Source organism: Stegodyphus dumicola, chromosome X1, assembly GCF_044657685.1.
Source record: "Stegodyphus dumicola isolate Sdum_Otavi_A_Nest chromosome X1, ASM4465768v1".
Classification (NCBI taxonomy): domain Eukaryota; kingdom Metazoa; phylum Arthropoda; class Arachnida; order Araneae; family Eresidae; genus Stegodyphus; species Stegodyphus dumicola.
Genome location: NC_140780.1, coordinates 221,859,325 through 222,003,503, shown reverse-complemented (window position 1 = coordinate 222,003,503; position 144,179 = coordinate 221,859,325). Strand labels below are relative to the sequence as shown.

The 144,179-nt window shown below is 34.4% G+C and overlaps 4 protein-coding genes across 11 annotated transcripts; 2 read left to right on the top strand and 2 right to left on the bottom strand.

Annotated features, from left to right (window-relative positions):
- The first annotated feature begins 46,439 nt into the window (after window positions 1-46,439).
- Window positions 46,440-79,829, top strand: LOC118197337 (uncharacterized). 2 transcript variants are annotated; one of them, XM_085808570.1, is made up of 4 exons: window positions 46,460-46,647; window positions 50,996-51,087; window positions 60,075-60,127; window positions 79,548-79,829. In XM_085808570.1, exons 1-4 carry the CDS (start codon window positions 46,618-46,620, stop codon window positions 79,649-79,651), a joined length of 279 nt encoding a protein of 92 aa, XP_085664696.1. In that variant the 5' UTR covers window positions 46,460-46,617; the 3' UTR covers window positions 79,652-79,829. The 2 variants fall into 2 exon arrangements, with proteins under 2 accessions (XP_085664695.1, XP_085664696.1); XM_085808569.1 differs by lacking the exon at window positions 60,075-60,127 and having other exon boundaries at window positions 46,440-46,647.
- Window positions 79,830-79,869: 40 nt separating this feature from the next.
- On the bottom strand, window positions 79,870-119,100 carry LOC118197335 (GDP-D-glucose phosphorylase 1). 4 transcript variants are annotated; one of them, XM_035368832.2, is made up of 12 exons: window positions 118,903-119,100; window positions 116,994-117,079; window positions 116,735-116,851; window positions 116,427-116,534; window positions 116,305-116,352; window positions 114,142-114,234; window positions 106,802-106,860; window positions 106,600-106,702; window positions 88,990-89,093; window positions 88,741-88,895; window positions 84,045-84,110; window positions 79,870-80,012 (listed from the first exon to the last, which is right to left on the bottom strand). In XM_035368832.2, exons 2-12 carry the CDS (start codon window positions 117,072-117,074, stop codon window positions 79,900-79,902), a joined length of 1,047 nt encoding a protein of 348 aa, XP_035224723.1. In that variant the 5' UTR covers window positions 117,075-117,079; window positions 118,903-119,100; the 3' UTR covers window positions 79,870-79,899. The 4 variants fall into 4 exon arrangements, with proteins under 4 accessions (XP_035224723.1, XP_085664693.1, XP_035224724.1 ...); XM_085808567.1 differs by having other exon boundaries at window positions 116,305-116,340; XM_035368833.2 differs by lacking the exon at window positions 118,903-119,100 and adding an exon at window positions 118,676-118,808.
- On the top strand, window positions 119,100-137,852 carry LOC146993422 (uncharacterized). Of its 4 annotated transcripts, none has more exons than XR_015038769.1 (4): window positions 119,100-119,312; window positions 119,465-119,506; window positions 131,641-131,776; window positions 137,219-137,852. XR_015038769.1 is itself a non-coding variant. In XM_085808571.1 (3 exons), the coding sequence occupies exons 1-3, from the start codon at window positions 119,192-119,194 to the stop codon at window positions 137,263-137,265; spliced, it is 210 nt and encodes a 69-aa protein (XP_085664697.1). In that variant the 5' UTR covers window positions 119,162-119,191; the 3' UTR covers window positions 137,266-137,852. The 4 variants fall into 4 exon arrangements, 2 of the variants coding, with proteins under 2 accessions (XP_085664697.1, XP_085664698.1); XR_015038768.1 differs by having other exon boundaries at window positions 119,106-119,312; window positions 137,203-137,852; XM_085808571.1 differs by lacking the exon at window positions 131,641-131,776 and having other exon boundaries at window positions 119,162-119,312.
- On the bottom strand, window positions 121,216-124,816 carry LOC146993423 (uncharacterized). The gene is made up of 3 exons (XM_085807646.1): window positions 124,099-124,816; window positions 123,690-124,022; window positions 121,216-121,319 (listed from the first exon to the last, which is right to left on the bottom strand). Exons 1-3 carry the CDS (start codon window positions 124,814-124,816, stop codon window positions 121,216-121,218), a joined length of 1,155 nt encoding a protein of 384 aa, XP_085663772.1.
- Window positions 137,853-144,179: the final 6,327 nt, after the last annotated feature.

Sequence of the window (144,179 nt, the reverse complement as noted above, 5' to 3'; positions counted from 1 at the left end):
TCAATTTCATTCCGTTGTCGGGTCGATTTTGTTTCGGGCCATGACGACGGTTTGGTCCAGCTCCTCTTATTATCTAAGGAAGGGATGGGTAAAGGTGGCGGAGGGTTTTCTTCTTCTTTTTCTTGAAACACCATCGACGATTGGAAAGAAATCTCCTCTTTCAATTGTTTCCAAAGCGAGTACGAGCACCGATCGACGAGAAAGAGACTCTTCTGGGTTGTGACGATGAGATATTGCGTTTTCGGGGGAACGACATAGTTTTGAAAAGGTCTTAGAATATATTTCTTATATTTCACCCTGTCGCTGACTTTAAAACTTCTTTCCTTCAGATTGGGGGACGATGATTCGTAATAGGCGAGAGGAGCGGCTGTGGTTTGAACAATATGAACTTCGTCCTCAGCCGTCGTTCTCACTCCAAACGTAAAATATCGTTTCGTGAGAAAAATATTCTTCCACCGAAAACTCGTGCGCGGATCTGTATATCGCCGGTCTGTTTGAATGGGCCGTCTCAAAGCTCGATCCATCCGATTCCAAGAGAAGGGAGATTCCTCTTTCGTTTGTTGCGATTCGAATAAATTTCTGTATATATTCTGAACGAGCAGGTTGGAGGATTCGACATCTTGGTTGAAAGAAACGATCGCTTGATGAGGTGGTAAATGCGGAATAAATGTCGCACAATGACACGCCAAAAAAATTTTCAAGTTGGAAATTTGCTTTAGCGTCTTCAAATCCTCCCCGTTTGAAATCCGTTGAGTTCGAAAAACGTCTAATAGCGACATGGCTCCCAATGGAAAAGAAATGATCTCGCCCAGTACTCTCGCCTTTATATATATATATATATATATATATATATAGACACACACAGACACATATAGAGGCTCTATGACGTCCGTTTTATTTGTTTTTTTTTTGTTTCTCTCTCTCTCTCTCTCTCTTCTTTCCAAGAAATCTTATCTCCATGACCTCTTTTTCTTTTCTTAAATGATGAATGTGTGTGGAAATGAGGAAGTGAAAGTAATAGATCTAAGGAGATAGAGGAAGCAGGGGGAGAGGAGGAGGGAAGGGAAGGTCACACTCTCTTTCTCTCTATAAATAAAAGGAGAGAGCCCCAAAGTCGTATTTTTGTCCAAGTGGATCATGAGGAGGCATCCCCAGCTCACTACGTGTATTCCTTTCAAATATAAATATGTTGATCTTTCCTTTTATATCATCCAAGGAGTCGTTTACCTGAAAGCCTCCGATTTTTCAAAATGTGCGGGTTATCATACCGTGGGGAGTTATCAAAAGATGCGGGACGAATTTTTGTCCGACGAAAACGTGTTGATGGCTCGTGACATTCCACCTTTGGATGCACAAATTTTGTTAATGAAACGAGCCAAATATTTTTACACGTCCCACTTTCTAACCGTCTCGCAAATGAATAGGATTATGGATCGTCTTGAGAAGACAAAAGGGATTCTCGTTCATTTTAGTGAATGGTTGCACAAATGTTTGCACGAACCTCTCTCGATCGAGAAGACTGGGAAGAATACCTATTATATTCTTCTCGAGGACTCTCCTCCTTCGTCTCATCTTAAGGAGGCTACGACTTTTGAAAAAAATCCTCGAGCAAGAAAAAATAGAATGGTGGAACAACTACCCCATCCCTCTCCCCGAGCATCAAGAGGAGCCTGTTCAGAAGAAAAAGAAAAACCTTTCCAAAAGCCTATCCTCATCCTCCTCGATAATGATGGGGATGAGAAGAAGCCTGTTCAGATTCCTCTCCGTTTGTCAAAACCCGTCGAGGATGAAAAACCTCTCCCTTTCTCAAGACCCCTTGAGGAAGAGAGACCCCTCGAGAAGGAGAAATCTCTCCCATTGTCAAACCTCCTCGAAGATGAAAAACCTCTCCCTTTCTCAAGACCCCTCGAGAAGGAGGGACCTCTTCCTTTATCAAACCCCCTCGAAGATGAAAAACCTCTCCATTTATCAAGACCCCTCGAAAATGAGGGACCTCTCGATTTGTCAAAACCCCTCGAGGATAAGGGAACCAAAACTTCTCTCTCTTTCGAAGAGGAGGGACCTCTCAATTTGTCAAGACCCCTCAAGAATAAGGGAACCGAAAATCCTCTCCCTTTCTCAAGACTCTCGAGGAGGAGGAGGAGGAGGAGGAGAGACCGCTCCATGTCTCAAGACAGGACCCCCTTCTATCTCTGGAGGATCCGAGGGAAACGATTCCTATTGAAAAACCATCTATCGACGATCCTCAGAAAAGGTCTTCGGAGGAGATTAGACTTCCATGTAGAAAACGAATCTGCCACAATCATAATAATAATAATAATAATAATAATAATAATATACCCCCTTCTCAACAACAGAATCCTACAACATTTGCAGATAAATGCATTCAAACCAATCCCTTTATAGTAACCCTTTTGATTGGAGAATCCGTGCATTAGCCTCGAAAAAAAATGAGATTGTAGACTGTTTCTATGACCAGAATGTTAAGCCAATAGATAGGTCTAGCTCAGAATTTTTCTTTTTAAAAGAAAATAAATAAATAATCCAAAGACTATTCGTAAATATAAATGGTAAAGTCTCGAGTCGGCTGGAAAAAAATTTTCAGAGAGTCGGCTGGAAAAAAATTTTCTCAAAAAAAAAAAAAAAAAAAAAAAAAAAAATCTTTTTGTTAATTTTTATCATGTCTTAGACATGATAAAAATTAACGACCCCCCTTCCCTTTTCTTCTGGGAATGTTGTCTCACTCTTTTGAAAAACAAATTGTGATTCATTCATGGAATGATTGCCATTAGAGAAAGGATGAGTCATGGTCTATTTTTAGAAAGGATGAGACATCCTTCCCAGACAAAAAGTGAGGGTCATTAATTTTTATCATGTCTAAGACATGATAAAAATTAACCAAAAGTTTTTTTTTTTTTTTTTTTTTTTTTCATTAGAGAATTTTTATCTCACCTCTGAGAAATTTTTTTTCTCCCAGCGGATTCGAGACTTTACCATTTGTTTTTAAGAATGATTTTTCCCTGATCTATTATTTCAAAATTCCAAGTTTCGCTTCAGAACCATCTGTGCTGTTGAAGAAGTAACGTGATATATGTATTTTTTAATGAGTTCTCTCAAGATTGAATTGTACAGGATCGACCTTGCGAATTTGTTCTCTGTGTCTTTAAATAATAATGATACCGAACCGCTTTTTGTAGAGCGCAATGGAAAAAACCTTTTGTATGGTTAGGACAATTCATGTGTTCGATCCCATTGTATTTGAGAATCTCTTGCGTCGATCCCGAAATGCAATAAATGGATCTTTGCAACCATTTCTCTAAAAACCGCCGTTTCATTTCTCCTCGCACCCAAATCATGGAAAAAGGTTCCGTCAACATCGTTAACACCCATGGAAAATAACTGTACGGAATTTCTCCTTCGTACCACGACAAGCCGTGATAATAATCACTCGCCCACACAGCGGTTCGTTTTTCTTTCTCGGTGAGCATTTGCCATGGAAACGGGGGTTTAAAAACAAATACCCCTCGAGAAGTACCGTCCAATGTGACGTAAGCCAATTCTTTCACAATAAAGGCTCCTTGAGAATCGTAGAAACCTTCAAAGTCGAGCACGAGTTCCATGTTTTTTATTTCTTTTTCTTTCCAAGGTGACCTTTATTATCATGATGATGGATGTGTATTGAGATACGCACGATATTATTCAAAAAACAAATATATATACGAATGTGACCTTTCCCAGAATTCATACGACCTGTCACGTGCAACCTTCTCTCTCTATATACATAAAAGAGGAGACGGCGAGAGAACGCTATCCATTTTTTCCTTCAGGACACACAGCGAGAGAGAGAGAGAGAGAATTTTGTTTTCTTTATTTCCTCAATTGAAGAAGCTGGACATTTTGAGTGCCAAACCTCTCAAAGATACCTACATTGTTCTGGACATGGAATACTTTCACTGTTATGATCCAAAGACGGGAGATATATGTTTCATCTTGAAAGAACTGGGCTACATCACTTGCGATTTAACCTTATGCGGATCCATGATTTTTCTCCCTCCTGTCCATTACGATGACTTATCGTCCCGCAATCAAGCTGTGGTCAACCAGACTACAAATAACCCACACGGCCTGCAATGGATCGAGGGTCGTCTTTCCTACGAGCATCTTCCTACGATCCTGAAAATACTGACCGAAAATCTGGAGGTGATCTACGTCAATGGATACGATAAAGCCGAATTTTTCAGCAAGCTCTGCCAGCGATCCGTTTACGAGTTTTACATCCCAGGGAAAACCGAGTGGCGGAACAAGTCGAAATGCACGCGACACCAATATTTCCAAAAGATGATTCATTGTGCCGAGAATAAGGTGAGAAATTTTCGATACCATTTGATGGAGGGTAGTTACGTTTTCCGGAAATTACATTGTTACCCCTCCGAGAGCAAAGCTGTCGAAGACGAAGAGGAGGCGGAAGAATCTCCCCAGGAGAACTCGTGCGACGATGAGGAGGAGGAGGATGAACTTTCTAATAATAATAATCATAAATGTCTAAGTTAGGATGCTTTAGAGACCCAAGAATATTGGTCTCAACCCTTATCTCACCAAGACCTGAAAGAGGATCCTCAAGTCTACTCTTTGTGGTCCTCTTCTAAAATTTGGTCTTGGAGAGAACCCTTGAATGTTCATGAATGAAATGGTATGTAAATCCCTAAAGAAAAAAATAGAAAAAAAAAAGTTCCTTTTTTTGTAATATGTTAATTTCTTTCCAATCCCATTTCTTTTCCATAACTCCACCCCAATCGACGAGAAGAAGAAGAATTTTCCAAGTTACACAAGACGAATCTTCCAAGTTACACAAGACGTAGAAAGATTTCACAAGGATTTATAAATCACACGCTCCCACATGATATATGTATAGAGAGAAAAGACCCTCTGTTCTCTAGCCAATACGTCAAGACTTCCCTAAACTAAGAGAGACCATGAGTACCGAGGAAACCTTAGCAGAGCAAGTGGAAAGACTTTCAAAGAGATTAGAAGAGTTAAGACGGGATAGATTTACAGTTCCGCCGACTAAAGAGGAAACTATCATCAATTTCAACAAACCGCTGTACTTTCATCCCCTACCCCAAAGAATGAGACGAGTGGACTCGCCGTTGAACAGTTCCAATGAGAAACAAAATGTCACTTATTTGAATAGCCAATTTCAACACATGAATATTTCATAAGTATTTTTTGTTTTTTTCCCCTAAAGCGTAGGGAGATCGGATCAGTAGTTTTTCCCTTTTCATCGTCGAAAAAGATTGGGAGGAAAAATCTTTCTCAGCTCTCTCAGAAAAATGTTTCTGTCTAAAAAAAAAAAAAAAAAAAAAAAAAAAAAAAAAAAAACTTTTGGTTAATTTTTATCATGTCTTAGACATGATAAAAATTAACTCTACCCGCCTTTTGTCATTATTTAACTCTACCCGCCCGTCCGTCCAAATTAACTCTACCCGCCCGTCCGTCAAGGTAGGCTACTTTTCCTCTTTTTGCATTTTTCATGTCATTTCATTTGTATTACAATATACTAAAAACGGGCCTTCGAACTGATTTCTAGGCTATTTCTATACAAATGGAGCTCGATCCAAGAAAGAAATGATGTCTTTTTTTTATTTTGTGGACTGCCAACTTGTATTGGAATATACTGAAAACGGGTGTTTGAGTCGGTTTTCAGTATATTTCAATACAAATAGAGCTCGATCCAAGAAAGAAATGATGTCTTTTTTTTTATTTTGTGGAATGCCAATTTGTATTGGAATATACTGAAAACGGGTGTTTGAGTCGGTTTTCACTATATTTCAATACAAATGGAGCTCGATCCAAGAAAGAAATGATGTCTTCTTTTTTATTTTGTGGACTGCCAATTTGTATTGGAATATACTGAAAACGGGTGTTTGAGTCGGTTTTCAGTATATTTCAATACAAATAGAGCAAGATCCAAGAAAGAAATGATGTCTTTTTTTTATTTTGTGGACTGCCAATTTGTATTGGAATATACTGAAAACGGGTGTTTGAGTCGGTTTTCAGTATATTCCAATACACATAGAGCTCGATCCAAGAAAGAAATGATGTCTTTTTTTTATTTTGTGGACTGCCAATTTGTATTGGAATATACTGAAAACGGGTGTTTGAGTCGGTTTTCAGTATATTCCAATACAAGTGGAGCTCGATCCAAGGAAAAAATGATGTCTTTTTTTTATTTTGTGGATTACCAATTTTGTATTGGAATATACTGAAAACGGGCGTTCACGTTGGTTTTCAGTATATTCCAATACAAGTGGAGCTCGATCCAAGAAAAAAATGATGTCTTTTTTTTATTTTGTGGACAGCCAATTTTGTATTGGAATATACTGAAAACGGGCGTTCACGTTGGTTTTCAGTATATTTCAATACAAATGGAGCTCCATCCAAGAAAAAAAAGATGGCCTTTTTTTTATGTTGTGGACAGCCAATTTTGTATTGGAATATACTGAAAACGGGCGTTCACGTTGGTTTTCAGTATATTTCAATACAAATGGAGCTCCATCCAAGAAAAAAATGATGTCTTTTTTTTATGTTGTGGACAGCAATTTTGTTTTGGAATATACTGAGAACGGGCGTTCACGTCGGTTTTCAGTATATTTCAATACAAATGGAGCTCGACTCAAGAAAGAAATGATGTCTTTTTTTATTTTGTGGACTGCCAATTTTGTATTGGAATATACTGAAAACGGGTGTTCACGTCGGTTTTCAGTATATTCCAATACAAGTGGAGCTCGATCCAAGAAAAAAATGATGTCTTTTTTTTTATTTTGTGGATTGCCAATTTTGTATTGGAATCTACTGAAAACGGGCGTTCACATCGGTTTTCAGTATATTCCAATACAAATGAAGCTCGATCCAAGAAAAAATGATGTCTTTTTTTTATTTTGTGGACTGCCAATTTTGTATTGGAATATACTGAAAACGGGCGTTCACGTCGGTTTTCAGTATATTCCAATACAAATGGAGCTCGATCCAAGAAAAAAATGATGTCTTTTTTTTATTTTGTGGACAGCCAATTTTGTATTGCAATATACTGAAAACGGGCGCTCGAGTCGGTTTTCAGTATATTTCAATACAAATGGAGCTCCATCCAAGAAAAAAATGATGTCTTTTTTTTATGTTGTGGACAGGCAATTTTGTATTGGAGTATACTGAAAACGGGCGTTCGAGTCGGTTTTCAGTATATTCTAATACAAATGGAGCTCCATCCAAGAAAAAATGATGTCTTTTTTTTATGTTGTGGACTGCCCTATTTTGTATTGGAATATACTGAAAACGGGCGTTCGAGTCGGTTTTCAGTATATTCCAATACAAATGGAGCTCTATCCAAGAAAAAAATGATGTCTTTTTTTATGTTGTGGACAATCAATTTTGTATTGGAATATACTGAAAACGGGCGTTCGAGTCCTTTTTCCGACTATTTCTACACACATTCCACTATATTAAAATGACGTTATGATTGAGTCCAAACAGAGTCGTCTCCGGACAAAGTCGTCCCCTCTTTTCTTTGAATTCTATTCTTTAAAAGGATGAGTCATGGTCTATTTTTAGAAAGTGGGAGACAACATTCCCAGACAAAAGGGGGGGTTAAATGTTTTTTTTTTTTTTTTTTTTTTTTTTTTTTTTTTTTTTTTTTTTACATCTCAGAATTTTTTTTCTGAGCTCTGAGAAATTTTTCCTAGCCGATCCCATTTCGTTTTTCGACTTTCACTTTCAACTCTTCACTTTTCCTATCCACTGTCGTTGGAATTGTGTTCACTTTAGGCTATTTCTTTTTTTGCAATCTCGCTTTTAGTTTTCTCTGAGATTCTTTAGAAATGGCTATACAAATTTCACCATCTATATGGAAATGATGTCCAAACAAAGTCGTCCCCGGACCATCTTGATGACCGAATATGTATAGAAATAGTCTGAAAATGGGCTTGAGGGCTGGTTTCTGGACGATTCCTCTACAAATTCGGCCGCATCCAGAAAAACAAAAATACATAGTTTCTTTTTGAGTGGACAGGAGATGATAAATTTCTTTTCTCTCTCTCCCAATATTGGAGGAGAGAGTGGCCCAAAAAAATGGGTCTCGGAAGGAATCGAATGCATTTTGAAATGCACTCATTCCTTTCAAGACCCATTTTTTTGGTCTCCTGATTCAACTCTCCAGTCTATGGAATAGGGAAAGCGGAGAACGTTTCCCCTTCTTTAAGCGACTGGAGACCATAGCGCATCATCATCATCATCACCATCATCCTCTTTCTGATACTTTTCAACGAAGGCTTGATGTCTCTGGATGTTTTGGGGAGATGATGGATCCCGAATTGAGTGATGAAAAAGAGAGGACTCTTTTTCCTTTCTTGTTCGTCTTGCACAGTCTCTCGGAGGGTGATATACGTTTCCCCGCCCTCCTCAATTTTCGTCAGAGGTCTCATGAATATTTTACACATCCAAGGGAAGAGCGACTTGTTATGCAGGGATTTCCAAGCGACGAAGGCCGCTTCATTCGAAGTGAGGACAATCTGGTTCGGTTGACCCCATTCTTTGGAGTAGTTGTCCAAATCGCCTAGTCGAAGAAAATGGTGTCGATTAGGGAAAAAGACTTGGAGAACACTCGTCGTATGCGAGACGTTCGTAGGCAAGAGAGTCAAGATATCTTTGGCATTCCAGTACAGGAATCCTAGATCCACATACGCGTGCACGTAATAGTCATCGTTATATTCCAGTTTGAGCAGCATGGCTTTTGTATTTTTTTTCCGTTCTCAAGGCGAAACACTCGTCTGATATGAACAAGAGCTCGCTGGCGATCCGTTTATATAGACTCCTCAGAGAGAGAGAGAGAGGGAGAGGGGAGGAGGAACCAGGTTGATGAATTCTAAAAAAAAAAATGATAAAACATGAGTGTTTGTGAAGGTCATAGAGAGATGATTATAAAGTTGTTTTATTTTTTATTTCCTCAAAAGAAAAAACCAAAAGGGTCCCATTCCATACGACATAACCTTTGAGAAGGTGACGGGGTCATGTGTCTACAAAGTTGATAAACTCTAGAATAAAAAAAAGCTTTCATCACGTAGCTCTCGAGAAGAAAATGACAGGGGTCTCTAGGAGAAGGTCATAGGTAGTATATAAAGGATGGTTGTTTTTTTTCTTTTGTTCCTCTCAATCCCATGACCTTTGAAACGGTGACGGGGTGTCCTTTAGGAAAAAAATAGAAGGTCATAGAGAGAGAGGTAGACAAAGTTGATTCTTTTTTCTATAAGTCAACCGTCACGTCACCCATCACGTGGTCTTCTCGTATATATAGAGAGGCGAGTGGAAGACAAACTCTATTTCCCAGAGAGAGAGACTGCTGTGCGTATCCATATTTCTACTCAAGATGATGATCCGCGTCTTATATAATGAGTTTGTGAGCATTCGCTGTTATGTGGATGACGGAAGATTATTTTGGAACGCTACGGACATTTTGCCTCTGATTCATACTTCCAGTAAAAGAACCTGGGACATTCTCTCCGTGTTTTTCGACGAACACCACGTCTTCAGGAAAATAAAAGATCTTGAGAGTCTTGGGAGTTCTCAAGAGGGATATGTCCTCTCCAGCGAAGAAATGTTACATCTGGCCGAAAAGAATCCTAAAAATAATCAGCTTCTGGCCTGGGTGTATAGCATTTTAACTCAGCCGCTGGTTCGAGTTGTACCCAATCAACCCGTTTACCGACTGCTCTATCCGGGGGAGAGATTTCCCTTCATCACCCTCTTTAATCTGGGAGTGCGCTACATACCGCCTCATCCAGGCATGACGGACTCTTCTACTTACCCTAAACAATATGCCAGTGCTTATTGCCAGACAGACCCCCATCAAGAAAAGGTCGTCGAGACTCAAACGGATCCTCTGGTGGTCTCTTTAAATGTCACTAAAGTTATCACCTTCTAAAAAAAACCACCACCACCACCCAAAAAAAAATTTGCTCCTCCTCCAAATTTTTTTTTATCTTCTCGAAAGAAAAAAAAAGAAACTTTTCCATCTAGCCTCTTTCTTTCAATCCCTCTTAAGAGAGAGAGGGAGGAGAAAAGAAAGAGACTTCTGAGGAGGCAAAAGAAATGGGTCTGGAAGGAAACGGGTGCATTGCGAGAAAAAGAGGGTCCTCTTTTCTTTTCTCGAAATGCACTCTTTTCCTTCCAGACCCATTTTTGTTATCACTTCTTCAAGCCAATCTTGGAAAGGTGGGGATACAATAAATTGTGTGTAAAGTCCATTTCGATCAAGACTGGATTTTGTTTTTGAAAAAAAAACATAATGTTATATATAGATAGCTAAATCTTTATCATGATATTCTTTAAGAATTTCTTAGCCATTTGTCAAAGAAGGGGACTATAATTGAAGAATTTATGAATTTGGGAACATGTCACCCATGGCAAATCTAAAATCTTGGAAGTGGATACTGGAAAGCCCCGCTCTGATTATAATTCTGAGTTCTAGCATGGGACATTTTTTAGATCAATAAGCTAAACTATTTTTCTAGTTTCATATTCTCTCGTGACTAGGGTTTCAGATTTGGGTAGAGAGAGACACTGTTCTGAACAGAAACGTGGAATGCTTTTATAGAAAAGTGAAGAGTTGAAAGTGAAAGTCGAAAAACGAAATGAGATCGTCTGTCAAAATATTTTCAGAGCTCAGAAAAAAATTCTGAGATGTAAAAAAAAAAAAAAAAAAAAAAAACTTTTTGTTAATTTTTATCATGCCTTCTAGACATGATAAAAATTAACTCACCCCCCTTTTTGCCTGGGAATGTTGTCTCCCACTTTCTAAAAATAGACCATGACTCTCCTTTTAAAGAATAGAATTCCAAGAAAAGCCTGGGTTTTGATCTATTTTTAGAAACGGTGAGACAACATACCCAGACAAAAGGGGGATGAGTTAATTTTTATCATGTCTAGAAGACATGATAAAAATTAACAAAAAATGTTTTTTTTTTTTTTTTACATCTCAGAATTTTTTCTGAGCTCTGAAAATATTTGCCAGCCGATCTCATTTCGTTATCATTTTTTTTTATTTTAGAATTCATCAACCTTGTTCCTCCTCCCCTCTCCCTCTCTCTCTCTGAGGAGTCTATATAAACGGATCGCCAGCGAGCTCTTGTTCATATCAGACGACTGTTTCGCCTTGAGAACGGAAAAAAAAGAACACAAAAGCCATGCTGCTCAAACTGGAATATAACGATGACTATTACGTGCACGCGTATGTGGATCTAGGATTCCTGTACTGGAATGCCAAAGATATCTTGACTCTCTTGCCTACGAACGTCTCGCATACGACGAGTGTTCTCCAAGTCTTTTTCCCTAATCGACACCATTTTCTTCGACTAGGCGATTTGGACAACTACTCCAAAGAATGGGGTCAACCGAACCAGATTGTCCTCACTTCGAATGAAGCGGCCTTCGTCGCTTCGAAATCCCTGCATAACAAGTCGCTCTTCCCTTGGATGTGTAAAATATTCATGAGACCTCTGACGAAAATTGAGGAGGACGGGGAAACGTATATCACCCTCCGAGAGACTGTGCAAGACGAACAAGAAAGGAAAAAGTGTCCTCTCTTTTTCATCACTCAATTCGGGATCCATCATCTCCCCAAAATCATCCAGAGACATCAAGCCTTCGTTGAAAAGTATCAGAAAGAGGATGATGGTGATGATGATGATGATGCGATATGGTCTCCAGTCGCTTAAACAAGGGGAAACGTTCTCCGCTTTCCCTATTCCATAGACTGGAGAGTTGAATCAGGAGACCAGAAAAATGGGTCTTGGAAGGAATGAGTGCATTTCAAAATGCATTCGATTCCTTCCGAGACCCATTTTTTTGGGCCACTCTCTCCTCCAATATTGGGAGAGAGAGAAAAGAAATTTATCATCTCCTGTCCACTCAAAAAGAAACTATGTATTTTTGTTTTTCTGGATGCGGCCGAATTTGTAGAGGAATCGTCCAGAAACCAGCCCTCAAGCCCATTTTCAGACTATTTCTATACATATTCGGTCATCAAGATGGTCCGGGGACGACTTTGTTTGGACATCATCTCTATATAGATGGTGAAATTTGTATAGCCATTTCTAAAGAATCTCAGAGAAAACAAAAAGCGAGATTGCAAAAAAAGAAATAGCCTCCAGTGAACACAATTCCAACGACAGTGGATAGGAAAAGTGAAGAGTTGAAAGTGAAAGTCGAAAAACGAAATGGGATCGGCTAGGAAAAATTTCTCAGAGCTCAGAAAAAAATTCTGAGTTGTAAAAAAAAAAAAAAAAAAAAAAAAAAAACTTTTTGTTAATTTTTATCATGTCTTCTAGACACGATAAAAATTAACTCACCCCCTTTTGTCTGGGAATGTTGTCTCCCACTTTCTAAAAATAGACCATGACTCATCCTTTTAAAGAATAGAATTCAAAGAAAAGAGGGGACGACTTTGTCCGGAGACGACTCTGTCCGGGGACGACTCTGTTTGGACTCAACCATAACGTCATTTTAATATAGTGGAATGTGTATAGAAATAGTCGGAAAAAGGACTCGAACGCCCGTTTTCAGTATATTCCAATACAAAATTGATTGTCCACAACATAAAAAAAGACATCATTTTTTTCTTGGATAGAGCTCCATTTGTATTGGAATGTACTGAAAACCGACTCGAACGCCCGTTTTCAGTATATTCCAATACAAAATAGGGCAGTCCACAACATAAATAAAGACATCATTTTTTTCTTGGATGGAGCTCCATTTGTATTAGAATATACTGAAAACCGACTCGAACGCCCGTTTTCAGTATACTCCAATACAAAATTGGCTGTCCACAACATAAAAAAAGACATAATTTTTTTCTTGGATGGAGCTCCATTTGTATTAGAATATACTGAAAACCAACGTGAACGCCCGTTTTCAGTATACTCCAATACAAAATTGGCTGTCCACAACATAAAAAAAAGACATCATTTTTTTTCTTGGATCGAGCTCCATTTGTATTGTAATATACTGAAAACCGATGTGAACGCCCGTTTTCAGTATATTCCAATACAAAATTGGTTGTCCACAACATAAAAAAGACATCATTTTTTTCTTGGATCGAGCTCCATTTGTATTGAAATATACTGAAAACCGACGTGAACGCCCGTTTTCAGTATATTCCAATACAAAATTGGCAGTCCACAAAATAAAAAAAGACATCATTTTTTTCTTGGATCGAGCTCCACTTGTATTGGAATATACTGAAAACCGACGTGAACACCCGTTTTCAGTATATTCCAATACAAATAGGGCAGTCCACAAAATAAAAAAAAGACATCATTTCTTTCTTGGATCGAGCTGAATTTGTATTGAAATATACTGAGAATCGACGTGAACGCCCGTTTTCAGTATATTCCAACGAACGCCCGTTTTCAGTATACTCCAATACAAAATTGGCCGTCCACAACATAAAAAAAAGACATCATTTTTTTTCTTGGATGGGGCTCCATTTGTATTGAAATATACTGAAAACCAACGTGAACGCCCGTTTTCAGTATATTCCAATACAAAATTGGCTGTCCACAAAATAAAAAAAAGACATCATTTTTTTCTTGGATCGAACTCCACTTGTATTGGAATATACTGAAAACTAACATGAACACCCGTTTTCAGTATATTCCAATACAAAATTCGCAATCCACAAAATAAAAAAAAGACATCATTTTTTTCTTGGATCGAGCTCCACTTGTATTGGAATGTACTGAAAACCGACTCAAACACCCGTTTTCAGTATATTCCAATACAAATTGGCAGTCCACAAAATAAAAAAAGACATCATTTCTTTCTTGGATCGAGCTCTATTTGTATTGAAATATACTGAAAACCGACTCAAACACCCGTTTTCAGTATATTCCAATACAAGTTGGCAGTCCACAAAATAAAAAAAAGACATCATTTCTTTCTTGGATCGAGCTCCGTTTGTATAGAAATAGCCTAGAAATCAGTTCGAACGCCCGTTTTTAGTATATTGTAATACAAATGAAATGACATGAAAAATGCAAAAAGAGAAAAAGTAGCCTACCTTGACGGAAATTCTATTCCAAAAGGGGAAAACTTGTATCCAGGTGGGCCCACAGCACGGCCGGAACTCAAGCGAAACTCGATAGGTTGAAATCGATCCATTAAATAACATTCTTAAAAAAACAGTAAAGTTTTATTCTATTCCAAAAGGGAAAAACTTGTATCCAGGTGGGCCCACAGCACGGCCGGAACTCAAGCGAAACTCGATAGGTTGAAATCGATCCATTAAATAACATTCTTAAAAAAAAGTAAACTTTTATTCACATCGAGTCGGCTGGGAAAAGTTTCTGAAAAATAAATTACCCCCCTTTTTAGTCTGAAAATTTGAAAATTGATGTCTTCAATTTTTGAAAAATTGAGGACATCAATTTTCAGACTAAAAGGGTTTTTTTTTTTTTTTTTTTTTTTTTTTTTTTTTTTTTCAAACCAGAGAAATTTTTCTCCGGCTCTCAGAAATTTTTCCGCACTCGACTGGATGAATAAAACATCCCCGTTTCTTTAAGAATGGGATCACTGTTAACTATTTCAGCATTCGACGTTTCGCGTCCAATAATAACTGCCGGGTGTTCAAGACTGCAGATGCATCTACTAGATTTTCTACAGAGAAGCTTGACTGGATGGAGAGTGGATAACTTTTTCCAAGATTCTCGACTTTGGACCCTGAAGAGGTAAAGGATCTTTTTGTTTTTTTTTTCTTTTAAGAAAATTTATGGATAGATTCATTTCTTTTTGAATGGACCTAGAAAAATAGGACAAAGTTCTTTTCCAAGATTGGATGAGAGAGGGACCCAAAAAAAATGGGTCTCGGAAGGAATCGAATGCATTTGCACTCATTCCTTCCAAGACCCATTTTTTTTGGTCTCCTGATTCGTCTCTCTCTCTCTCTCTCTCTCTCTCTTTCTTCTCAGTCCATTTCCATAAATATAGGGAAAGCGGAGAACCTTTCTCTACTTATTTCTAAAAATCTTTTTTTTATTTTTTTCTCCTGAGTTTATGTATATATCAATTCAAATACTTTTGAGAACGGTCATCCCAATTCTCTGTCGTCTTTTCGGTTTCATCGTCCCAACACTCAGTGGACATAGTCTCAGTAGATTTTGGAGCATGGGTCGTCCGTTCATTGTCCCAACATTCAGTGGACATAGTCTCAGTAGATTTTGGAGCATGGGTCGTTTGTTCATTGTCCCAACACTCAGTGGACATAGTCTTAGTGGATTTTGGAGCATGAGTCGTCCGTTCATTGTCCCAACACTCAGTGGATTTTGTCTTTGGATCCTCTGAAGATATTTTGGGGGTCTCATGAGATTCTTTGGAAGGTTCGTCCCAACAGGCTGCTGGATCGTAATGGGGAATATTTTCAGGTATGTCTCCCCAACCCTCCGTCATCCTCGAGTTATTGGAGGAAGTTGACGACAAAGAAGAAGTAGAAGAGCCCATCAAGTGGAAAGGCGTATGCTCATCCGGATGTTCCATCACTTGGAAACAGGACAGATTATCCCATTTCTGGATGAGGTTATCGTACGCTTTTGGGGACGGATCCTTCTCTAACTGATCGTAGGCCTTATCAAAAGCTTGCAGAGGATTGTCTGCTTCCTCCTGGATCCTCTCCTCTTTCTCCGTTCCGTCTGGATAGACGTGATTGATATGAAAATCTCCTTCCGTAATATGCCATCGATAGTTGCGCACTTTGTTTTCGGCACAATGGAAATATTTCCTCCTTTGATGATGTCGGGCACATTTTTCCCGATACTTCCAAATGATTCCATCTGGCACATAAATTTCCGTCACGGGTTTTTGATAATCCAAGGCTTTAGCAAAGAATTTAGCTTTCTGGCATCCCACCACATAAATCGTGGAAAAGCTGTGAGTGAGCGATTGGAGAATGCCTCCTAACTGGTTGTAGGGAATATGACCCTCGTTCCAACGAAGTCCGTGCCGGTTTCTCGTCAGCTAGGCATTCGTCTTTTGGTTTTTTTCACTCAGTTGGTGGAAGGGGTGAGGAGGAGCAAACGTCAACGATCCCACGGTCAAAAAATCTTTTGTCGCATAGCCCAATTCTTTTAAAACGTAGGTAAATTCACCCTTCTTGTGGTTGTAGGACTGGAAACCCTCTAGATCGAGCACGATAAAGTTTTCTGAACACGCCATGGCGGTGAAAACGGTGATGTCTCCCACAAACAGGAGCAAAAAAAGAATCGAAAAGGTATATATGTATAACAGGGAAGATCTAGAAAGGAAAAAAGAAACAATAAAACGTTTTAGAGTCGTCGTCTTGAAAGAGACATTTTTCTTTTCAAAGGGTTAAGAAGTTTCAAAGTTTCAAAGGTCTTTTTAAATGAAGTTATGATTAAAACATATTCATAGGACCAAAGGGACTTACCAGCTCAGTTCACGTCTTCTGTTCTCTGAAGAAATCTCGCGAAGGACACACACTTTTATACTCGCACGACATCTGTCAGGATCGCGACCCCATCTAAATGTCAGGGTCATTCCAACCTCTTAAAAGGATCGGGATGAAAGAAACACTTTGATAAAAAATATATTTATGAAAAGATATCTGAGGGTCGTGAGAACATTTTCTCTCTTCCCTCGCCTATTTCAAAAAAAAAATAAAAAGTCTTTCTTGGATCGCGTCAAGATTACAAAACAACTCACAGGACTTGTTTATCTCGATCTCGTCAGGGTCACCGTTTCACATAAGAAGATGGATGGACCCTGAACTTTAGACATGATAAAAATTAACTCTACCCGCCTTTTGTCTGGGAATAGGGTCTCATCGTTTCTAAAAATAGACCAGATCCCATTCTTGGAATTCTATTCTTTAGGAAAGGAGGAGTGATGGTCTATTTTTAAAAAGTGTGAGACAACATTCCCAGACAAAAGGGGGGTAGAGTTAATTTTTATCATGTCTAAGACATGATAAAAATTAACCAAAAGTTTTTTTTTTTTTTTTTTTTTTTTTTTTTTTTTTTTTTTTTTTTAGACAGAAAAATTTTTCTGAGAGAGCTGAGAAAGATTTTTCCTCCCAATCTTTTTCGACGATGAAAAGGGAAAAACTACTGATCCGATCTCCCTACGCTTTAGGGGAAAAAAACAAAAAAATACTTATGAAATATTCATGTGTTGAAATTGGCTATTCAAATAAGTGACATTTTGTTTCTCATTGGAACTGTTCAACGGCGAGTCCACTCGTCTCATTCTTTGGGGTAGGGGATGAAAGTACAGCGGTTTGTTGAAATCGGTGATAGTTTCCTCTTTAGTCGGCGGAACTGTAAATCTATCCCGTCTTAACTCTTCTAATCTCTTTGAAAGTCTTTCCACTTGCTCTGCTAAGGTTTCCTCGGTACTCATGGTCTCTCTTAGTTTAGGGAAGTCTTGACGTATTGGCTAGAGAACAGAGGGTCTTTTCTCTCTATACATATATCATGTGGGAGCGTGTGATTTATAAATCCTTGTGAAATCTTTCTACGTCTTGTGTAACTTGGAAGATTCGTCTTGTGTAACTTGGAAAATTCTTCTTCTTCTCGTCGATTGGGGTGGAGTTATGGAAAAGAAATGGGATTGGAAAGAAATTAACATATTACAAAAAAAGGAACTTTTCTTTTCTATTTTTTTCTTTAGGGATTTACATACCATTTCATTCATGAACATTCAAGGGTTCTCTCCAAGACCAAATTTTAGAAGAGGACCACAAAGAGTACACTTGAGGATCCTCTTTCAGGTCTAGGTGAGATAAGGGTTGAGACCAATATTCTTGGGTCTCTAAAGCATCCTAACTTAGACATTTATGATTATTATTATTAGAAAGTTCATCCTCCTCCTCCTCCTCCTCATCGTCGCACGAGTTCTCCTGGGGAGATTCTTCCGCCTCCTCTTCGTCTTCGACAGCTTTGCTCTCGGAGGGGTAACAATGTAATTTCCGGAAAACGTAACTACCCTCCATCAAATGGTATCGAAAATTTCTCACCTTATTCTCGGCACAATGAATCATCTTTTGGAAATATTGGTGTCGCGTGCATTTCGACTTGTTCCGCCACTCGGTTTTCCCTGGGATGTAAAACTCGTAAACGGATCGCTGGCAGAGCTTGCTGAAAAATTCGGCTTTATCGTATCCATTGACGTAGATCACCTCCACATTTTCGGTCAGTATTTTCAGGATCGTAGGAAGATGCTCGTAGGAAAGACGACCCTCGATCCATTGCAGGCCGTGTCGGTTATTTGTAGTCTGGTTGACCACAGCTTGATTGCTGGACGATAAGTCATCGTAATGGACAGGAGGGAGAAAAATCATGGATCCGCATAAGGTTAAATCGCAAGTGATGTAGCCCAGTTCTTTCAAGATGAAACATATATCTCCCGTCTTTGGATCATAACAGTGAAAGTATTCCATGTCCAGAACAATGTAGGAATCTTTGAGAGGTTTGGCACTCAAAATGTCCATCTTCTTCAATTGAGGAAAAAAAGAAAACAAAATTCTCTCTCTCTCTCTCTCGCTGTGTGTCCTGAAGGAAAAAATGGATAGCGTTCTCTCGCCGTCTCCTCTTTTATATATATAGAGAGAGACGGTTGCACGTGACAGGTCGTATGAATTCTGGGAAAGGTCACATTCGTATATATATTTGTTTTTTGAATAATATCGTGCGTATCTCAATACACATCCATCATCATGATAATAAAGGTCACCTTGCAAAGAAAAAGAAATAAAAAACATGGAACTCGTGCTCGACTTTGAAGGTTTCTACGATTCTCAAGGAGCCTTTATTGTGAAAGAATTGGCTTACGTCACATTGGACGGTACTTCTCGAGGGGTATTTGTTTTTAAACCCCCGTTTCCATGGCAAATGCTGGGGTGCTGTGGGCGAGTGATTATTATCACGGCTTGTCGTGGTACGAAGGAGAAATTCCGTACAGTTATTTTCCATGGGTGTTAACGATGTTGACGGAACCTTTTTCCATGATTTGGGTGCGAGGAGAAATGAAACGGCGGTTTTTAGAGAAATGGTTGCAAAGATCCATTTATTGCATTTCGGGATCGACGCAAGAGATTCTCAAATACAATGGGATCGAACACATGAATTGTCCTAACCATACAAAAGGTTTTTTCCATTGCGCTCTACAAAAAGCGGTTCGGTATCATTATTATTTAAAGACACAGAGAAGAAATTCGCAAGGTCGATTCTGTACAATTCAAGCTTGACAGAACTCATTAAAAAAAATACATATATCACGTTACTTCTTCAACAGCACAGATGGTTCTGAAGCGAAACTTGGAATTTTGAAATAATAGATCAGGGAAAAATCATTCTTAAAAACAAATGGTAAAGTCTCGAATCGGCTGGGAGAAAAAAAATTTCTCAGAGGTGAGATAAAAATTCTCTAATGAAAAAAAAAAAACTTTTGGTTAATTTTTATCATGTCTTAGACATGATAAAAATTAATGACCCTCCCTTTTTGTCTGGGAAGGATGTCTCATCCTTTCTAAAAATAGACCATGACTCATCCTTTCTCTAATGGCAATCATTCCATGAATGAAGCACGATTCGTTTTTCAAAAGAGTGAGACAACATTCCCAGACGAAAAGGGAAGGGGGGTCGTTAATTTTTATCATGTCTAAGACATGATAAAAATTAACAAAAAGTTTTTTTTTTTTTTTTTTTTTTTTTGAGTTGGAGAATTTTTCTCAGCTCTGAAAATTTTTTTCCAGCCGAATCGAGACTTTACCATTTATATTTACGAATAGTCTTTGGATTATTTATTTATTTTCTTTTAAAAAGAAAAATTCTGAGCTAGACCTATCTATTGGCTTAACATTCTGGTCATAGAAACAGTCTACAATCTCATTTTTTTTCGAGGCTAATGCACGGGTTCTCCAATCAAAAGGGTTACTATAAAGGGATTGGTTTGAATGCATTTATCTGCAAATGTTGTAGGATAATGTTGTTGAGAAGGGGGTATATTATTATTATTATTATTATTATTATTATTATTATTATTATTATTATTATTATTATTATTATTATTATTATTATCATCATGATGATTGTGGCAGATTCGTTTTCTACATGGAAGTCTAATCTCCTCTGAAGACCTTTTCTGGGGATCGTCGATAGATGGTTTTTCAACAGGAATCGTTTCCCTCGGATCCTCAAGAGATGGAGGGGGGTCCTGTCTTGAGACATGGAGCGGTCTCTCCTCCTCCTCCTCCTCCTCCTCGAGAAGTCTTGAGAAAGGGAGAGGATTTTCGGTTCCCTTATTCTTGAGGGGTCTTGACAAATTGAGAGGTCCCTCCTCTTCGAAAGAGAGAGAAGTTTTGGTTCCCTTATCCTCGAGGGGTTTTGACAAATCGAGAGGTCCCTCATTTTCGAGGGTTCTTGATAAATGGAGAGGTTTTTCATCTTCGAGGGGGTTTGATAAAGGAAGAGGTCCCTCCTTCTCGAGGGGTCTTGAGAAAGGGAGAGGTTTTTCATCTTCGAGGAGGTTTGACAATGGGAGAGATTTCTCCTTCTCGAGGGGTCTCTCTTCCTCAAGGGGTCTTGAGAAAGGGAGAGGTTTCTCATCCTCGACGGGTTTTGACAAACGGAGAGGAATCTGAACAGGCTTCTCCTCATTCCCATCATTATCGAGGAGGATGAGGATAGGCTTTTGGAAAGGTTTTTTTCTTTTTCTTCTGAACAGGCTCCTCTTGATGCTCGGAGAGAGGGATGGGGTAGTTGTTCCACCATTCTATTTTTTCTTGCTCGAGGATTTTTTCAAAAGTCGTAGCCTCCTTAAGATGAGACGAAGGAGGAGAGTCCTCGAGAAGAATATAATAGGTATTCTTCCCAGTCTTCTCGATCGAGAGAGGTTCGTGCAAACATTTGTGCAACCATTCACTAAAATGAACGAGAATCCCTTTTGTCTTCTCAAGACGTTTTCATTTGCGCGACGGTTAGAAAGTGGGACGTGTAAAAATATTTGGCTCGTTTCATTAACAAAATTTGTGCATCCAAAGGTGGAATGTCACGAGCCATCAACACGTTTTCGTCGGACAAAAATTCGTCCCGCATCTTTTGATAACTCCCCACGGTATGATAACCCGCACATTTTGAAAAATCTGAGGCTTTCAGGTAAACGACTCCTTGGATGATATAAAAGGAAAGATCAACATATTTATATTTGAAAGGAATACACGTAGTGAGCTGGGGATGCCTCCTCATGATCCACTTGGACAAAAATACGACTTTGGGGCTCTCCCCTTTTATTTATAGAGAGAAAGAGAGTGTGACCTTCCCTTCCCTCTTCCTCTCCCCCTGCTTCCTCTATCTCTGGACGTCCTTGGATTGGAAAGGGTGACTTTGAAAAAAAAAGGAAGGTCATGGTTGGATAATTTTTTGTTTATTAAATTATTACTTTCACTTCCTCATTCCCACACACATTCATCTTTTAAGAAAAGAAAAAGAGGTCATGGAGATAAGATTTCTTGGAAAGAAGAGAGAGAGAGAAACAAAAAAAAAACAAATAAAACGGACGTCATAGAGCCTCTATATGTGTCTGTGTGTGTCTATATATATATGTATAAAGGCGAGAGTACTGGGCGAGATCATTTCTTTTCCATTGGGAGCCATGTCGCTATTAGACGTTTTTCCAACTCAACGGATTTCAAACGGGGAGGATTTGAAGACGCTAAAGCAAATCTCCAACTTGAAAATTTTTTTGGCGTGTCATTGTGCGACATTTATTCCGCATTTACCACCTCATCAAGCGATCGTTTCTTTCAACCAAGATGTCGAATCCTCCAACCTGCTCGTTCAGAATATATACAGAAATTTATTCGAATCGCAACAAACGAAAGAGGAATCTCCCTTCTCTTGGAATCGGATGGATCGAGCTTTGAGACGGCCCATTCAAACAGACCGGCGATATACAGATCCGCGCACGAGTTTTCGGTGGAAGAATATTTTTCTCACGAAACGATATTTTACGTTTGGAGTGAGAACGACGGCTGAGGACGAAGTTCATATTGTTCAAACCACAGCCGCTCCTCTCGCCTATTACGAATCATCGTCCCCCAATCTGAAGGAAAGAAGTTTTAAAGTCAGCGACAGGGTGAAATATAAGAAATATATTCTAAGACCTTTTCAAAACTATGTCGTTCCCCCGAAAACGCAATATCTCATCGTCACAACCCAGAAGAGTCTCTTTCTCGTCGATCGGTGCTCGTACTCGCTTTGGAAACAATTGAAAGAGGAGATTTCTTTCCAATCGTCGATGGTGTTTCAAGAAAAAGAAGAAGAAAACCCTCCGCCACCTTTACCCATCCCTTCCTTAGATAATAAGAGGAGCTGGACCAAACCGTCGTCATGGCCCGAAACAAAATCGACCCGGCAACGGAATGAAATTGAAGTCATCACAATTGAAGATGAGGAGGAAGAAAAAAAATTATCTCTTAAAAAACGGTCGACTTACCGGAACCTACCTGGCGTGCAAGATCCGCTTCAGAATCCAGAAGCTTCTTCTTCTTCTTCTTCTTCCCCGACTTGTTCAAACAGGCAACCTCTTTTGGACTCCTCACAGACAGAACCTCTTCCAGTATCCTCTTCTTCTTCTTCTTCTCCTCCAACCTGTCCCGACATCGTAGAGGTAGAATGTCAGACGGGTCCACAAGCTTCAAAAAGTCCCGACATCGTAGAGGTAGAATGTCAGCCGGGTCTACAAGTTCCAACAGGTCCAGAAATCATGGAGGCAGAATCACAGCCGGGTTCACAAGTTCCAACGGGTCCAGAAATCGTAGAGGTAGAATTTCAGCCGGGTAAACAAGTTCCAACGAGTCCAGAAATCATGGAGGTAGAATCGCAGCCGGGTCCAGACATCCTAGATCCCTCCACTCATCCCAAAGAGACTCCAAAGCCCCGTTCACATGCAACGCTCCTTCGCACAGCTGCCGTTAGCAAGGGGAGAAAAGGAGACATGAAAGAGTTTCGTCTTTAGGACCCGTTCAGAAGACCGCCGTCTTCCTTCCCCTTTACACCTAAAGCCTCTGTGAACAATCACGTCTCCGAATTGGCAGATTTCTAATACTGTTTACATATTTTTAACGTGGTTTACTGTTGTTAATTTTGTAATCTGTACTTTCGCAACTGGTACCTGAACTTTCGTAATGGTTCCTGAAAAATATATGCTTTGTAATTATTATTATTTTATAAGTTGTTATTTAGTTCACTCTTGGTGCTTGTCGCTATGGTTAAAAGATGGTAATGGATTTTTAAACTGCTTCTCTATAAGATATAGAACTCAAACTTTGTACATACACTGCTTGTGGATGTGTTGTCACGCTTTTGATTTTTAGAGGATTAGATTTTTTTTCAAATTTAAAGTTGAAACGACTTTTTGCAAATATTAACAAATAAATTGAGAATCTCAGAATATTATAGTTTGCACCATAACACACTGTGGAAGGAAAAAAATTAAGTGAAATTTTTAGGGTAATTTTTTTAAAAAATATTTTGGGAGAATTTTTGAAAATCGTTCATATTTTTAGACTTTTTGACGCCCATTAATTTTAAAATTTCGTATCTAAAAATATATCAGTTACAAACTTTCGACATTTTCACAGCTTATAAAATAAACTTTTCGCATTTAAAAAAAATGATAAAGGAAATTAATTGGATGATTTTTTTACTTTTTTGAAAGATATGCAATGAAGCGGAATGGGAAATATCGGTTCTTCTTGGACATCAATTCGAAACATCGGTTTTAAAGTAATAATCTCATTATACCACACTATTTTTATGACATTTATGCTATATAAGTTGTTATTGTTACCATTTGTTAGTTCAGCGTGAGATTGGAGATATTTCTGAGTTAACTTTCTCTTAAGATGCGTTTTGCATTCCGTTGTGTTTAACGTTCTTATTAGATTGAAGCATAACTACTGATTATACTTAGTGATATTCTAAACATTTGTACGAGTATTTCTGTGGAAAATTCCAGAACTTTGAAGTGTTTATGTTGATACAATAACTTTAATTAAGCTATCATCGTATTTGAGTGCAATGACAATCATTTACGAACTATTATCAATCTATTACAAACCCGTACGCACGCAACAATTTTATAATTAATTAATGCATTAAAATTGTTTTGAACGTGTTTTACAAAAGAAAAGCAGGTAAAGAAAAATTCTGCTTGCGTTTTATGAGTTTTTGCAATTTTTCTGGCCACATAAGGTTTTAAAAAAAGGTTTGTAATTTATATTTATATTTACCAATTGAATAAATAGCACTAGGTTTGATTTATATACATATGTGTGTATTGAAATTCAGTAATAAAATTTTAAAGATTTGAAATGATAAAATGTCTATTTAGACAGTTTGTATTCTTTAAACTGCAAATGCAAACTGGGAAACCTTTTGCACTTTTTTCAATTAATCCTTTTACTTAAAGTCCTAAGACATATACAGGTATGGACTAAATGTTTTATTATTTTTACTGCTTATATAAAATTATATACTTTATAGAAACCACGATGGGTTTTGCAAAATACTGAAAGGAAAAAATTATTTGAAATGAAAATGTGACTGAGATCGTATTTGTTTCAAAGATTTTAGATAAAAGTGTATTTTTTCTCAACTAATTCATTAATTGCAAAATCATTCCTTGAAGTTATTAAAAACACTCTAAAAAATACAATAAAAAAACTGGGCGGGGGAAAACATTGAAAATTGTAGGAGAAGAAAGGCATTTTAATTGTAAAATTTTTCTTCAAAAATTTAAATTAAAAAAATACTAGCAAAGACCTTTTTTCGGCTTAAAATTATTTTGTCTCTCAAAACTATTTAATAATATTCATAAAAAGTAGATGAAAATGCTTAATTTTTTTTTAAATCATTCAAAAGGTACCGAGTCCCTTTTCGCGTTGAAGCCGATATGCACTTGTCTTAACTTTAGTTTTAATTTGAACGATATTTCTGGAATACCTAGCATCAGATAACCTTGTCTGTATTTGTCTATAATTTCCGTATCTTGTACAGTTCTATCTAATTTTTGGGGGGATGCTATCACATTCCCAGACATCTGTCAGCGTGATTGTTTCGCTGACAGTCCAGCGAGCAGTAACTAAAATTAAGTGAACCGCGCAGTATAGTACGGGAAATCTCCCCATTTGCCCTGCTCCCGAGAGGTAAGGAACATTCAACCAAGTTATACCTCCAATTCGGCGATGCAGTTAATGCTTGTCCCATGTGAACAGGACACGTTGGGAGAACCGGTTTTCGCTACCGGTCGAATCTGCTCTTGTGAACGGGGCTCAAGTGTTTCAAGACAGCCTTGTGAGGATCCAGCCCTTCCCGTATGGAATGATTATATGGAGTTACAAAATTTGGTGCAACAGGAAGGAGAAGAAAATAATCATACGGATGGGTGGGTCAAAGACTGTTTAGATCATTTAACCTCGAATGAAATTGAACTGTTATGGAATTGCATTTCTGAAATCACATCGGAAATGGGATAAAAACCAAAACAAAAAAAATTTTTTTAATAACAAATTGGAGGAGGGTCATGATGTCAATTAAAAAAAAATAATTTATAGAGTCCAATTTTGGTGGTTCACTTCAGTTTTCCAGCATGAGGTGATCCACGTTTCCCGAAATATGGATCCCATTCCAAGAGAGATTGTGTAGAGCCTTCACTTCAGTTCTTTTTTTTTCGTACCAAGAGGAGAGCGTCCCCAAAGGGCTACCCATGTCCAAAGAGAGAAAGTGTAGAGCGTTCATTTCAGTTTTTTTTTCCAAGTTTAGGGGAGGGAGGTCTCAAAATGACACCCCCCATTTTCAAAGAGAGATGGTGTAGAGCGTTCATTTCTGTTTTTTCCAAAGTTAGGGAGTTTTCAAATGGCTACCCATTTCAGAGAAAGAGAGAAAGAGAGAGAGAGAGAGAATGTGTAGAGCGTTCATTTCAGTTTTCCAAGGTTAGGATGGTGGTGGAGAATCCTCCAAAATGGCTACTCATTTCAAAGCGAGAGAGAGAGAGAGAGAAAAAGCGTAGAGCGTTCATTTCAGTTTTCCAACATTAGAAGGTCCCAAAATACCTTCTGAATTCAAAGAGAGATCGTGTAGAGCGTTCATTTCCAGTTCTCCAAGATCAGAAGAAGAGGGTCCGCTTTTCCCAAAAGGGCTTTCCGTATTCAGAGACAGCGAAATGCAGACTTCAGTTTTCTCCCTCCCCAAGAATAGAGGGTCCCAAAATGGCTTCCCATTTCAAAGAGAGAGGGAGAGGCGTTCATTTCCATTCTCCAAGATAGGGTCGTCTGCATTTTTCCCAAAATGGCTTCCCAATTCAAAGAGAGAGAGAGAGAGAAAGAGTGTGTAGAGCGGTCATGTTCATTCTCGAAGATAGGGTCGTCAGCTTTTTCTCAAAATGTCATCTCCCCATTCAAAAAGAGATCGTGACCAATTTTTTCCAGTTTTTTCCAAGATGGGGGGGAGAAGAAAACCTAGGATGGAATAACACGACACACAGAGAGAAAGAGAAAAAAAACGCCATCTTGTCATTTTCTGATAGGGTACCGTTGTTCGAATACTTTTGTGACCGACTGTACGTAGGCGAATTGGGTGCATAGATCCCCACAGGATGATTACGTATGAATTCCTTACGAACTTTGCAATTATGGTTGGTGCCGCGGCATCCCCAGTCCATGTGTTTGCTATTTAAGTCTCCTCCTACTATAATGTTCATAGAGTTTGGGATAATGCACCTGAAAAGCTCTTCTGATAGCCTGTTAGTCGGTGGGTTGTAAATGGCTGCGAACAAAGTGTCCCCAAATTTGGGTATATGTATGGAAGTGACCACAATTTCGTAACCTTTGCTTCTATCCGTGGAAATGAGAAATGAAGAATATTTACAGTGCACGTATATGGCCACGCCTCCACCTCTGTGATGCAATCTGTCACATCGGCAGGACCTGAAATTGCGAATATTAAGCCTATCAGCCGGTTTGGCATGTGTCTCAGAAATAAGGCATATCTCTATGTCATTATCGTAGATGAAATCCTCGAGTTCATCCTTCTTATCACTAAGATTGTTAGCATTCCAAACTAGCATTTTAATTGGCCTGCTACTGTTGATGTTACTATCCATGATTTGGTAGGGACTTAGTTTGCGCGTTGAAACTGCCAGTGGCGGTACTATAAGTTAAGTTTGATTGTAGTATTCCCGATGCTTTAATGGCTTCGACAAGATTTTTAACGCCTTCGAAAATGGTCCATGCTTCATTCAGTGTGTTATTGTTGAAACTCTGACCTAAGGCTCCTCTAAACCAGGCTGAATCACCAACTTTTCTCTCTTGGCGCGTTTATCGCACACGCTGGCTGAATGTCTGCTGTTCTTTTAAAGATTTATTTTATAGACGCGCGGCATTCAGCGCATATAAACTTTTCGGATAATTTATTAATTCTCGAATAGTATATAGACGTTTTCACCTAAATAAAAATTTCGCGTATATTTTGTAAACATATTCAAAATAACTTATTCTTTAGATGTTTCAGTTTCGTTAGCAGACTATAATAAATAAGATATGAATAAAAACTTTCAATAGTGTCAAATGGGGAAATAGTTAAAGCGTAGAGTGTGCAAATAACTTTATCTTAATGACATTTTAACAAAAATTCCCATAAAAACACTGTAAGTTCATACTAAAAAAATAACTTAAGAATATGTTGTCATTTAAGTCTGAGGTATATGGAAATAATTGTGCAAGATTCTGAAGAAACACTTTCTTTTAAATATGTGAAATATTTCATAACATATATGGAAGAAGAAAGTACAGCATTCTGTGTTTTGGATGCTTTTCATCAAATGTAATATAAATACGAACTAGAAACCGTAATAAAAAGTCCTTCCTCTTCAATCAGATCACCTTTGTGTTGTATTGTATTTGTAATACTTCTAAAAATCCAATTTTTACCTAAATTAAAAAACAGTTATTCCATAAAAGATAATAACTTTGAACGTATATAGAATGAATTTTGTAATTTGAGTTATGTTACAAAATAATTCATAGTTTATATATTTTATACTAATAATTTAGATAAAACCTGTCCAATTTAAGAATGTGTGTTAATCACATTCTTAAATTGTAAAAGGACAACTTAACCACATGTAATTCATTTCAAAGCATAAAAGAAAGCTTATTTTTTATTTTACACAGCAACAGCATTTTCATGCAGTCAAGTTTTTTTAACTGCTAGTTATTATACATAATACTTAATTTTAAACCCATTCTTATTAGAAAGCATAACTAAGAAACTTCTTTTTAAAGCACCACAGTGATTGCAAAGAATGTCGTTAAATTTACAAAAGTATTGCAAATATATTGAACAGCATTATAACAAGAAAGTACTGTACAAAATATGTAAATTTAGCATAACTTCTTTTTTAGTATTTGCATAGTTTCCTCCAAATGAACCTTAATGGGAAGTTATCTTGCGAAAATTTAAAAGTATTAAAATGGCCTCTATTTAAGATGTCACTGCATTTATAATTATTTTGTTATTGCGAATAGATTATATTATTGCAATTAGATTATGCACTTACAACATAATTGCATAAAGTAATGAAATTAAGAGTTCACAGATACAATGTAATATAATTACAATGCAATTACCTAAATTGTAATTATAATCACTTATTTAATACCACAATATTATTACAATCACAATGTAATTTAAATTGGGTACTATATTTGCATACCCTCCACTCAAAAGGAGGTACTGATAAGCCTGGAAGTTATTATCAACAAAAAGCCTGTTCAGGACAGTTTGATGACAATTTCCACCGGGCGAAAAGTACATTCTTAAGCCCAGGCAAATCATGACAATAAAAATCATTTAGTCTTATGGTTGACTATATTTTAAACCCTAAATTTGAATTCTGTACCAAATTATTTACCTATATTTTAACATACTTTATGAATTATTAGAAGCGATATGGCAAATATCTTCTAAAAATAACTGTAAAATATTTGTATCCATTAATTGATTCAGATACACACTTTTATTATTTAAGTATATCAAAATAACAGTTTCATGTTCCTGAAATACAAAAATTATGGAAAAAGTTAAAGTAATATTCTTAGAAGCATATGATATTAGTCACCAGATGCAAAATTATAGTTAATTTTTTTCCCTAAATACAATTTTATTGCACAGTAGTCAAATGTATAACTTAATAACATGTTATATAAAAAATTAATGATTAACATGTTATATAAAAAATTAAGTTTATCAGAAATAAATTAATTCTGCAAATAAACTTTCTGCACTTGAAAATTTTCTACACCTGAGGGGAGGGAGAGATCTAGTAAAATTAGATTTATTATAACTTCAGTTGGACCAAACACCTTCTCTCTATATATATGCATCACTAAAGAAATAAATAAAATTATCATGCTTAAAAAACAGATATACCATACCAGTTTTTTTCCCCTTGTTACCCTTTACATTGAGAAATAACAAACAGTACAACACTGAAAAATACTATCCTTGAAATTTTGTTTAAATGAAGAAACACACAGCATCTTTTTATTTAAGCATTACACTTCAAAAACAGATACACATACCAATTTATTTTCACTAGCCTTTATACTGATAACATGCCATATAAAACTGAAAAGAATTATCCTTGAAATTTAGATAAAATGAAGTAACACAATGGCAAAATTTATGCACACGGACATCTTTTTTCTATTGCATGTTGTCTGACATGATCCACAAGTGCCTAAAAATGTACCCAAAGAAACGCATTTCAATATTGTAGCGATTTTAGAACAGTCAGGTTTTTATTTAGGTAAATAAAATAAAGGTAAGTGTTAAATTTCACAAATTGAATTTTAAGGTAAGTTCAACTGCTTATCATAACAAAGTAGTTTGCTTAGCAAAGTAGTCCGTTTACAATAGGAAACGATAATCACTTGAGTTCAAACAAAGTTCAAACAGAGGTAGCGGAGAAAACGTCCGGCTACGCTTCTTTGAGAGTTTCTTTTTCCGCTCTTGACAGAGCTTAGTAGCGACTCGGGACGAGCCGTAAAATACACAAGAGAGAAAGGGACTCTCTAAAGCTTACTAGCGACTCGGGAAGAGCCGTAAAATACAAGAGAAAGGCTCTCTCTTCTCTACGCAACGACTGCGTATTCTGCAGACTAAAATCTCTCTAATTATTTTCACTCACTGTTTTTATGTCCAGGTTTTCTGGGCGTGTCTTGTGCGTCTGCTGCTGTGATTCGCTAAACGTCTTTTTCGGAGCATCTCTCCATTGGTTAACAGGCGCTGATTTGTTCTCAGATAGTGTCTTGACAGTCTGAGAAACTGAAATTTTCCGTGGGAAAATTCAGAACGTCTTTTTGGGAGGTCTATCTAAATTATTTCGAGAAACAGGCAGTTGGCGACAGTCTATCGCATACACACAATGGACACTCCACAACCCGTGAGAACTTGTATGAAAGTTTTCTCCTTTCGTAAAAACAATATGCTTTCCGCACTTTGTTGGGGGTCACGTTCGACCTCAAGAATTCGTAAGTGTCATCAGGGTGGTCATCTGGCGCCCATTTGAAGTCTCCTTTTCCCAGGCTTCGTGGGAGCACGTGGGAAAATAGCTGACGACGTTACAGCTATAGATTCCTTCCCCCTTCGGAAGAACTTTTCTCGAGTTGAAACGAAGAGGAAAGTTCTCCTCATCATTTCACTAACTTAAAAAAATGACACGAAATAAACTGTTCTCTCGATAACACTTTCAAACACACCTTTACAGGAACACAGCTACATTGATTAATAACAGTACTAGTAATGTCACTATTGAAAAGTTCACATATAAATCAATAAGGCATTAACTCTAGAGGCGAGAATTAATGGAATTTTTAAAATCAGAATCACACACATATATATATACACATACACATCACAAATATTCTTAACAAAGGGACAAAATGACTGATGATATAGTCTTATATTACACTTTGACTGTATACAAAATACTTATTCAGATAAGAAACTGGCATGATCACCTCTTTACACTCTATGTTTCGCCCGATTCGAAACGACTCAGCCCATCAGCATTTTTATTCAATTTGCCTGGGCGGTAAACTACCTCAAAGTTATAAGGTTGCAACACTAGAGACCACCTCATTAATCTCGGGTTTGAACTTGCGTTTTTGTTTAGCCACACCAGGGGGTTATGATCTGTTTCGATTTTGAACCTTTGCCCATCTAAATAATGATGCAATTTTTTTATGGCAAAAATGATACTCGCGCACTCCTTTTCCGTAGTGCTGTAGTTTTGTTCTGCCTTTGAGAACTTTTTACTTAAATATAAAATCGGATGCTCCTTGTTGAGATCATCTCGTTGCGAAAGAACGACTCCCATTCCAACATCGGAGGAGTCTGTTTGTACAATGAATTCCTTTGTATAGTCAGGTGCGAATAACACAGGTTTTTCGGTTAATAGCCTTTTTAACTCCCGGAAGGCTAGCTCGCATTCTTCAGTCCAGTCTATAGCTCCTTTCTTAGATTTCCCCTTCAGTGAGTTTGTGAGGGGTGCAGCTATTATAGAGTACTTGGGGATGTAATGTCCGTAATATCCCGTTAAACCAAGAAACGCTCTGACTTGAGTCTTTGTTGTGGGTTGAGGAAACTGCAGAATCGCTTCTGTTTTCACTTCCGTAGGCGTTTGGAAACCGTTTCCTACCACATGCCCTAAGTATTTTACATGATTTTGTGCAAACTTGCATTTTGACGATTTAATTTTAAGATTTGCGTGCAATATTCGTAGTAGCACTTGGCCTAAGTGCTTTAAATGCTCACTCCAGTCATTTGAAAATATGGCGATGTCATCTAGATAGGGAATTGCGTATGTTTCGCATCCCTGAAGTATTTCTGCCATTAATTTGCTGAAGAAATACGGAGCGTTTTTAAGCCCGAAGGGCATTCTTAGCGGACGATAAGTGCCAAAGGATGTTACAAACGCGGCAAGACGCTGAGCCTTGGGGCTGAGCGGAATCTGCCAATAACCCTTTGCTGAATCTAATATAGTAATATATTTAGCCGAAGCTACCGTCTCGACCCTTTCTTCAATATTCGGTAACGGGAAAAATTCGGTCCTAATTACCTGATTCAGACGTCTGTAATCAATACAAGGCCGGGGGTCTTTGTTCGGAGCCTCCACCAAAATCATAGGAGAGGTGTAATCCGATTCGCCGATTTCGATTATTTTCATATCCAGCATTCTCCGGATTTCTGACTTTAAAATATCATTTCTCCTAGGTGATGTGCGGTATGGCTTCGATCTCACGGGCTGATTATTGATTAATTCGATGTCGTGAACTACTAAATCGGTTATCCCAGGTTCGTTAGAGAACACTGACATGTATGTATTTAGCAAAGTCTGCAACTGAGCTATCTGTTCAGAACTCAACCTTTCTTCTAGTTTACTCTCCCGAGTTATATCTTCAAAGTCGTACACATTTGGATCAGCAGTGAAGTATGGAATATCAACTTCCGGTTCTAAACCTTTATCATCAACCTCTTGCAATAGTAGATTAATTGTCTCCGGCCGCTGATGGTACGGCTTCAGCATATTAACATGATATATCTGAGAACGCTCTTTTTTTCCCGGTAATTTCACTACGTAATTAGTCTCTGAGAGTTGACTCTCAATAATACCAGGGCCGAACCATTGAACTGATAATCGATTTGCTTTCGAGGGGGCAACGACTAACACACAGTCCCCTTCTTTAAATTGTCTCTTAACTGCTTTCTTATCATACCAGAGTTTACGTTTTCCCTGCAACTCTCCTAACCTTTCAAAAGCTAGATCTTGGCGCCTTTTCAGTCTATTTATTAACGAGAGAACATAATCCGTAACAGTGACATTCTCCTCTTGGGGCTCAACCCAGTGTTCATACAATAGTGTTTCTGGGGTCCTTAGGTTCTTACCATGGAATAATTCGGCGGGACTAAATCCCATACTTTCGTGTGTAACCGTACGCAATGCTAGCAGAACAGATGGGAGATGTTTCTCCCACTCCGATCCGGCCTCTAAACACAGCACTCGCAAGAGTCTCTTGATTGTGCGGTGAAGTCTCTCTACGGGGTTCGACTGCGGGTGATAAACAGAGCTGTGAGTCACTTTGATACCAAATTTTGTGAAAAACTCGGTTGTTAGGTTGCTCGTGAAGGAAGTTCCCTGATCACATTGGACCTCTTTGGGATACCCCATTCTGCTAAAAATTTTCATCAACGCGTCCGTTACCGTCACGGAACTGATATCTGCAACGGGGACTGCATCAGGATATTTGGAGGACATACAGATGGCAGTTATGATATATTTATTTCCGTTCGGAGTAACTGGTAGGGGTCCGCAAGCATCGATATTGATTTTAGAAAAAATCTCAGTTATAATGGGTACTAATTTCATAGGTGCCTTTTTCTTTTCTCCGGGTTTTCCCACCTTTTGACACGGGTCACACGTGCGAACATGCTCTTCTATCTCTTTAAAGCAACCTGGCCAATAAAAATACCTTAAAAGTTTATCTTTCGTTTTCGTAACCCCTAAATGTGCTGCAGCCTTTCCTTCATGGCACAAAACCTTTACTTTTTCCCGCAGCTTTTCAGGAATGATTAGCTGTTTTCTTTTATTCTCATGGTGATCTTCGGAAATTCGAAAAAACAAACCGTCTTCTCGGACAAACTCCCGTTTTCCAGAGGTCCTTTGTTCTTGTTCTTAAGCCTTCGGAGATCGCTTAAGGTATTGCACTCGTCTTGAGCCTTGATAAAATCTTCTTTTGTCACTACTAATAGAGTATTCATCGGCTCGTCATTCGACCGGGGGGGTAAGTAGTTTTCTCCTTCTGCGCATCCCGCGCTGACCCTTCTAACGGGGGAAATTTCACCCTCCTCCTCGTCATTAATTCGACCCGCGGGGCGCTCAACTTCGTTGTTCTCTGGACCTTGGCTAGGGGAATTTTCTTTCCTGCTGCAAGCTTTCGTTTGACTGCGAGTCATAACAGCATTGATTTTATGGGGCTGCATTTTATTCTGTTCTATCAATCGGGCTGTTCGATTTCCCAGCAGATAATATTCTTGATTCAGGTCAGAGCTAATCACTGCGGCTTTAGTAATGACTTTCCCAAAGTCCTCTCCCTTTAATTCAATTCGAGCCAAGGGTAAACACAAGGAATGTAAATCTAGCGGCTGCTTAACCCACACTGTCTCTCCTAGAAGCATCTGATGTGTTACTTGGTCCCATCTGATCAGATCGATAGTGGAGCCAGTATCTCGGAGTACAGGCATTTCTCGATTATTTACTCTCGCTATACTCATATAGGGAGCTAGCCATGTATCTGGAGATTCTGAAGTGCCTAGTTTGTTTACAGCTTCAGCGGCCTCTTGTCTTTTTAACCGAGGACACTGAGGTCGGAGATGACTATCTGAATTACATTCATAACATCTAGGTATTCTCCGTTGTTCGAAAACACTTGACTTCCATTTCTCCCCAGTTTTTTCTTTCGAAACATTATCATGGCGACGTCCTCGATCTGAAAATTCTCTTTTTTTCCTTTCGTTAATATTTGAATCCTGTTCGGTATTTTTAGTAAAACCTGTTGGTTTTTTTACGGACTTTCGTACTGCTTCATATTCATCTAATTTCTTCACTAGTTCGGCAGAAGATATTATACTCGGCCACTCATCCACGAAGTGTTCGCGAATTTCGCTGTTTACTCGACGTTTAATTTGATCCGTCAACATTAAGTCTTTTAGCGCATCGAAATCTCGTACGTCTACTCCGTTTAACCATTCATCTAGATAGTTTTTTAACTCAAAAGCAAAGTCTTTATATAAACTACCCGCACGACGCTGGTGTTGAACTAATTTGACGCGGAACGCCTCTGGGTTCAACTTAAACCGCTGCAAAAGAATTTTCTTTACGTAGGAGTAATTATCTAGCTCCTGTTCCGGCTCTCGTAGAATAATAGAAACAATGTCCATTGGCAATAGAGCCATCAAATGTGACACCCAGTCTCCTTCCTCTACCTTCGCTTTGCGAGCCTGACGCTCAAACATCGCTAAGTAAAGCGAAATATCCGATGATTCGGGATTATATCTCTGCACTAAATTTTGCAAATCTCTCATAGATCTCGGAATATTATTTTGAGAATTTTCTCTGCCATTATTGGCGTTTGTCAACCTTAGACGTTCTAATTCAAATTCTCTCTCCCTTTCCCTTTCAACTTTACGCTCTTCGGCTTCTTCGAGTCTATGTTGTTCGATTCGCACTTCGATAATCGACTCTAGTGTTGCCTCGACGAATTTTTCGTCATACTGAGGGCTCTGTACAATGAGGTTTTTAAGATCTTGTATTTTTGCATTTGGGGAAACTTCTAGACCTAATTCTACAGACAGATTTATGAGGTCTTGCTTTCTACCCTTGCCAAGATATGACATTTTGCCAGTGACAAAATTTTAAAATGATACAATAAAATAAAACTAAAGGTACCAGTTTGTCTACTCTGAAAGTTTCACACTATCCAGAAATACTACAGTAAAACAACATAGCAATGCAATTTATGGTATGTATGACATAAAATACGTACCATTAGCAACATAGGAAAAAAAATTAAAGTAAATTAAGCATTTCTTAAATAATCTGTTGCAGCTTAACACATAACCATACTTAATGCAGTATATAAAAAAAATTGCTAAATACTTATTGGCAAAGAATATTAGTCACAAAGAGCATGTGACTCATTTTACAACTGATGCGTGCTTTCTAAAGGTTGAAAATACTATTATAAAATTCTCTACTCATCAAAAACAAAACATTTACGAGTAACCATTTAAACATATAATTTCGATACACAAAAGACAAACTCCATTAAAATGCCTCTTTAAAAAGATAATGCCATATCAACTTACCCATTGCAGACAAAAAAATAACAGCTCTTCTTTCCTTTCTTTTCTATTTGCACACGCGATTCAATGACCGAAGAAGGAAACCAATTGAACAATAGTCGACTGGGCGATTCTTCTTTCACTAAACACCAAAAGCACTTTCACTGCACAGAGGGTGGTAAACACCAAACGCGAATTCACAACACTTCACTCTTGTCTGGACTTCTTATGTCTTGTCTTTACACCCGAGGGAGAATTTTACTTCACACTCTTTCCCAGGCACTTCCGGAACTAGTCTTTGTAGTACTTGATTCTTCACGAACGCTTCTCATCGATAATCCCTTTTCAGCTGCTGGTTAAACTCTCCAATCTTTACTGCGAAAGAATTCTTTTCCACTGCTAGAATCGGCTGATTCTGAATGAAGATAAGAACCGGGACGGTTCTCCAAAACGATCACGTCTTTGTTTGTCTATTGGGTTTTTACGATCCCACCGCTGCCACCAATTAACACATACCTTCTAGCTGTAGCGATTTTAGAACAGTCAGGTTTTATTTAGGTAAATAAAATAAAGGTAAGTGTTAAATTTCACAAATTGAATTTTAAGGTAAGTTCAACTGCTTATCATAACAAAGTAGTTTGCTTAGCAAAGTAGTCCGTTTACAATACGAAACGATAATTACTTGAGTTCAAACAAAGTTCAAACAGAGGTAGCGGAGAAAAAGTCCGGCTACGCTTCTTTGAGAGTTTCTTTTTCCGCTCTTGACAGAGCTTAGTAGCGACTCGGGACGAGCCGTAAAATACACAAGAGAGAAAGGGGCTCTCTAAAGCTTACTAGCGACTCGGGAAGAGCCGTAAAATACAAGAGAAAGACTCTCTCTTCTCTACGAAACGACTGCGTATTCTGCAGACTAAAATTCTCTAATTATTTTCACTCCCTGTTTTTATGTCCAGGTTTTCTGGGCGTGTCTTGTGCGTCTGCTGCAGTGATTTGCTAAACGTCTTTTTCGGAGCATCTCTCCATTGGTTAACAGGCGCTGATTTGTTCTCAGATACTGTCTTGACAGCCTGAGAAACTGAAATTTTCCGTGGGAAAATTCAGAACGTCTTTTTGGGAGGTCTATCTAAATTATTTCGAGAAACAGGCAGTTGGCGACAGTCTATCGCATACACACAATGGACACTCCACAACCCGTGAGAACTTGTATGAAAGTTTTCTCCTTTCGTAAAAACAATATGCTTTCCGCACTTTGTTGGGGGTCACGTTCGACCTCAAGAATTCGTAAGTGTCATCAGGGTGGTCATCTGGCGCCCATTTGAAGTCTCCTTTTCCCAGACTTCGTGGGAGCCCGTGGGAAAATAACTGACGACGTTACAATATTAACAAAAAATTGTTTACAGATTAAAATTCATTCATTTCATACCAGTATTATAAAGATCATGCATGAAACAAATCTGCTTTCCCATACTTTTAAGTAAAACTTTTATACTGGAAAATAGACTATATTTCTATATATTAGAAACAAGAAAATACTAATTTGAATGTTCTGCATTCATTTCTAAATCTTTACTCCATTGCCAAATTGTATAATACTGTGATTATAAATAAACTCACACAATCCTTGCAATTATTGAAGTCAGATTATATATATTTTGTCTCACACTATTCAATTTATTCTATTGACTTCAGATGTCAATGTCAAAATTCTGGAAGTTATTTTAACCAAGAAACAGTAGTGGGCACCGTGCATAAACAACTTATCTAACTTTTTAACAATAGTGATTATAAAATAAAGAAAAAATTATATATCATTACAACGATATTGCAACTATAGTATAATGTTACATATATCTTTAGCAAACATTCAGATTTTATCTTGACTTTCCAAATTATTATTTATATTTTAATAAATTTCAATATGCTAATGATTTTCATGTTACATTAGTATAAATTCCACAATTAGCACAGGAAAACAAAATCCGCGCTTTATATTAGAAGAGAAATTTCTTTTCCACATTCAAAACATCTACATTGGCGATGTTTGGCGACGGGTACATTAACCCTAGACTAATTTAATTATAGCTATTATTACAGAAATTAGCAGATACTCAGGTTATTGTACACAAGAATTTCACTTTACTTGCACATTATAAACATCAGAGAAGATATAAACTCTAAATGAAGGCGTAATTAACATTATACTTACTAAGCAAAGTTCAGCGCCTGGACCAGGTTTCCAATTGTCTCTTCGGCAATTATTTACCCATATTTTTCTTCTTTCTTCATTTTTAGGAAATTTTACCAATGTATGACCTTTCCGTGAATGATTTGAACAAGTAATAGCTGTACATCTGCCCATTTTACACAAAAAAAAACACAAAAAATTGTTGCACCGTAACTACACAGCCGCCATTAAATCTCCCACTTGAGAGCGCGAATGCCTGATGATTCAGCCTGGTATATAGGAGCCTTACTCTGACCGCTAGCAGCAGCCGCATAAGTGTTGTTTGTGATAACCCTGTCGTTAAACGTTTTAGTGGGTGGGCTTTTCGAATCTGTTTTAGGAAAGTTCGGGCAACCCCTGTAGTTGCTTGTATGTTCTAATTGGCAATTAATGCATTTGGGTTTCTCCTCACGTGGTTTAGGGCAATCTCTCGATAAATGATCGCCAGCACATTTCATGCATTTCGGGTCATGCCTACACCCTGCCTGAGCATGAGGAAATGCCTGACACCGAAAGCACTGCACTGGCCCTTTTCTACCTTTGTAGGCTTCAACCTTAACAATGAGACAACATAACTTCACTATGTTGTGAATTCCTCTTACCTTTTCATTTCTGCTTAGGATAACTAAGAATAAAGGCTGATTGTATTTTTCACCATTTCGGCGTCTGACTAGTTGTGTAACTTTTCTACCGGAAAGCCTCTATCAACTAACTCTTCCGCGATCTCTGTGAGTGGAGTGTCGATTGGTAGGCTGTGTACTACAACCTTAACTTTCTTATTCTCAGGCAGTACCGTCAAAATTTTGTACACTGATGGTGTGATCACCGAGGCAAGCGGCAGCACGATCGCTGCGCTCCGTAAAAAAGTGAAAAATTTTCCTTTCCTCTTGGTGATTATCAATTAAATTTCTTTGAAAAATGTTTATTTTTCCCCTACAAAACCTATATCATTCCAATGAATTTCGGCTCCGATGTTGACGAGAATAAAACAGCGGACAATGTAAGGATATACTCCAAAAGCCTGGAATTTTAAGATAAGTACTTTTCTTTCATCTAAACTAAATCAAATTTCTATAAATAAGTGCCTTTAAATCAATAAATCTTAATTTTTCATCAGTTTAAAGCATTAAAAAATACTTGAAATTGCCACTGCTTGTGGCTTCCTTTGTGTATCAACTCGAAACAGACGCCAGCGTTATCAGTTCACGTCTGTCAACACTTACAAAGCCCTTAAAGAATCTCGAGAGAGGGAAAATTTGGGGATGAGAGGGATAATTTGGGCATCGCGCTATTTCCCTCTCGGATCTTCTGGATTCTCTTTTCTTTCTAGATCGCTTGAATATAGTTTCGCCTTTAAATAATATTATACCTCACCGATTTTTTTCTCATACTGTTCTTTGCTATCTGTTAAATGTCCATATGTAAGGGATGGTTTATTCTTCACCGCCTTAAATGAATTTTTAGAACTACGAGCTTATACAAATAACAGTGTGCCTCATTGTGTTATATTAACATTATTTAACTAGTAATAAATTATGATAGTAAAATAATTAATCTTGTAATAAATTATGATAGTTAAATTAATAAATACTGTTTAATTTGTGTTTTTAATACATATACTCAGTAATTTACACACACACATATATATATATATATATACATATGTATTTTATTTTATTTATTTATTTATTTATTTATTTATTTTGGGTGTATGCGGTTGTGGTCTTGTATTGTATATGGTTCTATGTTGTTAATCTGCTGCTGCTTTTTGAAAAATGTATGAAAATGTTGAGAATGAAAGTAGCATAAGTTACTTTGGTTAAATTAATATATACTTTTGTTTGATGACTTTTGTTGATATATCAGGATGCAAGCGTACATATTACTTTATATTCCATGCTAAATACCTTGATACGAAGCATTTTAACACCGTCAATATTTGTTTTTTCCCCAGTAACACATCTATTCACCATTACCAAACACACTCACTACACAAACACACCTGTGAGACACTATTTATTGTAAATGAAGACAGTTTCTTCTCCTTTTAACTACACTCATGGACACAATCGTATTTTAGGATATTTTCTACTTCTTTTCCTTTTCTTTCTATAGGCCCCCCCCTCCTTTTTTTTTCTTTTTCCCTCTTTTATTTTTGGGCCATTTATTTTAAATTTTATTTTGTCCCATCTTTTCTTCCTGGCCTTTTGAACTCGTACAAGATGTGTGAAGTTCCTTTTTACTCTCCTCAAATACGAAATTGCCCCTCTTTCTATATACCTTTCCTTCGCACCTATGCTTGATTTTTCGCCCATCGGTGCAGAAAGACTTAGCGGGTGCAAAACAAGACATCTGTCTACTTTGTCTGTCTGTCAAAATTTTGTACGGTTTGTGTTTGGGATCACGAAAGCTGGAGGCAGTGTCTAGACATAGCTCCGAAATTTTTTAAATAACTGTTTCAGTAAATATTTTCAACTCTCTAAAAAAGTTTAATTCACCTTTCCTATGCAATGTCTCATTCATCAAATTGAAAAAGGAAACTTCGCTTCTTCGAAACTTCAGATGTTTTGTTAGCTGTTTACTATCAACACGCGAAATCCAAAAAGAGGCCCTGACACGGAATATTCAGATAAGTAACATTCTGTTCTTTATACAATATATGTTTCTCTATGACTAGAGTGCAATTAAATTTCTTTATTTATTATTTTTCATAAGATTCTAGCATTATACAATAGTTAGTAATAGTAGCAAGTCATGTGGTTCTTTTCTTCGTAACTATTCCGTAGAGACGCCACATTCCTTATCAGTAGTCCGTTCTTATCAGCAATTCACACCCTTCGGAGGCCACCCCTCTCCGTGCTTAGGAATTTCTTGAGAGGGAAAAAATGGGGATCTCTTGACCATCGATGAGTATAGATTGTGATTTTTGTAACTAAGATCCCCGACCTTTTTTTTTTTCAGGTATCAAACTTGGAATTATGATCAAATATAAATACAGGGTGACGGAATTTATTAAACTTGTACTATAATAAATTACAACTGTTAAATTAATAAATTAATTTTATATTTAACTAATATTTGAGAAAAATAACTGTATAATTTATTTTTGTTGATATGCTCTCACACTGTGTATGGATTTATGATTTTGTCAATTACTGTTTTTCTGAAATATACATGAATTTTTTGGGAACAGCAATAGTTAATGTTACTTTAGTTAAAATATTATGTACATCTGTGATGATATATGTCTTTTCTAGTTAGGTCTCAAGATAAGGGCATACACATTACCATGTAGGGATTCATTCATTAAATTTTTTTTTATTAAACTTAGCTAAAGTTTGCTTCTTAAAGAGACTAATTTTTGCAGATGAACTCCTTAACTACACTCATGGACACAATCGTATTTTAGGATATTTTCTACTTCTTTTCCTTTTCTTTCTTTAGGCCCTTTCTTTTTTTTCCCCTCTATTATTTTTGGGCCATTTATTTTAAATTTTATTTTGTCCCATCTTTTCTTTCTGGCCTTTTGAACTCGTAAAAAATGTACGAAGTTCCTTTTTACTCTCCTCAAATACGAAATTGCCTCCCTTTCTATATACCTTTCCTTCGCACCTATGCTTGATTTTTCGCCCATCGGTGCAGAAAGACTTAGCGGGTGCCAAACAAGACATCTGTCTACTTTGTCTGTCTGTCTGTCTGTCTGTCAAAATTTTGTACGTTTGTATGCCATCTAATTTTAATTCGTAGTGATCCTATGCTTTCATATTACCAGATTTGAGCGTAATACCTGCTTCCCTTATCATTTCCCTGTATTTGGACCATGAATACTTGCCATTTTGAATAATGATAGGCGGGGCTTTGGTACAGTCGGTCACAAAAGAATTCGAACACCGGTACCCATTCAGAAAATTTACTTTTCCGTTAAGAAACAAAATGGTGGCTTGTGTCAATCTTGGTTCGATCAGAACACCAAAGGATGGCTGACGTCCATCCTGGCTATGTGTCGAAAAAAAAAATACACGAGCTAACTGGGTGAGCTTAAGGCTCCTATATACCTATATTAGAGGAGCCTTAGGTGAGCTGGGAAACAACATAGCTGCTCCAGAGATCCAGGTTTGCGCGCAGAGAAAAACGCAAACGGTCGCTGTGGCCCGACTTGGTTGGTGAAGAGCGAAAAAACAAAAGGGTCTCAAGACTCTGTCTCAGTTGGATGGGAGAAACAAAAGGATGGTTCATGTCAAATTCGGCTAGGTGTCGGAAAAAAATACAACATGACATATCTGAGTGAGCTATGAAACAAAATGGCTGCTCAAGGGATCGAGGTTTGCGTGCAGAGAAAGAAAAAACGCAAACGGTCGCTCCGCCTCGTCTCGGTTCTCGAAGAGAGAAAGAACAGAATTGTCTCACTCATCCATCTTAGTTTGATGGGAAAACAAAAGGATGGCTCACGTCAAATTTGTCTAGGTGTAGGAAAAAAATACAACATGACCCATCTGGGTGAGATGCGACACAAAATGGCTGCTCAAGCGATCAAGGTTTAAGAGCAGAGAAAAAAACAAACGGTCGCTGTGGCCCGACTTTGTTGGTGAAGAGCGAAAAAACAAAAGGGTCTCAAGACTCTATCTCAGTTGGATGGGAAAAACAAAAGGATGGTTCATGTCAAATTCGGCTAGGTGTAGGAAAAAATACAACACGACCTATCTGAGTGAGCTGGGAAACAAAATGGCTGCTCAAGTGATTGAGGTTTACTCTCAGAGAAAAAAAACACAAACGGTCGCTACGCCCCATCTCGGTTCGCGAAGAGAGAAAGAACACAATGGTCTCACTCATCCATCTTAGTTCGATGGGAAAATAAAAGGGTGGCTCACGTCAAATTTGTCTGGGTGTAGGAAAAAAAATACAACATGACCTATCTGGGTGAGATGCGACACAAAATGACTGATCAAACGATCCAGGTTTGCGTGCAGAGAAAAAAACCAAACGGTCCCTGCGTCCCATATTGGCTCGCGTAGAGAGGAAGAACACAACGGTCTCTTCAGAAAGTCTTCATTGGATGGGAAACAAAATAGCTGCTCCCATGATCAAGGTTTGAGATGAGAAATAAAAGGGTGGTTCTCAGACTATCGAAGTTTAAGAGCACGAAATGGTTCGAGTTGAATGAGCTTTCGTGAGACTAGAAAAATAGTTTAGCTTATTGGTCAAAATGTCCCGTTCATTACATCTTACACTTCTTTGACAAAGTGCTTCGAAATATGAAAAAGAAATATCCAGCTCGTGTAAAGTTCAGAAATTGCAAAACATTCCCAAAGAATTCCTTTACTTGAGAAAGAACATCCTGTGTCTAGATGAGGTAGAGGTACAGACAGAAAGCATGTTGCATCTTCAAGAGCCAGCACTGTTCTGGTATTGGTATAAATTGAGGTATCTATGAGTATATAGTCCTGGGGACTCTTACTCAGAAATTATTTACCCTGCGGGGTACGTCTTAGTGAGAAGTAAATCCACTTTGTTTAAAGTGGAAAGTTTCTGGTGAAAACATCGTCGCATGGGTGTCGCTATCTATTGGAACAATTGTTCTGAACAGAAACGTGGAATGTCTTTATAGATAAGCGAGGAAGTGAAAGTGAAAGTGAAAGTAAAAAATCAAATCGTCTTGACTGTCGAGTGGGTGTCGAGTGTAGAGCAGAATATATGAAAGCTACGAGTGGGGTTAGAACCGGCGATCTGAGAATTTTTCCGCGCTCGTTGCTGCTGAGATGTGGTTTCTCTGGGGGATTATGCACAATTTTTTGGTACACCATGCTCACATACAAATTGTACAGGCGATGTCACCAAGCACTAGGTTCTGTAACCCTACGTTTCCTGTTTTAACCAATCGGAGCAAACAACAGTAGAAACCGTCTGTAGGCGTCTGTAGGCACAAGCATGTTTCAATTTATGCGCAGAAATTTATTGAGCGTAAGGGGCGTATATTTGATGTGACATTATCTTACACGTAGTTCGGATGTCATGTGACCTCCCTATGCATTTGGGGATTTAGCGCTGACCCAAAAGAATAATCTATATGCAGGGGGGGCCAAGAGCGATGCGCAGTGCAGGGAGAAAGTTATGCCACATGCGCATGACGTCATGTGGGTGACAGCGTTAGTTCTTGGCGTTTGTTTACTTTCGTTGCATCAACAGTTTGATTTGATTTGTGTTGATAATTTGCTATTATACCTAGGCGGAAGTGGCAAATTGTGCTATAGCGTTGTGTCAGAATTATACACGTTAATACGTTTTTTGGCGGAAAACACTCTTTACAACCAGATAAAATAACTATTTTTTTTAATGAATTTATGTAATTTTCATACATAAATGTAATGTAATTTTACATTTATTTTTCATTTTACTGCTATTTTACATTTAAATTGAAAAATTTCTCATTTTAAGTCATTTTTTTATCATAATCTTCATTTTGTGTATGAGACTTACATCGTAGTGAGATATTTAAACTCAGTGTCATGTTTACCAATACTGAGTACCTGAATGATTAGTTAATAAATTCGCGTATCCAACTTCATTCACATGTTTTGGTTACTTTCTTTACATCCCAAACGTAATTCTATGTATTGAAGCAGCGTCTGGGTTAAGCTTTGCGAACTAAGTAAACTGATACATGCCTCACCGCGAGGAAAGAACAATTTCTCGACCACACTATGATGCAAACATCGAATGAGTGAGTGACATATTTCCTTCAGTGTTATTTAACTGATGCATACAGGTATGTGTGATGTAATTTAATTGATATAACTTACAAATGCTTGAACCTGAAGGAAAACAAATCTGTGTATAATGCCAGAATACAAATAGCGAAAGAGTAAGTAAGATATTTGGTTCAGTTTTATTTAACTGCTGCATATGTTTTAATTTTGATTCCATATAACTTGTTTTTAATTATAAGAGAAAGAAAAATAATTCAATATTGAACACATATTTCGAGTATAACAAAAGTATTTTAAGAAATAACCTGATAAAAATACATTAGTAATTAAAAATATTTAATTTGTGTAGAGGCTGAATTGAAATTAAGATGTGGTGGTGTATTTAATTATGGCAAAGCACACTAGGGCTATCTGCATAATAGGTGTGATGCCTTCGTGGAGGACCTTCTCAGGGACACTGGCTCGTATACACGTTACGCATGAGGAAAACCACGAAAACACCCATGCAGCCAGCCCGTTCGCGGGATTCGGACCGAACTACCAGTGTTCAGCGACTTTACCGCTCGGCCGCTGGTGGGCCGAAACTAAGATGTAGGGCGAGATTATTATTATTATAATTGTGCGTATATGTGTAAGAAAATGTATTTTAATTGTTCCATTTTTAATGTATGGAAGGAAGAATAGGATGCCAATATCGAAGATTATTTACTATAGCAAATAATCACGTCAGGATAAATGTTATATAGAAATCTTGTTGAGTGTAAGGGATTATAAGAGTACTTTTAGATTATACTGAAAATATACGCACTTCTGCTAAAATCTCAAGTGAATCAGTATGAAGTGACTTTTCAATTTAAAAAGAATGAGATAAGTATACTATTTAAAAGTATAATGACGGATATTAAGAAATTTGTAGAATTTTATAGTATTTAAATATGAATTTGTTAAGTCAAATCTTTTTATATATATTTTTGCTTGAGATATGTAATTTAAACTGAAATCACGATCATATATTTTTCATGGAATGTCAAAGTTCATTTGTATTAAAAAAAGTGCATGAGCAATGAAAATAAATAGAATAATACTTTTTGATTATGTTTTTACCATGGTCTTAGCAGTTATGCCATCATGTGTTCTGTTCAACAAGATTTATTTAGTGCAAACAATACTACGAAAAAATATTGAAAAATACCTTGTTTTACAATATTTATTTCCCTTAATTAACTTAAATATCGTTTTTCATTTTCTAATGCTTTCCTTTACGAAAAGAATTTAATGTTTACAATTATTTTCAGCATTCGTACGAATTCTGTGCATAAAATAAACATTTTCTCAGGTGTTCAGGTTCTTCAGGTGTATCTACCACATATAAAATGATCATTTTGCTTTAGTTTACATTTTTTCCATTACCAAAATCATGTAGCAGACGCGTCGGCCGATGCGTCTTGTCTCCCGGGTGACGTCACTACCAGCAACCAATGGCACGCTTTTTCCGTTCCTGGCCTAACCTTAGTATATTAAAGAACCTTGATCTATATGTAAACGGCTAAAGTAGTCTCTCGGTGTCAGTCTGAATTGTGATCAGGAATATCTTGATGTTTGGATTTTCAGAAAATATTTGTATGAATCAAAATCGTCATATATATGTATTTTAAGTAAGGTGTTTCGTTTCATGAAATTTGCGATGTCTGTTATGAAAAAGGTAAAAAATACGAAAATCCACAGTGAAGTTCTATTTTTATTTCCACTTCTATGCCCTTGTTAGTGCTTCAAATATAATTTTTTTTATATACTGTATTTTTATTGTTAGGTGCTATGAATGTTAAAAAGGAATTGCCGAATTAAATTCCACATATTTATTTTAAATTGTTTTTTTCTTAAGAAACTTCGAATCGATTTATGTTGATTACGAAATGTTTGCCCTACATTGGTAGTTTCTCAGCCCTTTTAAATAAACCATTCAAAAAAAAAATTTAAAATGACAGTGGAGTACATGGATGTTACAAGGTGAAAAAACATTCACAAAATAAGGCCACATGCGTCATGCCAGTTAAAAAATAGTGTGCGAATGAATAATAAAAACATAGAATGAAATTAAACCCAACATAATTCAAAAATAATTTAAAAAGTACAATCTAACAATCTAGAGGGAACAGAAGATGATTATCTATTTACAGATCAAAGTAACAGTGATTGTGAAGATAAAACAGAATTCGATGATGTGCCTGAATATATAACAGAATACGAATATGATGATATCTCATTATATCTGGTAACAAGCATTTTTACGTTCATAAGGTATGTCATTTTGGCTAATCTTTGGAATATGGTAACAGTTTGGCGACATTTTGGTAAGGCGATAAAAGTTACTAACTAGGACTTTAGCAGTGTACATGGATAAAGTCAAGAGTGTGCGCAGTGCCATTTTGTGCAATTCTGGGATGTTTCTTTAAGTGAAAATAGGTTGACGTGTATGTGCAATTCTTAAAAACGCGGCAAGCAGTGAGCGATTCTGCACTTTCTTCCAATTTCGCACCTAATCTTTGTCATGATTAAGCACTTTTGTTCCATAAAAGTTCTAGCATAAGCGTAATTCGGCTATCAGATTGGTGGAAAAAAATGTTGAGTAAAAAAAAAAAAAAAAACATGCCTTTACTTCGTGAAAACAAAATGGCATCCAAAACCAAACTAGCAGGTTGCTGTAGCAGGGTTGGTCGCCAAAAAATTGCCAAGTTACCATAATCCGAAGATTAACCATCATTTCTCTTTTAAATAAACAGCATTTGGGTAAACATAAAACCCGTTTTTGGTTAATCTTTGGATTATGGTAACTTGGCAATTTTTTGAAAATTTGGCGACCAACCCTGCTACATTAACCTGCTAGTTTTTGTTTGGACGCCATTTTGTTTTCACGAAGTAAAGGCATATTTTTTTTTTTCTTTTTTTACTCAACATTTTTTCCTAACAGTCTGCTAGCCGAATTACGCTTATGCTAGAACTTTTATGGAACAAAAGTGCTTAATCATGACGAAGATTAGGTGCGAAATTGGGAGAAAGTGGAGAATCGCAAACTGCTTGCCGCGTTCTTGTTATATGTTGGAATATACAATATGTATTTGAAGAAAAAAGTTTATAGTACAAAGTAGAAGGGTAATTTTGGAATTACAGTCAAAAGTCGTTAATCCGGACTTCGGCGATTCCGGATTATAGATCATAAGTTTAAATCTGGTAAGATGGCATGCAGAAATTATAAAATTAAAAATATGAAACCTTAATTTATGAAATAAAGAACAATTATGATCTAAAGGGTATCAAAATTTACGAAAAAAAAAGCTTAATATTTATTGTTTACTTTATTAAACATTTCTTTCATTGTAAGTTGTTTAAGTTGCTTCGTTTTATGTGATAATACTTTCTCAGCTAATCTTTGGAATATGGTAACAGGTAGTTTGGCGACATTTTGGAGGTGATAAAGGTTACTACCTAGGACTTTGGGAATAATGTGAAAAGTACTCAGTTCCGATTACGCATTATTTTGTGTGAGGGGAATGAGAGATCATGAGATATGTCATGTGACATTAATGGACGAATCACTGTTCTTTAATCGGAAAAGGGGGTAAAAATTTGGAAAAATATCTGTAGTACTATATTATTTTGTATTAAGCTTCATTGTGTGTTGTGTGAAAGAGTGTTGATTAATTTTTGGATTGCATGGCGCTATCTAAAGTGAATTCTAAATTTTTAATGCGTTTATCTGATAATTCAAAAGAATTGGTTGAATGGTGTATGAGTGTAGGATTAATTGCGAATAAGTATGAATGTCCAACATGTGGGAATGAAATGAGATTGTGTGAAAGGAAGGATATTACAGATAAGTTTGAATGGCGGTGCAAGAAATCTGGTGAAAATGGACATTTTGTGAAACGGAGTGTAAGGAAGGGTACGTGGTTTGCTGAAAGTCGTTTGAGTATGGGGGAAATTTTATTAATTTCTTATTAGTGGGTGAATAGAATGCCAGTTGACTACTGGATTATTTAATCTATAAGAAAAGTTTATCTGCCACATAATCAAGATTCTGAAGAAGATTAGGTAAGTTAGTATTTTGGCTGATCTTTAGAATATGGTAACTGGTAGTTTCGCGACATTTTGGAGGCGATAAAGGTTACTACCTGGGACTTTGGTAATAATGTAAGCAGTACTCAGTTCTGATTACGCATTATTTTGTGTGAGGGGAATGAGAGATCATGGGATATGTCATGTGATATTAATGGACGAATTACAGTTCTTTAATTGGAAAAGGGGGGGGGAAATCGTGAAAAAATCTGGAAATTTTGTATTTGGCTTTATTCTGTGTTGTGTGAAACAGTGTTCATTAATTTTTTGTTCCCATGGCCCTAACTAAAGTGAATTCGAAATGGGTATTTAGTGGGATTGAAAGGGGTAGTAGTAAGTATTTCTTTAAGGTTGTGCGAGATAGAAGTAAAGATGTTTTATTAAGTTATTTATTTTACCTGGTACCTTGCTGTGAACTATAAGTATGATTTTAAAGATCCTGAAACAGAAATAAGAAAAGTTTATCAGACACGTAATCAAGATTCTGAAGAAGATTAGGTAAGTTAGTATTTTTAATTATTTGAGGATGTTATTTTTATGCATTGTTCTAAATGTAAGGTGGAAGTAAAGTAATTTGCATAAACGTGCATAGAAATAATTTAAATATTTGACACCAAGTATTTGTAACCATTTGTAATGTTTGCGGTATGAATTAGTTAGTGACGTTTGTAATATAATAGATAATGTAGAGGTAAAAGTTTTTGGATATTTTATTTATTTTATACGGGGAAATATTCATATTTGGAAAGGGTATATACTTTTTCGCGATCAGGTAATTTCATATATGTTCTTTTTACTGGGTTTAAAGATTCAGAAAATTGTTATGCATTTTCGTGAAATTTTTCTAATTTATGAGAAAAAAGCAATGTACATGGATATAGTGAAGAGTGTGCGCAATGCCATTTTTGTGCAATTTTGGGATTTTTTTTTAAGTAAAAATAAGTCGACGTGTACATGGTTTAGTGATATTTTAATTAAATGATAGTTATTATGTGAATTTTATGTTTGTAGGAATTTGGTATACGTTTCAGTTGAAGTAAACGTGCATGGAAGTAATTTAAATATTTGACACTAAGTATTTGTAACCATTTGTAATGTTTGCGATTTAAATTCGTTGGTGACGTTTATAATATAATAGATAATTTAGAGATAAAAGTTTTTGGGTATTTTATTTATTTTATACGTGGAAATGTATAAAACCACAATCTCCACGGAAGCAGAAATTCCACCAAGATTACTCTGAAGGAAAGGTTATGCTAGAGGTATTCTTCGATGTCCAGGGCATTGTGCATCTGGAATTTATCCCTGTGAACAAAGAGCTCTGCATGAAGAAGAGACCAAAAATGTGGGTTGAACAGTCATGTGTGCAGTTGCATGACAATGCTTCTGCTTACCAATCTGTACTCGTCAATGACTTTCTTGTGAAAACAAAAACAACTGTTTTGCCTCATCCTCCTTACTCACCTGACTTCGCATTCTACAATTTCTTCCTATTTCCTGAACTGGCAAGACGCTTGCAGGGTCGTTGATTTCAATCTTCAGATAAAGTTAAATGTGCATAACAGGCTGAATTAAAGGACATGGCCAAAAATGGATTCCAGACATGCTTCGGTAAACTTTACAGGCACTGGGCAAAAGTGTGTTGTTGCACAAAGGTCTTATTTCGAAGGAAGCTGTGTTTCTGCAATTAAATTCATAATATTTTTTACATTATAGATTCAGTCCGGAAACTTTTGAATCTTACCTCGTTACTTTCATTACTTTTCTAACTTCATTACTTTCATATCTCATTACTTTTCTAAAATGTGTTTAAATGATTAATTCAGAAATTACTTTTACATAAAATTATTTATTTAGTCCATTTTTTATGTGTTTAAATTGCAGAATTGTGGAGAAGGCAAAAATTAATAATAATCATTCCGAAATATGTGTTTCAGATCGATGAAGCTAAAGCTAAACTCATGATGCAGATGAACCAATTAGAGTTACTTGAAAAGAAAATCCAGAGAGACTTAATTTATGAAGAAAGGTATTAAAATCATTATTGAATGCTTTAGACTTCAAGAAATTTTTAACACAGTTCACCAGCTATGCCAGCACACATTTGCAGTGAAAGAGTTTAAAATCAAAAGTTTCATTTTGAAAAAAAAAGATATATATATTTGTAATAATAAAATTCCATAGTCAAGAATACACTTAAATTCTAACTGTATGTTCTTTTCATTTTTAATGGCGACGGTCTCTTATTTGAAAGTACGTGAAATTAAATCCACACCCCTGTAGTCAAGTAGTTTTTCCCGTCTTTTCTACACGTACAGTTATAGAATGTTCTGGAAATATTTAAAGTGAACTGGATTGGCTGACGTCATTTCTTGGAAGCTCCGCCTTTCCAGAGGCTATAAAAGCACTCGCAAAAGAATATCGGGGGCTTTTTCTTAAATGTCACGATGCAGTAAACTTCATACAAAAAGTTATTAGTAATTCTTTTTATTTACTCCGGATATCTGATTTTGTAACTGCTATTTCTCCTGAATAATAATAAATGGATCCTGTTTTTTTTTTTTTTTTAAACTTATCGTCTGATAATTTAAGCTACGACTAAAGCTGGTACATCACATATATATATATAAACATTTGTATATTTATTTTTATTTCTTTTATAAATTTGCTTTGTTTACTACACTGCTGCACCTCGAAAGAAAGCAAGTAATAAAATCAAATTTATTTTACAAATACATTATAATGAAAGGATGAAAAGATTAAGATTTAAAGTATTCTTGAGGTACAAAGCATGCAGAAATTGTATAATGAGCACCCACCTATGATAGTAATAGTTACTGTTAGATGGCTGGGTATGGATTTGAATAGAGTTTGTATGGCATTTGGGAATATTGCATTCCATGCAGTTTCAATTCTATGCCAAAGTTCATCTCTTGTACTGACTAGTAGGTATTGCTGTGCGGTCTGTCTGCAACCATTGATTTAGACCATTGATTTCTTTTTAGTATGATACCTATTCTTTCATGTGCATTCTTACGGCAACTTTTCCAATACTCATTTGTTTTGTGACTCTTACACCCCTGCTGTCTTTTGGAGCAAACTCTACATTATGCTGTTGTAGAGTAATGATTCCCTATCTGTGCTCTGCAACGGGCTCTGTGTGCACTTCCCAGGGGCTTTTCAGCTGTACCAAGAAAATAAAATATAAAATAAATGCTATTAAGAATAAACTATAATGTCCTTGTTGATTTGTGAAATTTAAACTACATTTAATTAATAAATGATTTACATGTAGGTACTGCTACAATACAAAGTCTGATCCGAACTCGTCGAGACTTTGGCGATTCTGGATTTGGGATTTTTCCGGATATTAGATCAACAGTTTAAATCTAGTAAAATGGTATGTAGAAATTATAAAATTAAAAATCTGAAATCATGATTCATGAAATAATAAAGCATTTATGATCGAAAAGGTGTCAAAATTTACCAAAAAAAAAAAAAAAAGGCTTAACATTTATTTGTTTATTTTATTAAACATTACTTTCAATGTAAATTCTTTAAATTGCTTGTTTTTTTTTTTTTTTTTTTTTTTTTTTTTTTTTTTTGTGCTAATACCTTCGCTTTAATTCTATAGACAGACATAATTTCTTGTTCAGTTACAAAGTTCCACTGTTCAAGTCCTGTAGTTGTTGTGCCGAGAATTTCGACTAACTTGTCAATTGAGATTTTTTCATTTTCAATAACCTCTCTGTCACTTTGTTACTATCGGTAGCAGTACTTTCTAGACCTAGAATCATACTACATATTTCGCCATCCATTAATTGATTGATGATTGAGCATCATAATTAAAAACTTTTGTTATATCATCTTCATTTATTATCGCTTCTCCATATTTCTTTACAAAATCCCTTAATTGGAAAATTTCACCTTTAGTTTGCGATATCCGAAAACCTTCCTATTCGCAGCTGTCATCTTCGACATCCTCACCATGAAATATGGTACCTGGCCAAAAATTATGCCAAGCATTTTGTAAAGTGTCTGGAGACACATCCTCCCATGATCTTGCTATCCTCCACACAGCAGATTTCATGCTAAAACACAGGGCTAACATAAATGATTCATTCATTTTGAAAAGGCTATATTTTAAAAAGGATTACATATCCACACATGAAAAATATATGAAAGAATCACAAACTCATTAAGTTTTTTTCACTATTTCACCAAGTTTCCCATATAAGTGGAATGTTGCTTCATCGCTGAATATCAGCTTGGTGGTGAAATTTTTGTCCTCCAATGCTTCCTGCATGTTGATGCAAAAATCTAGTCAACAGTCGTAATTCTTCGGCTTTAATTGTTGCAGGAGCTACACGTGGTTCGGTTTGAAATGCAACCATTGACGTAAAATCTTCCAGACAGTTTTTTGCGATATTCAGAACATCTGGTCAATTGATAGGATGAACATCTGGACAACAGTGCTACAAAGTGTATGGAATGAGCTCGATTATCATCTGGACGTGTGTCGTGTCACCATAGGGGCAAATACTGAATATTTGTAGAGGGTGTATAAACTTGGTGAGTTTATGGTTCTTTTCATACATCTTTAATGTACGTAAAATACTTTTGAAAATATAAAGCTAGCCCTGTGTTTCAAAAGTTCTTGAATTGTCTTGCCATTATTCAGGAAATTTAACATGGATTTAAAATGCTACTTTATATTTGCATTTCAGCGTGCACACTATTCCAATATCCATAGGCTGAATGATGAATTTTCAGGTTGGAAGAAAGAACATTATCTATAGATACATTATCTTTCACTTAAAGCAAGTGAAATATGTGTGTGTGTGTGAGTATGGCAAAGCCTTGAGGGCTATCTGCCTAAGAGGAGGGATGCCTTCGTGGAGGACTTTCTAAGGTAAACTGGCTCGTATACACGTTACACATGGGGAAAACCACGAAAACGCCCATGCAGCCAGCCCGTTCGCAGGATTCGAACCTCGGACCGAACTACCAGTGTTCAGCAACTTTACCTCTCGGCCGCTGGTGGGCCCGCAAGTGAAATATGAGCTGAACAGTTATCTACAATCAGGACAATTTCATCAGGTAAACTGACAAATTTTGCCGAGCCTTGGGTATGAAATGATTTTCAAACCAGTCATTCATTAAAGCCTGTGTCATCCATGCTGTTTTATTTGCACGACATATAACAGAGAAAGTCTTTACTCCTTTAAATTCTTTAGGTCAGTATTTTTTCTTATTACGAAAAGTTTACACTTGTGCATTCCTGCAGCATTTGTGCATGTTAAAATTGTTAGTCTTGTTTTGGAATCTTTGACACCAGTTGGAGCCTTTCCTTTAGAGATTGCCAAGGTATTTTGCCAGAAAAGACCAGTTTCATTAGCGTTGTAAATTTGCCCCGGAGATAACTTTTTGCTATCAATGAGTTCTATGAATTCATCTGCAAATATTTCAGAAGTTTCAGTATCAGCTGAAGCTTTTTCATGTGGAATTTCTAATTGCCTTATACCACAGTGATTTTAAAATTTGGTTAACCAACCTGTCAAATACATGCACTGAGTTTTTAAGTTCATTTCTTTATGAAGTATTCTGGCTTGATCCATTAGCATTGGACGTCAATGGCATGCCCTTGCTGCAACGCTGTCTGACCCATTCAATCATCACTTTTAGCATACCAAATAACAGGGTTCGTAGCGGTCCTTACAAGTGCTTATAAGTCCTTATATTTGAAAATAAAATATAAAGACCCTTATAGGTGCTTACTTTTTCTTTAAAACCTTTTTTTTTGTTTTTGTTTTTTGTTTTTAGTGCTTATTTCTTGCTTTTAGTGCTTTTTTTTTTAATCCTTTGTTTTTAATGAACGCGCATTTTTTCCCCGTACCAAAGCCGAAACTAAATAAACAACTTTTCTTCCTTATATGCAATGTCAGATGGTGAATCATACTCCCGAAAATTCCTTTTCCCCCCTTCCTCTGCATTAACGTAACCTATGGTACGCGCGAGAGTACAGGCAGGTGCATGTCGTTCTATTGGCCAAAGAATTGCGAAAACGTAGAAAATTCCGGTACATTCGGTATTCTTTTCCTCCCAACCAAATACTACACACGTTTGAATTTCCACCAAGATTTTAATAATTTGCATTCTTTTTCCGCGTAGTCAGTTCATATTCGTGTTTATGATGATCGTTATACTTATATTATGAGCATATGTATGAATATTTATAATAATATAGTTGCAGTAACTGCTGAAGTATAGATAAACTTCCAAAAATGGGTGTGTTTTTACACAGATTAGCTTTCTAAGAAATAATATTCGGAATGGCTTAGATAAAAGGAAAGTAATTGAATAGTCAAAATAATTTCATTTTCTTTTCCAATACATTATACAGTACGGAGGTTGGGAGTTTCTCCGCAAAATCTGTAATATTGAAGCAGCGGACTTTTTTTTTATCACTGTCCAATCTGGATTGAATAGGACTAAAGTTTTTGCGGTCTACCCAACCCAAGCGAAGATTGAGTCTATTCCGGAAATTTAATACAGTCTGTTGAAAATTAGAATAAGAAACACCCCAGATTAGTAAGTCTCTTTCTTTTCCTTTATTTAGTTCTTTTTTCTCCGAATACCATACCGACAGGTGTTGATTCCGATTGCGTAATATCACATATGGAAGAATTACGCCGCACGTATTGCGCAATAACGTTTGCGGTATTTTGCATTGATAATTAATTTTGATGTTCAGTCTGAGATTTGTTTATGAACACTTGAAAGAGTTTTACTGTGCTTTCTAAGCAGAATATTTCTCAGTTCCGTTGGTTTTTATATGATGCACATATCGAAATGTCAAAATCATTTATTTAACCTAAATTTAAATCTAAAGAACGGCTACTATCTCCCCCACTGCTCTTTTTCCAGTTACTATCCGGAATATTCGGGAATTTCCGAGTATGCGGGTTAGTTAAGCTTTAACTGTTAAAGGATGACTGCATGAAGCAATTTCCCGTCTTCTGATTTCAGAAATGTGCCTCTTTTTTACTTAAATTACTTTGTTTGGGATATATGTTAAGGGAAAACTGTTATGCAATGAAAATTTAGAAAATGTTCAGAATTTTGATTTAAGTTAAATTATTTAAATATTAATACGAGTAGAAAAATAAATTGTATTTATTATTAGGTGCCAAACGAATACAATTAATATGGCTTATTATTATTTTTTTCTATATTTTCAACTGAAATATCATCATTAAATTTTGTAATATAGTTTAGTTCTGCATAGTTTTTTTTTTCTCTCATTGTAAACTAATTCTGTAAATTGAACTGTCATTTAAAATTAAAAAAAAAAAAAGTTAATTATTTTCCATTGTTGAGGTAATGCTCATTCTCTTAATAAATATTGCATTGCTCATATTTTAAATTACAAGTCTAATTTTTCTTTTAAGGTTATCCAGTTGTGTATAATGTAATTAGACAAGTACTTATTTTTTCCTTAAAATGTGCTTGAAAAGTGCTTATAGGTGCTTATTTTTTTAACTAAAATGTGGCTATGAACCCTGAAATAAATTTTCTGTTAATCATTACGATTGGGGTATTGGAATCAACAAAAAATTCATAAAATTCCTTTTTCTGTTATGTCATATACAGTTGACTTTCCAATGCCATACTCCTTGCATAATTTTGAGACGGATATATCTATATCCATTTTTTGCAGGAATTCCACTTTTTTGGGTGATGGATATCGAAACATGCTTTCACTTTGTAGATCCTGTTGCAGCTCCAGAATTCTTTTTTCGAAGAAACTCTTTTTGACATAATCGAAAAATCAAACTTTAATCTTCATACAATTGCTGTAATAATAACAGCCTGCAAAAAATAATATGCTGGATCAAATCAGAAAGTTAAGGAACAGTGCAATCTGCTATATTAAATGAAATTCTTTGGAATACTTAAAATATAATTTTAGCTTAACTTAACAGCGTCTGGTATACATTATTGGTTATGTAGCATGAGATTGGCAACGAAAGACAAGTTGTTCTGTTAACTTTTGTCTTCCTCCTATTGCACATAAGCCTGAATTGTACTTATTTATTATATAGTACAAAGTCTGTAATCTGGACTCGTTGGGACTTCGGCGATTCCGGATTATAGATCATCAATTTAAATCTGGTAAGATGGCATGCAGAAATTACACAATTAAAAATATGAAACCGTAATTTGTGAAATAAAGAGCAATTATGATCTAAAGGGTAGTATCAAAATTTCCCACCCAAAAAAAGCTTAATATTTATTTGTTTAGTAAACATTTCTATCAATGTAAGTTGTTTAAGTTGCTTTGTTTTTTGTGCTAATACTTTCTCTTTAATTCTATAAACAGACATAATTTCTTGTTTAGTTACAAAGTTCCACTGTTCAAGTCCTGTAATTGCTGTGTCGAGAATACCGACTAACTTGTCAATCGAAATTTTTTCGTTTTCAATAACGTTCTCTGTTACTTTCTTCGCTATCGGCAGCACGCATGGGTAAACGCTTTACTGGCTTTACGCGCATGCATAAGTTTGTGGCTTTGAGGTCTGGATTATAGATCATTCCGGATAATGGACATCCAGTTTAGAGACTTTGTACTGTACTTATGTCTATTTCTTGCACATGCGTAAGGCCTTATCCAAGTTGTGAATAAATAAATCCCCACATATACTTAAGCTTACTGAGGCCTGGCGTAGATATTTTACCGCTTGATGCAGTCACTGTGGGTCCTAAATTTTGCCAGATACCTTCCTAAATTCTAAATTTTTTGCTACCCTTAAGTTTTGGGTCCCTGTGCTTTTCCTAAATTCTGAAAATTTTGTCATCACTTAATTGTATTACTTGGTGCTTCTCTAAATTCCAAAAATTTTATCTTCCCTAAATTATGCCGCCCAGTATGGTAATACAAGCTCTGGCGCTGGTTCTGGGTTTATGTGAATAAAAAATCGCTTATTATTTATTGAAATAGCACTAAATGTAATCTTTCTGCCTGTGAGTATAATTAACAATTTTTAGCATATGAATGATATTTTTGTTAAATTTTTCCTCATCAACATTTAATGCATTTAACTTCATTGCCAACATGAAAGGTTACCATACTCTTTGTTATTAAATGACTAATATAAAAAAAACTTAGGCATTGCTGCATGAGTTATTACTCAAGTTGTCATGTGTTGGTACACATGCGGTGATGAAAGCAAAATATAATCCGGACCTCAAAGCCACAAACTTACGCATGCAAGAATGATGGGCGCATCTTCTAAGCATGCGCATAAAGCCAGTAAATCGTTTACCGATGCGCGCTTCCAATAGTGAAGAACGTTATTGAAAACGAAAATATTTCGATTGACAAGTTAGTCGGTATTCTTAACACGGCAATTACAGAACTTGAACAGTGGAACTTCGTAATAAAACAAGAAATTATGTCTGTTTATAGAATTAAAGAGAAAGTGTTAGCACAAAAAACGAAGCAACTTAAACAACTTACATTGATAGAAAGGTTTACTAAAGTAAACAAATAAATATTAAACTTTTTTTTTTTTTTTTTTTTTTTGTAAATTTTGATACCCTTTAGATCATAATTTCTCTTTATTTCATAAATTATGGTTTCATATTTTAATTTGTATAATTTCTGCATGCCATCTTACCAGATTTAAATTGATGATCTATAATCCGGAATCGCCGAAGTCCCGATGAGTCCGGATTACGGACTTTGTACTGTACTAATTTTTTATTCAGCTAATATATTTTCATATATTGGCAACAGCCATTTTCAAAATGGCAGTTTAAAAAAGTGTTTCTGAAACTAAAACAGAAAACAAATAGCAGAACAAAAAATGGGAAGTTTTGAATGGAACGACTAGTTGAATTACATCTTTTGGAACAATAGCATTGCAAAACATGATCTCCAAATGATAACAATACTCACTTTTGCCAGAGCTTATAAACTAAATAATATATTATTATTCTCTTTTTTTTTTTTTTTTAACATTAGCAAAGTTCGTTATGAATGCGATAAAAGCGGTCAATAGATAAAATTTAAAAACAAACAAACGTCGGTAATAAAATATTTATCTTTTTCAAAAAGTTATTATGTAATTTTTTTCTTGTTCTATTCTCCCATGTGTACAGTTAAATGTTTTTGCTTAAAAAACATGACAGTATTGCACAAATTTGGTATCCAGCATTTTGACACTTTGCTTGCAATTTTTCACATTGCGTTTTTCATAAAATTTGAGAGTGTAAGAAGAACAACTTCATGTAATGCAAATTTTTGCATTCTCTACTGTTAGTTAAAATACCATACTTCTGAAGAAATGCAGCACTTTGTTGTTTTTCATCAGCCACCATTAAAAAGGGGGGAAAATCCATTTGATGCAAAAACAAACACTAATAAGAAAAATGGCATGAATTTAAGAGGCTGCGCATGTGCATATATCTGGGTTGCTGCATGAATAAGTTAAGCAGCATCATGGGTTTGCCGCATAACTATTTTAGTAGCATGATTTGTTGCCTCATAAATAATTTTAAGGGAGGTGTGAATAATCAGAAAGAACCAAAATCACAATAAACTATATTAAATTCATTGGTAAACAGCATTCTCTTCTAGATATGTGGAGTAAAGCAACACATGAAGCTATGCGAAATTTGCCCAGTCTGGCACATTGTGGAACGAAAGGAGTAAATGCCCATGTAAAATTTTTATCAACCATAGTGTGCATAGTCTATGAGCAGGGGAAAAAAAAAAAAAAAAGACACAACAATGTGCAATTTGCTTTGTTTTAAATTTCTGATCTTAAAAAAAATTCATGATTCATTGTAAAACTGTATATTTAAAACGATAAGTAGTTTTGTATACGTGTTTGTTAAAATAATTACAACTTCATCACAATTTTAACATGATGTGTGTAATGAAATGTGTTTATGACATTTCAGACTAAGAAATACTATATTATTTATTTACTCATATTCGATATATTTCAGGTCTTTTTTTGAAAAGGAAATCAGTTTACTAAGAGATAGTTTATTTCAGACGGGTATGTATTTTTCACTAACTTCATGGTGCTTTGTGTTCTTTTTATTGCCCTTAAATATTTAATTTTGGTATTGGTATTCTTTTAAGGAAAATATACCACCTGATAAATTTTAGCAATATTCTATATTATGATTTTAACAGGAACAGCTCTACATAGCTTTAAAAGGATAAGGAATAACTTTGATGCAAAAACAAAGTTTAAAGTTATAGAAAACATTTAGCAGAAATAATTTATCATGATAGAAGCACCCTAAGATTATGTGCTGTGCAGACATAAATGAAAAAAGTTTTAAACTTAACCAATTTAACAATATATATATAAAAATAAAAATACAATAAATAAATTTGATCAATACCAGAAACATAACAAAACATAATCATTGTCAAAAATTACACTTAGTTAACTATTCATTAAATCCCAAGGGTTTTCCCTTTAAAAAATATTACACTATCAATGATACAATAAATATATTACCTGTTCTATGAATACTGGCATTCAATATCTCACGAAAAACATATCACGGAACAAAACTGATTAATATTTCACTTGACCAAATAGTCCTATGCTTTTGGCCAAGAAGGCACCTGAAAAATTAAACCTTGAATGTACTTGAATTGGTAAATGCCACTCACTGCAGTTGCTCATGGGAAATCACAGCTTGGTAAAACATCACCGCTAGATCTGGAACACACTTGTGTTAATGATGCCGCCTTCAGCAGTTGCTCACTGGAAACCACAACTTCAGATTTATCGCTGCTTAACCTTGGAACAGGATGCCGCTTACTGCAGCTGCTCACCGGGAACCACAACTTGAGATTTGATGCTGCTTAACCTTGGAAAAACCAACATGGCCCGGAACCATGGCACTTAACGCTGGACGACCCGCATCGCAAGAATGTCTCCGAATGAAAGCTGGAACAGCACACCAGGAGCAATGAAAACAGGAACAAGAAAGCCTAAGCTTAGACTCTATAAACTGACCGAGCTATTGCGAAGAGCAATGTTGCTGGTTCCAGAATTAAAGCCCAAGGGCACTTGATATAAAGAAATCTGGACGTGGAGAAAATCTCAGATGAGAAAACGGAGAAAATGGGAAGAAGATAAGTACCAAAAGGAGCAAGACGATCGAATCGGACAAGTTCTCAAAATGTGACGAGCGATCATAGCTTTCAAGGAGGACCCAAGACAATGCAAATCAATGACAACAATATGAGAACATACACTACAGCTATAGTTCTAATGACAAATTCAAATACAACTGAACAACCTCGATCAATAGTGCTAAATACAACACAATTTTAATACAACTATTCAACGCAATACACTACAGCAACTCAACAACAACCTAAGCAACCTATTAACAACACTACTATATCATCACAATGCGAAAAATCTCACAGCATTAGTTTTATAATTCACCAAGAATAATATTCAAGCTACAGAAGAACTTCAATCAAAATCAGATGCATTGGAAGTATAAACAGCTACTGATTCAGTAGCAAGTGAAAAAATTGTCGTTTCCTCCCATGAAGGTGTGAGCTAAGAAGGCCGAAGCCAGAGCGATGCAAGATATTTATACATGAAGTAGATATGACGTCATCTCACGGCAGCCAAACAGCTGTTGGCACGACCCAGCTTTCCAGATGACGTAACCTCGAGTTTCGTTTTTGCATCTTAATTAGGCTGGAACAGTCCGTTCTTAATACAAACAGTGGCAGTGTAAAACAAAGTAGAAATAATCACTATATCCCTTTGAAATAAAAACTAAACCTCATGTAAAAGTTAGAATTATTTCAAGGAGGAGAGATGATGCAAAGGGGATTACAAAAGCCATAATTGCAACAAACTTAAAGGAACAGTTTTAAAAGGAAGCAATACATCCTGTATGATGTATACAACATATAATAGCTAATAAAAATACACCAATGAGTGAATGCTAAATGAATTTTCCAGTAATTTTTTTCTGCGTTGGTTTTCCTGTAGGTACTTAAAAATTCATTTATGTTGATTATTGTCATAGATTTCTTGAATGTTTGGAAGACTAGTACTTGTCGTCTTTGGCAGCCTTGGTGAGAAACAAATGACTATTGATTGGTGCATGTATGAGAAACATGTAGAGACATGAGGTATTTTTGGAAGCAGGCAAGATGTAAAATTAGCAATGCCTTCGCCGGGAATCGAACCGCGGACCTCTCAATTACGCGCTGAGCGTGCAGACCACTACACCACGAAGGCTCGCTAAAAAGTCAGAAGTACCTTATATACTCCATCTTTTAAAGGGTGACTGGGGTTTTTAGAGGACCCAATTGCTAAATCCTGGGTATGGAGAATCATCATCCACTACCCTTTTAGTTCGGGTGTCACTGTAGAGACATTAGGTATTTATTGGAAGCAGGAGAAGTGAAAAATGAGCAACGCCTTCGCCGGGAATCGAACCGCGAACCTCTGGAATACGTGCCCAGAATGCAGACCACTATACCACAAAGGCGGGAGAAATACCTTATAAAAGAATGATTAATAATCTGCTTTTTTGTACTTGCATTGCGTCAGTATTGTGGTTTTTCATTGTGAGATATTTATTATACTGTGATCAGTCTTCCGTCAATGGAAAAAGAAGCTAAAGTTAATATTTAAAGCAATAATTGCTGAACTATGTCTACCAAAAACAGTTAGTAAAAAATTAATTTTCCTGTATATTTAAATATTTTTAATAAACCGCTAATTAAATTTATTAAGTAAGATAAATATAATTTTCCAGCATGTTTATATGTGTTATTTTAAATAAATTGCTGACAGAATTGTATATAATAAATAAAAATTTATATTGAATTCATTCTGTGTGTATATAGGGTGAATCTGAACAAGTAGGCAAAACTTTAGGGCAGTGGTTTCCAACCTTTTTGTACCGGCGCTCCCCTTTAAAAAAAAAAAAAAAAAAATTGGTGCGCCCCCTTTAAAAAACAAATTGTTGCGTCCCGTTAATTTATCTTAAAATCAAATTTTATAAATACTCAACTGATATTATAATTTATTTAATGGGCTACAAAATAATATACAATATTATGTAAAAATATATTTATTATAAGAAATATAATAACAAAACAAAAAAAGAATATATAATTAATACTACTACAACATAAAAATTTAATGCGACGGTTGAGCTTGTTTTTCAGCACAAATTTTCTCAAACCGTGGTATCATTGAAGAAATCGCCGTTCTCAGTTCCTTTTCAATCATTAAGCGAGATTGATACTTTGTTTTTAAAACAGCAACTGTAGAAAAACCAGTTTCACATAGGTAAGATGTTACAAATGGCAATAAAATTTCTAAAGCTTTGTTTGTCAAAGTAGGAAAATCGTCCTTTACTCGTAGCCAAAACGTAACAATATTATTTTCATCTCAAAACATCTGCTTTAATGTGCTATCACTAGATAAGTCAATTATCATTTCCTGCTCTGCTGTCGTAAGGCCAAAATCCTCATATTTTTCAATCACAAATGGGTTTCTAATCCATTCATATTTGGACATGTCAAGATCTTTAAAGTACAACGAGAATTGCTTCCATAGACTGGTCAAATGATTATTAATAAGAACTTTACTTTCTTCTATTTCATCAGCAAGACAGGTAATTTTAAAAGTGGGAAACATGTCAAAGTTATTATTTTTCAAACTTATTATCCACTGTTCCAATTTTTTCATAAATGCAGTAATCTTGTCTTTCTGTGTAAAAGCATGAATTTGAGCCCTTGCATTGATTTATTTAAAATACTGAGTCTTTGAAAAATATCAACTAAATATGCAAGTTTTACAAGGAATTTCGTGTCATAAAACAAGTGTGCTTCATCTCTATTATTATCACTAAGAAATATGGCGATCTCTTCTTTTAGCTCAAACACCCTTTGAAGTACTTTGGCACGAGAAAGCCAGCGTGCCTCACAATAGTATAGAAGTGATCTATATTCTGAACCCATGTCATCACACAATTTTGCGAAAAGCCTTCCTCTCAATGGGCTATTTTTGATAAAATTTACAACTCTTGTAATAACTTCAAATACTGTTAGTAGGTCTTCACCCATATCTCTTGAAACAAGTGATTGTCTATGAATCATGCAATGCATCCAAACTGCACGAGGAGCCACCTTTCGAACTAGTGCCTGTAGACCAGCATTTTTTCCTGCCATAGATGGAGCTCCATCTGTGCATAGTCCAACACAGTTCTCCCACAGAATGCCATTTTCATTAAAAAAATTATCAATGATTTTAAAAACTTCCCTTGCTGTAGTATTGCATTCATTAGGTTTACAGAATAACATGTCTTCTCTAACATCAGTTTCCACAACATATCTTACATATGTTATCAAGTGTGCATCCTTAAGAACATCGGTAGCCTCATCTACTTGCAACGCGAAAGAAGATAGTTTTACTTTTTCTATTAATTGATCGCAAAGATCTTCAGATCTTAAGGATGCACACTTGATAACATATGTAAGATATGTTGTGGAAACTGATGTTAGAGAAGACATGTTATTCTGTAAACCTAATGAGTGCAATACTACAGCAAGGGAAGTTTTTAAAATCATTGATAATTTTTTTAATGAAAATGGCATTCTGTGGGAGAACTGTGTTGGACTATGCACAGATGGAGCTCCATCTATGGCAGGAAAAAATGCTGGTCTACAGGCACTAGTTCGAAAGGTGGCTCCTCGTGCAGTTTGGATGCATTGCATGATTCATAGACAATCACTTGTTTCAAGAGATATGGGTGAAGACCTACTAACAGTATTTGAAGTTATTACAAGAGTTGTAAATTTTATCAAAAATAGCCCATTGAGAGGAAGGCTTTTCGCAAAATTGTGTGATGACATGGGTTCAGAATATAGATCACTTCTATACTATTGTGAGGCACGCTGGCTTTCTCGTGCCAAAGTACTTCAAAGGGTGTTTGAGCTAAAAGAAGAGATCGCCATATTTCTTAGTGATAATAATAGAGATGAAGTACACTTGTTTTATGACACGAAATTCCTTGTAAAACTTGCATATTTAGTTGATATTTTTCAAAGACTCAGTATTTTAAATAAATCAATGCAAGGGCTCAAATTCATGCTTTTACACAGAAAGACAAGATTACTGCATTTATGAAAAAATTGGAACAGTGGATAATAAGTTTGAAAAATAATAACTTTGACATGTTTCCCACTTTTAAAATTACCTGTCTTGCTGATGAAATAGAAGAAAGTAAAGTTCTTATTAATAATCATTTGACCAGTCTATGGAAGCAATTCTCGTTGTACTTTAAAGATCTTGACATGTCCAAATATGAATGGATTAGAAACCCATTTGTGATTGAAAAATATGAGGATTTTGGCCTTACGACAGCAGAGCAGGAAATGATAATTGACTTATCTAGTGATAGCACATTAAAGCAGATGTTTTGAGATGAAAATAATATTGTTACGTTTTGGCTACGAGTAAAGGACGATTTTCCTACTTTGACAAACAAAGCTTTAGAAATTTTATTGCCATTTGTAACATCTTACCTATGTGAAACTGGTTTTTCTACAGTTGCTGTTTTAAAAACAAAGTATCAATCTCGCTTAATGATTGAAAAGGAACTGAGAACGGCGATTTCTTCAATGATACCACGGTTTGAGAAAATTTGTGCTGAAAAACAAGCTCAACAGTCGCATTAAATTTTTATGTTGTAGTAGTATTAATTATATATTCTTTTTTTGTTTTGTTATTATATTTCTTATAATAAATATATTTTTACATAATATTGTATATTATTTTGTAGCCCATTAAATAAATTATAATATCAGTTGAGTATTTATGAAATTTGATTTTAAGATAAATTAACGGGACGCAACAATTTGTTTTTTAAAGGGGGCGCACCAATTTTTTTTTTTTTTTTAAAGGGGAGCGCCGGTACAAAAAGGTTGGAAACCACTGCCCTAAAGTTTTGCCTACTTGTTCAGATTCACCCTATATACACACAGAATGAATTCAATATAAATTTTTATTTATTATATACAATTCTGTCAGCAATTTATTTAAAATAACACATATAAACATGCTGGAAAATTATATTTATTTTACTTAATAAATTTAATTAGCGGTTTATTAAAAATATTTAAATATACAGGAAAATTAATTTTTTACTAACTGTTTTTGGTAGACATAGTTCAGCAATTATTGCTTTAAATATTAACTTTAGCTTCTTTTTCCATTGACGGAAGACTGATCACAGTATAATAAATATCTCACAATGAAAAACCACAATACTGACGCAATGCAAGTACAAAAAAGCAGATTATTAATCATTCTTTTATAAGGTATTTCTCCCGCCTTTGTGGTATAGTGGTCTGCATTCTGGGCACGTATTCCAGAGTTTCGCGGTTCGATTCCCGGCGAAGGCGTTGCTCATTTTTCACTTCTCCTGCTTCCAATAAATACCTAATGTCTCTACAGTGACACCCGAACTAAAAGGGTAGTGGATGATGATTCTCCATACCCAGGATTTAGCAATTGGGTCCTCTAAAAACCCCAGTCATCCTTTAAAAGATGGAGTATATAAGGTACTTCTGACTTTTTAGCGAGCCTTCGTGGTGTAGTGGTCTGCACGCTCAGATAATACGGTTATACTGCAAGTGGAATGATTTTAAGTTGATCAGCATATGATTCACTGAGCATCGTTTCTATCATGTCAATAGCTGCAGGTAGCACCAAAGTTTCTCCTATTGAATGGGTTTTTTTTGCATTTAGCAATTCTATAAGAAACTTTGTATGACGCAAGCAATGCTTTTTGTGTTACAGACATGGTCTTTGAAAACATTTCTTGTTGTTTATTTAAATTCTCTAATTTTCTTTGGAAAAATTCTCTTGTCTTGCCAACGTGATCTGCATATACTTTTTCAAGATGTCGTTTTAATTTATTTGGTTTCATGCTGTCTGAGGCCAAAGTATTCATACACAGCAAACACAATTGTACAGAAACAATCAGATGCTTCTGTTTACTAAAGTTTGGCGCGGGTAAGCACGAGAATACCCGGGATGTTGCGAGTGCTTATCTTTTGATTCCACGCCCCACCGGTACTCGGCTCCAAAACGTGAAAGCGAGATATTTCGTTCCAATAAGAGTATGGATGATGTAACAATAAAGGTAAAAATATCTCTTACCTTTTCGAATCCGGGCGGCAAGTATTCCACCGACATGAAGATTGTCAAAACTGTAAACTAAATTTAAGGCACATCCTTCTATAGAGATTACAATAAAATTATTATTATTATTATATACACAGTCATAATTGATTTACACTTAACATCCATGATAATTAAACATGCTTTCAGATACAAAGCGGTTCCAATTCTCCTACTGCGTAGCAGTTTGACTGTCTCCTCCTACGCAAATCGAGTTCAAAGTTTTTTACTTAGGAATTAATTCTAAAGTTCGCTAGATGGCGCTGGGAGTTCAGAATCCAGTTGTAACAGATGGGATGTTTTAGCATTTGTACCCGAAAAATTCGCGGCGAGGATTGTGGATTACGTATACTGCTGATTCATTTTTTTTGACACCTATTCGACTTTTTTGGTTTGTATTCGAAAATGATATTTTGGAAACAGCTGCATGCCTCCCTTGCAACAGTCTCGCGACCCCCACAGGTTGGAAACCACTGCTTTAAGGGGGTGATAGAAAGCAGTATACAAGCAAAATTCATCATAGAATGTATGGTCAGAGTGAGGAGGCTAACCACTAGGTGGCATTGTAAATAAATGGTATGAAATGGGTTTGTTCTCGCACCCAACACCATTTTCTACCGTAGATTGCCAAGAGGATTGCTGGTTATACAAACCATGATATTTCCAGGGTAATGGATTGGTTGAGGTGGGCCCCCATTAGCTTGGAAATCGGATCTCTCGTGTTTGATTTTTTTCCTCTGTGGCCATCTGAAAAGCCTAATCTATATCTAGTCTCCATGATCATTGCTGTTGCCAGCGATATTCGGGAAATACCTGGTGTCTTCGCAAACGTGTGTCAATCCCTATCTCGCAGGAGTGAAGCCTGCATTACAGCTGGCAGAAGGTCTTTTGAACATGTTCTGTTAATAAAATGTTTTCTGAAGTATCTCCTCTCATTCTTGTGTTAATTCTTTTGGAAAACTGACCTTCAACTTGTCATCACTTGCGTTCCGACCATACATTGTATGACGAATATTGCTAGCGTAGCTGCTTTCTATCACCCCTAAAGTTTTGAAGGTCTTTTGAGCATGCTCTGTTAATAAAATGTTTTCTGAAGTATCTCCTCTCATTCTTGTGTTAATTCTTTTGAAAAACTGACCTTCAACTTGTCATCACTTGCATTTCGACCATACATTGTATGACGAATGTTGCTTATATACCTGCTTTCTATCACCCCCTAAAGTTTTGCCCATTTGTTCAGATTCACCCTGTTTATTACATAACTTGTGTTATGCAGATATTGAATGAATTGTCGATTTCTCGTTTACTGTAGTTAATTTTGTTTTTGTTGATGTTTATAACATTTGGCAACAAATTGTATTTTAAGTCCAGATTGCATGAATGCCATTTTCTCTTGTTAAGTCTGCTGTAGAAGGCAAATCCTGGGAGAATAGTATCCATTTGCTCATGTGAATAAAACTGATGCTTTCTTTAAATTTTATTTGTTTAGAGCAGCATTTTTCAGTTTGCTTCACAGAGCCCTAAGGCTGAAGAATCCACTTAAAACTATCCACATAAATACAGATAGTTAGCTGATTTGAAGTCGCTTTGCCGTAATTGTTCATACCAGTAATATTGCAATATGTTAGTGATTATTCCACAAGTTTTTGTGTGTGTGATTTAATCTGTTTGATTTAATCATGTAGCTAGTAAATATTAATTAATAAAGATAATAATAAACTGTATAACTTAAACATATCAGCATCTTAAAAGGAAATTCAGCAGACTTAATATACTTAAAAAGCTAATTCAAGAAACCACGAACCCCTTCTGCTGCTTATTTAATCAAGGTGTTTATCTCAATGAAAAGTCATTGCATGCACTGGTAATAATCATTTTTAATGGACCATAAAATCATATTGTTGAAGGTTAAGATGATGAACACTGGGTGTGTAAAATGGCTTATTGTAAAAATTTGATACACTGCACAAAAAAAGGGGGGTCGACTATATCCCCCGTTCTACTGGGCTGATTGACGAAATTGAACTTGCGTTTTTCATGTCTCAAAAGCACGACTTAGAATATGTATTACATTTATATATAGTATTGTTCTAATATAGGTATTTTGACACAAAATTGGACCTTTTCTGAAATAACATACCAATTTTTTATTTCCATATTTCAATTCCATGACTCAAATTACACCAAACTACTAATATGATTTTTACAAAAATCATAGGAGTAGTTTTTAAGAAATTATGTCTCAAAAGCTCCTCAATGTTAATTGAGTTTGGTATATATTTATTAATCTCTCGTTTTTTATTAAACGTACTTAATTCTTCCTTTCACATTTCGAAATTCAGGTTCACTTCAAATAAATTTCACCCAGTTTTTATGATTTATTTTTAAATAATTTTTATAAACTTTTCAAAAAAATTTTGAATTATAATCTATAAAATCCTTACCATCATCTTAAAAGTAGACGTATTTCTAAGCATACCTGAAAAATTACAGTTTTTGATTCAAAATTTCCGAAGATATACGTGAATTTATATATTGGCGCGTTTTGAAATTTGGCACATTTGTTGAAAGCAATAAAACATAAAATGTGGTTTAGACACTTTGCTAAAATTATTTGAAGGTAAGAACGATGTGCTTTTTTTTCTGCTCATGAACAACGTAAAAGGGTAGGAACGAGGTGTCTTTTTCGTCCACTCCGGCATCATGGAAGGGAAAGGAAAATTGGTTGCCATATATTAAGAAGTTTGCCAAGTGAATTATTCTTGGCGCAAACTTAAAAAATTGTGCCGAGATAAATTTTTGAATTTCTCCGTAAATTTTGCTCCAAATTTTAATATCAATGCATATTTTGACTCGTAGAATCAAAATATGGGAAAATTGGCATGTCATTTCAGAAAAAGTCTGATTTTGTGTCAAAATACCTATGCTAGAACAATAAATCTAATATATAAATCTAATAATCTCGTGCTTTCCAGAGATGAAAAACCCAATTTAAATTTTGTCATTCGGCCCAGTAGAACGGGAGATATATAACTGTTTCCCCCTTTTTTTCTTCTTTTTGTACAGTGTACAAGAACGGGAGATATAGAACTGTTCCCCCCTCTGGAAGCTTTTAAAGATGCATTTAAATTTTATTTTCTGGCAGCTCGGGGAAAGGTGATTGATTGGCTTTGAATGGGTTCTGAATATGTTCATCAAGAACAAAAGAGTATGTAATTTAAACTCTATTTACTTTAGTTTTCCTTATGCAAATTTTGATTGGAGGTCAATCCACAGTAAGCTAATGTGCATTCGCTGCTGATTGGCCGATGGCGTCAAAATCAGCGGGTTGGCCGAGTATGTACAGTCAAAAGTCTTTAATCCGGAACACACAGCTACAAACTTTCTGCACTTACGCATGTGCGTTTAATGTATAACGGACGGTATAAGCTAGGCTAAAATTATCTAATTATCTATTTCAGTTAATGTTGCAGATTGCATTGTTCTTTAATCTTCTAATTGGATCCGGCGTATTATTTTTTGCAGACTGTTAGAGCAATTTTATAAAAAGTAAGCTCGAACTTTCGATTATGTCAAAAAGAGTTTCTGATTCTTGAGCTGCCAAAGCATCTACAAAGCGAAAGCATGTTTCGATATACCACTTCTGATAAAGAAGAAAGTGACTAAGAGGTTATTGAAAACAAAAAAAATTTCGATTGACAAATTAGTCGGTATTCTCGACTGAGCAATTAGGACTTGAACAGCGGAACTTTGGAACTGAACAAGAAATTATATCTGTTTATAGAATTAAAGAGAAAGTATTAGCACATAAAATGAAGCAACTTAAACAACTTACATTGAAAGAAATGTTTACTAAAGTAAACAAGCTTTTTTTTTGTAAATTTTGATACCCTTTAGATCATAATTGCTCTTTATTTCATAAAAAACGGTTTCATATTTTTAATTTTATAATTTCTGCATGCCGTCTTACCGGATTTAAACCGATGATCTATAATCCGGAATCACCGAAATCCCGACGAGTGCAGATTAAAGACTTTTGACTGTATACACTGGTTATCATAAATTAAGGAAAAATCACGATTACTGAAAAAGTTACATGTAGAATTTTATGAAACTTACCCACAATATACAACACATAGTAAGGTATCAAATAACATAAAAATAAATTACCAGACAATTATGATAGTATAGAAATTAGCACATGTATAAAATGTATGTACTTGATTCTTCCAAAAATGAACAAATCGAAGGTGTCAGTTGCTGTAGGAAAAGTACCTTCAATATGGAATATGGTTGCCTCTAGGAGCAATACAGCACATACAGCAATGCTTGATGTTTTCAATTATGCGGTCTATCAGTTCCATAGGAAGCGAGAGCCATTGCTTTTGCAAAGCAGCTGCAACCATGGCAAGGGTCTGAAGGGGTGGATTGAGAGCAGCTAGATATTTCTCTAAAGCATCCCAAACGTGCTCAATAGGATTCAAGTCTGGGGATCGAGCTGGCCACTCAATGCGCATAATTGTTTCCTGCTGAAGATATTTATCTACGATGCGAGGTCTGTGTGGTTTTGCGTTGTCATCCTGTAACAGGAAAGCATCACCTATTGCCCGGCACATAGGCACACATAAGCATCAAGGATGTCATCTCTATAAATCGGAGTATTCACGGTTTCTGTTGGAAAGACATGGAGGTCTGTGCGTCCACCCAAAGAGATGCCACCCCAAACACAGACACTTCCTCTTCCGTACGCATCTTTTTAATGGATGATAATGGGTCCCAGGTTCTCTCCATATCAAATAACTCCTACTATTGCTTTCTAGACTAAACCTGGACTCCACTGATCAGGCATCCAGTGGACATGTTTTGCCTACTGCAAATGGTCCTTCCTATGGCGTGACGCGAGTGGCACGCAAATGACTAGTCGTCTCGCATACAGACCAGGTTCGTGAAGCCTTCTACGCGCAGTTGATGTTGACACCAACCTTCCGGTGGCTGCAGCAAGGGAGGATCTAAGAAGAGTCAAAGTAGCAGTTGTATTCCTGCGGGCACATAATGTCAAATATCGGTCATCGGCGCTCGTCTTAGTAGTTGGCCGTCCTTGGCTGAACCTCCTAGATGCCAAATCTGTGGTTTGAAATTGCCTCCAAAGTCTATGAACCGCAGGACTCACATTTAGCCATCTGGCCACTTCTGTTTGACTTTATTCTGCCTCTAGTCTCCCAATGGCTCTCCATCGTAGTTCTACAGGCAAATGATGCCTGGAGGTCATTGTTACGAATTGGCTATCTAAGATTTCTGATGTCGCTATCACAGTCAAATATGTGGGCTTGCTGTCAAACATGGACTTTTATGCTCCTCGCAGATGACGTATTCCAAGTGCAGCGCCACTAATTTGTATATTGCAGTTTTACTCAGATACTCTTACTTGGCAATATTCAAATTTTACACAGTTTGGCTTATTTTTGAGGGAGTTGCTGCTATTTTTGTAATTTTTCCTTAATTTATGATAACCAGTGTATATGTACGCTGGTATCGGTGAGTGTGTGTGTTCTGAGTTAAGCATATGCTAGTTTTCTTTCCCTCAAATGGTTTTTAAATGTAAAGACTACAGTGTTAGCTTATTTTAATTTATGGAATAAAGCATGAATTTTATTTAGATTAGTCTTAGCTTTAAGGGAAGAAAAATATGCTTTGCATATATCCTCACTTCCAAGAAACTCAACAAACCATAATATCCGAAATTTGACTAAACTGTGAACTAAAAATTGCATTTCAAAACTCATGTTTGCTGGAGTTTTGGCTGCATACAAGATAAATTCAAAATTTTGTCAACAAAGAAAAATTAGTGCTGCTGTCTTTCTAAAACTTTTGTATATTTATATAAACAAATATTTGCAAATTATTCAGTATTTTCATGAAAATGTTAAAGAAATTAACAACAGCAAGATTGACAGATTTCATTGCCAAGAATCCCACTGTAAATTATATACATTTAAAAAAATGAAATAAGAATTAATGCAAATTTTTGAAAGTGTATTTAATATTGTTTTGATGTAAGGACTGTTATGTTTACTATGTATTATCAATATTAAATATTAATGAGGATGGTTTCTTAAGACCACGTATATTTATCATATCTAAATATTTGAACTTAAATTCAAATATCTAAATATTTGAATTTTAGTTTCTGCTGTTTGGGATAATGGAAGATAATCATAATTTTATTACTTGATTGCTTCCACCCCCTCCCAGAATCTCATGCATTGCGGAAATTAAAAGTTCCACAAAGGTGCCACTTTTAAATTTTCAGGTGGATACCAAAATCCTTAGTATCAGCCCTGCCTCCAATTATCAATAATAAATATCTAAAAACTGTGCACAGAAATACAAGCATAGGTTCTCATTAAATGTTTTTACATTTTATTCCTTTTCCATTCCCCCAGCTTTTTTTTTAATGTTATATCTTATTTTAGGCATACAGTGTTTTTGCATAACAGTAAAATTGAATAGTAATTTTTTTTCTATAATTAACAATAAAATTTTCAGATACAAAGCAAAGACAAATATATATTTGAATTGAAATGCAAGTAATGATTAACTAGCAAGAACCAAATTTATTGTAACTACTCAAATGATGCTCTTAACAATAATGTAAAATACAAGGGGTGTTTTTTAAGTAAGGGCTGTTTGAAAATAAAAACCAAACGAAAGCAAATTTTAAAAAACCAAATTTATTTTCCGATTCTATTTACGTTTCTTTATTTTTCAGCATAGTTGCCAAGTTTGTTTAAATACTTTGTTTAAAAGTACAATTACAATGCTGATAGCATACTTGCCAACCTATAACACTAAAATATCGGGAGAATTTTTTTAGAATTCGGGAGATTTATTTTCAATGACAAAAAGATTTTTAAATTATAAAAATATACGTTTTAATAATGAATTACCTTCAAATCGTTACTAATCAATACAGTACAAAGTCCGAGATCCAGATGTCCAATATTTGGAAGGATCTAAAATATGGACCTCAAAGCCACAAACTTTTTTTTTTTTGCATGCTCTATGCATGCACATTTGATTTTTCCTTCCATAATAAAACGTGGAGATTTTCATTTAAAAATTCCGATTCTGAATTTCACTTAGGCCCTAAATAAAATACCTCGTTATGAAGAAACAATCATGTAAGCATAAATTTGCGAGCTTAATAATTTGGCTCCGTACATCTCAAACCGAAACATTCACCTACTAGTATTTTATATCCCTGATGCCAACCAGGTGAGTCATTATTTATTATATTTTGCTTTCATCACTGCATGTTTATCAGTACACGACAGCTTCAGTAATGACTCATGCGATGTCTAAACATTTTTTTTAATATTAGTAATTGAATTACAAGAGTATGGCAACCTTTTTTGCTAACATATTATGCTTGCCGATGATTATAGATTTTTAAATGCTCTAAGAAATGTTGATGAGGAAAAATTTAACAAAAATTTCTTTTCGAATACTAAAAATAGATTTTGTTAATGAAACTCTTAGGCTAAAAGATTACATTTAGTGCTATTTTAATTAAGATAACTGATACATTATTCACATAAACTCAGAAGTGGTGGCAAAATTTACAGAATACAAAATTTAGAGTGACAAAGAGGTTAATGAAAATGAAAAAAAATTCGATTGACAAGTTAGTTGGTATTCTCAACACAGCAATTACAACAGGACTTGAACAGTGGAACTTTGTAACTGAACAAGAAATTATGTCTGTTTATAGAATTAAAAAGAAAGTATAGCACCAAAAACAAAGCAACTTAAACAACTTACATTGAAAGAAATGTTTAATAAAGTATTAAACTTTTTTTTTTGTAAATTTTGATACCCTTTAGATTGTAAAAGCTCTTTATTTCATAAATTACGATTTCATATTTTTAATTGTATAATTTTTAATTTTTGAATGCCATCTTGCTAGATTTAAGTTGATGATCTAATATCTGGAAAAATCCGGAATCGTCGAAGTCCCGATCTCGGACTTTGTACTGTATCTGAAAGTTCAGTTACTAATTCTTAAATGCAAACAGAACAATCTGCATTAGTAACTTTTTGGTCCTTTGTTTTCACGGAAAAAATAATTTACTTTTAGTTTTGTTCAATAGAACTCATGTTGTTCCTGTGTTTTTGTGTGCAAACATGTTCGAGAAAATCGGCCCTTCCACTGTGCAAAATCGAAAAATCACAATGACAACGGTACACATCACAAATGCATTATATTTCCTTGAAGAACATGAGTATTTTACCTTTTTTGCAAACATAACTAATATGAAATATCGTAATTTCTTAAACTATTTCTCAAAAGCACATACATTCACACAGGTTAGCGACAAGATGAACGAAATAACAACCTTGATCTTGTGTGTGCTCATTGGGTAATATGTCCCAGATGACACGCACACTCGATGCTTATTGGAGAAATGGAACATGACGTTTTTGGACACGTGCTCTCACTCACAAAGCATTCCCTAATTTCTCACTGATGAAACTACTTTGGTTTTCTATGTAGTGTAGAGAAAAGCCAGGTGCTTTCAGACACCCCAAATCACCTTTTTGGCGATGCAGATAACAAAGTATTAATCCAAGCTACATAAAATTCGTGAAATTTTAAGAATAAGAGAAAGTCGTTGTTGTAAATCGGGTTGGTGGGAGAACGAAAATCTGGAGTCTCCTGCTTAAATCGGGAGATTTGGCAACTCTATGATAGAGTATCAACTTCAGATAAAAAAATATATATGTATGGAAAACTTTGTAACATGATGCAACACTTTGAAAAGAGAGATTTTGTAATTTGCTGTAATAGAAATGTGTTTGCTAAAATACATGTGGCTCAGTTTATTCATTAAGACTTGTGATCATAAACTGGGATTCTAAACAGCATTTTGATAAACTGCTAGTTTGACACTTGCAAGAAACATAGTTAGAACACTAGTACCAAATGAATCAATGTATTGTTTTTTGTGTTTCTTATAGACATTGTCAATGAGCAACATTTTCCAGAAGTAATTTGATGTATTCTTGTTTACTTAAGAAAAGAAAAAAGACATTGTTTAATTGATCAGAGCAAAGCGCATGAGAGCTATCTGCCCAAGAGGAATGCTTTTGTGGACTTTTCTAAAGGAAACTGGCTCATAATTATACAGTACAAAGTCCGTAATCCGGACTCGTTGGGACTTCAGCAATTCCGGATTATAGATCATCAATTTAAATCTAGTAAGATGGCATGCAGAAATTATACAATTAAAAATATGAAATCATAATATATGAAATAAAGAGCAATTATGATCTAAAGAATATCAAAATTTACAAAAAAAAGCTTAATTTTTATTTGGTTACTTTATTAAACATTTCTTTCAATGTAAGTTGTTTAAGTTGCTTCATTTTTTGTGCTAATACTTTCTCTTTAATTCTGTAAACATACATAATTTCTTGTTCAGTTCCACTGTTCAAGTCCTGTAATTGCTGTGTTGAGAATACCGACTAACGTCAATTGAAATTTTTTTGTGTTCAATAACCTCCCTGACACTTTTTTCACTATCGGAAGCATGCATTAAATGCATTGTGTGCATGCGTAAAGCTTACAAAAAAAGTTTGTGGCTTTGAGGTCCGGATTACGGACTTTGTGATGTAGTACACATGGGAGGAAGAACCACAAAAACGTTCATGCAGCCATTCTGTTCACCAGAATTTGAACTCATCAAAGTACTTGAGTGTTCAGCAGTTTTATCCACTTAGCAAAAAACTGGAACTAAAAGGCTTAATTAACATATATGCACTATCACCCTATACAACAAAATCATAAATAAAAACATATTTATTTTGTTGAGTCAATTTTTGCAGAAAAAAAATTATAAAAAAGAAATTCAATTTGTAACCTTATAAGGTATTTCTCCCACTTCCCTAGCGAGCCTTCGTGGTGTAGTGGTTCTGCACACTGAGCCGGTATTTCAGAGGTCCGTGGTTCGATTCCCGGCGAAGGCGGTTGTTAATTTTTCATCTCTCTGGCTTCCAAAAAACCTAATGACTCTACAAGTGGCGCCTGAACTAAAAGGGTTGTGGATGATGATTCTCCGAACCCAGGATTTGGCGACTAGGTCCCCTAAAACCCTAGTCGCCCTTTAAAAAGGGGAGTATATAAGGTATTTCTCCCACTTTCCTAGTGAGCCTTCGTGGTGTAATGGTTCTGCACGCTGAGCCGGTATTTCAGAGGTCCGTGGTTCGATTCCCGGCGAAGGCGGTTGTTAATTTTTCATCTCTCTGGCTTCCAAAAAACCTAATGACTCTACAAGTGGTGCCTGAACTAAAAGGGTTGTGGATGATGATTCTCCGAACCCAGGATTTGGCGACTAGGTCCCCTAAAACCCTAGTCGCCCTTTAAAAAGGGGAGTATATAAGGTATTTCTCCCACTTTCCTAGTGAGCCTTCGTGGTGTAATGGTTCTGCACGCTGAGCCGGTATTTCAGAGGTCCGTGGTTCGATTCCCGGCAAAGGCGGTTGTTAATTTTTCATCTCTCCAGCTTCCAAAAAAAAAACCTAATGACTCTACAACCCTATCATTTTGCTAATATTTAAATTAATCTGTAACCCACTGGGTGGCTTGGGTTTTTGGATCTGTCATGAAGATCTGTATTTAAAAAGCCTTTATTAGCTAAATTTGTATATTTACTTACTTTAGGCTCTATTTTCGTAAACTGACATTTATTAAGATGACATTTATATTATTAAAGAAAGCAAAATATCATAAATTATGAGCTAATATATACCAAATGACAAAAAAATCTCATGACCGGATAAAGCCAGCCATGGTGCTTAGAAGGTTAAATATGTCTACCTAATAGTACTTCATGCAGAGAGTTACTTCTTCCCCATCAGCAAGTTATTGCTGTGATGACACTCAACTTATACACAAACACAGATTTGAAATTCAACTAAGCTTTGTCTACTTCTCATTGGTTACAACTATATGACTGATTATTTTTGGGAAATAGCATTTATCACTTAAGTAACCTAACTTGGAAACTTATAATTACCAAGACGAGATTCTTTCAAACAATACATTTAGTTGTTCCCTCAGCTAATCACTCTAAGGGCATAAATCAACTCTAGGTGGCACACAGGAATTGCTGTGGCCTCCAATAAACGTTATCTCTTTACAGACAGACTTGCTCTAATTTTCTGAGTTGGTACAATGACCTTTCACTCTACAAAGCATAAGTTTCAGTTAATCTAATTAGCTTTTAACACAATTCACTGCTGATCATGCACTGGTGCATGATTGGTGTTACTGCTGAACAGCCAATCATGGTCTGGCGTGTAGTGTACGGTGACGTCTCAGGTGCCAGTCATGCGCTGATGCAGGAAAAGCAGCATGTCATTGTTTATTTTCAAGTTCAAGTGGCATTACATTTTCAATATGTATGCTGGCATTGGTGTGGAGTGGAGGTTAGAAACTAGTTGTAAATGTATGTGGCTGGAATGAAAAAAAGCTTCATTTCATACCCAGATCATACAGGAACAACATTCTGAAATATATAGTTTGCAATAATATCATTGTAACTATCTTATAATAAATTCATTTGTAATATATATATCTATTGTGGCATAGCTTCATACAAAAATAAAGCATATTGTTACTTATTTTGATTCATTTTTAATGCCATGCACTAGCATGTAATGCAACATTGCAGAAATAGTTTTACCTCTAGTGCCAATCAAGCACTGGTACGTAGTCATAAAATTCTATGCTTAAAGGCTTATATCAATGCAGTACCTGTAATAGTCTTTTATTACCTCTTTTAAATCATATTTCTTATAAGTTAGTCAGCATATGGGTACACTCTATTTTTATGACACAGCATTAACTATCAACACAACCTCACATGACAAGCAGCAGAAGTGGTGTGCATTTCGTGTGGTCTTAAATTACCTAGCTTTCTGGTCTGGGCGTAATATGTGAATCAAAGAGAAGATAGAATAGTGTTTAAACTAAATGAAATGCTAAAACTGGATATAATTACCACAGACTGCTGGTAAGATAACTGATTTATATTAAACTGTAATCACAGACTGAATGCCTAACAAGCTTTTAATATTTTATTTTTTGAAGTTCTGAAGTTGTTATTAAGCAAAACTTTTTAAATTATTTAATATTTATAAGTAAAAATTTTTTTCTTTTCAGAGAAAGATCTGAAACAGCTTCATCAAGAAAACAGGAGAACATTTATATTTGGATTATCCATATTTATTTTAGTAATATTTATTCTAATTTATTGGCATGCATGATACATAAAATTTTGCATAATTTTAAATTGCACAAATATACTTTTAAGAAAAATTCCATTCTTTTGAAAATTTTTACTGGTATATATTACCAGTAAAAAATTGTCACTTGGTACATATTAGCCATTTTTAGAATTCTTTACATATTTGATATTCAATAAAGAAGTAATATTTCAAGAAATTGTTTGCTTTTCTTCAAAATTCTAAAAATTCAACATGGATATTTTGTAACGTAGAAAATACTTTTATTATTATGAATACAGTTTTTCAACATCATCTTTAATTTTTATAAATGTTTCATGGCAGACATCATATAAAATATCAGCAACTTCAGCTTCTGTAATTGATTCAAAATACTTCAGCTCTGTTGAGATGAGGATTAAAAAAAAAAGTATTAGCTTTGGAAATTCATATAACATAAAATAAGAAAACTGAATAGCTTAAACTTTCTGTAACTAAATGTAATTATAACTGTTAAGTCATACATTTTGACAAATGAATATATTTTAACACTTCTCTTTATTAAATACATCATGTGCGGAAAGCGACTAAAGTCATTTTGTGTGGATTGGTAGTTGAGCATGGGCAATGACAAATATTGTTTTCTACGAATTATTGGTGGTCTTTTGTAATGTTTTTACAATAATATCGGGTAATGACCACCATACATTTCAACATTAAAACATGCATTGCAGAAATCCATTCCGGTGAATGTAGCATTCGACACCAGAGCTTCCAGCTATGCATCGAGATAAATCTGGGTCGAGTGGTGGATGTGTTATGGTGAAACACAGAAATCTGGAGAATGTCGACTTTCACCAGTGAATGTCAACATTCATATAGTCTCTTGGTGTATGTCCGAAATATTTTCCAAATACTCTTATTTCTGACTTACACCAGTCAATGTCGACATTCACCATGTACTAATGGTGAATGTTAAACATATAACAATATTATATTTTCTTCTCCATAATTCAGTCACGAATAAATGCACTATAAGACTTGAAATAAGAACTTAAGAACATGAGAACCTAAAACACACAATACATTCAAAATGAGAAAGGAAAATAATAGAAGTTAAAAACTCAATTATGCAGTACGTTCTAAATGAGAAAATAAAATAACAGTAATAAAAAACTTACTAAATTAGATTCAAATCTTATATATTGCAACAACTTAAACTATTATGTCACTTTATGACCTCTCTTTTCGACTTTCACCAGAGCATATCTGTGATTGTCGGCATACACCTGTGAGGGTCCGAATATACAAGAATGTAGTGAAATATTCCGTCTTTCACCAACGTAATTTGGTAAATGTTGATATTCTCCAGTGAAAGTCGACATTCTCCAATTTCGATCTTTCACGGTAACATATGCACTCTATACAGCCAACAGTTTTGCCAAGCATACTCATATGTTGTCCACACTGCATAACTGAACTTTATTGTTAGGAGCTTCGATGTAGTGCTTATGAATTCCTAGTCTAATTTGACCCTTTTTTACAGTAAATTCCTAACGAGGACAATAATAAAATGGAATGTGATGATGAATTGTGTGCAGATAATTTGTTGAAGTGTGAGGACGAGGTCATTGATGATGATTCTAGTGACAACAGTATTATATATCATCCTAGGACTTATTATCCGATGAAGAATTTCAAGCTGTTCTGATTCAAGCCCGGATTTGGATGATTTTGAAGAATTATCATAAATAAGCGACCCCCCAGTAGGTTTCTCAGAAATAAATACAGAAAGCATTCTGGATGCTGTAGCTTTAAATATTGGCGATTTTTTTACAATCCTTGTACAGGAGTCAAACAGATATTGGTAATTCACAACTTCAAAAAAAGCCCTCAAATGGAAAGACATAACAAGATATGAAGAAATTTTAGGGGCTTATTCTTCTACAGATTTTGTAAGAAAGGCCTGGCACTTTAATAACAATGAAGACTTGACTGATGGTTCAGACAGGCTTTCGAAAGTCAGACCACTACTGAATTACTCAGTTCCCAAGTTTATAAGCCTATTCAGCAGTTGTCTTTGGATAAAGGCATAATACCTAGAAGGAGGAGGTTATTCTTCAGATTTTACAATGCAATGAAGATTGTAAAATGTGGAATTCTAGTTTGTATGCTGTGCAAAAGTACTACAGGCTACATGTGTTATTTCAAAATATATCGTGCTAAAAAAAAGTGATTGATAGAAACAGTTTAAATGATTTTATCACCTTGTACAGGCTTGTGACACCATATCTATGTGGATAACTATTACAATAACATGGAAAATAGTGAACAGTTATTAAAAAATTAAATTATTTGGGCCACTATTAAAAGAAACAGGACTTCCAGATTGCCTAAAAACCATTTCATTGAAAAGAGAAATGGCCTTTAGAAGGAAAAAAAAAAAAAGACGTATTAAAAGTATCAATCAAAAATGGTCTGCTATGTTGACAGTACATTAATCTGAAATGAAAGAGTCATAATAGTGATAGAAACATGAGTGAAAAAATAATGAAACCTAATCCACTGATTGACTATGCGTGAAAGGCTTTGATCAAGCTGATCAGTATCTATCATATTACACCATTCTAAGATAACCTACCAAATGGACAAAAAAAAGGTTGCTATATACCTTATAAACTGTGCATTTTCAACTCATTTGTTGTTTATAATTCCATGAAGGGAAAAAAAATAAGGTACACAATTTTTTTTTTTTTTTTTTTTTTTTTTACTCGTAGTTGTCCATTGGCATACTGATGAAATTTCACCAGAAGTTGATCCAGATCCAGAAGAACCAATACCATCAACATCCAGCATTAGAAAAAGAAAAAAAAAAAAAAAAAAAGCAGGAAACAATGGTGCAGGGAGACTTTCCATGGACATGAGGAAACATACATTAGAACCCATCATGAGAACTGGAAAAACAAAAAAATACTTTCTGACAGTGTTGCGTGTGTTCTATCAAGAGAATATGCAGTTTTGCAATGTACCTTTGCATAAGGAAAGTGCTTTAAAAGATATCACACTGTAAAACATTTTTAAATTTAATTTTTTTTTTTTTTTTTTTTTTTTTTTTTTTTTTTAGAAAATATTTTTACTCTTTTTAAGCAAATAAAGAAACTGATTTTTAAAGAGAAACTAAACGTTTTATTTAAAAAAGTAAAGTTAAAAAACTACAGCTATTTTGTGCAGAAGTAATTTTGCACATAAATTGCAAAAAATCGCCTGCTACCTGATTGTTTGGTGTGAAAACACTCATGCAAAATGTGTTAATAATGTTTAGTATTATCCTTTATTCAGGAAAATAGATTTTGATATTTAAGATTTGTCATCGCAAATTTTTTTGCTGAATTGTGCACCTCTGTAGCGTTTGATTTCCTTATTTTTGAGTAAGTATTTTTACTTTTTTAAAGCAAATAAATTGATTTTTAATGAGAAACTAAATGTTTTATTTAAAAAAAATGTAAATTTAAAATTTACAGCTATTTGGTGCAGAAGTAATTTTGTGCACGAATTGCAAAAAATCGCACAAGTACTATCCTTCTTTCAGGAAAACAAATTTTGATATTTAGGATTTGTCATTTCAAATTTTTTGCTGAACTGTGTACCTCTGTAGAAAAACAGGAAAAAATACTGTCTCAGAATTTGCTTAAGGTGATATTTTATGGATCACTTTTCAATCTATCTAAAAAATTTAGGCATGCTGAGTTAACAAAATATGCAAGTTTTATACTGTTTTGGAAAATTAATAAAGAGAAATTGACAATATAGTATTTGAAGTTTTATTATGTGACATTTTACATACTCTATTGAAAAAAAGGAAATCAAATTATAACTCAATAACTTGATGAATACTGGGGATATAACCTTACAATACTCAAAACAAGTCACTTCAAATAAAGAGTTCCAATCCGTTTCACTATTGGGTTTTTAACGTGGATAGTATTTACCAATGTTTAGTATCTTATCCATTTTACTGTTGATGAGCTTTCTGGGATAAAGATGGGAGATGACTTTAAAATAAAATCATAGGTTTAAAAACTTGGAAAAAACATGTGGCTGTTTTAGATTCAGAGTAAGCTTTTAAAACGAGTTACTTGCAGCATTCAGATGTATATAAATTATGCAAGAATGTCATATGAATAAAATTTTCATTCATTATGACTTGACTTTATGAGATGTAATTTCTGACTAGCATAGTTATTACCCTTCTAATGCATGCCTTATTTTAAAATGCTGAAAATATAAGTAAATCTAATTTTCAGGCACATTGTATTTTGCAATGTCCTCTTAAGAATTTGAAATTCAAACCCTTCATGAATAGTTAAAAAAAATCCCTTGTAAAAAATTACATGGCTTAAAACAAAATGCATATATTATACAATATATTGCATACCTTTAATTGGCAAGTGCCCACCAAGTTCACACAGAGCTGGATTAAAAGCCAGGTCATTTTTAGATCCTGCAAAAAAAATTATGTGTCATATACAGGCTAAGAAAAAAAATCTGAACACCTAAGCCAAAATGTCACAGTCTCAAAACTTAATAATAGAAAATGTACAGTCTGAATGCACAAATCAGATTTAAAGCACTTGGGAGACACACACCATAAAATATATGCAAGGTGAATTGCTCAGCTACTGTGTAAATAAACATCTAACATCTTTGCTGCTAATCACATACTGACACTTCATTTCGTGGTATCATCTAATAGCCAGTCACATGCCAGTATGTGGTGAGATATATGTTAGCACTTCGTTTACAAGTTAGTTGGCATTATGGCTTAGATATGGTCATAACAGTAAGTGCAAGACTTTGTTTGTGGTTTCACATTTTTCATGTAAATTGTTTTCAGAATTTTCCTACAATATGAAAAACGCAAATGACAATTTACCAGGGTCTTCTCATCCTAAATGAAAACGTGAATAGAGAGACCATTAATAGATAAGGAACTTACAAATATTATTAAAAAGATAATTTATCAAATTAGTTAATTCAGTTTTGGGTGAAGAAGATGATTCTGGATATTTAAATAATCGTATATATTGGAATATAATGTAGAAATTTTAATACAAGAATTTACTTTGCTAGGAAACGTAATTTGGACAAATGAGTGTACGTATGTGAAGTTCTCACCTTAAATTAAACAGCTGCTGATGAAGTTATGTGCACCTATCTTGGCAGTGAATGTATTAAGACTGCTTACGTGATAGATTTGTTTGGATTAGCCAATGAGAATGACTAGAAAACTCATCTGGTGATGAGAATTCAAATAAGATTGAAATAACCTTTAGGAAATAAACAAATTACCCAGTATAAGAGCTAGAGCAATGACACAGTTAGTGTTCTTATCAGTATTCCAAGAAGGTATCCATAACCATTATGAGTGTAGTGCTAGCAACCTTACAGGAGGGTCAGTATAACTGCTGTAAGTACACTGATAGCTTGTGCTACTCAGAACCACTTACCTAAATTTCCTAGATGTATAAAGGAACAATTGCAAGAAGGCTAGCAAAGGCTGGACTCTTGTTTGGCATCCATTGTGGTGTCTAACTTTAATTCCTGGGCATGGTCAGCTACTCTTAGTCTGTTGTTAAAATTGTAAAGCTTGAAATTGATTTGACTGAAGCTGTATTGTATTCTGTAGTAAAATTTTTTGTCCAGCTCAGATGCCTGTAGCCCAGCTTGTTCACTGAGATTTGAACTCTCATCAAAATACCAACATTTAGGAGTTGGACAGTCCAAAGGTGGGATTTTGCTGGTTTGGCAGAACTGCTTCCTAAAATCTAAGTACCGGCTGTTAAAATTTCATTGTAATATTTATTAGGCAATTGATCACTACTCAGTTTCCTACTTTGGTCACTTATTTAAGAAGTTTGTTATATTATTTGAATTCCATCCCTAGCCACAGCCATTTTGCAACATTCATGAACTTGCTGAGCAGTTAAAAAGAGTATCTGGAATTAAATTCTGAGAGACAACAATCAGCATTCATTTAAGTGCAGATATACAGACGCTGGATCAGAGAAAAAAATATTTGTTTCAGCACATGCTAGGCCTAATATCATTATGCTTTGGTGCTACGTGTAACAGTTATGAAACTATGTTTTCTCAATGAATAGATTAATTGCCCTTCCAGTTTTAACCACTTTTTCATCTCTATCTTCCCACTGTGCATGTTAAATTTCTTCATGATTCACTTAACATTTTCTATTTGTGTTTGGTATGTTTTCTCTTTGCTAGAGAGTAAATTATGTACACAGTGTTCAAGTTTAATATGCTTTTAGCAGCACTAGCCTATCATATATTACAATCAAAGCACTAAATTCTTTTTAATTATTACCGTAATTTCCGGAAGAAACGCCGCGGCGTTTACGTGTTTAAAACTTAAATTTTCAGCGGGTGCGGCGTTTCTACCCATGCGGCGTTTAGGTGCACTAAAAATAAAATATTTCCTATGATGGTCATTGTACATAGTTTGGATGGCCTTGTTATTGTGCATAGACTGGTGCTGTTCCCACACAAAAGACCATTCAGTTGCTTTTTGCGAACGTTATTTTGTTTACATTCTTTCCCTTGAACGGACCTACGTGCCTTATTCACCCTAAACGAGATCTCAGAACAATAACATTCTTCCCCCTTTCAAATCAACATTCTCATCAGTTCGAATAGTCTCTCTCCTCTGCCATTCGATGAATCTTCCGGGACCCATCCTCTCCCCACCCCTGCCTTTTCTGCAATTTTTTTCAAAGGCGGACACGACTCCACCTGCCTCGCAATAACGAACTCTGACGTATTTCCCCTTCAGCATGAATGGATTTTTCTTGGCATTCTGCCAGATACAGATCCCATCAGTTTGGGTACAAGTACTTGTTGGATAGTTTTTAAGACTAGCGTCTACATCCCAAAACGGCAGCCTAGGAGAGAGACGATTCTATTATTTTCATAGGGAAGTAGGGGAGTTAGAATGGTTTTCTGAGGAATGCAACGGCAGTGGACTATATGTTTGCTTACATTTGGAAGTTCAAAAAATTGCTAAGGTGGATTGCCTTAATTTCTACGGTTACTTAAGGGAAATATTAGGCAGTTTTTTCGGCTTGCTGATAGAGGGCAAATAGACAATTTACCTTTATAATCCGCGTTTATCTATTTAAACTTCAGAAGATTTAAGATGAAGAGAATATATTTAACACAACAGAACGCAAGCTTAAGACTTGTAAATCTTTTAAAAAACAATACATCGATAATTAAAAATATTATTTATAGTTCATTATTAAAAACTTAACTGGTATGTCATATATCAGGACTTAGGTTGAGTTTTTTCATCTATACGGCCCACGACGATGTCACGCGCAATTTAATCTATTGCGGCGTTTCTGTGTAATTTTAATTTTTTTCACGCCAATTTTCTCGAGTGCGGCGTTTACGCTGATGCGGCCTTTCTTCCGGAAATTACGGTAAGTAATAAGTAGTTAAGTAACAAATTGTTTGAAAAATTCGTATTTTCGACCCTTCTGATAGGTTGAGAATGGAATGGCATACTATAAATAACATACTTACATTTTAGAATTTCAAGCAACGAAGTTCAATTTATGATTATTACCATAAAAAACATATGTGTTTCATAAAAATGATATTAATTACAGACCTTGGTGAAATATAAGTGCAGTTACCTACCTTAGGAAATCTATTTTTATGTTAAACTTTCTAAAGAAAACTACTTCATATTTATGTTACAGAAATAGGAAGCCATGAAACAACCTGGGCAATATGCAAACTTATGGGAACTGAAGTCACATACAATTGTAATGACTATTTTAATGATTGTGTTTTAATTGATAAAAGTAAGTTATTGTGAAATAAGTAACAGAAATCACTTCAGTTAATATATATATTAAAATCACTTCATGGTAGAATATTTTCCTGATTCCAAATACAGAAATGCCTACCAGCGGCCGAGTGGTAAAGACGCTGAACACTGGTAGTTCGATCCGAGGTTCAAATCCCGCGAATGGGCTGGCTGCATGGGCGTTTTTGTGGTTTTCCCCATGTGTAATGTGGATACGAGCCAGTTTCCCTTAGAAAGTCCTCCACAAAGGCATCCCTCCCTTTAGGCAGATAGCCCTCGTGTGCTTTGCCATAATTGAATAATCCTAATATAGAAATTAAATTTTGCTTATATTAAAAGTGTACTAACATCATTCAGCATTATTCTATGTATCTTATGTAATTACATAATATTTGTAAGAGATGCTTGATATTACATTGTATTAAAATTCATCCTATAATCATAAATGCTTAAATAAAATTAGTTTTTACATGCACATCTAAGATGAATGGTTTTTGAAATTGAAAAATTAATAATTTTAAATATTTTTCAGTGTAATTAAAAATGAGATCCTGCGATAAACACTCATCAAAATATACTTATTATTTTCCAGACAAATTAGTATTACATTTTCAGTGCATTTGGTAAAGAAAACTCTTTCGTTAGTTATAGAAATTCATAAAATAGAATCTAATTCAAAAAGTAAAATTCATTTTAACACTTCACAAAAATAACTTTGGTAAAGTCTAACCTTTACCAAAGTTTGTTCACTTGTGTATACAAATAAATTTTAGTTATGTAAATTTAGTTAAGTTACTGTGTTCTGTGTTTTGGAATTGTAGCCACTCAGAATGCAGAGAAAATGTATTTCCACCTGAGACTTTTGGCAAAGTAGATTAGAAGGATTGTTTTTTTTTTTTTAAATTTGAAAACAAAATATATTTAAATTAAAAGAGAAAAACCTACTGCTTTCATGACCTTGATGAGTAATGCATGATCAAAGCAAATTATTACTAAAATATATTTACTCTCCTGAAATCATTGGTATTTTTAAGTTATCAAATCATTTGTTTGTAACAGATATAAAAGGAACATAATTTATGCATCTGTTCATGAGGTCTAAATCTGTATTCAATTACACTGACTTTGAACAGCTTTCTGATATTAGTTTAACTCATAAATGAAAATATTCTTACACTGCTTGGAAACTGAAAGTAATATATTAATTTTAAAATTGATACTAAAGTGCTGAATCATAACTTACCAAAAGAAGGTTTTCTTGCCCAAACATATATTCGAATTGAATTGAACAGGTCATTTTTCTGTGAAGAACTCTCACTGAAGGAACTTCCTCTCATTATCAAAACATTGTGAGCAATTTTCTTTGCTAATAGAAATTCTATTAACTTCATTACAGACCTATTTAAAGTTTTCAAAATGGCAGAAGGTAATTATTATGTGGAAGAATAGTATTTAAAATTGATAAAAACCATTTATTGCTAAAATAATTTACCTGGCAACTATCTCAATATTTTCTTTTTCTAACAGCTGGAAAACAAACCCTTCTGATGGGAAGCACTTCAATACATAACATTCTCTCATCAAACATACCACAGGCTAAAAAAGTCAAGAAGCAAAATACATATAAGTGGTTGCTTAAATAGCAGTTAATAAACACATAATTGGAAAAATTTATTATGAAATATCAATTACAACATAGTAAATTTAATATATTAACTCATTATGTTACTAATTTTTCAACAAAACATACCATGTTGATTTTATTGATAGGCCCATCACTGAATTTGGATATTTAAAAGTTATATAAATTCAAATTAAAACAATTAAAATGTAAAAAATATTTTTTACTGCAGCATATTACATTCACCTGTATGATTTTGGATTTGCCCCAAAACAAGGTAGTTGCCCCTCCAATAGAAACTTAATTTCTGAAAAAAATAAGCATACAAAGAGAAAAGATATTTCTGATCTACAATAAACTGAATGTGGACTGACTGACTGACTGGTTGGGTTTACTTTCGAGGGGGGAGTTGGAATATTTGTTTTCTGATACAGTGGTATTTTAGTGCAAGAATGAGCCTAGCATTTCTCAGTAATGCATTATTAATTATGGCAAAATACATGTCTAAGGGAGGAAGTAATCTTTCTAAGCAAAAGCAACTCATGTTTATGTAATAATATATTGAGAAAATCCTATCTCACATGTGTTATAACAATGTTTTTACCCCAAACATTGTGTATAGTGAAGTTTTTGATTAATTTCATGAGTTGATTTATTTTGTGAAATTTATTTCTCTTTTGTGAAAAGTTTGAGTTATGTTGTAAAAAATAAAAAAATAAAAATAAAAAAATTTATCCACCATCATTTAATCTTTATTTAATATTATTTATTTATTACTTAATTTTGTTTAATCTTGGAGATGCATCTGAAATAGCCAGCACTCTCATATATGTAATTTAATGTCATGTTACTTTATTTTGCACAGTTCAATATAGCAAGTGCCTGGTTGTTGATGACCAAACAATTCCTGAAAAATTATCTTAAAAAAATGTGAGTAGAAAAAAGATGTAATAAATCTGATCTAAAAATTCACTGAAAACAATTTTTATTCTATTCTTTCAAAACTATAAATTGACTCCAGTACTTATGAAAGTCTAACGCAGTAAAAACTTACCAAAGTAAAGGAAGCTGGTTTTATCTGTTTTGTAAGAATTTTAACAACTTGTGCTTACTTTAATTAGCTGTAAGTATATCAAAACTACAGTAAATAATTAAACAGTTTAAATTTTTTCCAGAAGTGAAGAACTGTCTGTTGTCTGAAAACAAGTTCATATGTTCAACTTCAGAATTAGAAACAAACATTTTTCAAGAAGAAATGTTTTTCATGCCAATTTTACAGCACAACAAGAAAAAATGTTGACATATAAGGAACAAACTAAGCATTTGACAATTATTTATCATTTAATATAGTCATTTGTACAAATCCAAAGCTTCAACAAAATATCAATGATATATCAAGGGTTTAATGAACTAGAATAGGTCCTGATAGAAACTGATGAGAGTTTTCAGATTTTATAGAGGATCAGATCTTCTTTTAAAGTAGTTCCATGCTGTTTGAACAATTGCCCTTTAGACATTTTGATTCACCCTTAAAGAGATTCATTAACTTTATGGAAGGAAAGGGAATGTAGAGATTACTGGCTAAACTACTCAATGCTTTTCCCTCTAGAGGGAAATTTAAAGGCACAAATAGATTACTCAATGGTATGCTAAACGCGAATGTATATTTCCAGTATAGAAGATGTCAATTTGTTTCTCCATATTAAAACATAGCTTTCCTTTAAAAAAAATTGAGTTTTTAAATAATAATTTTAATTTACCTTACCAAATTAAGTGCTTTGATAAAGTGTTAACAAGAATTACTTTATTATATATACTTTTATTTTAAAATTATGTTACAAAATTCCTCCATATTTAATTATTTTATACATATTTCTAGTCTTTTTGATTTGTGAGATCTCCAACTCATTTTCTAATACATCTAAGATGTTTTTCCACAGATCCCACGAACTTATTTTCTTAAATTTGCAAACATCTATGACTTTGTAAACCAAAAGGACACCATGCAAATATTGCAGCAACTAGAAAAGTTACTTATTGTCATATTTTCTTGTAATTTTTAGTTTGTTTTGTTGCATATTTTATCAAAAATATCCAAATTCTTTAAAATTTTCCCCCTTGGAAAAAATGATTAAAAAATAAAATATTAATGAGGATATTTAAATTGTATGGGAATGTTAAAATTTAAACTGAAGAGAAGTTAAAATTTTAAATCTAATAAATATTAAAAATTTGAGAGAAAATTGTCAAGAATTTATAATTTGCAGTGTTTAGTTTAAATACGATTTCTTTACCCTATAATGCACATTTTTTATGGTGAAAATCTTCCAAATCAGAACGGGAACATTGTACGGTGCATACAGTTTTGAAAGAATGGGCAGTTACAAGATAGTTAGTTGCCATCTTCAATACCTTGTATTATGATTCTAACTTTTATGATGTTGCATAATTTAGAACTACACTGGTTATCATAAATTAAGGAAAAATCATGATTACTGAAAAAGTTACATGTAGAATTTTATGAAACTTACCCACAATAAACAACATATAGTAAGGTATCAAATAACATAAAAATAAATTACCAGACTATTATGGTAGTATAGAAATTAGCACATGCATACAATGAACAAATCGAAGGTGTTAGTTTGCTATAGGAACAGTACCTTCAATATGGAATATGGTCGCCTCTAGAAACAATACAGCGATGCGTGATGCTTTCAATTATGCGGTCTATCAGTTGCATAGGAAGCGAGAGCCACTGCTCTTGCAAAGCAGTTGCAAGCGCTGCAAGGGTCTGAGGGGGTGGATTGAGAGCAGCTAGACGTCTCTCTAAAGCATCCCAAACTTGCTCGATAGGATTCAAGTCTGGGGATCGAGCTGGCCACTCCATGTGCATAATTGTTTCCTGTTGAAGATAATCATCTACGATGCGAGCCCTGTGTGGTCTTGCATTATTGTCCTGAACAGGAAAGCATCACCTATTGCCCCGGCACATGGGCGCACATAAGCATCAAAGATGTCATCTCTATAAACCGGAGCATTCACGGTTTCCGTTGGAAAGACATGGAGGTCTGTGCGTTCACCCAAAGAGATACCACCCCAAACACAGACACTGCCTCTTCCGTATGCATCTCTTTAACGGATGTTTGACAGATGATAAAGGGTTCCAGGTTCTGTCCATATCAAATAATGCCTACTATCGCTTTCTAGACTAAACCTGAACCTGAACTTTCTAGACTAAACCTGATCAGGCGTCCAGTGGACATGTTGTCGTTATACTGCAAACGGTTCCTCCTATGGTGTGACGTGAGTGGCACGCAAATGACTGGTCGTCTCACATACATACCACCTTCGTGAAGCCTTCTACGCACAGTTGACGTTGACACCAACCTTCCGGTAGCTGCAGCAAGGGAGGATCTAAGAAGTGTCGGAGTAGCGGTTCTATTCCTGCGTGCACATAATGTCAAATAACGGTCATCGGCGCTCATAGCAGTTGGCCGTCCTTGGCTTAACCTCCCAGATGCTGAATCTGTGGTTTGAAATCGCCTCCAAAGTCTATGAACCACAGAAGGACTCACATTTAGCAATCTGGCCACTTCTGTTTGACTTTTTCCTGCCTCTAGTCTCCCAATGACTTTCCATCGTAGTTCTGCAGGCAAATGATGCCTGGAGGTCATTGTTACGAATTGGCTATCTCACATTTCTGATGTCACTATCACAGTAAAATATGTGGGCTTGCTCTCAAACATGGACTTTTATTCTTCTCGCAGATGACGTATTCCGAGTGCAGCGCCACTAATTTGGATATTGCAGTTTTACACAACTACTCTTACTTGGCAACATATTAAAATTGTACACGGTTTGGCTTATTTTTGAGGGAATTATCACTATTTTTGTGATTTTTCCTTAATTTATGATAACCAGTGTATATGAACTCGTGAAAAAGCTTTTATATTTCTTCCTTAATCAGTCCTCTTTTCCATTTTGGCATATTGCTAGAAAGTGAAGCATAAACTTCAAGAAATCTTGCAAAGATATTCCAAGGCTCTGTTTACAATTCACGAATAAGGTTATGCTGAATTCTGAAGCTGCAAAAATGAAGAGGGAACGGCAGGGAAAACTGGATTCTTAACACAAAGACCTTTGATGAGTTGTTGTTAAGTCTGCAAGCACATCAAACTGACAGTTCACTCCACCTTTTCAGATTGAGAAATGGGAGAAAACGATATGGTCATCCTTTCAAATAGTGAATACCAAGGCTGATATAATGGCCATCCCAACCCCAAAACGTCAAGCAAATACTCTCAATAAATTAAGAGAATGTCCATTACATGTACTGTACATATGTGGAAGTAGATTGTTGGTTTTTAAGATTGGCATATATATAACATTCTCAAAAGAATCATCCACTTCTAACAAAAATACATTATGGCAATATACAAAAAGAAAACTTTATTAAAGAAAATCAGACATAAGAAATCTTACCACATTCTACGAAACCATAATAATGAAACTCTCTCTCTTCCAGATACATTTTTAACTCATTCTTTTTTACAATTTAATATCAATGTTGCCAAAATATTAAAACTTAAAATTATGCTTTATAAACAAGTACTATCAATTCCCCCTTATTTGTATTTATAGATATAATTTTAATCAGTCAGTCATGTCCATACTTTAATAGTCCATCTTTTAATTTCACCCTAGGTAGATACTTTGTTAAAATATCCGCTTCTTGATTTTGTATTAGATTATTGATGTATTATTGAGTATCTGTATTAGATTATTGATGACTTCAGGTTCATAGATAGTCACCAGATATCACATTTGCCTCAAAAGTATTATATGAAGGTCAGGGAGATTTTTCTTTGGATGTTTCATGACCTTTATAATTTTGTGCACCAATGTGAGATAAATAAAGCAGCACTCTATTAAGTTGTCTGATCAATTTTAATGCCATTTGATACCTGTGATGCACATTCTGTAACAGATGAATTTTGTGTTTATAAAATTACAGGTGTTTTTCGTATTCTTTCAGTCTATCTATTAAGAGTTTTTTTCATCTATCCAATGCATACCAACCCACCTTCACATGTAATCATATACAGCAGCCCCTATATCAGTGCCTAAAGCCATGAAAACCATCAGAGAAAAACAACAAAGTAATTTTATCTTTGAAAGAGGTTTGAGACTAAAACTAATTTACGACTCCCCATTTACAAAGCAAAGGGCAAAGCTGTTTATTCCCTCTAAATTTTTCAATAATATAACAGACGTCACTCATTAAAATTGTATTTTATGAAATAAATTTCTAACTTAACACTCTTCGTTCAAAGTTCAATTTGCATTCCCATTTATCCAGAATGAGCTCTAATCCAAGTAAGTTTGATACTAAGTTATTGATATGATCTGCTTAAATAATTGATGTTTTAACAGTTAGTGAGAAATAACTTGGATTTTAAATGGCATGGATAGTACGGAAACTATTAAAATGAAGGTTTCAGAGGTAATGGGTTATTGCAATTTTTATCGACTTTCTTCAGCTTGAAAACACTGTCATCAGTTTTCAAGATGACGACATTTTCGTTCCTTAGATGAATAATCATTAAACATAACATAAATAACGCAACCAATACGATCATCAGTCTTTGATTCATTTGTACCAGCTACACAGAACATAGGTGATGGGTCTTCTATCAAACTAATGTGGATATAATTTGCAGGTAGTGCAAGAATGCAGAGGAAAAGATTATGTAAAAATTTTGAAATTAATGGTAAAAATTACACCCTGACTATCGGTATCTCGATTTAGTTGAAATAATATGAATTCCTGAGTATGAACTTCCACATGAATACATAATGTTTCTGGCTTCGTTTGTTTGATTATGGCAAAGCACTCCAGGGCTGTTTGCCTAAGGAGAGGGATGTGGAGAAATTTGTAATTTTCTATGGGAAACTGACACATATACACATTGCACATGGGGAAAACCATGAAAATGCCCATGCAGCCAGCCCATTCACCAGGACTAGAAACCTGAACTAAACCGAACTACCAGCATTCAACACCTTTTTGCTCAGCCGCTGGTAGGCACTGCATGCATAATGGTGAAATGCAAAGAAAATAGACGTTGAATTGAGGATAATTTTTGAGGGGTATACTGTCCATAAACAATGGCCACATTACTAATGCATAAATGATGGTCTTTTTAGTAATTTATACTATGTAAAATTTTCATAATTCTTCAAATACAACTTCTCATTTTATGAAGAGCACATGCTATATGCTTAAGGTATCTTGGGTGATGAGCTCATAAAAAGTCATTATCAGGGATTATTACAAGATATTTTAGCTGTTTGTCAATTTTGACATTTTAAATTTATGCATTAGGTTTCTTTGCAATTCTTGATCGGGCATGTGATTAATTAAGGCATGAGATTTCTCTTCAGAGATAATAAGTTTTTGTTATTCATCAAGAGTGTTGAATATTTAGAGAATTTCATTACAGATTAATTTTATTTTCTTGATTTACCATTTATTATAAAATCAGTATCATTAGTGAAAAGTGATGATGAGAGAATATGAGAAGGAATAAGTGAAACAATTTTATTGTAACATTCCATAATTCAGTACTAAGATATAAATCTTTAGATCAGCGTCTAGACCAGTGTTTCCCAACCTTTTTTGTGCTATACCCCACCTAATCCTCTCTAAAATTTTTAAGCTCTTCCTAGCATATACATGTTTTTTAATATTTAAAAATTGAAATATTCACGAAAGAAACTTGAATAATAGCTTTTAGGAAGAAATGACTACGAAATTTTGTGAGCAAACACAGTAAGTGAACTTTCAAAACATGCAGAACTGAAATTCAAGGAAAAACTCATTTTAGTGAAAGTTTTTTATTTTAAGTATTAGTAATTTTTATTATTTAAATTTAGCGAGTTCCTTGCGCGTGATATTTGTTGCAAAGAAATTTTATGTTAGGTTCCAATTTAGATAACTTGAGGCTCAAGTCTCCCGGTTTCATTATATCCAACCAATTTTTTATTTTTACTTTTTTTTTATTTTTTATTTATTTTTTTTAGCAGCAAATCATTTATGGCACTAAATCCACATTCAGCAAAATATGAAGATGGAAATGGTAACAATAGTTCTCTTCCAAATTTTGTTGCATTTGGATATTTGATTCTGGTTTCCTTACAAAGCTATGTCATCGCTCCTTTTATATTAAATAAAGTTTTAATTGACTCATCATTTTGCATTTCTGCGAGTTCTTTTTACTGCATATTTGAAATATCAGCCAAATCCACTAGCATTAGCTGCATCATCCAAGTTGGAAAATCAATTTGTTTTAAGTTACAAAATCTTTTAAATCAGCCGATAAAATTCTCAGATGATCAACAATAACAAGTATAGTGTCACATTTTTGGAGCCAATGATACTTTTCAAAATTTTTGTGGTAAATAGTATAATTCAACGAAGATAATGAAACCAAATATCTTCCTTTAGCATCATAAGTTTTATTTGCTCCTTGAAGTTGCTTATTTAATATATTTAATTTTTCAAAGATATTGGCTAAATAACTCACAATTGCCTTGTTATCATCCGTTAACAGATTTTTCATTTCAGGTTTGTCGCTTAAAAAATAACTAAGAGTATCAAATAGTTTCATAAATCTTTCCAAGCAGTTCCCTTTCAACAGCCTTCTAACTTCAGTGTGAAGTACAAGTCTCATATAGTCTTCATTTTGTTCTTCATAAAATAACATGAAAAGGCGTTCACATTTGGCCCTAGCTTTAATAGCACTGATACACTTTATAACTGAATTTAGTACTTCATTTAGAACAGGCGAATTGTTTTTAGCTACCAGGTTTTCTCTATGAATAACTAAGAAGCATTTCTGGATTCTCATCTTTTATCAATTTTAAGCAACCCTTTTCTTATTTCGTGCTTTATTTTATTTTTCAACTATCATATTAGGAGCACTATCTGCAGTACAAGATGTATTATATTTTTTATTGGTATATTTTTTATATCTAAGTAATTTTTAGCTTATTAAAAATATATGTTTGGAGGTAGTGGTGCTTTCTAATAATTTACAGAACATTTCTTCGGCAAAATTCCCTTCATGAATATATCTTACACAAGTTACAAGTACGGCTTCATTTTCTCTCAAAGTTGGTTCATCCATTTGCACCAAAAATTTTCTTGTTTTCAGCTTTTCAACAAGTTGTATTTCAATATCCTCACTCATTTAATCTTTCTTCTGCAAACAGTACTGTTATTTAGTGGCATAGCTTTAACGTCTTTGTCATCTTTTTTTAGAACAGTTTTAAATGCTGATATTGATGGTTTGATTAAATTCTCCCCTATAGTATGGCTTTTCTCAGATTAAGCGATGAATAATGAAATTTTATAAATAGCCTCAAGAGCATGATTAATAGTTGCATTATGAGCAGTAAATAGACACTTTAATATTTACTCTTTTTTCAAAAATTTTCCTTAAAATGTGACAATAATTTAAATCTGAATTAAGATCAGCATTATATTTCGCTTTCAAATGTGCCTCAAGACAGCCTAGTTTCATTGATTTGTTGCTCAGGCATTATTGGCATAAAAGGACAAAAGTTGACCGTTTATGGACCAGGTAGCATATTTCACAAGTGCATATCAACGTAGCCACTGAGGGAGGGGTTTCGAAAATGGACCAATGAGCTTCTTTTGCTTTTGTGACGCTAAATTTTCGTGCATATGAGCATATGTTCTTTACGTTTTAATTTGCATTTGTTTTGCAGTTACAAATGTATGGCATAAAAGTAGAAAAGCTCGTAGTGCTTTCGTTTTATGAGTTTAATTAATCGCTGAGATTTCACTTTCGCAGTATTTATCATGCATCGATATTTGGATTGATGTTGATGGCATATTATCGTTCTTTACGCCCAGAAAATGACTCAATTACAATAAGCCTCGAATACGAAATCTCTTAATCCACTTTACTAACAAATGTGGATTAAGAGAATTCATGTGTAAAATTTTTTACTGAACTGAGAAGGACTGGAAGTGTTACAATGAATGTTTTCCTATTTCAGTGCTTGCATTCTTTTGATTTTGACTGTATAAGATTCAGAATACCTATTGTGTACGATCTGATTATATCCATTGTTAACATTAAAAGTTATATGTGAATAAATTGAATATATTCATTGTGAATTCGTTGTTCTGTTTTATGAGTATTTCTTGCGTAGACAGGATATTTAGGAGTGAGCAGTTATTAAATGTGAAATTTAACATATTAAATGCAAATTAGTGAAGTTCACCTTGAATAAAATTCTGTATTCACCTATTATTATAGAACATCTTTTTCATATACACTGCAAGGGCTCAGATGTGTATCACATATTTCTTATGTCTTATTTATCACTTATTAAGTAATATTTCGCATGAACATTTTTGCGAAGTAGTTTTGTGTTTGTATTTATTTCAAATTCTTTCAACCAGGTAGTGAAATCTTTATAATTGCTTATAACTGATCTAACTTCACAATGAAAATTTTCAGAAGAAATAGACGATGTACAGAAATTTGTACAGGAAATTGCGTGGCAAAATATTTTCAACCACCTTGCTTAAATCTTAAAGTGTGCAAAAGGTCATGTAACACGACAGAAATATTACTGGATGCTCATTGGTCCATCCTAGAAGCCACTCCCTCGGTGGCTACACAGATGTGCACTTGTGAAATATGCGACCAGGTATGAAACCAAATTTTAAATATGCCTTTGAATACCGAGAAACGTTTTTTCTTGCTTGTACCCTTCAGTTCTCTAAGGGCTGAAAGAAATAAATATAAGATCAATATACACAAAGCTGAAAGCAGCTGCTGTTGCCATTCAAGGAAAGAATAATATACCAGTTGCCATTCCTACAGTAAAAAATAAAATAAATTCGTTGGCTGAAATGTGCGAGAAATGTCTGGAAAGCATAATGTGTCAGTTATTTAAAAGCATTTAAACATTCATGTCTACAGCAAGAATTCTTTATAAAACATTTAAAATGCACCACAATTTAAAAACTTTTTTTACGTATACATCACTTACATTTTTCTTTATTTTGTGGAATAAAAAATGAAATTTCGAAAATTTTGACTTCGTGAAACACATTAGAGCATCCTTTGTCCCCTTAAACTCTGGACAAGTCCATTTTCGAATTGCTCCCCTTAACAGTCGCATTGCCCCCTTGTGGGGCGTGGGACCCATAGTGGGAATCATGGCTCTAGACTATGAGCATTTGAAAATTGAATTATTGAATGTACTCTTTCTATTTTTTTAAAAAAGTTAGCGATCATAAAGTAAAGAATGGGTGGGCAAGCAGAATTTTAAAATGCTTGTAAGACAACTGCCATCATAATTAATTGAATGCTTTCTTCAGATCAAAACAAAAAACGGCAGAATATAATTTATTTTCTTTTTGATAAATATTTGTTGAATAACTGCATCTAGTACATTTACAGCTAAACAATGATTTCTGAATCCGAACTGATAGACTCTGATGATGATGATGCGATTATGAAGCTGATGTCTGAGTCAACAAGAAGTGCTCTCTCTGGAATTCCAGTTTATACTAGAAGATTGATCAAGCATTACGAACGTCGATCTTCAGGATTCCTATCGCTTTTTTTTTTTGGCAAAAAGAAAGACCTTTCTGATTCTGAAACATTTTGAAAGACAATGAAGACATTTACTGGGAATAAAATGATTTAATTGAAGCTTAAGTTTAGTTAAAATGCCGTCTGGACAAGGAGCTTTCTAATATGAGAAATTTATTTGTGTGAATGGAATGTTCTTATAAACATTAGGAATATCACTATTCTCTTTAATGCACTTACAAGGGTAATAAAATATTATTTATTAACAACAGACAGAAAATACAAAAGGGAATTAAGAGGCATACTTGCCTATCATTTTTCCATGTAAACACCAAATCTATTTAGGCATTTATTTGAATGCAGGACCAACTAGTTTAACGCGGCTTTGTAGAAATCTCATCCCTGCCCATTGAGACAGTTTCTCAGTGGCTGTTTTCACATCATTGTCTGAAAAGAACCTCAGGATCCTTCAATTTCTGAAAAAAGAAAATAGTCACTGGGCTGTATGGGGGGGCTGACTCCAGATTTCTCACTTAAAATGTTTGCAGCAATTCTTGAGTTTGGTGAGCAGTATGGGGACAGGCATTGCCATGCAGGAGGATGCTTGCGTCTGATGGCTTCACAGAACCTTGTCTAAGTGGTACAAAAATGATAGGGAGTAATAGTATGGCGACCTTCCAGATACTTTTTCAGGATGACGAATCATAACTTGCATCTCCAAGCGAAACCTCTTTTCTGAACGTTTTGCCATTTCAATCACTCTGACGGATCTGCAAACTTACTCTACCTACCCACACAACCTCAGCTAGGTAATTAGTGCCATCTGCCTACATTCTGGGGATAAAGTATTCCCTTCACAATAATTACGTTTCAAATACTAATACTTTATTACTATTTTTGGATCCACCTACATATATACAAGAGTCTTCAGGTGAATCATCTTGGAGAATAACACCAAGCTATTGATGAGAACAATTGATGATATAGCATTATTAATCAATATATTTGATTTAAACTTGTTCAAGAAAGGGTTATAAGTTGATTTGTGTACTTTGTTTATTGCAATTCTAGAAAGAGTTCTGTAAACATCCTTACATTTTGTATAAAATAAGGATGTTCTCTCCCCCCAGCTCTTTAATTTTGCCTTCATAATAACCACTTTACACTTCACTCTTTTTTCACTGATTTAGATCACACAGCCTTCTTTACATAGATTATCACCTTCTTCTATATTTTTTCTGAATGTAATTTTCTTATTCCACTAGTTAATTTTACTTATAAAAAGTAATTTCTACAGTAAAAGTGGAACTCTGAAAATTTTTTGTGGTACTCATCATATATCTTATCATATTTTAAGCAGTAGCAGTTAAATATGTACCATATACTGTACTTACACTGTGTATGAAAGCAGTGCAATAACAACATAAACAATTTACATGGCATGGCCATAGCATCAATTATTACTGGATTTTTCAAAACTTCAGTTATTTAACTGTCATATTCATTTTCAACTTACCAAAATTAGTAAAAAAGTGTTTATTCTTGTTTTGGATACCATTTGAGTGTTGTTCAATGTTACAAGCCTGCACTGAGTGGTAGGCAGTGTTCCGAGGTGTAGTATGTATGGAGCATTACTGCTCCAAGAAGCAGTTGGGAAGTATTAGAAAGCAAATTGGCAACAAGAAAACATCTGAAAGACTTGGCTGCCTAAACTCTTTTGAAATAATTATTTGAGCATACAAATACTATAGTTCACTTCTTTATAAGAATTGTACTAAATTATGTCAGTTGACCCTGTAATATACTCGTTAAAGTCACATCTAAGTTCATTTTTCCATTCCAAGGGAAGGAAGTTAGAAATTACAAGTCTAATATTAAAAAATTACTGCAATCTGTTCTTAACTTCTTTTACGTATGACTACAAGTGTGATATTCAGTACAGGCCTGTAATATATTCTTTCAAGATATACTACCATATGTGCTGTACGTGGTTCATCGGGTTTATTAATGCTTCGATTTTTTAATCATTACCATTTAGTTTCTATATTACATGATGAGCTTTAATTAACCCTTTCCATCACGCTACCTTTTAAAGTAGGAGTTTTGATAAAAAAAAAAAAAAAGTAGGCAGTCTAATTAGGCCTAGAGGAATACACAAGTAAAATTTTGTGAAGATAGCACTTAATCGTTTTAATTCTGTGGGTGTGCCCAAAGTGGCACACTGATTGAACAGAGCTTTGAAAAGAGTGCTGAAACGAGTACTGTTGTCAATAAACTGACCGATGAGATGCAGAGAAACAAAGAATACAGACTCTCAGTTGTCCTAGATTATCGGTGAGCCCAGTCTGGGTACACCTAGGGTTCGCCGTTTGATTTTAGGCAAGATTTCAAGGTAAAAATTTAAAACTAATACAGTACAAAGTCTTTAATCCGGACTCATCGGGACTTCGGAGATTCCGGATTAGGGGTTTTTCTGGATTATAGATCTTCAATTTAAATCTGGTAAGATGGAATGCAGAAATTATAAAATTAAAAATATGAAACCGTAATTTATGAAATAAAAAGCAATTATGATCTAAAGGGTATCAAAATTTATTTAAAAAAAGCTTAATATTTATTTGTTTACTTTATTAAACTTTTCTTTTAATGTAAGTTGTTTAAGTTGCTTTGTTTTTTGTGTTAATACGTTCTCTTTAATTCTGTAAACATACATAATTTCTTGTTCAGTTCCACTGTTCAAGTCCTGTAATTGCTGTGTCGAGAATACCGACTAACTTGTCAATGGAAATTTTTTGGTTTTCAATAACCTCTCTGTCACTTTCTTCGCTATCAGAAGTGGTACATCAAAACATACTTTCGCTTTGTAGATCCTTTGGCAGCTTCAGAATCGGAAACTCTTTTTGACATAATCAAAAGTTTAAGTTTACTTTTTATAAAATTGCTCTAACAGTCTGCAAAAAATAATAAGCCGGATCCAATTAGAAGACTAAGAAACAATGCAAGCTGCAACATTAACTGAAATAGATAATTTTAGCCTAGCTTATACCATCCGTTATACATTAAACACGCATGCATAAACATATTATGTGCATGCTATTGGCTTTAGTTTTCCACATGCAAATTTTGATCGGAGGTCGATCGGCGGTAAGCTAACGTGGTTGCCAATGACGTCAAGATCGGTGGGTTGGCCGAGTATAATATATATGTACGCCGGTATCGGTGAAGCTTGTTCTTGTTATCTTGTGTGATTATCAGTTAGCATTATGCTAGTTCGCTTTCACTAAATGATTTTAAATGTAAAGGCTACAGTGTTAGCTCTTTTATTTTATTTACGGAATAAAGCATGAGTTTTATTTAGTTTAGTCTTAGCTTTATTTAAGGGAAGCAAATTATGCTTTGCCTTATCACCACTGCCACCAGGGTTATGGGTCCAGCGCCAACAGCTAATCAGTCATCCAGTTCAACTCAGCATTGAAGGAATGTAGGTGAAGAGGGCCGTTATCCACAAAAAGAAGCTGACCTGTCTTAGAAGTTTGTTCAAGTCGTTGTGCTCAAACTTAATTGAAGATGTCATTAATACCTGAAGGTTTTGAGTTGTTAAACCATGACAACTGGGATTGATGGAAAGTCGACATGAAAATGTTGTTACTGGATAGAAATTGTTGGAGCTTCATAGAGGACAAAGAAGAAGAATTAGATAAAAGTGCAACAAGGCATGAAAAGCAGGAGTTCACACTGAGGGAGAACAGAGCCTTCACTACATTATATTACGGAATTAAAGCTGAGTTCAGGCCGCTGATACAAGAATGTTCAAGTGGTAAAGAAGCATGGGAAGTTCTACAGAAGCGAACCCAAAACAAGAGCAAGGATAATTCAGTTACTGGATGAATTTTTTAGTATTAGATATATGCCAAATGAAGAAATAGGATTATTCATCGCAAGAATAAGAATGACTGCAAAGAAGTTGGCTGAAGCTGGTCACAACTTGGCAGATCCTTTTAAAGGATTCCAGGCAATAAGGAGATTACCCCAGGAATACTCCGGCATTGTACAATTGATCTATAGGTGGAAGGACGAAGATTTTACGCTGGAAAGAATTGCCGAAGAGCTGGTAAGGGAAGAAAGCCGACTTCGCCAGGTAAACGCCGATTCAGAAGACAGCAAGGTAAGCGTGTATAATACTATTAGTTTAAATGCAGAGAAAGATAAAGTTGAAAATAAAACTAAATCTAAGAAAAAAATGGGGAATATGAGAATAGGACCTTGTTTCAGATGTCATAAATTTGGGCACTTAATTGCTCAATGTAAAGAAAATGTAAGTAAAAATCAGAAGTTTAAAATAGACGATAAAAATGGACAGTTTAAAGATAAAGAATTAATGTTAGTAGAAAATTATGTAACAACTACAGATAAAGGAGATAAAGGAGGTAACGCAGATAAATTTAATTGGGTCGTAGATACTGCAGCTACAACTCATTTCAGTAATAATAGAAATTTAATGACAAATTTCAAAGAAATAAACGATATACGTATGTCTTTAGCTATAGGAAATTGTGAAAGTAAAGTACTAGGAAAGGGTACTGTCAAATTTGCAGTAAAAGTAGGCAATCAAATAAATTGGATTGAGTTAGATAATGTGTTATATAATCCAAATCTAAGAAGAAATTTATTATCGGGAGCAAGGTTAGAAAAGGCTGGTGCTCATTTTGTGATTTCAAAAGGGAAGATGTGGATATACTTTAATAATTGGGATAGATTATGCTACGCTAAACGATATGACGGACTTCATCACGTAAAACCATTTAGATATGCAACAGGTAAAAGGGAAGCTGGTTACGGTACAGAAATTGAAAAGTTAAATAAAGTAGACGATGCAATGCTATGGCATCGGAGATTTAGCCACGTAAATTTTGATTATATTAAGAAAACTAGTAAGAATCAAAGCGTGAAAGGGTTACCAGAAATTGAAAAACCAATAGAGAGGTGTAAATCGTGTATTACTGCTAAATCTAGTAGAATAACTTTTAAATCTGTTCCGAAGAGATCGGATAAACCATTGCAGTTGGTTTATTTAGACGTTTGTGGCCCACTACCAGTTCCATCTAAGGGTGGGAGTAAATATTTTCTTGCTATTGTAGATGACTATAGTAGATTAGTAACAGTGTATTGTATGAAAAATAAAAACAAATCGTTCTACAACTTTAAGAATTATCATAGGCAAATGGAAAGACTGACAAATAGAAAATTAATAAGTATACGCACCGATAATGGTGGGGAATTCTGTAACAGGCAATTCGAAGGGTACTTAGCCGAAAATGGAATTAGTGTTGAACGCATGAACGCGTACACCCCAGAAGAGAAATAAAGCATGAATTTTATTTAGTTTTGTCTTAGCTTTATTTAAGGAAAGCAAAATATGCTTTGCCTTTATCACCACTGCCAACATGCGCATGCGCAGAAAGTTTGTAGCTTTGAGGTCTGGATTATAGATCATTCCGGATTAAAGAATAAGGAGATTAGCATACAGCCAAAAAAATAACATAGAAATTTCTTTTCAAACAATTCCTTTCATGCCCTAAAAAAAATCTGGAAGATTTCTTTAAAAAATGAGCGTCTTAAAAAACTAAACATGGCTAAAATATATGGACTGGTTTGTGTTGAGCTGCCATCTACTATAAATAGAGAAGGTTTAGAGTAACCTATAAATACTTTTTCATTAAATTTTTCTGTGCACACAGAAGGAAATTTTTAGCTGCCGCAAAGGGTTAAAGCAAAACTTACCTAAAACTTTTAAAGCCCTTTTAGTAAGTACCTACAGATTAATTCAGAAGATACCTAATGTATCATTATTGCAGGGGTAGAAAGTGATGAGAAGAAACTAAAAAAAGAGGCAGTGACCAAACAATGACCAAATTTTACAACAAAATTCTATCCAGAAGAAACACAGAGAAATACCAAATAAAATGAAATATTAAGAAAGGAACTAACTCCCCCCCCCAATCAGGATAAAACTTACATGTTAAAGGGAAAGAAATGCACTTTTTATCATATCAAATTTTATTAATGTATTAATATTCACTGCGAAAACAGTGGACTTCAAATTGATAAAAACTGGTTTTCAAGTCTCGATTCTTCTGTAAGTTTACCTTGATGCACAAACAGCAAAGTTCTTTGCTGAACCAACTTCTTTTGCTTAACTTCATTCTTGAATAGTAAGAATTTGCAACAGAAATAAATAATAGCACCAATACAAGAAGGCAATTCATTATGACAAAAGCATGCATGCAATTAGAAAACTGAGATATGATACTTTCAGAATCATAGCAAAGCTATCAATACTAAAAAATCACAAAGGCAGTTAGCAGAAAAAGTTAGATTCCTGATTGCAAAATGATGTAACATCTATTATTGCTATGAAATTGTGAGTATAAGAAAAGAATTTTCCTCATGCTTGACCTGTTGAATACTTTTAATTTGTGCTATAATAAGAAAGAAATTTTGAGAACATAATGTCATTCTCTAATATTCTGTCGATAGACAGAAAATTTACCTATTTAAGGTTACTTCAAGTCTTCCAAAATGGCTATCTTAATAATGCAACGGTTAAATGTATATCAGCTTTGATATCATATGCAGGAAAGAAGGCAAGATAACAAGAAAATATTATCATAGAGACAAGGTAATAAATTACTGATTCAATTCATATTTACGAAATAAGGAACTTACCATACTAAAGTATTATCCTAAAATATACAAATGCATATATTTTATGATAATACTTTACTATTCGTGATATGATAATATTTTACAAGTACTATACAAATATATATATACTTACAGCATGTTGGATGAACAGAGATTCTGGCAGATAATAAACATGAAAATGTAAGTGATTGACCGATGCATATGCTCCTAAACTATTAAAGCCTATCTTTAATGAACTGAAATATAAATCAAAATGATTCAAAATCCACTAACTATGCTAACTGTAACAGGAATAAAAGAAAAATATGTATTCAACAGCATTAAAAATGACTTACGGATTATAACTTATCATCATCATTTCTATACCAAGCTTAAGGCCATTAAGTGTTAATACCTGTAACAGAATAATTAATAATAAGAATTATTATAGTTTGGAAATGAAGCGATCAATTTCTTATATATTCTTTTATTCTTAATGTTTACACACTGAATCTGAAAGGTAGCAAAAAGAATACTGTCAGTAACCTAAATACAGTCAAAAGTCTTTAATCCGGACTCGTCGAGACTTCAGCGATTCCGGATTATAGATCATCAGTTTAAATCTGGTAAGATGACATGCAGAAATTATAAAATTAAAAATATGAAACCATAATTTATGAAATAAAGAACAATTATGATCTAAAGGGTATCAAAATTTACAAAAAAAAGAGCTTAATATTTATTTGTTTACTTTATTAAACATTTCTTTCAATGTAAGTTGTTTACGTTGCTTCGTTTTATGTGATAATACTTTCTCTTTAATTCTATAAACAGACATAATTTCTTGGTCAGTTACAAAGTTCCGCTGTTCAAGTCCTATAATTGCTGTGTCGAGAATACCGACTAATTTGTCAACTGAAATTTTTTCGTTTTCAATAACCTCTGTCACTTTGTTCACTATCGGAAGCGAATTATAATGATGAGGAATTTGATTGAAATCATATCAAAGACGGAGTACATCAAGATGAAATACTACATTTAGTAAGGAATTATAAGCCAAATAAAATAAAAACATCTGCCTTGAAGATAAGGATTGTGCTGACAGATCAACTTCCACTTCATTGCGCGGTGCGACCCCGCAGAGCAGCGTGAAATTGATAAAAAGATTTCGGAATGGTTAGAGAAACAAAGGATATGCCTTTATCCATTTTTTGCAGCAATTCCACTTTTTGTTTGATGGACATCGAAACATACTTTTGCTTTGTAGATCCTTAGGCAGCTCCAGCATCGGAAATTCTATTTGACATAATCGAAAGTTCAAGCTATTTCTCACATTGTTTCATCAGCTATCATTGAAAAGAAATCTTTCTCAAGTCATTTAAATGGTCATTAAAAACATTTTTCAAAGTATATTCATGAAATCCTTTATCCAATATCAAGGGGCAAATCAGTTAACAGTCAATAACATCTCTTCTCCATTACATTCACCAATGAGGGGGGAAAAATCAAACCTATTCAGCAAGTCAAGGCAAACCCCAATAAAACGTTTTACTTCCTTCTACTGATATTAAGTTATTAGTATGTGAAATTTTATGCTTTTAATTTTAAGCTTGGGCATGCATCTATCTTTGTAAAATGACAATTTTTATTCTATATATACATCTGCTGATTAACTTAAACAGATGTGTGTGATTACATGAGATTGTGTGATTACATGAGAACACAGAGGAAGCTTTGGGATATTTTTTACCAAATGACAGGAAATAAAACCTGCTGTGCTATCTTTTGATGGAAAAATGAATGAAGATCAGATTAAAAGCTTAATTCTAAAACTGGAAGACCAACCTTATAAGGCGACTCTAGGAATTGTGGTCAAAGGTATGCATATAATTTAACACAGCAGAAGAACCATATATAGTATATATGTATATGGTTACCATATATACATATATATATATATATATATATATATATATATCCTTTTTTATCTTATTTTGTTTTTTAATGTTTTACATGTTAAATGGTTTGATTTTCATATGTATTAATTTTTTTAAAACGTGTTGAACTTTTTGGAACAACAGCTCCTGGTAACTTTTAGGCGAGTTTATTACAATTTCTAATTTACTTATTTTGCAGCATATTGCGCAAGATGTTTTCTAGACCAAATTGGTCATTCAGTATTGTAATAACTACCTTGCTTGATAGATATATATATATTTTAACCATATATATATATAGGTTATAAAAACAAATAGTACAGTTAAATTTCAATAATTCTCTTGTGCTACTGCTGCAAATGAATATATATATATCAAAGATTGAATTAAATTAAATATGTTTATATATATATATATATATATAACAAGCAATTCAAATAATAAAACATGAAGATATATAAATAAAATAAATGTCAATAAATTTGCTCATTAAATTCATAAATTCAAGCTCATAAAAGTATTCCTTTATTTTGGATTTCAGCTTAGTTAAAGCTCCCTTGGCTGATGAGTTCAACCTATAAATATTCCATTACTTAAATGTATTATTTAATGGTATGGAGATTTTTCTTTCTCACCTAGTAAGCTATCATTTGGAGCTGAAGAAGATTCTGCTAGACCTTTAATACAGCATATTTTATTTACTTTATGCTAATTCTTGCGGCTAATTTTTATTTTTAGTATTAATTAATTTACTATGATATCTCATAGCAATTATAAAGAAATATTTTAACAACTTAGATGGTTTGGTTTGGTTTATTTGATTACAGCAAAGCACATAGCACACTAGCGCTATCTGCCTAAAGAAAGAAATGCCTTCATGGAAGACTTTCTGAGGCCATGGAAGACTTTCTGGTTTGTATCCATGTTACATATGGGGAAACCCCCGAAACACCATGCAGTCAGCCCGTTCGCCAGGAATCAAATCCAGGTTGAACTACCAGTGTTGAGGGACTTTACTGCTTGGCTGCTGGTGGGCAACAACTCAGAAGAATTTTTCAACCTAGACTTAAGTATGAAATAAAGGCTCATGGAAAAGACAAAATGCTAATATATTTGATGGGATTTTTTTCAATTATAGGATAAAAAGGTAAAATTTTATAAACATTACAAATTATGTCTTCCATGTTAGCTGTTTCAATAACCAGAAGAATAAAGTAAAATGACACATGTTGAAAACTTTATTCACAATACTTACATTCAAACAAGAACACTTTTCTCAGAAAGAACAACTAATTTAATTGTAAGATGGAAAATAGGTAATGTTGTCAGCTAAAATCTGTAAAAAAAAGATTTTTATGTTTATTCTGGCATTTTCAAGTGAATTGCCATAAAGAATAATAAATTTCTTTTTTTTTCTATAGCCACCATGCTGGCAAATATATCCTTCAACAGAAAATTCTATTATACATGTTATCCTGTAATTGAAAAGATCCTTTAAGTGATATGATAAGAGAGGTCTTAATTAAGATGAATTGTAAAGTTTTAGAAGGATTTATTCAATCTCAAATTAGCACACTCAGACTATAACAAAAGGCTTTCAGAACTTTTGAAATTGCATGATTCAATGGGACTGACATAATTAAACGCAAGTTTCATTCAAACAATTAAAAACCAATACAAGCACTTACTAATATGCATATATTAAATTTTATAATACAATATATATCAACAGATATTTAAATTTTTAAAAAACTGCTTAAAAGCTTTCCACATTTCTTAACTCCTTAACAGTTTCATTTTTTTACGAATTTGATCCAAAAAAATGCCACATTGTTTTATTGCAATTTTTTCTTCATTTTACATTTGTAAGCTGGAAAATGTTATTAAAAGTAATATTTCTAAGGTTAGAGCTGACTTTAGGGTACCCCTTGTATTATAGCGAAGTTGTTGTTTCATTTATTGCCAAGCTGTTGTTTCGTTTATTGCCAAGTTGTTGTTTCATTTATGGTAACCTGAGTAGTTGAATGTTATGAAAACCCTATTATGACATAATCGTTTTCATTATTCCGAGAAATTTTGAATCATGGGATGTTTTGTAAAGGCTTTTGTGGTGTGTGTGTGTTTAGGAAATACATTGTTTCATTGTTCAGACGGTAGAATGGCTGAATGTAGTAAGATTAATTTGAAGTTTCTGTATGATTTGGAATGAAAGGGGAAAAGTGCATTAATTGACTGGTGTGTAAATGAAGGTTTACTTAGTAGCCATTTTCGGGATAAGTATTTAGGTTCTGGCCCATTCGATTTACATAACCCATTGTGTTGTTGTACTCCATAACTACCCTTGGTTTTCGAGGTCTCGACTGTCCGGAATACATAGGATGATTTTTACTCTTATTTTTGTTGAATTTATGTGGTGACGCCGATATACAGATTCTAGTTCAGATAATTTTAGGGAGTTTTTGGATGCTGTTAAGGAATTTTGTGTGCCACAGAGGTAAGTGGATATTTGCTTTGTGTAATGCTTAAATGCATAATCCTTTTTTTATGTTATTTTATTGTTTGGTTTAAAATGTAGTTTATTGAGATTATGTATTTTTGTTTGCCTCTACTGTAGAATTAGGTGCTCCTTTGTCTTTTTAAGTGAAAATATATCGATGTGTACATGGACAAACTCAAGGGAGTGCAGTTTGTGCAATTCAGGTCGATGTATACATAGGTACCTAGTTTGTGCAATTCTTTGTCTTGTTATTTTGGTTTTGTGAAGTGGCGATTTTTGGCACAAAAATCACCGCTATGCAAGCCAAAATAACTAGTCAAGGACTTGCACAAATTCGGTATCCATGTACCGCCAAGTTTCGCTAAGGTGTGCCCTAAGATATACTTTTACCATTTCTAATTATTTTAAGCATTTATAACAACTTTCTTACAGAACATAAAATAAGAATGTTTTCCCTGGAAGTTGTCTTTCGCTATCATGGTTGCCTCACAAGGAAGTTAAAGTAACAGTTGTGCATATAAAAAAATACAATTATTTCGCAATTATTTCCGATTACAATTACTACATAATTATTTTTGATTTCAAATTCTACAACTACATTTACTTACCCTGTTTTTCAAAGATCTGATTTAGTGTGATACATCTTGAAACAGGACGAGAGACATAGTTCAACGTCACAGTCTGGACAAAAATACCTAGTCTCTTTTCTAATTCTTTTGCCGTTGTAATTTTTTTCAATGAACACACATAGCACTTGCAGGTCTTAGTTTTTTGTCTGTAGGTGGAATCACCTCTAAAAAATGTCTCTCTGTCAGTCTTAGTGGAGTTGGTAAATTTCTAGGTTGACCTTTTCTTTCTTCTACTGCTGCATATCTTTCAATTGGTCAGTAGATAATATCTAATTGAAACTGTAAATTTGTATCTTTACCACCATGCTTCTTGTACAACACGTAAGCATTTCATAAACTGATGTCTAGGAGATTGAAAACATATTTTTTTTAGTATTTCTAGCCCCTTTTTTTATCACGGGATAAGTATTTAGGTTCTGGTCCATTCGATTTACATCACCCATTGTGTTACATTACTCCATAACTACCCTCGGTTTTCATTTTATATCATTCTTGTAGGTGGGTTCTTCAACCATTTCTGGATTATGTACTGTAAATATAAGACACATGGCTTTTTTGTCCATCCATTTCAAAATGCACACTTTTCCTCTCTGGTAAGCGACCATTTGCCCTTTTTGAAGTTTTTCATTCAACAATGCTTTAGGAACTTCCTTTCTCTGAAGTTTTAATGTTCCATACATATCTGTGCTGCAACTAATCAGGCCATCTGCTATTTAAGGTGATGAATAAAAGTTATCTGTTGTCAGACAGTATCCTTTATGTAAAAGTTGTTGCATTAATGTCATTACAACCTGAGAGGATTTGCTCAAATGTTTGTAACTGTCGTCAAATACAGTTCCTTTTCCTGTGTAAATTAACATAGACCATACATATCCAGTCTTTGATTTACAAAGCATGTACGTTTTTATTCCAAACCGTGATCGTTTTAGTGGGATATATTGTTTCCAACTTAGGCTTCCTTTGTATAACATAAGACTCTCGTCTATGGTGACATCTCATTCAGGGGTAATGACTGCTTGGAACTTAGTTTTCAAATACTTTAGCACGGGCCAGATTTTAACTAATTTTGGGCACTCATGAGAATTTATGTCAAATTTTTCATTATCTGAAAAATGTAAATAACTATGAATTAACTCAAAATGACGATATGACATTATTTTGGGGGAAAAAATTGGTGTAGATGTAGAATGCCTCTTGCTCCAATACTGCTCAACTAATGGCTTTTTTAAAATACCTTGAAGAATAATCAAAGCAAAAAATACCCGTATTTCATCTTTTGAGGTTGGTTCCCATTTTTTTCTTCTAGAATGTCTACTAAATGTCCTATTTTGCATGCACTGCTCAGCATATCTATTTGTTTTTAAAACAATCAGGTCTAGCAAATAATCATTCATGAAAGCTTCATAAAACTGAAGTTTACCAATAGCTACATCAGTATTGAAGTTAATTTTTGGATTTCCAATGAAAGCACATCTAGGAGGTGGATTATTAGAATTAATTTAAAAAAATTGCCTTGCTTGGCTGAGACCATCTGAGTCACTAGTGTCGCAGTCATCTAGAAAACTTCCACTACTTCCAGATGCATTTGCAGATATTTCAGATTCTGCTTCCGAATCAGAAGAAATTAGCTCCATACGTTCTGAAGCATTCATTTATGATAAAGATAGTTTACACTACTTGTATATAAATGAAGTTATTAAATAATGTGTAAAATACATGCTAAAAGCTACACACTCAAAGACAAAAATTCACGGTGTAATGCAAAGCTTATGAAAAAGCCCACACTTTTAGACCAAACAGAATACACTTTGCAAACTAACATTTTGTGAACAACTACCGCCATCTTTATGACTAATTTGACATTAAAAATAGAAAAAAATTTGGCCAAAACAGTTAAAGCGACAAAGAAATGAGATTGCCCGCTCGCCGCAAATCATTACAGGCACAAAAACCACACCCATACGGTGTAACGGGCAAAACAGGTAATGGGTTAAGCAAAATTTTTCACAATTTAATTTTATTATGGCATTCAATTTAAAATTCTGCTAATAAATATTTATTAACCCTCTCAGTGTTACGGCCGGAAAATTCCATACGAAAGGTTGCCTTCCACATTCATTATACATGAAAATTTCTGCTAATGTATCTGATTTCAGTTTGGATGTATCTAGGAAGAAAAGGAATCAAGGTACAAAATGAAAGAGTCATTTTTTAATTAAAATCAAGAAAATATCACTTATTCATGACATTTTGAGGAACTTTGAAATTTCAGGGCTAAACCTGTAAAGCTCAGAGGGTTAAATATAATATATTAAAATTTAAAGTATCTTATCCTATACAAAAATAAAATATTTTAAGTTTTGCATAGAATTTGGAATGCATCATTTAATAAAAATTTTAAGGATTGGGGAGGAATGACATTCTGATATTTGATGAAAGGAGGAATGAGGCAAAATGGTTGCAAATTACTGATGCATAGCCTTTGCACATCAGAAACTAGTTTATAATACAACATATTCCAAAATTATATAGCATACTTTAATATTATATTGCAACATAATTTAATATTGTTTATTAGAATCATGAATTTATATCAAGACAATTAGAAATCAATTCAATACAGAGATTATTACCTGAGGATAACAATTTTCAATACCAGGCACCAGTAAACTATGGCAATACTCTAGAGGGCTAACATTTATAATCAAAACACTTTTCTCATCATTCTGAAAAAATATAAAAGATGAAAACATTAAAAACTTAATACATACTTATTAAGCAATACCAGGATTTTCAGCTGGTGCCAAATAATGATAACGTGCCACTAAATGTACAAGTACCAATTGAATTCACTCCCTGAACGTTCATAGTCTTGTTCTATTAGCTTGTCAATATTTCATCCTTCAGTGTGTTATGTGCATATTAATTCCTTTACAGATCTCTGGGATTTCCCAAGTAACAAAACAGAAGCTATTAGCTTTTTCAAGAATCATAGAAAGTCACAAATGCCAGAAAGTCACAAATGCTCTAATCCTCATATTATGAAATTACATATGACTGAAGGAAATGTGTTCTGGAAGTGCAACAATGAACAATATAGAGACATTAAGAAGTTGTTTTGAATGAAACTTGATTGCATTTACACAGCCATACCATTTATTTATTATTCTTGCAAGACATTAAGATTACATTTAGTTCTGCCAGGAAATATTCTAAATATTGTCATCAAAACTGTCACGGAATGGAATTCTTTGAGAAGGTTGGCTTGTAATGTTTAATTTAATTAACCTGTTATTTCTTATGTTAAATCTTTCCAGCACTTCTGCTTTTTCAGTCAAGATCACCTGAAATACAGATTGAGTTAAAATAGCAGCAAGAATTAAGTTTGTAATAGAATATTGGCAACTTCAGTCAACAGCACTGTAAATCTTATTTTTCACCTGCTATGCTGAGTTCAGACATTTGATAGAGTAAACACCAGCAGCTACAAATGATTTGGATCTGGTTGGTAATTCTCTAATCTACTCTCTTATTTGTAAATATCTAAAGTATTGTATTCTCAGCCCACAAGAAGTGGCGTTTACCACCCAGGAGTACAAATAAAATTTTAGTTGCATTTAGTATTTTTTTATTAAATTTTTGTTCTTGGATTTTGTTAGATTGAAGGAACAATAATTCATTCATAGTCTAGTAAACAAATGTTTAGATTAAATGAAATTAAATTTAACGGTAAAAATATATTTACGGGTACCCCTTGGCGAAAATTGGTGGTACATGGATACTGAGTTTTGTACACATCGACCTATTTTCACTTAAAAAAAAATCAGAGAATTGCACAAACTTGGCATTGCACACTCCCTTTATCCATGTACACATCAACCTATTTTCACTTAGAAAGTCAAAGGAGCAGCCAACAAAAAAAATATATAACCTCAATAAACTACATTTTAAATTAAACAATGAAATAACATAAAAAAGGACATTCATCTTTGCACTACAGAAAGGAAATATCCACTTATCTTATTTATTTGCCTTCCGTCAAACAAAATTTCTTAACAGCATCAAAAAACTTACTAAAATTATCCGAACTAGAATCTGTATACTGACGTCACCACATAAACTTACAAAATAAGAGTAAAAAAAATATCCTCCGTAGTGCTGCTCTGACGTTTGACCATACACATTTCCTTCCTACAAACAGGACACTTATAATGGCTACTAAGTAAACCTTCATTTACACACCAATTAAATAATGATCTTTTCCCCTTTCTTTCCAAATCGTACAGAAACTTCAAATTAATCTTACCACATTCAGCCATTTTACCGTCTAAACCACAAAACAAGTAATATACTTCCTAACCAAAACACACATACAAGCCCTTATGAATTTACTGCAATCATGCAACTGATTATGTCATAATAGGGTTTCCATAACATTCAACTACTCAGGCTACCATAAATGAAACAACAACTTGGCGATAAATAAAATAACTTCACGATAATACAAGGGGTACCCTTCTCCTTACTCTAACCAATTTAACCTTACAGCCTTATCAAAACAGATGGCAAATTGAAATCTGAAGTATGCAAATCATGAACAAAAATCTCTGGCACCCATACCAATGGCAAAGTTGCTTTGGCACCAACCAATACACTTCTGGTATCACTTATAAAAGTACGCACTAAAAATTTTACTTGAAATAAAATTATTAAGAAAATTATAAATACACCAGACCATCAAGTGCACACAAACATTAGCATGATAATAAAATGAAAAAATAAATTATCATACTTACAGAAGTTTGATCTTTTTTTCGATGCAAAGGGTTTAACTGAAAAAGAATCTGAAACATTGCTGTAATTAGTTAAAATACACATTAAAAACAGTTTTGGAGTCTACAGATAAATTACAACATACCTCGTTTTTTTTAACTTTTGTAAAATTAAATATTTCAGCATCAAACGGCATAATTACATCTGAAACAAACTGAGGTTTTCTTCGTTCGACTGCTCGTTTAATATTCAGCTATTTTAAAATAAATATGTAAATTAATTAATTTAGACTGTAGAAACTGTAACTTTTATTAGTTTAAGAAAAATCACTTTTATTATTATTTAAAGGCTTATTATCAAAAACTAAATTAAAATAATACTACAGATTTCTTTTGTACAGTTTAGAAACTAAGTGAATGCAGCATAAAACTATTGTTTCTTAAATTTATTTACCTGCGCAATAAAACCATATCTTCCAGCTACACGTTTTGTTTGTATATCATCAAGACCATATCTGAAAAAACCTCTTCTCATGCAGTCTTGCCAGTGTAATTCTAAGTCATGATCAAACTGTAACAGCAATAGATTTATTTTTCTTTTGTGAATTACAAACTGCACAGAAGCAAACTAGTACTGAATGCATTAGTTTTGTATCTGTCAAAACAGCTAAATTTCATTTATAAAGTTTTAGGACATTACAAAAAATACATGCCTGTGACTTCTTGCCTAGATGTGTATGAATGGCAAACTGATCACTTGAATATGAATGCAGTGTGCAGAATTCTGCATCCATAACTTCTGTAAAATAAACATAGGAATATAGTTTTATAAACTGAATTACACAATTCAGTTGCTCAAGGAGCACGATAATATCTTTAAAAAAGAATTAACTAGTTTAATACATTTTAAATGAAATACTTAATAAACAAAATATGTAATGAAAAAGTTTTAATAAACAAAGTGTTTCAAAAGTTGCATGCATAAAATGCTCTTGTTTGAAATATATAAAAGAATAAAAATTTTGCATTAAAATTACTATGCAACTCCTTAGTCTGTTATCAGTTTACAGGGTTTTAATAATTACTTACTAAAGTTTAAATACATATTCTTTTAGTAATGAGAGTTTAGGTTCTGTTAATTCATAATGATGTAGCGATACAGTAGACCCACAGAAGAATAATTCTGAGTATATAAATATGATCTAAGACATTTTTTTATAAAATACAATGAAATTCAATAACTTAGTAAGAAGGGGAAAGCGCAGAATCACCCACTGCTTGGCACGTTTTTAAGAATTGCACATACTCGGTATCCATGTACACATCGACCTATTTTCACTTAAAACAACATCCCAGAATTTCACAAAAATGGCATGTGCACTCCCTTGACTTTATGCATGTACACATCGACCTATTTTCAGTTAAAAAGTCAAAGAAAATTGACAAAAATCCAATTCTTCTTACTCATGTAAAAAAGCGTCCTGTAAATTGTGAATGGAATTACATATGTGACAGCTTAAACATTTTTAGGTCGATGTGTATATGGATACCGAGTATGTACAATTCTTAAAAACGTGCCAAGTAATTCTGCACTTTCTCCAAAGAAAATTGCTTGGTAACATAAACACCTGTTTGTATCTGGAAACTTGAAAAGTTACTGTAATGGTAATAATCGTAAAATTATCAAAATTTAAAATGACGGGTTAATCTTTGGATTATGGTAACTTGGCGATTTTTGGCGAAACTTCGGCGACCAACCTGCTAGTTTTCGCTTGGACGCCATTTTGTTTTCACGAAGTAAAGGCATGTTTTTTTGTTTTACTCAACATTTTTTTCCACCAATCTGCTAGCCGAATTACGCTTATGCTAGAACTTTTATGGAACAAAAGTGCTTAATCATGACGAAGATTAGGTGCGAAATTGGGAGAAAGTGCAGAATCGCAAACTGCTTGCCGCGTTGCACATGCACGGTATCCATGTACACGTCGACCTGTTTTCAATTAAAAAAACATCCCAGAATTGCACAAAAACGGCATTGCGCACACTCTTGACTTTATCCATGTACACTGCTAAAGTCCTAGCTAGTAACCTTTATTGCCTTACCAAAATGTCGCCATACTACCTGTTACCATGTTCCAAAGATTAGCTAAATGATGTTTAAACAAAAATTAAATCGTTCCATATAAGAGTATAATTTGCAATTTAAAAAAAAAAACATGCGAGCTATTCACTTAATTGCGCTAATAACGGAAGCTAGCCAAATATCAGAGAAATCATGATTATTTCTTGCAACTCAGGCAATAAAATTGTCACATTCTCTTTAAATTATCTAATATTTACTAAAAACACACATTGATGTTAATGTTTCTGTATTTTTCCGAATGTTTTCACATACCTTAATTCCTTCATTTATCAACCAACAAGAGTTTTATTGTCAATAATTTACGTAAAAATGAAACTGTTTTTTAGAACTACCACTAGATAGCAGCACTAATGAATTTCTTACAACAATATCGAAGGACATACTAAATAATAACCGAAAAAGTATTATTAAATAAAAAAAAAAAACAAATTAAATTATATTTATTTCTCATTTAGATGAAAATCTATTAAAAAATTTACCATTTGCATTACGTTCTACACGAAAAAAACTTAGGTGCGAAATGCAATTTGTAGCACATTCCAACTTTATGCAGACACCTATTTTACTGACAGACAGACTGACAAAGTAGACAGATGTCTTTTGTTGCACCCGCTAAGTCTTTCTGCACCAATGGGTGAAAAAACAAGCATAGGTGCAGAGGAAAGCTATATAGAAAGGTCGCCGCTTTTTCAGATGGCCCAGACTTTTCTTTTACTAGCGACAGGCAGGAAGTGTCTACCCGTACGACGTCGGACGGCTAGCTCAAACATGGTAAAAATGCTAAACGTACGACTGGTTGCGCAGAGACCATCTGCGCATGAACATGCCTCCAATGTGCCATGCGAATCGAGCGCCATTTTGTTCTCGAACGTGGTGGGATGTTGTAGTGGTGAGTATACAAGTGTTATCTATTGTTCCAAATTTTAAGTTGAAATTCAAATAAATTAAAATTGTAATGCTTTTTCCACTTAAATGAATAGTATTTTTTAAATTTAATTGTCTTTTTGATTAATTTTAATCATTATTTTTTTTCTTGCACAGACCGCAATTATAGGCATAATTCGTTTTCTGCTGAATGTATAGGTAAGAATTATTTTTGATTTTGTAAATATTTAATTAACTTTGAATACAAAATTATTTATGAATTGTATATAGTTTATTGGTTTGTGTGTGCAGTTAAAAGGAAGAAAAAAAATTCGTGTCGTTTATGTACTTATTCACCCATTTTTCTTTAAATACTGCGAAATGTAATATATTCTTGTATTTCTGTGTTCTTTTGAACAAATATACTCATTTTTTCATGTTCTCTTTGATATCGTATTAATAGTAATGTTAAATATCTGGCTGAGCAAATATTTTGGTTATCTGCGCTCAACTTTCCAGACCTTATGGCTCATTTCGGATACCCGGCTCTTGGCTGAATTTGGCGAGTTTTTGGCCGCCATCTTGGATTTCAGAAATGCGCCAAAAAGCGCATTTCGAAATCCAAGATGGCGGCCAAATATTGTTTTCCCTATCCGAGGGAAGTGGACAGGGAAAACAATTCTGAACTGCCAAAAGGAAAAATTGAACTTACCCTTGTTCATGTTGGCATGATGACGCCTGACATTCCCTATTTCTTCAATGTTGTACAACATAGTTAATGTTATATTACTAAGCATGATATGATAACTTACTAATTGTAATTCAGTCTAAAGTAATAGAACAAGAAATTTTAATTAACGTGTACTTTAACGAGTGAAATGTTTTGCATGAAACGCTATAGGGCGAAGAAGTACTTACGCTCAAACTGTAAACAATCGATTTAAAAGAAAGCTTCCAACCTAAAAATTTGACTTGCATGTAATTTCGGCATTATATTATTTGGCATTTAAATTAATAATGAATTTATATTTAAATTAATTATGTTATGCAGGTAAGTGTATGATAGTTAAACGTGATATATATGGATGAGAAATGAAAAATTAGAACATTTATTAAGGTATTTGTAATATATGGTAAGTTCTTTTTAAGAAACTTATTTTTCAGTATATAGCACTCATTTTGTTTTTATTAATTAATCAATTTGAACATATATTTTCTATTTTTCCCTGTGTTAGAATTTCAACTTTTTTTTAATTAATCAATTTAAACATACATTTCTTAACTTATTTTTCAATATGCAAGAATTTCAACTCTTTTAATTAATCAATTTAAACATATATTTCTTAACTTTTGTTTCAATATGTAAGAATTTCACCTTTTTTAATTAATAAATTTAAACAAATATTTCTTAACTTATGTTTCAATATGCTAGAATTTCATATTTTTTAATTTATCAATGTAAACATATATTGCAAAATGAAGGTACTTACCCCTAGATGACATTGCTTGTACAATCTTTGTCTTCTTAAATTATGATATTTATATTTATATAAAAATTTCACTTTTTCACAAGAAAATTTTTATCCAGGTTCTCACAGTTTCACCTTTTCACAAGAATATTTTTATCCAGGTTCTCACAGTTTCATCTTTTTACAAGAAAATTTTTATCTAGTTTCTCACAGTTTTGCAAGAAAATATGTATCCAGGTTCTCACAGTCAACAAGTTCACAAGAAACTGTGTATATGATAACCAGGGCTAGAAAGGAGGCATATGTCCGTGGGCACATCATCCAAGGGAAGCCAAAATGATGTTACGAATTTTTAGAGTTGAATGTTTTCCATTTTTGGCCAGTAGTCGGGAGGGGCACAAAATCTTCAGTTTTCCCTGGGCGCTGAAAACAGTAACTATGCTGATAACTTATAAAATTTCATTTTTTCACAAGAAAAACTGTTATAGATTCCTTCCTTGTTAAAATCCAATACTTCGTTTCACTGAACTCCACTCTTATAGATCGAGGCCTGTTCTTCAGATCTGAAAAAGAACAATTTTTACAAGCATTTTGAAATTAGAAATGATTCCATTTCCACATCACCTTAAGACTTACACGTACTTAAAAAAAGAAAAATCTTTTCTTCTGCTTTTTGACTATTCATTTTAATTGAAGCATTACCAAATTTTGTAAATTAGTTTTTATAATTATATTTAAATCAATTATTTATAAAAAATATTTATGCGGGTATTATCATATAATTTCATTTAAAAAATAGGCACTATTTTCACATTACGAGACGTTACATGCAGGTTAAAGTGATTTTTAATTAAATCTAAATTTGATAAAAAAAAATAGAAACAGTAAGAAATGTGATTAATGATATTAGTGAAACAAAATAGTTACAAATAATCCCAATTTTTAAGCTAGTACGTGTAAGACTAGGAGGTAGGAATCCTGATGCGTTTTTTTTTACGAGGTTTCGCCAGGAGCCATAATCCTCTAATTTTAATGTGTACACATATATTTTATATTACTTACCATTCAGCACCACATTTTGCAGTTTTCAGCAGTATTACTTGGCAGTTCACTATTTGGAGTTTTTTGTAGAGAAAATATCCATGTTATATATGCAGAATACAAGATAAATAAACAAGATTTTAAATTTCATGATCGTCGAGATTTCCTGTGGTGGCAGCAGTTGCTCAGTTCCTTCGCTTTCAGGTGTGGCCCGCATCAGTCGTTTCAACTCGGATGTGTTTCTTGAAAGAAAAACCTGGCTATACCCCCAGGTACTGGGTTTGTCATCCGAGTTGATTTCTCCATCTGCTTCTTCCCTCGTCTAAGTGGCAGCAAAATGTTATTTTTGAAGTCCCTAAACAAAATATCCATATTATGCATATTCAAAATACAAGATAAGTAAACAAGATTTTAAATTTCATGATCGTCGAGATTTCCTGCGGTGGCAGCAGTTGCTCAGTTCCTTCGCTTTCAGGTGTGGCCCGCATCAGTCGTTTCAACTCGGATGTGTTTCTTGAAAGAGAAACCTGGCTATACCCCCAGGTACTGGGTTTGTCATCAGAGTTGATTTCTCCATCTGCTTCTTCCCTCGTCTAAGTGGCAGCAAAATGTTATTTTTGAAGTCCCTAAACAAAATATCCATATTATGCATATTCATAATACAAGATAACTAAACAAGGTTACGATAATGAAAACATAAGTTAGCGTATATATAAAGACTTTTATTAAATGTTTTAATATTTTTTCTAAAAGTGTTCTTTCTGTTGTTTAGTTTTAATCTTTTGTTAACTACATACTCTTTTTAACTAGAAAATAATAATTGAACATAGTACAAAAATACACAATTACCACAAAAAGGTGGCAAGTTTAAGAAGTTAATAATGTAAGATTGAATCCTTATATTTAAAATAATAAATAAACGGTAAAATTAAAATACTAAACGTAGTATGAAAATACATAATTAAAATAAACAGGCTGGAAACATTAAAAGTAATGAATTCACCTGTATATTTTCTGACTGAAGATTCATTTCTTTCCATGATTCATTTCTCATTTCTGCAATATTCTTTACCTGAAAGGGGTGGTAAATTATCCTTAACAATAAAATGTTTTCTGGTAAGAAGTAGGCTGGAAACCTTTAAATTAATCAACTCACCTCTATGTTTGTCAATTTATCTGTCAAAATTAGTTTTCTTCTTTCTTTTATTTATTTTTTTGGATTACCTAATTTGCAATAAAGTTTTTTTTACTGAAAAATAAGTAGGTAAACTTATACTAATAATAACTAAATAAATTTTACAGTTGCTTTTACTGAAGGAGTAGTATTAAAATAAAGTGAAGCACTAATTTGAAACATAAGCTGTGAATGGTTAAAATTTTGTCTTACCTCTGTCATAGTATTTCATGACATTTTGGATCTGCAGCTGTGAAAGAAAGTTTATTTTAATGAAGGAATAACAAAATATATAAAGAATAGCTCTCACGTCAAAATAAAAGTTGAGAATAACTGAAATACACATTTACCTCTTTCTGTAAAAGATATGCTACATTTTTGTAACATTTCCATCCTTTTGTTTTCTGGGCTCTGTTTTTTGGTTGAATTCTAAAAGGAAATAAAAAATAACAATTTCATGTAGTGAAAAACAAAAAGGTATTAAATCAAAATTTGTGGACCATCTGAACATTTACACAAATTATAGTAAACAATTTACTTGTATGCTTTTCTTATCATTTATTCCAGTTTTAAAACTTGGTCTGTGTTCCCTTACTCTGAAAAATAAGCACATAGATTATAATGGTATGTAATTTAATATTTAAATGCAATTTTTGTATGTATATATATGTAAATAAATAAATTATGTCAAAAATAAAGTTATATTTGTTGCTTTTACCCCATTTATCATCATCTTGTCGGGCTGGTTTCTTTGGAGGCATCAGGTCCTCAATTCCTTCGCTTTCTGATGTTGGTTCGTCCAACATTTTAAGTTCAAGGCCGACTTTTCCATGGCCTGGATACACAGCTTTAATGTCCTGTAGAAACTGAGCAAGTCTTTCTCCATCATAAGTAAAGGGCTTCAAGCGGAACCGCCTGTAATAATGTACAGCCATGTACTGCGTGCAAATATCATCTGTTCTCTTGCTCTTTATAGACCTCTTAAAAAGTTTGTTTTCACCCTCAAGATCATTTATAGTGTTCTGTTTATCATCGGGATCTACGAATACGCCTGTAAATAAAGGATTAATGAATGTTAAGGATGGAAAAAAAAATGTCACTCATTAAAAAAAAAGACACATATTTACCTTTCTTGTGATTGGTAGTTTTATGTGTTGCTGCCGGAAATAAATTTTCTATCCTTTTATATTGTGGAGCAGAGTCAGTGTATATGAAGGTGGTTTCTGGGTGGACATGACGTTTAATGTAAGGCCACAAATGCCTTTTGCTTTTTCCTTTAACCTTGAAAAATAATCCTTCTTTGTCTTCTCGACAGTAGATGCCTAAAACTACGATGGTCATATTTTTGGTTACCCTGCCGCGGTTGTACTTGCGGCGGGTCAAAAATGTTTCATCAATTAATATAGATTTTCCTTTACCACCTAACATTCTGCTATGATGAGAGGCAAAAATTTCACATACCTCACGACAATATGATAAAAAGTCAACAATAGTCTCATTTGCAATTACTGGTAGTTTTTGCTTTTCCCTCCATAGCTTTAGCTGCTGATTTATGTAACTGAAACTGTGATCTAGAACAAAGTACACAGTTATGACTAAAGCTTCCCTTATTGGGATTTTTGTACCCTCAAAAAATGTATTTTCAATGGGGTTAATCATGCCAGAGCAGTTGTTGCGATTTCTCAGGCTGCAGACCCAACCCCATCCGAGCTTTGATTCCTTTCTCTTGTTGCTTCTCATCGGTGCCTGGCACTTGGGGCAAGGTGGTGCCTCATCCTCTCTGGGAAGAAGTCCAGCATCGGTGGCAAACTCGAGTGCAGCTGCCTCTGTATTAATTAAATGCATGTCAGTAATTAAACAGAAATATTTCAGTTTTTCATGCAAAGAAGCCATATTCAAAAAAGTCAGTACAGTGACAGAAATAGTTTAATGAAATTTATTGTTAGAAATTTCAGAAACTTGGTAATTATGCAAAAGTCAAAACTATCAGAAATAAAAAAGTTTAATAAAGATGAAAAGTAATTATAAATTTAATTAAACAATATTAGTTCATTATAGGAAGATAGAGAGGTGAAAAGTTCAAACTAGAAAGTACTGTTACAAAAAAAAAAAAAGGAAAATAAAAATAATAGTAATGATATGTATCTATGAAAACAAAGTATTAAAACAAATTTTAAGTGAAAAATAATATTAAAAAATGTAATGGATGAAAATAGATTAAAAGTAAACTTAGCTTTGGCAAAGTCTAAACCACGTTTTCACGTAAGTACCGAGGTACTGATTTTTTTCAGTACCTGACAGACAGCTGCACGGGCTTAACCGCGGCAAAATATGATCGCGAAAAATCTTCTTTTTTAAATTTATTTAAAATATTTTACTTTACAAATAAATGTTTTTCGGTACATATGTTTTTTTAAAACATTTTTAAACAGAGATGCAGAAGAATAATAGGTATTGTTATTTTTGTGTGCAGATATGCGTGCGTGATGAACTAAAAAATGATTTTGAAGGTTTCGTGGCATATTTATCCTCTCAAAAATATGCAACTTGCTCAACTTTTCGATTTTATTAAATTAAATAAGGCCTATCGTTTTTTTTTTTTTTTTTTTTAAGCACTGACAATGAAAGCTGTTATGTTCTATTTTTGCGTTTTTATCCCAAAGCGCGTTAGCCCAGAAGGGCTATTAATTTCGTTTTCGCATTTTGCGTTGAACTGTTTCTACCGAATATTATCGCTGTGTGTTATATTTAAAGATATTTAATAATAAAGAATCAGCATAAATATACGTATGTTTAACGTACATAACATTTATGCAGATACTGTGATAAAACAATGGTACGTACAGCTATGAAATTTTGAATATGTACGTCACCACCCGAATATGGGCATCTGAAAGCTCAAATTTGTAATTTGTTTTATTAACTATTTAACATTTTGTAAAGCATTTATGTGTTTTTGATTAAGAAACTCGACGATTTCTAAGCGAGCAATGGCAACACTGTTCGGCGCAAGACTGTCTATCGGAAATTCTAAAGATATGCTCTTCTTTTAAATGTTTTGTCATATTGCTGCTTAAGAGAGAAGACAGTTCGGATGTACAAAATTTAAAGACCGCATGTCTGTTGATTTTGAAAATTCATTTCCATTGAATTTAACAATTGTTTTCAGTTGGCGAGAGGTATACATCTCTGTTGTACACTATTATTGGTAACCTTTAATTGTTGGTTATTTGTTACATTTTTTTGTCTTTCATATTGCCCTGGCTGCATTGGAAATTTCGTGGTTTTCCTCGTGTGTATACGAGCCAGTACAATTACACTAATGAATCATATCACTTAAATAATGTGAATAATTATAGAATTATTATATTAAGTGTAGAATAATTGGGTTGGTTGTTATGTTCACGAGTTGTGTGTAAATGCGTGGCTTTGTGTGATTATGTAATTAATTAATGAAGATTTCAGCAGCGGCCTGGCGGTAAAGTGTGTGAGCACTGGTAGTTCTGTCCGAAGTTCGAATCCCGCTAATGCGCTGGTTGCTTGTTATGTTCAGGAGTTGTGTGTAAATGCGTGGCTTTGTGTGATTATGTCATTAATTAATGAAGGGTTCAGCAGCGGCCTGGCGGTAAAGTATGTAAGCACTGGTAGTTCATCTCATGACACATATACTAGCTACGCATATATACATTATAGACAGTGGTATAACTAGAATTCTTGGTCCCGTATGCAAAATAATTTCCTGGGTCCCTAAACCAATAAATTTAATGTGCTTAAAAATAAAAATTAAACTAAAGAAAAAAACGTGAAAAGTAAAAAAAAAAAAAAAAAAAAAAATCAAGGATTCCTGGAGCCAATGTTTTCATGATTTTTATCACATCTGGATTAATTGTTAAAAAATAAAAGCACGTTCTCAGGGAACCATTTGAAAGTTATGTAATATGAAGAAAGAATAAAAAGGAAAATATTTCCCCTTTGCTAACTGGTGAAATGCAAATTTGCTTTAGTCTGGGTATTTGACGTCAGATGATTTTAATTCTGTAATTTAAGACTTTTTGTGTGCGTGCGTGTGAGTGATAGATAATTGATATTGACAGACAAGATAATTGATAAACGTACAGAAAAAATATTACATCAATAGATAGTACTCTGTGATTTTACTCAACTTACGAATATAATTTATGCAATAATATACAAGTACATTTGTTAAATATAAAACATATTTATCATAAACTTCATAAAGAAAACTATTTGAATATACAATTTTAGTAGAAAATATGTAATATTTTTGCTGTCCTTTTAAAAATCCTTTTGGTACACTAAACTACTTGAATACATCATTTTTATAAAAAAAACATGAATGCTAAAGATTTTTCCTGTTTCTTTTTAATTTTCCCTCAGCCCGTACTGCTGTTCTTCTCTAATTCCCCCCCCCTCAATAAGTGTAATTATAACACTGGTGACCGAAATTCATCATAAAGACAAAAATCTTTTTTATTAAAATTTGCGTCTCCTAACCTTCATTTCCGCAAAATTATTTATCAATACCTGGACGTCCATTTTCACAGCCAAGTCAACTTCAACGCTCAATAGTGATAGGTTTAACAACCGATCTTGTATCATAGTGTTTCTTAAATATGTTTTTATTATTGAAAATGACCTCTCGCTCGTGGCTTTGGTTACAGATAATGAATGATAAATACAATATAAGTTAATTGCACTCCCGATTAACTGCTTGTCATGTCATAGTATTTTACCATTGCTAATTTAGCTAAATCCTTAACGGATTTCAAATTTTGGATATCTGTTCTGAAAGTATTTATAAATAATAAAAGTTGTACTTCCAGTACATTAGCAAAGTCTTCTTTATATTTTTTTCTGTATTTTTGAAACATTATTAATAATTTCTGTATTTGTTAACAATGACAAATATTCGTGATTTTCCGCATGTGTAACGTTTATGAAGTATGTTGTGGATGCATATGTGAATAAAGCGGGTGCAGCCCGCTTAGACCGCTGAACACTGGTAATTCGGTCCAACGTTCAAATCCCGGCTAACGGGCTGGCTGAATGCGTGTTTTCTTGATTTTCCGCATGTGTATGATGTTTGCAGTATCTTCTGGATGCATACGTGAATAAAGCGGGTGCAGCTTGCGCAAAACCGTTTAACGCTGGTAGTTCGGTCCAACTTTCGAATCCCGGAAAACAGGCTGGGTCCATGGGTGTTTGGGTGATTTTACGTATGTGTACCGTGTATGCAGTATCTTCTGGATGCATAGGTGAATAAAGCGGATGAATCCCGCGAAAAACCGTTGAACGCTGGTTATTCGGTCCAACTTACGAATACCGGCTAGCGGGTTGGCTGCATGGGTGTTTTCGTGATTTTACGCATGTGTATTGTGTGCGGAGTATCTTCTGGATGAATACGTGAATAAAGCAGGCGTAACCCGGTCAAAACCGTTAAACGCTGGTAGTTCGGTCCAACTTTTGAATCCCGGCCAACAGGCTGACTCTATATGTGTTTCAGTGATTTTCCACATGTGTATTGGGAATGCAGTATCTTCTGGATGCACAAGTGAATAAAGCGGGCGCAGACCGCGCAAATCCGCTGAACACAGGTAGTTCGGTCCAAAGTTCGAATCCCGGCGAGCGGGCTGCCTGCTTAGGTGTTTTCGTGATTTTACGCATGTGTGACGTGTATGCAGTATCTTCTGGATGCGCACGGGAATAAAGCAGGGGGAACCCGCGCAAAACCGCTGAACCCTGGTAGTTCGGTCCAACTATGGCATAACGGTGATATTTAACATAGGAACTCTTATACACGTCAACAATTAAAAGCGGGCTTCAGCCCGCTAGTTATTAATAATTTCCGTATTTGTTAACAATGACAAATACGGAAATTTAAGTTCCAAAAATGAAAACATCATTGCGATTTTTGTTATTCCAGTCATTCTGTATTTTAACTGAGTATTTAAAATGTCGAGAGCAGCATAAAAAACTGTTACTTTAAAAGACATTTCGGAATTTTCAAGGCCTGTTATCCTCACATAACTCATCAATATTTTCTTGTTTTTATTTTCTTCTATTTTTCAAATTTAGTTTCTATGTCCCATTTATTTTATATACAAAAATTTGTATATAAAATTTGTATATAAATTTGTATATTTGTATTTTTGTGAATATACAAGAATTGTATATTCAAAACTCTGCTTCTTTCATAATGTCTTCAAACTTCTTTCTCATATCTTGCATATTAATAGAAACGCTTTTTACATGTTGGTGAGCTCCATTCAAGTCGATTGATTTTCGATTGTCGAGTCGATTGATTGATTGATAGATCCTGCAGATACAGCGCAGGACGTGTTTAAAAAATTTTGTTTTTAATTTTTGGCATTTTGCCAGAAATGTTTAATAATTTGTAGTTAAGCTCATCGACACAACGTATATTTCAAGATGAGAACTCACACTCTGTCACATGGATTTTAAAAGTAGTACACATAAATACTTGTTTTATACTTCCCTAAACAAGTATAACGTTTAGTTAAAATAAAGTTGTATGAAACAAGTTTTGCGTACTTTGCAGAGAAATGCGCAAAACTTCATTTAATGAAAATAGGTTTGTGGTGGATCAAAAAGCAAAAATCAATTAGGTTATGCGGATATATTTTAGGAGCATTAATATTTATGATTATTGTTATCTGCTTTATTTGCATCTTGAAAAACTATTAATGTCTCGGAAATTAATGACCTCAGATTTCCAGTTTTTACGCTGCTTATAAATTAAGCAGTATCAATTTTTTTATCTATCTATCATTAATTTATTAAAGACAAAAATATAAAAAAATAAATATAATGTATGGGAACATATATTAACGGAAGCTATTTATGTCTTAGAAAAGTTATGCAGTGGTTCTGAAATGAAAGATAGTAATGTACAAAGGGATTATATGAGTGAAAATCACTTCATTTATTATTAAAACGTATTAAATAAATTTTTTAATTTGCGAAAATTATTGAAATATTGTAATAACGGGGGAGAATTCTTTTCTGAAATATTCCATTCGTTTGTGTGGTGAAAATAGCAATGTAATTCGCGTTCTTTCAAATGTTGAAATGCAACTTAAAACTATTAGGTCCAACGCTGCCATTGATATGCTTAATATTTTCAGTAATTAATTTATCGAAATTTACGAAGTAGTATATACTTTTAGTTGTGTGATACCATTTTTATTATCGTTATTATATTATTATTGACGGTTTCACGTACTGTATTGACGGTGCTGTAGAAAGTAAATTAAAAGCAAAAGTAAAGTAAATTGTAAAATTTAATTTCAAATAACAATTAGAAAGGCGTTCTTGCCCTCCCGCTTATTAGTGTAAATAACAGAGAAAAAATCTATCTGCCTTTAACTTTGCCATTTGGTAATGTCAATCGTACTTCTAAATCCAAACTTTTTCTGTCCCTAACCATGCCTCTTCGTGCGACTGCACAGGTTGCAAGTACTGTCGTTTATTACATTGTGAGAACTATACATTTAAACCTGCAATTTCTTCCTTATTTAATGATAGTAAGAGATTCAAGATATGAAAAAAATTAAACGCTACGGAATGACTTGCAAAGTTCATTCCAAATTAAGTATCAGAATCCTGCCTAGTTACTTCTCTGATTTATAATTTTCGAGTTGTGATTGCAAAAAGAGGAACATTTCCTTAAAGGGTGGGTCGCTTTTTTATTTGCGTACGCTCCGATCAAGTAGGAGACACCGAATTTACATACATTAATTTATTATTTACATTAATAATTTATCATTTATTTAATCCGTTTTAATTCTAAAAATAAAAATGAAAAGCAAAAGGGAATTAAATTTTTTTTTATTGAAACTCCAGTTACGAACAATATATGTAAAAAATGAAAAGCAAAAGGGAAAAACATAAAAATAATAATTAATCTTCTTATTATATTTAATTATCCGTATATATGTAAGAAATGAAAAGCAAAAGGGAAAAAAACATATAAAAATAATAATTAATTACATTATTATTTATTTATAATTATCGGTTTTAATTCCCATTTAACATTATTATTTATTTATAATTATCGGTTTTAATTTGCATTTACCATTATTATTTATTTATAATTATTGGTTTTAATTCGCATTTACCATTATTATTTATTTATAATTATCGGTTTTAATTCGCATTTACCATTATTATTTATTTATAATTATCGGTTTTAATTCGCATTTAACACTATTATTTATTTACCTACGCTCCGATCAAGTAGGAGACAAACTTCTCAACTTCTAACCACGCAGCAGAAGCGAAGAAAAATGGTCACGTGACCTTCAATATGAGCACACAGAAGTTTTCCCTAAATCCCTCCCGATACTCCGGATTCTACAGTAACCTAAACGTCAGCAGAAAGTTGTCGGGGTGGGTAGCCGGGTTTGGCGGAAATCGCCACCACCGGCCGCCGTAGCGAGGTCGCCAAGAGCCGGTTATCCGAAAACTGCTGAAATAAGCTTTAATAATGCATCTAGTTGAACATGCTTAGCCAGAAACATTAACATATTAACTTCAGCCGAGCTAGAGAGTGTAATATTAATACCAAAAGCCTAACATTCTATGTACACTTATTGTAAGCAATTCTAGTATTATTCTGTTATTTGTAGCGAAATTAAAAATTGCAGCAAGAAGCAGTAGCTTTTGCTGTGATGGTTGTTTTGTTATTCAGCCCAGTTAATGTTCTCTTGCCTGTATGCAGCGTGGTGTGGGTGTGATGTGGCTATTCTCATTCTTGATTGTAAGGTAAAATTAAAATTTATAATCCATTATTTGCTTAAATGAATAGGTTTTCAATTGTAATTATTTATGTTAATTCATTTTTTTAAAGCAAACTGGTAAATGCGATCTTTTTTCCCTGAATTTCTGCATGTATAGGTTAGTAAAAACTATATTTGTAATTATTTAATTTCGGTACAAAATGTGTATTAAATGTATATAATTTGTGTGTATTATTAAATTTCAAAATGTAGTTGCAGATTAAATAATTACATGGTTCTGCTCGATTCAGGATAAGAAATGAATATGGTGTACTTCAAAGGTATTCTTTCAATGCTGTGCGCATAACTCTGTTTTCTTATTCAAACGTAATTGTATGGTGTGGCAGTGATATTGATGTGCCTTTTGTTGTTGTTGTTGCTTATGTACTTATTTACACAAATTTCTTATTACATTCTGTGAACAAATTTACAATTTTGTTGTTGTTATTGGATGAGCATTGGTGCTAAATGTCTAGCTGAACAAATTAATATTTTTCTTAATATCAGCAAATATTTCAGTTATGTGTTCATTTGGCAGCATTTACTGCAAACCAGTTTTAATGTTGCTTCTGCTTAACCAGAAACATTAACATCGAAGTTGAGCCAAAGTATGTTTTGCCAAGAAGCTAATGTGTGCTATTTTTTATGAGATTTTGGCCATGTCTAACCATATGCTTTTGCAGTGCCTTTCTTATTTTTTTGTCTGCCATGGTCCATATGATTTGTTTTTAGGATTACAGTATTTTTAAATTGTTAAACTTGTACTCATCTTCAAACATGTCTTTTCACAACAGCAATATGGTAAAACTAGATATTACGGTCCAGATTGGCGAGTTTTAAAAAAATTGCCAAGTCGCCAAATCGATTGTTTTCATGTGTTTTAGAAAATCGCTAACTCATCATATCGCCGGTTACAAATTTGAATTAATTCTGTAAACATGCAAAAATATCTAGAACAGGACTTCAAGAAAAACAATGAAAAATCACCGACTGCTTGGTGCGTTTTTAAGAATTACACATCCTCGGTATCCATGTACACATCGATCAATTTTTTACTTGAAGAAACATCTTAGAATTGCACAACTGCAGAGTCGTAGGCAAGAAGTTGAGTATGCAGCTGAAATCATAGAATGAATGTCAGTTTGTGTTTGCTTCACTGTGTTTCAACAGTTCTTGTGTTAATTTGGCATTAAGGTAAAAAATTACAAGAAGAAAGGTTCAATGTAACCTTTGTATGTATTTATAGGATTTTGTCTTTGTAAGTAAGACAATGATTACCACATCAACAAATACATTTTAAACTATAGGAAAGCTCGTTCTAATTAATTTATTGAAAAAAGTGGAAAATGAGGGAAATATTTTTAATAAATTTCAGCACTGTAAAGTGGGGTGGAAATATAGTAATCCATCATTGGCAGGTCTTTGATAAAGCAACATGCATCATAATAATCATCTTTATGACTAAAGGTAAGAATCAGCCACAGTGCCAAAAAAAAAAAATCCCTATTCTGATTTGACATTCAAAGTTAAAATATGCATCAGATGATTGTATAGTTCATTAATGCCATATATTTTTTTAATTTCACAAAACTGGATCAAATTATTTCGTAACAGTAGTATATAAATTTCATAAAGTTGCCAGCTGGAATGTCCTTTGGAGCAGGATTTTTAATTTTCTTTTCTGTTTCAAGGGGAAACTTGCTAGCAAATTCCAATCTGTGTAATTATGTCATATATTAACCCATTAAATGCTGTGGTGCTCATTTGGTTATCATAAACAGTCAAAAGTCTTTAATTTGGACTCTTCGGCGATTTCGGATTATCGGTTTTTCTGTATTATAGCTCATCAGTTTAAATCTTTTAAGATGGCATGCAGAAATTATAAAATTAAAAATATGAAATAAAGAGCAATTATGATCTAAAGGGTATCAAAATTTACAAAAAAAAGTTTAATATTTATTTGTTTACTTTAATAAACTTTTCTTTCAACGTGCGCATGTGTAAAGCATACATTATGCATAGTTGAAATTAGAAAATTGCAACCAGAAAACTATTTCATGTGTATTCGTGATATTTATAATGATGAATTTGATTTAAATCATATCAAAGACGGAGTACATCGAGATGAAATACTGCATTTAGTGAGGAATTATAAGCCAAATAAAATGAAAACATCTGCCCCCTCCTCTCCCGCAGAGCAGCGCGAAAATTATAAACAGATTTCGGAATGGTTAGAGAAACAAATCACCTCTCTGTCACTTTCTTCATGCCTTTAACCATTTTTTGCAGCAATTCCACTTTTTGTTTCATGGACATCAAAACGTGCTTTCGCTTGTAAAACCTTTGATATCTCCAGAATCGGAAACTCTTTTTGACATAATCGAAAGTTCAAGCTTACTTTTTATAAAATTGCTCTAACAGTCTGTAAAAAATAATAAGCCGGATCCAATTAGAAGAATAAGGAACAACGCGATCTGCAACATTAACTGAAATAGATAATTTTAGCTTAGCTTATACCGTCCATTATACATTAAACGCATATGCGCATGCGTTTAAGCATGTGCAGAAAGTTTGTAGCTTTGAGGTCCGGATTATAGATCATTCCAGATTAAAGACTTTTGACTGTACTTTAAGCCACCTAGTAACACCATCTAGCTATCTCGGAGGGAAAAAAAGGCAACATTCAACTCATCCACTGAATGTCATTTGTAGAAAACCTAAAGTGATCACTACCTATACGCTCTTATGCTGAGCTCATGTTCATTTCCACATTCCACTCTCCTCTTATCACAAAAGTGAAACATGTGTTTTGAAAACGGATTAGACATAGTGGATTGAGGCTAATTTTGGTCATTGTGATTTTACTATATTATTAGTGAGTGTTGATTAAAGCGGTTATTTACTTCTATCAACAGTCCCTGCTAGACGGGACTTTCCTGAGAAACAAGTTTTTGGTATCACTGGTTTAAATGGGAGGATTCTTAGAAAAAAAAGAATCCCACCTAGCTACAGAAACAATGTAGCGGCTATGTGATATTTCTTCAAACCTCGCCAAAAATGTTTCAGCTGAAACTCTGTCCGGGGTAGAAATGAACCAATCGGATGAAAGTTCTGCTTCTGAAGGATCACGTGGTCCCAATCTGAGCGATAACGGGTTTCCTGGAAATGTGCGGGTTCTGAGAATTGCCCCTTTCGTCATCCAGTTCGGCATAGCCGAAAGATAATGTAATTTTAAAAATTAGATAATGCTTTTTTTTTTTTTTTTTTTTTTTTTTTGGTCAGTGTAATTTGTATAGATGATGGACACAAATTCATAAAGCCGCATTTGGAGATTACAGTTGATACTGAGTAGAATTTTAACAAGCATTTTATGATTGCATTGTACAAGAAAAGGCTTGAGAAAAGCTTTGAAAGAATTTAAAGATAATATGGGATTCCCAGAACCTCTGTAATTCTGCCTTTGAAGATGATGGCAATGATTTTATAAACGTGGAGCTTCCTCCACAGCAGGTTGATGGAGTTTTCTGATGATGGACTAGAGGCAGAATGAGGCATTGCTAGGAGTGACAAGTGTTATTTAAGATTCTGTGCTTAACAATGAATCATTACGGGCATTTCAATAGAGATTAAAAATTGTCTTCAGTTAGTCATTTATCTTCAGTAACATACGAGAGGATGCTGAGCAGGCACTGGATGCTGTAGACACACTAATGTTTGTGAAAAATGCAACACCATGAAGGAATTGTCGGAAATGAATGAAATTTATTCCGCATATTACCAATAGTGATACAAGTAAACGATCACATTTACAAACAAACAAAAAAAAAAAAAAAAAAAAACGAAAGTTGGAAAATCAGTACTTTGGGTTTCTGTCATGCTGAGCGAGAGCCTGTACACATCGTGGCATTGAATCGTATAGGTTCTGAATGTAATCCTGGGGAATGGCTTTGAATTGATGTGAAAGTTCAGTTTCAGTGTGTGGCCCACTAGCTGTACGTGCAAGTCGCTGACCGATGAAATCCTAGGCATGCTGATTGAGCAACATATCTGGGGAAGATGCAAAACCTGTTGTACCTTAAAGAAGGCTTGTGCACAGGCATTTTTTTCCCCTAAAATATAGTGCCTGGAATGCATCAAATAATGCATACTCTGTCATCATTATACTCCAGATTGTAGCAAGATTTGTTGGAGAAAGCAACTTGTTGCCACAGAGCACGCCACGCACTGAGTTGCAGTGCTCACTGAAGTCGGAGGCATATGTTACTCAGCGACAGGGCAATCCTGCGTAGAGGAGCCCTTACATGCAGTTCATGTTGCAGCAGACAGCGACGAACACTTGTAACCGTGCTCCAATATTGTACTAACATACGAGAGGATGCTCTACAATCCATCACAGCCATGCAGATGAGGTGTTTGTCGTCCTGTGATGTTGTGTGCCCCATTGCCAGGATTTCACCTTGTTTGGTTCTCGCTGTCCATTTCTTCCAAACATGCATCACTGTTGTGGCATTGTGCTGCGTGCGGGCTGTGATTGTTTGATATGAAAGTCCACCCTCTTGCATACAGACGATGTGGCCTCGTTCAAACTTGTTGGTATGGCATCCTCTGCTGTTGACGAGGCATACTGAGCACAAATTAAATGTTCACTGTAGACGGAGGATGATAAACAGATTTCAGCACAACTTTACAGTCCTTTACAACTGCCAGTTCTCGTTTCATGCATGCATAATCCCTTTGTAATTCTAATCATTTGTATGTCTTAACTCACTTTACATTTCATGTAAGTTTGGTTCAAAGTGCATAATTCCTTCATGGTTGTGATTTTCACAAACATTAGTGTATATTAGGTAGTCCTAACTAAAAAAGCATCTTGAAATAAAAGTATGCAGTAATCCAGATCAAATGTTTATTTTACAGAAAAATATAAACAGCTTATGCATACATGCATTGTTTTTATAGGATTCTGATCATACCTGAATAATAATTTTTCACTAAGTTGTATTTTACAATAATTCTTCCAAATAAGTAACAGTTACTTATCCATTATTTTAATTAAAAGAATTTTGTATATATTTTTGTTCTTATCAACTAATGAAAGGGATGTATATGTATTAATTTTATAAAATTCATGTGAATGTATGCAAATAAATTGTTTATAAATGTCACATAAGTTTATACCTCCTTAAACCATTTTCATGTAAAACAGAAGCCTTATTCATAACAATATAATCAAACATACCAAGGTATAATTTTATTAAGACCCTGAGTTACATCAGTATGAACTTATGATGGAACTATTGGAACAATACTCATCATGAGTTGAGGATTACTTATAATTTGTCAGTAGGCATGTATGAAAATGGGTTTTGTAATTAATATTGAATGTATAACTTTCTTTTCATATAAATACAGGATTTCATGTCTGCAGATAATGTATTACAAGAGGCTGTTGTGTGCCAGTGGACAAGTTGGTGAGAAGCTGAACACTAATAGCTTGAATCCTGGTGAATGGACTGCCTGCATAAGCGTCGTCATGATTTTTCCATGTGTAATATGAATGCAAGCCAGTTTGCCTTAAAGCATCCCTTCTTGGAAAATATCTTCTAATGTTTCATCACAAAAATCAGCCAAAAACTGTTTCTCATGATTTGAAAAATACGTATAAAGGAAGTCAAATTTAATTGATAAATTGTGCATGCTGAGATTGTTACTATATCATATACATTTTTTTAATATATTTTCTGTATCTCTAATGTTGAGAATTTTGATGTTTTAATTTAACCCTGAATAAAATGTTAAGTACTATAAGCAAAGTAAGCAGTTTTGTATTTGATGTCAGAACAATATTTTTTTAATTTTTTTATTTTATACTTGTATATTTTTGCTTATGATTGGAATTTTAGTACAAATTATTTTGGCATGATGTGGCCTGTTCTCATTTAAAATGCATTTTGTATTTTTTTTTTCTTCTGTTATTTGCATTATAATAGTTTGGCCATAACAACTATGGATGCCAAATCAACATGTATGGGAATAACTGTATTAAATTTTGAGAAAACCTTTAGGTGTCATTTATTATAAAGGTTGAGATGATTGTTTTTATAAATTCATTCATTCTTATCTATTTAAGAATTATCATTTAACATAAAAATATGAAAAAGAATAATATAATACTAAATAAAATATACTTTTATATATATATATATCCAAGCTCACTATATGCGCACTCAAAGAGATACATTTCTTTTTTGTGATGTATGTGATGATAATTTACTGTTAAGTATCTTAAGTTGTTCATAAATAGTGCTCATTTTTCATAATGCACCAAACAAACCTCACATAATTAATTTAATAAAATATTATTGCAGAGACATATTTTTGAAATTGACATTAGTCCTCTATCCGTCCGTCCCATAGGGATAACTATGGGGCAGATTCCTACTGTCATCTACAATATGCCCAAGCCCTTCGCCAATGACAGTTGCTTCTCAATACCCGTATTTTACAATTAAATTCATGAACCTGATCTGGCTGAGTTTCATATCAGGGGAATTAAAAAAGCAAAATAATTCATTACCTAAAACCATTTTTCTCCAACTAGCTGGATGATTATGTGATTGGTGTGCATGGATGGTAATGTGAAAGGATATGATTAGATTTCTTCTAGGTCATAATAGTTTTTAATAATGAAAAGCTCTTGTTCTTTTTTCTTTAAATCCTTGTTTTTTTTTTTTTTTTTTTTTTTTTTTTTTTTTTTTTTAATTTCAATGCACACTTTTTTAAAAGCAAACTGAATTAGCTGGATGATCACTACAAGTTTCTTGACATGTTTAAAAGTAAAATATTGTATCTACATTCATTTTAAATAAATTGTTATTACTATAGTCTGCAATCATTGAGTTCATTTTAAGATTGTCTTTTTTTTTTTTTTTTTTTTTTGTTTGTGGAATAGGCGGCTGTATTTTTTAGATTTTCTGTTTATTTAGCCAGTTTTCTATATAATGGCTAACATAAAATATAATTTATGTTAGCCATTATATAGAAATTTATGTGCCCTGTTTTAAAAATTATGTATATCTTAATTTAAGTTTGTCTCATGTCAGATGAACAATGCTGCTAGTCTGGTTGAGAAATTAAGTCTGACCATTCCATGAAACATCTTTTAGAACAGCTCACTGATTAAAATACATATACACACCAATTAACTGTGCTCATCAAAAGTGCTGTATTATTTAATGCTTCTTCTGATGAGCAAAATTCAAAGCATTATTTCTCTTGTTTCCTGTGTATGAAGTTTGTAGCAAAATGGAATTATTATTTTTTTTAATTTCATTCAATGATATCACTATTTTTATATGTCTGATAATGATCTACTGCATAAGTAATATCTATATGCAAACAAACCAAAATCTTGCTTTAGAAGAATACCCACCGGTGTCAGTTCTCGAATAGATAAGACACAGAATACTGGTGATACAATTTAGGTTTGAATTCTATCAAATGGGTTAGCTACATCTCTGTTTTTACAGTTTTCCCTATGTTTAATATGAATACAAGTCAGTTTCATTCAAAAAGTGCTCAAAGAAGGGCATCTCTTCTTTTAAGCAGATACCTCTCAGGACCTTTGCCATAAAAATTCAACAGCTGAGCATGTACTAAAAGATAACATAGTATACAAATGTCCATTTTATAACTTTTAAATGAAGTGGTCGATTTAAATTTAACATCTGGTGCTATAGCAATATATGAGACTTGGGTAAACAGCCAGTTGATATGGTCTAAGGAACAGGGTTTTTAATTTTATTTTATTTTCGTATAGCAAACTAGCTTGCCTATGCATATATGCAAGTCTAATTTATTTTTTACAAAAGATTCATATTAAAATACATACACATATGACAAAGAAATGTATGCACATAAGCTATAACTAATAAATCAATTGAGCAATATGTGAACATAGATGCTAATGGTTCAAGTGTCGTGTAGCAGGGTATGACTGCAAACCCTATAGTGGTGCTGCAAACAAAAATTAGTGTCTGATTCAAAGCAGGCATAAAAACTAGTATACAGTTTGTCCCCATATGACACAAAACAAAAAGTATGTAATCAGAAAAAAGATCATGTAGACATTGATTTACCCAACTTATAAGCTTCGGTAAAGGCCTTATCATTCGCCTTAAATCTGTAGAATGATCAGCACCCTTCTGCTTTGGAAACAGCTCCAGAAAGACATGTTAACCTAATCCACACTACAGTAGAACATGTGCCTCTGAACCATTACCATCGAAACTGCAATTTCAGAGTCACTATGTACACTAATCTCGATATTAAAGCACTGGTAGCTCTATTTGGGATTGTGCTATTGTAGATGAGTGTAGAGCACCATAGAACGGTGATGTATAATATTAGGTTTATTTAGGAGCCCAAAAAAAAAAAAATCAGAAATGACCTATCCTGGATTCGAAATCTGGGCTTAAAGACTGCCATCCAGAAGTGCTTCTAATTACATCATGAAAGCATGCGTTGAGAAAAAAGAAAATTCCGTACATTCTTCCCCATTTAAAAGGCAGTTGGGGAGGTGGTAACCTAATCGCCACCTGCTGGTGGTGAAGAATTATCGTCTACCACATTTTAGTTTGGGAACCACTTGGTTAGTTGGTGGAGCCTTTAGGTATTTATTTGAAATAGAAAATATCAGCGAATGACCGCCCCAGGATTTGCATTCTGGACTTCCCTATTGCCAGCCGAACGTGCTTCTAATTAGAACACGAAGCCAAGCTGTAAGGAAAGAGAAAATTAGTGACTTAGTATCTTATTTTATTTTGGCTGCACACAGTTCCTATATGTAGCTAAGCGAATTTCCCGGTCAGTAGCATAAATCCCAACCTTCCTAGTGGACAGCGTGCTTCCGCTCCTGTAAAATATTGCGATTTAAGAAGTCATCCACGATAGCTGATCAGTTCTGCAATTATATAAATAATAAAAATTAAGAATGAAATGGAGAAATTAATGTAACGTTAGTACAAACAAGAAGATGCAACAAAAAGATGAATTAGGAGATCACTTAGGGTCCGGTATTGTACAGCATGCACATATACGTAGCATGACATCTATGGGGTGTAGGAGAGGGTATAAAGCATGGTGTATGCTCAAAACATGAACGGAAGCTACTGCACGGTACACTTGGTTTTAACAACATATATTTGTAGTCTCAGCGTGACAGTTCTATAGACAATATCTGGACGACTTTGTCTGGAAGTTTGAAAGAAGGCCAAAGTGCGACTATACACATCATGTCAGTAGTTTGGATTATATTTCGAACAAAGGGAGCAGCTATCAGAATGTTTAGTAATGCTCATTGCCAAATTAGACTTTTATATGCCCGTAGCACTTCAAAGATTTTGCTGCCTCCACATACATCTATAGTATAACGCCTCTTTCTCATCATTCCCTCTTTCTCGGGCTTGGATTAAGTGCACTAGGTATCTTCTAAAATCTGCAGTGAGAATTTTATTTTTGTGGACTCTTTGCACTCTTTGTTTGAATCTTTAAGCACCTTTTAGTAACGCCGCCTTTACCTGATGCCCTAAGCACGTGCTTACTTTCCTTAATGGCTAATCCAACTCTGGTAGTGGTTTTCCACAAACAACCACGCCAGGATATGAAGAACTGATATCTTCTCTTACAGATGATGAGTTGGGTTCAGTTTATTTAGTTATGGTGAAACATTCGAGGGCTACCTGTCTAAGGGAAGGGATGGCTTCGTGAAAGACTTTCTAAGGGAAATTGGACTGTATATAGGTTACACATATGGAAACCATGAAAACGCTTAGTTAGCAGCCAATCTGCTCGCTGGGATTCGAGGCCCGGCCCGAGTTTATCGGCTTTACCGCTCGGCCACTGGAGAGCCGTCTTTAGATGATGCGATATCTATGCTAATGACTCCCATCATCTGGTGGTGGTGACAGTGGGTGACATCCTAAGATGCATGCAATCTATTACTGGACATCCAATATGGCTAAAGACTTGGCTATAGTTTTCAGCGCCTAAAGACAACTGCAGATTTCATACACCCTTCTGTTTTCTAAGTATGGAAACCGTTTCATTCTAAAACTTCGTCAGTTTGGCATTTCCGTGACACTACGCCCAGGGACAGTTGTCCACCCTCGCCCGTCTCTAGCTATAACACTGATATCACTACGAAACAATCTCATGGTGTTTTGATCGCTTTGCGGACTTTCATGCCTTCTCGTCAGAGGCAGTGTCTTCTGTAGTGTTGCAAACAAAAGATCTGAGTAGCTCCAGTGGAGTGGCGAGCATAACTGGCGCCCGGGGCAAAATACCTTTTTGGCGCCCCCCTTCCCGAAAAAAACACAGTGATATGATGAAAATCTTGTTTGGAGACCATTTGGCGCCCCTCTGCGACGGCGCATCATACACCCCCTTTACGCCACTGAGTAGCTCAGCAATGGAGTTGAGCTTTAAGGATAGCAGCAGTCACTGGCAAGACTAAACAGGGAAAGGGGGTGTCATCCAGTTTTCTATCTATCCAGTCATCCAGTCATCCAGTTATATGAGGCGTTATCATCCCGGTTCAAGAATAAGATAACAGCTTTAATCTTCCGATATTTAGATTATCTAGCCATTCTGGAAGTCTAAATATCTAGATAAAGCAGAGATTACGCAGTCGTCCCTCTGAGATCATCGAAAGGAAACAGTTTGCAAGTGCTCAAATTTTCGTTTGTGGAAGTGAAATGCTTGGTCGCTATATGAAGCTCCATACATCTGAAGAAGATTAATTCACTACTGACTGCAGTTGTGCTAATGTTCTTCTCCTCACGTGCATCTTTTCCAAGATTCTTCGCGAACAATAATGCTACACTTCAGGGTATACCAACTGTCGCTAGCTTGTTAAGGAGTGAAGATATAGCACCTGTCTTAGCGTAGGCATTCTGAAGGCTGTCGTATGCTCCAACTTAATATATGGTGTATGGTCTGGGGACTTTTGACAGCCCGTCGCTAGTGCCTTTCAATGCTTTCATAGCTGTAATCAGCCCTGCAAGAAGAATTGAACATAATTTCTCAGAAATTCGTGGACGATCTCGTACAGAGCATGACTATACAGTAGAGAGACTGCATCACAATTAAGTAGGATTATATCCCCTAGTGATAATTGCGTTTGTGTTACCCTTATCATATGGGCATTCACCTTCTGATTTGAGTAGAATACAGATGTATTTCGAATCTGCTTTTGTATCTTTTGCATTCCTTTCTTAGTCAGTGTTGTCACATTTCTCACTGTCTAATACGTTGACGATGTTATACTATGCTTTGCACCATTCTAATTACTGCTTGCACATGAGACATAACATGCGAAAATCTATCTGTCTCAACCAATATACACCAATACCTGACAAAGAATCCAAGCACGATATTTCAGTAGGATAAAGAACGCCACTCATAGCTTATTGCCCAAGACTGGCTACGTCATTTACTGACACTTACACTACCTACCTGCTCCAAAAATATGTCCCTTGTTGAGTATAAACCTACCAGTAAATTTGGTGAATACTGTTAGTTCGACTGGTTTGAAATTCCAGCGAACGGACTGGTCGCATGGGAGTTTTTGATGTTTTCTCTTGCGCAATGTGAATGCCAGCTAGTTTTCTTCGAAAAGTCCATCATGAAGGCATCAAGAATCTTTGCTCTTCTTTAGACAAATAGCCCTCAAGTGCTTTTCTAAAATCAAACAAACCAAATCGAACCTTTAAAAAGTGCTCCGCAAAAGCATCCCTGTTCTTAGGCAGAAAGCCCTTGCGTGCTTTGCAGTGATCAAAATAATGTGTCTTAAGCTCTATCTGGCCTGCGTAGGCTCAGTGCTTCGATGTCCTCAATATGAAACACATTATCTAGCAAGTCTGGAATGTTTGTCATAGGATTATACGAGTGCCTGTTCAATTTTATGCCTCAATGCATTGTGGTCAGTACTTAATTTCTAAAAGAAGAAGGACTATGAAAGGTCGTCAACAAAGATAAAAATAAAGAAAAAATAAAAATAAAATGCAAATTAATAAATAAAATTAGATAATTCAATTTAATTAATGAAAATAGTTCAGTAGAAAATTGAAATACCGGAGCTCATCTTAATTTAGACTCCAACAGGAATTATACTTTTGCTCAAATAGTGAGAAGTACTGGGACTGGATTTTAGGTGGATTAAAGACGTGACTATGACTTGAGATCGTACTGAAGATGATTGCACTGCATGCATATCCTTCTTTAATTGACCTGCTGCTCTGTTTTGATGAGCAGATCTCAAAACAAGAGAATAGATAAACAAGAGCTAAGTTCAGAATACAGAAAGCAAACGGAATTAACATTTTTTATGA

Bases quoted from the DNA above. Each gene is read 5' to 3' on its own strand.
- LOC118197337 (XM_085808569.1), top strand. From the start codon at position 46,618: ATGAAATTTGCGATGTCTGTTATGAAAAAG. The intron at 46,648-50,995 runs GTAAAAAATACG...TATGTGTTTCAG, and splicing joins CGATGTCTGTTATGAAAAAG to ATCGATGAAGCTAAAGCTAA. The intron at 51,088-79,547 runs GTATTAAAATCA...TTTTCTTTTCAG, and splicing joins GACTTAATTTATGAAGAAAG to AGAAAGATCTGAAACAGCTT.
- LOC118197335 (XM_035368832.2), bottom strand. From the start codon at position 117,074: ATGGATGCAGAATTCTGCACACTGCATTCATATTCAAGTGATCAGTTT. The intron at 116,852-116,993 runs GCATGTATTTTT...TTGCTGTTACAG, and splicing joins ATCTAGGCAAGAAGTCACAG to TTTGATCATGACTTAGAATT. The intron at 106,703-106,801 runs GTAAGTCATTTT...TTTATATTTCAG, and splicing joins ATGATGATAAGTTATAATCC to TTCATTAAAGATAGGCTTTA.
- LOC146993422 (XM_085808571.1), top strand. From the start codon at position 119,192: ATGGTAAAAATGCTAAACGTACGACTGGTTGCGCAGAGACCATCTGCG. The intron at 119,313-119,464 runs GTGAGTATACAA...TTTCTTGCACAG, and splicing joins CGTGGTGGGATGTTGTAGTG to ACCGCAATTATAGGCATAAT. The intron at 119,507-137,218 runs GTAAGAATTATT...TCATGTCTGCAG, and splicing joins GTTTTCTGCTGAATGTATAG to ATAATGTATTACAAGAGGCT.
- LOC146993423 (XM_085807646.1), bottom strand. From the start codon at position 124,816: ATGCATTTAATTAATACAGAGGCAGCTGCACTCGAGTTTGCCACCGAT. The intron at 124,023-124,098 runs GTAAATATGTGT...CTTTATTTACAG, and splicing joins AACTACCAATCACAAGAAAG to GCGTATTCGTAGATCCCGAT. The intron at 121,320-123,689 runs GTAAAAGCAACA...GTTCTTTTTCAG, and splicing joins ACAAGATGATGATAAATGGG to ATCTGAAGAACAGGCCTCGA.